At 41.7% G+C, this 144,179-nt stretch overlaps 1 protein-coding gene across 1 annotated transcript; it reads left to right on the top strand.

Annotated features, from left to right (window-relative positions):
* Positions 1-30,082: 30,082 nt before the first annotated feature.
* tmem104 (transmembrane protein 104) lies at positions 30,083-137,756 on the top strand. The gene is made up of 11 exons (XM_080776130.1): positions 30,083-30,342; positions 30,589-30,659; positions 32,550-32,671; positions 33,255-33,336; positions 36,605-36,698; positions 39,877-39,963; positions 53,941-54,040; positions 56,597-56,693; positions 94,777-94,870; positions 129,882-130,141; positions 132,796-137,756. Exons 2-11 carry the CDS (start codon positions 30,615-30,617, stop codon positions 133,297-133,299), a joined length of 1,485 nt encoding a protein of 494 aa, XP_080632256.1. The 5' UTR covers positions 30,083-30,342; positions 30,589-30,614; the 3' UTR covers positions 133,300-137,756.
* Positions 137,757-144,179: the final 6,423 nt, after the last annotated feature.

Here is a 144,179-nt window from a genome sequence, read left to right as displayed (position 1 = left end):
CCACCAACGAGGAAACTCTGGAAGAAACTGTCCTCCACAAAGGTATGTCTCACACTGTAAAAAATTGCTCCATGAAGTGAAATTAAGGATTAAAACTATATAGACACAATGGGCTATGAAAGAGTTTTGTATCATCTGTTCAGAATCAAGAGGGGTTTAGTTTGTCATATATTTTCAGAACCTGTTGGAGATGGTATGAACGGTGAGGACAGAACAGTGATTGAGAAGTTCAACTTGGAGCAGCTGAGTGATGCTGTGCTGCTGAAACTGATCCTAGAGGAGGTGAAAGAGGCTCGGCAGGACTGCTTCTGTGCTCATAGAACAGGACAAGACAAGAAGAAGTGTGGATACTACACTACACTGGCCAGATACATAGATACTGTGTTCTTGGTCATGTACGTCATTACCATTGCATCATTTCTTGCATACATGTACACTTTGTGGTGGACAGTGACTTGAGTGAAGTAAATGTATACTACTGTAGAAATAAATGACAATGATGTGAAATGGGTATTTACGATGTAGATGTTCAAGTGCATGGAAACAACTCGTCATATACATGCCGTGGTGTCAAACGGCCTATAACTGTCTGGAACCTTTTCTGTCTGATCGTGTACATCTGTGTGGATCTGTCTGCCCTCAAAAGTTGTAGACCAATCACAGCTCCGCTCACACATACAGTGAACCACAAACGTCAAGCTTCTTTAGCTAAAAATCAGCTGTCTCCACGTCAACTCCCTTCACTCATTCGCTACAATCTCACTCACGCCCACATTCCCTCAGTGCAAATCAGGCTTCCCATTTAAGCAGTCACTATTCTGCATTCACTGCTGACACATGTAGGAGTTGTTCACACAAGCGATAAGACACAGATGGATATCTCGTCCTTGGCACAAAGAGCAAACAAACAAACGGCATGAAAGTCCGATGTAGGCCTAATGGTCACTACAATAACGTCACTCCAAATGAATCCAATAGTCACAGTATTTGAAATAACTGATAAAATATGTATTTAACCACCAGTGAATCGTCCATGAACCACGAAGGCGTCCTGGGACCTCAGGTCGGGCATGCCTGTTTTAACTTACTAATGATCAAATGAAACAGACAAGGCAGGTCTTCTACACACTACTTGGACAGAAACATTATCTGGACATTTTAGGCTACTAATACAGCTCCATTTGACAATGAAGTGACACCATCGTGTGATGGCGTATAAAGCTAGCAGTCTCCAAAGTGTTATTATTGCAATGTTTTTATTGTTATGATTGAGTCATTTAATCCGTTTTACACATTTACAAATATTACAAAGAATACAATAACCATGATAACAAACATAATCAAACAATTACTAGCAAAACAAGTGGCAAACAGAGTGGTAAAGTGAGTTTAACGTTGTTTAATGCAATCAGATAGGACTTTTCTGTTTGGATTTACCTTTATTTAAGAGGGTATTTGTGCTATAGTAACGCAGATGACACAATCATTGAATCATGTGCTTAATAAGAACGTGATATCCAACTCCACCTCACTAATTAAGTCAGTGTGACTGACTTAATTAGTGAGGCTTTCTTTGTTTGACTGAAAAACCCCAAAATCCGTACATATATCTCTGCTGTCGGGAAGAAACCACCTAACTCCAAAATGTTCCTTTTTCAGGAAATGAAAAATATATTTTTTTCAGGAAATTAAGAAAATCTTATATATTGAATACTATATTACTTTAATACTACTTTCCATTGGTTCAAAACAAAGTGTTCAATAGCATTGATTTATGCGGTGCCCATAATTGGCTATGGGGAGGTATTTCATATGTACGGATTTTGGGGTTTTCTAGTCGTGTATGTACGAAATTGCAATTCTGTACATATCTTACTATTCCTGTGAGATTGGGTTGGGAAAAATAACGTATTCAGAATACGCTCCCTCCCCCAGACCAACCAGTTTTGCACAGAGAGCATCCTGACTGTCTGCACCACTGTCTGGTACAGAAACTGAACTGACCAATCATTCTTATAATTATAATTAAATTACCGATGAAAGCAATGCTCACAGAATCATCAATGCTGCTCGTCGTCACCCAGATGATACCAAGAATGTGGAAGAATTGGTTGTACATCACGCGTATCAGAGCAAAAGTGATGGTTTTCATTCTGACTTAGCCTAACTTACGTAGTATAGTAGAAGTGACATGTGACTGCAATACACAGGGAATCTGGAATTGGCATAGTAACACAATTTGAACAGGAAACATTGTCAAAAAAGAAAAACTAAATAAAAACATTGCTCAAGAAGCTTGATGTTTGTGGTTCATTGTATGCACAGTGTGAGCAGAGCTGTGATTGGTCTACTTTTGTGAGGGCAGACAGATCCATACACAGATATACACGATCAGACAGAGATACAGAAAAACATGTTCTAGACAGCTATAGGCCCATTTGACACCATATGCATGGGCTGTATTTTGCGTGTCTTAAGTACCAGGTCTTATTACCTAACTTGAGTAAACTAAAGACCTGGAGGCGTGATCAATGCTCTTTGGCCACTCAGAATAGCCAAATGGCATTGATCACGCCTCCAGGTCTTTAGTTTACTCAAGTTAGGTAATAAGACCTGGTACTTAAGACACGCAAAATACAGCCCATGCATATGGCATATGCCATAAAAATGACGAGTTGTTGGAACATGAACATCTACATCGTAAATACTGTAGATACTGTACTGTAGTGTATACATACACTACAATATTGTGGTACACTATTATTCATACCAATCGTACCACACCGTAAACATGTACACCATAAATGCCACAATGGTAATGACGTACGTTACTAAGAACACAGTATCTATGTATCTGGCCAGTGTAGTGTAGTATCCACATTTCTTCTTGTCTTGTCCTGTTCTAGCAGCACAGAAGCAGTCCTGATGAGCCTCTTTCACCTCCTCTAGGATCAGTTGCTCCAAGTTGAACCTCTCATTCACTGTTCTGTCCTCGCCATTCACACCATCTACAACAGGTTCTGAAAGGATGAAAACAGAATAACTCCCCGCAAGGATTCATGAATAAACCAGTAAGACGCCTAAGGGTGTCGCCCTAACACATCCGCCTCGTTGACGGCAGACTGCTGGGCGAGCGCTGGCGCTTTGGCATGGGGGGTCAGATCAACATGGAATGAATTCTGTACTGGCCATATAAGGAGCATGTCTTGAGTGTACAGGGTTTGATGAGGTCAGATCAACATATGGAATGTTAGAACAGGAGAGCTCCATACAGTATATGGAGATCTAAGGGTGGTAGCGGGGACATGTCCCTATGTTTAGGGTACCAATAGGGGCAAAAGTGGAGCTGTTAGAAACAGAGAGAGAGATAGTGTTGCACTGTCGCCTGCTAATTACAATGTGTAGCGTGCATGAGAGACAGAGAGAGAGAGAGAGAGATGTCTGCTAATTCCCCCACAGGGTAAAGGTGGTTGCACACGCGTTTTTCTGAAAACCGATGGAAAAACGCAGCTAAAGATCCGAAATCGCGTCCGCAGGGACCTTTACTCTGTCATTTCTCAACCGTTTCCAGGGACCCCGACACGGAGTTCCACCACTCAGTTCACACAGGTGTGAATTTTAAAATGTATTTGATTTATTTGATAGAGTAATATGTGGGGAAGATGGGACAGTATAGACTGACAGGAAATTGGGAGAGAGATGGGGAGTGACACGCAGCAGAGGTCATCGGGATCGGGATTCAAACCTGTGGCAGTTACGCTATCATTTTAGAGCGGTAGACATATAGGCTATGTGGTCTATAAATGTTTGGTGGTTATTGTGCCCTGTATTGTCTGTCCTGATGAATCGAATAGACCGAAACGTTGAATAAAGAGCAACAAGTTTCTGACAGTGTGCGGGACCCTTCTTTGTTTTTTGTATTTTGTAAGTATGCTTTATTGCCCTACGCACCTGTCACTAGCCTTCTGAGGTGTGCATCAGCCTTTTGCTAAAAAGAGCGTTAGACATACCTTTGTGGAGGACAGTTTCATCCAAAGTCTCCTCAGAGGTGTTGGTGGAGTTCAGAGCATCCTGGCTGACGTAACCATCCATGTCCATCAGGAAGCTTACCATCATGGTCTCCAGGACACTCATGGTCATCAATGTGAAGATGACAAGACAGTACAGAGCTACAATAAGACCAGAGAGACACTGTCATCAATAATGAGGGGACACAGGACAATGCATGGCTTTATTATCCATTGTCTGTAGACCCAGGTTTGAGAGGCTCTCCTCACCTATCAGAGGTATCTTTTCAGTGGTGGAGGGCAGCATGTCTTGGAGAATCAGCAGTAAGACAGAGATGGACAGCAGGAGGGTGACTTTGAAGCCCAGTTTTTCTCCTCTGGCCTCGCTGATGAAGAAGGACGCCACATCCAGAACCAGGAAGTAGAGGAGAGGCAGTATGACGATTATTGAATACAGCATCGGTCTCCTAACCATGGTGATCTGGATTTGTAAAATCACAGAGATGAAGCATGAAGATAATATCGAAATAGTTTCACTTAAAACAAATGTATATAGTCTCATTCTATAATAATTGTATTATTTAATACCTCATAAATAAGCCTTGTAAAACCATCAAAGCTGGTTTGATTAATGGTAATGTTCTTGAGATCCCATTCCCCTTGCGTCCTCATGTACTTTGTAGATGTCTCCGTAATTTCAATTGCGTCTTCGAGTTGAACCAACTTTATGACCGACTCTGATTAGATGAAAGTACATCATATCTTAAAGGACCACTTCACCCATTTTCGACCTATCTTCCTGTAATTTGCCATAATCTTTTATCAAGTCTCAGAGGAGGGGTGTAGACAGTTACTACCACATTTGTATTTTATTATCAACGTGAGAACAATGTATTCTATTAGCATGTGTTGCCGCTTTGATTCCACAGCAATGATGTCACTGGTAGGTGGGTTTCTGAACTGCCTCAGAAGGTTTATGAGTTAATTAAGTAGGAAGTAATGACAACAAGAATGCAGCAAGAAAAACAGCTGTATATCAGTAGCTATTAGCATGACTCACCTGAGTGGATCATGGATGCAAAAGTGATGCTACATTTTTGAGTATCAAACGGGAACTTCATAAGATCCATCTCACACATGGTCGTCAATCTGCGAGTTTCACGTGCTTTTATCCCACCACCAGAAGCCAAAACGACATATGGACTCTTTGCAGTACTTCCACTGTCAGATACACTAATAATGCAGAAGAAATTTAAGCTTAAGTGAAGAGTTTATAGAAAGAACACTTAAGTCTTTTTAGGGTTAGTTAGGGGTATGCACAATATGCGTTGTTGTAGAAGCGGATTCCATACGAAATGTGGGAATAATCAAGCCTTCAAATCATTGAAACACTGCTCACCAAGTTGCATCATTTTCTGTACTGTTATTATTAAAATAAAATAGTAAATAACCGCAATGAGCCATTCAACATACCCATCAGGTCACTTTTGATCCACATTCAGTTTGTGAACAGGTTTGTTGTCAGAACCTACTGTTCCTCTGATAAGGCTATAGCTCTGACCAAGGACCATGCAGATGGGTGATTCTATATCCACACTGGCATTGGAATGCCTCAGGGGATATACAAATATATGTTCATTGTTTATTAGTATCCCCATTAGCTTTTGCCTTGACAAAAGCTAGTCTTCCTGGGGTCCGACACAGACAAACATTTAACATTTAACAAAGGCAATACTTACAATTGTTTACAAACACTAACTCAAAATAAAACAGTAAAAAAAAAAATGTGTGTACTGTGTGTGTGTGTGTGTGTGTGTGTGTGTGTGTGTGTGTGTGTGTGTGTGTGTGTGTGCGTGTGCATGTGTATGTGTATGTGTGTAATCTTTCCACAAGCACACTGTCGTGGACCCTGCTATAACAACGAAACATTTTATTTTATTTTACATACTCCTCACTGATAAATACATCTGGGAGCCACAACATGTCTCTTGGGATGGACAGATAATCTATTCCACAAAACTCATTTGGATCCCAGGAGAGGAATTCATTTCGCCAGGCCTGCATGTGTACAGAAAAAAATGTTCAGTTGTTTAATCCCCACAATTATTTGATAAAATCACTCCATGAATAAAGCTTTCTAAAGAAATCAGCTTTGCCCATATGTGAACATTTGGAACAAAGCAACCGTTATCTGAACAATAATTATTATAAAATCCTAAATTGAATCACTTTATAATCTGTCTTTATTACCATCACACCTATTGCATTAATATCTCCTATAAGAGTTCTCACCATCACGATGACGGCATGGCAGGTGAGGGTTTGAGACAGCGCATTCTGCACAGAGTATACACACAGTATCACTGTATTAGTTATTTTCAAAGTCATAGTGAAAGTGACATATTACAATACAATCGCACAAAAATATTCATGCATTTCAATCGATATCATAATAAAGGGTCCTTAATTACCGCATCCAGGATACCAAATATCATCAAATCCAACCCAACGAAGGTGGGTGTTGTCCAGTTTTTCACAGGCCGCACATTTGCTTGCACATCACTTTTGGTTGTCAGTTTCAAGTAATCCAGCAGACCAAAGTATGAACAATCCACCCCCTGACTATAAGAAACACCTGCTATGGACAAGGAACAACACTCACAATTATAGTGCACATCAACAAAAGGGCTGGCAAAATTGTTAAAGCAGCACTATGTAACTTTGGTATGGAGTAAAATATAAATATAAAATATAATAAGTTATACTATTGGGGTAGCTGCATTTTATCTCCCTGCTCTTCTATTGAGACATTTAGATTGTGCCAAAGGTCATGCTCACCTAGACACAGGAAACATACATACATTTTGAGATTCAATTCATCCCCTGACCAAGCAAGCAGGCTCTATTATCTCAATGGTAAAAAACGTCAGCATTGTGCAGGAAACCAGGTTGAAATCCGGGGTAGAAGACAAAAGTAGCTTTAACAGTCAAGAACTCACAGCTGCAGATCCATTAACTTATTTTGGATGGATCTTTCATTTAATAATAATAATAACTCACCCATCAGGACGAGGAAAGCCACTGCCTGTGGAAACAGCATTGCGGTGTGCCTGAGGTTGTGCAGAGGTCGGGACACATTATATAGGTGCAGAGAGACATGTGTTGTCTCATGTCACGTCCTGTCATGTCACATTGATAACGTTCTATTGTTTGCTTCGAGGGTGCATTGTATACCACCATCTACAGCAGATTGTGCCACGCCTTGGTCTAACGCAGGGTTTCTCAGAGTGCATGCCGTGGCACCCTAGGCCTAGGGTGCAGTCACACAAGTCCAGGGGTGCCACAGAATACTTATTTGTTATTATAAAAAAAAATATCCACGAGTCAAAGAATTGTGTATATTCTAAACAAATAAAAATAATTTCTGTATTGAAACATTTTGAATCTGCCTTTAAATTTGAATTAGCATGGGGCTGCAGAGGCAATTGTCTAGTTAGTACATCCCATTCCCCAGCGTAACACACTGTAGGTGCATCGTAGTGTACATCGTATAAGCCAGACGGACGGATGCCTGATTTGCTAGTTCAGGTCTTTATATCCTCGTGGGACAATTAAGTATCCCATAGCCTGGAGGGACAATCACTTTGATTATTCAGGCCTTCAACAGTGAGTGTCTGGATGACAGTCTGTGAACAGTGAATGCATACATGTCGTTTACCTAATCTTGGGTCCTTGTGGTCTTGCCTACATAGGGAAGACAACCAAATGTTTGAAGACCAGAATTGCAGAACACAGAAGCAACATACGCATGAAAGATCAGCGCGACCCAGTAGCTGTACACTTTACAGAAGCACATCACAATGTCTCCTCCCTGAGGTATATTGGAATAGATATGTCAAGACTCCACGAAGGGGGGGCAATGTAGACAACCTCCTACTTAGACGTGAAAGTTTTTATATACATACACTACAAACCATGTCTCCAAAAGGTCTGAATCAAGAAAATGAAATGAGACATTCTATGTATAGCTTCTAGCCCATGCCCTTTCCCTCAGTCTTTTTAAATGTGAGTTGCTTCTGTGTACCTGCATCCTGAGTCACCACTAGAGGGACTTATATGAACCCTCCTATATCCAAATGGACCCTTATTAGTTATTCTGTATTTTCTGTACTTATGGTGTCTATATATGCGCAATTGTTCTATGTCCACACTCATAATGTGGTACTGGAGTCTCAACTAGAGAGGAATGTTTTTAATATGATGTATTCTATGTAAATGGTGTGTATAAGTGTATTTTGTATACTGTCACAATTCTGGCTCCTCAGGAGTAATGGGACTCACCTGTGTATTGTGGGGGTGGCACATAACGGGGGGAGGGACTCAATCTGAAGGAACTAGATAAAAGTGATGAAATGTTTGAATCTGTATACTGACCTGACGAAGATCTGTGAAGATCGAAACGTTGTCGATTCAATAAAGTTATTCTTTACCAGAAGAATGGTGTGCTCCTTCCATGCATACATGTGCAGGTCATCAGTCTCAGCATGTTGCACACATTGAAGGACCGGCTTCCTCTGACCCTTCCTGTTGAGCAGCGTTTCCCATGACATTCTCAGCTCAAGATGAATAGAATAGAATAGAATCTTACCTGCGCAGGTAAGACACCCAAAGAAGAGGCCGACGACCACGTTTGCACGTTGCAAAAATCAAAATGGCGGCTTGATATTGTCACTCTTGGAATATTTTGGACAGAAAGTAGCTCATAACATCTCTACGGGGGATTTTTATGAAAAACAAGCGACAGCAGATTGAAAGAGGATAATTCAAGCTTGGACTGCAGCTGCAATGTTGGTGAGTTTAACGTCATTTAAGACAAGCAGATCACAAACCAAAAAACATGAATAGGAAGTTAATGTAGGGTATTGCAACTCTAGATTCAGCCCATTGTAAAAAAATCTAGAGTTGCAAATTGCGGCTAGAAGAAACCATGAGGCACCAACCTGCAAAGTGCACATCGGGAGCAATTAGGGGTTCAGAGTCTTGCTCAAGGACATTTCGACAGTAAGGTCACATTCCCACCTAATACTTCGTTAGACTCGATGCGAATGGGCGGAGAACTTGGGATTCTTGCATATTTAATTTGCTGCGGTTTGCCTTCACACTGCGCTGAATAACCTCAGCAATTGGAAACGCAGCAGGGTCAATGTGTTCAATTCATAAACTATAGCCTACACAGTGAAATCTATGGTGTTAAAATTATACTCATAACGATCATGTGTCGTGCCGTCGGGGACTGTATTTCTCTCTCTCTCTCTCTCTCTCTGGAGTCCGCACGCACTGTTCCTTTGGGCATATAGTACGCACTGAGCACAGAGACAGACAAAGTCCCCACACAGTGACATAACTCCATGTTTACGGCACGCACAGACAGACAGAATATTATGTAGGCTATACACTGCAGTGTTTCCTTAAGCAATTGATTAATGACAGACGGATGACAGTGCAGTGTGAAGGCAAACCACAGCAAATTAAATATGCAAGAATCCCAACTTCTCCACCCATTCGCATCGAGTCTACCGAAGTATTAGGTGATAATGTGACCTAACTCTGGGGGAGCCTGGGTTCGAAGGGAACTTTGTGGTTTCCATCCAGTCACTCTACCCCTGAGCCACTGCCGCCCCTAGTAGGCTGAGCTACAGCCTATTTTTCCCCCGAAAAAAAGGGCAACACTGTAGGTAAAGGGTATGAGTGTGTCCATCATCCTAGTATCTTACAATAAATGCTTGTGTGTTTCCATTTGGATACAAGATACATTTGTATCTTTTGTGGCATATTGTCAAATGACTGCATGACTTAATTTGGTGAAAAAACATATTTTGGACAGATGGATGCACAGTCACAGGTTGAAAACAGGGATGAAAGCATTGTCTTCTGTTGGCCTGACACAGACAATGTAGTACAACTGACAAGAACCATCTTTACTGAGAAGCTTATTGCAGCCTGTGTGGTGTGCACTGTGCTGTTGGCACGGGTCAGGCTATTTGCTCAGCTGATGAGCAGGTATCATTATCATTACCATCATCCATCCAACAACAAAAGACAAACGACAGTCAGATGTGTGCGCACAGTCAATATACAGCAGGTCAAGCTTTCTGAGCAATTGTTATGATTATATTTTGGTTGGGTGCCAACTTGCAGCATAGCAGGCAATACAGTATATATACACACATGTAAATGACAGGCGGACATCAGTCAGTAGATAACAGGTCTGGGGTACAGCAAAATAAGCCAAACAAAAGTATATGGACAAACAGTGCGAGCGGGACAGTGCAGGGGAGCAGCAATAAATTATCTTAACCAAAATGCCATGGATGGACAGGACAATGAGCATTCTCTGCACTATTTGTGCTCTAACTCTGCTGGGTGAGTTGGGACATCAGACCACTTTTCTTCTTTCTGAGTATAATTAACTTTAATCTGTAAAAGCTGTGAAGTTGTGGACACACAAAGGTCCTCGGTCTCGTCGGCCATGCATTAAGACGGGACCTATGCTGTTTATCAGGGGGTGTCTTGGGAACACAGGCGAGTGTGTGTTCATATCATGCTGTGCTCAGCCACCTCAATCTGGAACAACGGAGCGCTGCACTTGCAGAGCTGCGGCCTGTAAAGAACTTCACACAGCCCACGTATGTGTCAGTGGACATGCTCCTCAATAGTATCCTGGATGTGGTAAGTCTGCTGGACAGTGCTTGTCTCATGCATGTGGAATGTCACGTGGGAGGGACTAAATATACATGTAACATTTGACATTTTTAATCTAAATCATGTCCCACAAATATTGTACACAGGTTGGACATACAGTAGTTAAAAGCACTGTGTTTTTCACTCTGTGTGTGTGTGTGTGTGTGTGTGTGTGTGTGTGTGTGTGTGTGTGTGTGTGTGTGTGTGTGTGTGTGTGTGTGTGTGTGTGTGTGTGTGTGTGTGTGTGTGTGTGTGTGTGTGTGTGTCCTTCCTTCCGTCCGTCCATTACCAGCTAATCTCCACCACCGTTGACCCAAATATTCTTAAACGGCCTCTTAGCACCACCATGAGGTCGATTCAGGCAAAACACATTTCTGTAGATTACTCGTACACATTTCATCCATACAACAATCACACAATTTGGTATACACTATCTCCATGGCGCTATAACAGGCCAATTCCTGCATGTTTTTAGCTATAGCTGCATTGATCTGTATACAATTTATGTATGCGCACTCCCTAGAGGCCATGGAAAAACATTGTCCCTGCACCCTGCATCCCTCCACATCTGCCGGTTATAGCGCCACCATGAGGCCGATTTCGGCAAAACACATTGCTTATGTTAGTCGCACAGATTTCATCCAAATCTCACGCAAATCGGTACACATGATCTCTGTAGTCATGTGATCAAGCAGAGTCTGTTGGATCTTTCAGATTCTACACTGAACATTGCCTTCCAAAGTTTTCAGAAGTGGCCCGTTTCGTTTTCTGCACATGTCCTGCTCATCCATGCAAAAAACAAACACAAAAACATGTTTATATTAGGCTACTCCTAAACATCTCACACAGTCCTATCCTCCTGGTGCCTAGGGCACTTTTTCTAGTTAATATTAATTTGGTTCAAATAAGTGTTAAATAGCTCTATATCCTGATAGAAATCATCCCTCATTCAATTCTTTAGCTATTTAGTAAAAATAAATATTATCCTGTCAGGAGAGAGATCTCATACAGGATTCAGGATAAACAAATTTAATTGGAATAAGTGGAAGGTTGTTGGCTTATCTTATTTGCATTTTACTGTATGTATGACGGTGTCTAAATTAAACCATTAATCTGTCATTGTCTGCAGAACGAGCGGACCCAGACCTTCACCTGCTCTGTCACAGTTGCAATAGTAAGTGTGTGTGTCACTGTGTGTGTGTGTGTGTGTGTGTGTGGTGCACAAATGAACAGACATCCTCCATCTCCTACTATGCACACATTGGTATTGGATGTCCCTCATCACAAAAAAAGAGAGCCAAGTATGCCTAATATGTTTAACTACCCAGCGTCGCATAAAGTTAATCAGTCTGATCTTTATTAAAGTGATGAAGATTTGCATTATTTATTACAATACAATAGGCCAATATGACTGTGACCATTGTTCAGATTGTATACTTTTGTGTTTGGTACTGTAAGTGTATTTTCATACCAATACTTTTGGTTTTTCATTCAAGTAAAAGTACCTTGTTAGAGAATATTCCATAGAATATACTGTTATGTGAATGTTACCTGCAAAGTGCACTCTTCAATGATGACTATATAAAACACTGATTTCTTATCTTTTGACTTAACCACTCTCACAGGAGAAGTGGACATTTGTGCTCTGGACAACTGCAGCTTCAAAGACCGTTTGTAGCTGGCTTGAAGCACTCTGAACACTCTGAGCCCCCCACCACACGTATAAACGCTACTTTTTGGCCAAAAAGGGATTTTGTTTCCACCGGAAAAATAATAATAATAATAATAAAAAACTGGACACAAAAATAATTTTATTTATAACGCACTTTACATTTGAAACAAATCTCAAGTGCTACAGGCAGGAAAAAAATGTAAAATAAAAATAAAAATAAGAATAAAACAGTTAAAACAGCACACAGGGCAGCTTAAAAATCCGACTGGGCAAATGCCTTACTAAAGAGGAAGGTCTTTAGTCCCTTTTTAAAAGCGTCCACGGACTGTGGTGCTCTCAGGTGGTCGGGGAGGGCGTTCCACAGCCGAGGGGCAGCTGAGCAGAAGGCCCGGTCCCCCATGGTGCGGAGTTTGGTTCTTGTGCATTTGAGTGTGTTTGATGTACCGGAGCGGAGGGAGCGGGTGGAGGCTGGGGGTTCAAGGAGTTCCTTTAAGTAGGGGGGGGGCGTTGCTGTGGACGGTAGAAGGCTATGGACCAGAGCTATAAGTTTACATGAAAGCCTGCCTTATCAACCTCTTCCACCATTACTTAAATTGTTGTATTTCGTTGCAAGTACATTTTGTTGTCTTCACACAGACCTGGTTAAGTGACTTCTTACAATGGGACCCCGATGACTTCTGTGGAATTAAACACATTCATGTTCAAAGGGAAAAGCTCTGGATACCAGACATCTGCATTGTTGAGAAGTGAGTATCATAGTTCTATGTACGTACGGTAAGTGTAGCAGAGTGAAATAATGAGAAATGAGAAATAATAAGAAATGAGAAATAATTATAAGAATAAAAATTATAGAAAAAATAAATAAATAAGAAATGAGAAAAAAAATAAGAAATGAGAAATAATAAGAAATGAGATGTCCAATGTATTTGCATTTAAGTTCATAAAGTTAACATCCTATTTGCATAAATGCATATCAAATTAAATAAGCATGTTACTTTTAAGGATTCCAAATAGCAAAAAAGAAGAAAAAAACAGGATTTCAATTCAAATAATGGCAAAAGAAGATCTGCCATTTTTGATAGCCCTCCAGAGTGCGAGTGTGGAACTATAGTGGCCCTCTCCATCATCAAAGTTGCCCACCCCTGGCATGCCCAATGAAAACACAGTTTTCAGGGTTTAAAAGAAAAATGGCATAATTATTTCAATTCATATTCCAATAAAGTATGCTGCAAGACTGGCTCAGATGCAATTTCTCATATTTTATTGAGAACACTGACGCGTTTTGGCAACAGCCTTCTTCAGAGCAGATCTTTACATTATAATATTCTTTTCATACATAATAATGTTATATATAAAATCGTAGTGCTTTTTGCTAATTATAGAAATACAGTGGGCCCCGACCGACAGGTTGGGAACCCCTGCCTGCATGTAGTCAGTTTCTCATGGCTGCATGTGTCTCCGTAGCATTGCCAACACCGACCTCTCCAGATACAACCAGTATGCTCTTCTGACCCATGACGGAATGACTCAAGTGGTGGATCGATTCCCACTGACCGCCAGCTGCAAGATGGAGCTTTACTTGTTCCCCTTTGACACCCAGACGTGCACTATCACCTTCCAGTCCATCTTAAACAGAGGTAGCTTTGGTCATGCTTCCTCAGAATGTATATGTGAAACTCCCATTAAAGGTTTAGTTAAGATTTGCGGATTTTAAGCTGTAGGAAATAGCATACTTGCCATTAATATAATGGTTGCAAATTTATTAATTGATTGGCTGAGTTCTGTTTTGGGAGTTCTGGTCTGCTCATTAAAAGGAAATTAATAAAAAAAACTAGCATCATTTGTATTGTTGACCTATTTTTATAATATAGAATCTGTCACATTATTTTGTGTCCAGTATCACTACACCAGCAGGCAGCAGCACAACAATTAATGACACAGCTTTGCCGTTATAATGGATTAAACTGTAAAAAATAGCAGACCTACAAGCTCACAGCATGTCATAGAGCAACAACAACACGTTGTGAGTTGTAGGTCGGCCACCATAGTAGAGAGCCCTTTTGAATCCGGTCAATTAAATATATTCTTAAGCGGTTGACTACAAAGTTAAATTGTGATATCAAACACAACAATCCCCACAATAAATGCACACATTTAATTCAGTCTTATATCAACTATAAAGCTGGTATTTCTTTCATTTCAGATCTAGAAATAACTCTGCAGACCTTCTTTGACCAGGACACACTGAAGGAGCACACATTATTAACATCACTAGAAGAATGGGAGATGGTGGACATTAACATGACTGTGGGGAAGTACAACATAGGGTCATTAGCCTGGGACCAGCTGAAGTATACCGTAAGCCAGTGTTTCTTTTACATTTTTTATTTTTATTTTTCAAAATGGGCCCTACCCCCAATTGCATATGCTTTAGGCCAGTGGTTCCCAAACCTTTTAGCACGAGACACGAAAGAGAAATTAGACGTTTGCCTGGGACCCAAATATAGTGAAAATGTGTCTACTATCTCTCTACTATCAATCTACTTTTTTTGGAGAGTTACACCTGCACACAACCAAGCATAACTTATCTCAGTTCTACTGGAGCTCTTCTCCACTAGTCACGCCCACATTTTTGTCTAGTTTTTTATTTGTTGACAAAGCTGTCAATATATTTAGTCACAGTTTTAGTCACTGTTATGCACCAGTCTAGGGGTCTGATACACATCATGAAATATGACGCTCCCGCCTTCCCCAACGCCCAAGCAGCCACTCAAACAAGGGTTGAAAAAGCAAATATATATTTATTAATGAAAATGATATTTACAAAAGGGGTAAAGGAGTTTAAAGCAACTGATAGTTTAAATAAGAAAATAAATTTAAATAAGAAAATAACTAGAAACTAAATTATCTTCCCTAACGAAACAAAACACATGAGCTTACCTCCTTAACTTTAAACAGAAACTGTAACGGGCAACGAAACTCAAAATCCCCTATTCGGGCTTGGTCAACAGCAAACAAAACTCATATTAACAAAACATAACTAAGGAAGGGCGGTGGCCGGTTGGGAGCCGAGGAAGACAGGTCTGTCCCCTGCGTGCTGCACTCTCCTCTGCTCCTCTCTTAAGTAGGGGAAAGGCCACCCTCGTTAGCCACTGAAATGTCTTGTGTGGACTCAGGCCTTCTCCACCAATCACGGCTGTCCACCGCGCTCTGCATCCTCTCAGTCACGCCCAGGCTCACGGTGCCATCTCCATCTGGGCGCTGCGCAGGGCGCGCGTACCACTTCATACCAGGGCAGAAAGTCATGTCACAGTATAGGACCACATCACAGAATACAACCACATAACAGAATACGACCACAGTCGTAACAGTCACCATAGCTTAGTTTTTATTTAGTATTCATCAGTGAAAAAAGGTAGGCGACGAACATTTTTCGTCATAGTTTTAGTTTACAAAATGAACACTGGTCATGATTCACCTGCTCTGCATTCGTTTCCTGGTACGGACTCCTTTAGATCACGCTTAAGCGGAGGCCATTGCTGTACACCATAAACCTGGTGATACCTGTCACCTTTCTGCTGTTCCTGGACCTGGCGTCCTTCTTCATCGACGATGCCAGAGGAGAAAAACTGGGCTTCAAAGTCACCATCCTGCTGTCCATCTCTGTCTTTTTGCTGATTCTGAAAGACTTGCTGCCCTCCGCAGCCTACCGTCTGCCACTAATAGGTGAGGAGGACACTATTTTTTCAGGGAGTGGTCAGAATAAATTATGGACTTAGATTGTTATTCGTCTCAACTGCAAATGTGTGTGTGTGTGTGTGTGTGTGTGTGTGTGTGTGTGTGTGTGTGTGTGTGTGTGTGTGTGTGTGTGTGTGTGTGTGTGTGTGTGTGTGTGTGTGTGGAGTGGGTGAAATTTGTTTTGTGCAAGTTCCCAATGAACCAGTTATCCAAGTTGCACACGTTAACCATTGTCATAATGTTTGATCAATTCAAGTGCAAATTAAAGTAAATAAAAATCATAGTGTAAAAACCAAAGCGAGATGTGTGCCTTGTGTATATGGTGAATGCCTGTTATGTGTTTGTCTCTAGCTCTTCACTGCATTGTAGTCTTCATCCTGACGGGTTTGAGCCTGCTGGAGACCATACTGGTCAGCGTCTTGGTCCATATGGACAGTGAGGATAACGAGGATGTTCACCTGTGTACCAAAACCACCTGCCAGGAGGGACAAGATGATGCCAAGATGAAAGGTGAAATGATGCAATGCGATACAGATAAAACAGCTGACAATTAAGGCCTTACATTATTAGGGCCTGCCATTAGCACTTCAGGGAGAAAGTCTGGCATTTTGCAGGTGTGAAATGGTGTCATGGTGTAAAGAGGTTGGGCTGCATGTCTCTCCTGCAGTGGCGAGAGTGAAAGCTAATATGATCTGAATACTCATACATTCGTTCATTGGGATAAATTGCTATAGTTGGTGAAACAATAGTGAAACTAAAGGGTTAATTTTCCTGAACTCAGTTCCACAACACTGTGATTTCCATGTGCCACAATGCTTTTGCAAACTTTGAAAACAGTCTAGAAAGTTTTTATTTTATAATTCAACACAAATCTTCTATTGTATTTCAGACAGTGTCTGCGGCCAGATACATTTGGGGTCCTTGACATGATTGTTTTTAAATTACTACTAATTAGGCCTTCTACTATTTTAAAGCTCAGCTTAGCTCATTGTCAAGCTCTTGTCCTGTCCTGTCCATGGTTCAGAATGTGAGGTTAAATGCACTGTCTCTGATCATGGTTCTGTATGTGGGGTTAAATGCACTGTCTCTGATCATGGTTCTGTATGTGAGGTTAAATGCACTGTCTCTGTCCTTGGTTCTGTATGTGGGGTTAAATGCACTGTCTCTGATCATGGTTCTGTATGTGGGGTTAAATGCACTGTCTCTGATCATGGTTCTGTATGTGAGGTTAAATGCACTGTCTCTGTCCTTGGTTCTGTATGTGGGGTTAAATGCACTGTCTCTGTCCTTGGTTCTGTATGTGGGGTTAAATGCACTGTCTCTGTCCTTGGTTCTGTATGTGGGGTTAAATGCACTGTCTCTGTCCTTGGTTCTGTATGTGGGGTTAAATGCACTGTCTCTGTCCTTGGTTCTGTATGTGGGGTTAAATGCACTGTCTCTGTCCTTGGTTCTGTATGTGGGGTTAAATGCACTGTCTCTGTCCTTGGTTCTGTATGTGGGGTTAAATGCACTGTCTCTGTCTTTGGTTCTGTATGTGGGGTTAAAAAATCTCTGTTCATGGTTTTGAATGTGAGGCGTGAACGGGCATGGCTCATTTTGATCCGGTTAAAAACTACAGAAGGCAAAAACATGGCAGGCTTATAGTACACCCTGATGTAAGCAACACAGCTGCAGCTAACAGATTTAGCAAGCAACTAATACTGCAAGAATACTGTCCGTGTGCCTACATATATGTGCCTACATATATGTCACATCACAGTGCATTTGTAATACAGTAGCTCCCCTTATGGTTACCGGTACTCCAGAAATGTGTAATTAAATTAAATATACATTTAATAGACAAATGATTAGTATTATGGATATGAATAAGTAAACAGTAAAACTCACACCTTATGAATACAGAGATTACACACATTTGATCGCTATATGGAATGGAAAAGTAATTTAACCCCTCTTACTTGTCCATTGCTAAATACGATGCACAGGTTCTTAGAATCGATACAATCGATTATTTGCAAGTCACACAAGTCGAGTCACACATGTCGAGGGGGAAGAAAGTTTAACGTTGTTTAATTCAATCAGATAGGGCTTTTCTGTTTGGATGTATGGGCTGTCAAGGCCAGAAAGTAGGGGTTTTTTGTGGCAAACATTTACGATAACATAACATGTCCTTCTCAGAGCCTGTGCGAGATTCTGAGTGTACCTTGGAAGAGATGGAGTGCCAGCCAAAGGAAAGGGAGCAGCATTGTGTTCTTTGGTTGATGGTGTTGAAGAAATGGTGCTACACACACCTGAAATCAAGCAAGAAGAAAGCAGGGTTTTATGGGAGAGTAGCCCAAAAAGTTGACTGGTCTTACTTTTGTCTCTATTTCACTACTGTCGTTGCATTCATGGTCTACATGTTTGAAGAGTGGTTTTGAAAACTACAGTAGGCCTACTGTATACTTTATTGTATGATTAATAACCTAAGTTAAACTGGCCCTACATAGACAAAACAAAATAAATGCCTATAGGAGGGTGTCATGACTGACACTGAGTCAGTTTTTAAAATGTGATGAATCAAAGTTTAAGAGGCACCTGTATCTCCATGGCTTTTTAGATTTACCCATAGCATTGCGTGCCCATATATGGCTATTCTTTGACAGATCTCAACGGTGTGTCTCTTGTATGTCAGCATTAAATTATAACACATGCTTGATGCCTGCCCGCTTTGTCACTATGTCACCAGTTTGCGCTCAATGGTCCTGCCTGGATAAATATAGGGTTAATAAAATGAAAACAAATCAATTAGTTCGTTCAGCAGCTGAACTAACACATTGACATCAATCTATGACAGTTTTCTGGAGAAAACGAAAACGTACAAAAGCCTCCACTGTGCAAAAGCACATTGTAGTGTCGTTGTCATTGTGCCCGCTCTGAAATGGCTATAAGAAGGACAGCCCTGCGGCCACTTGGCTCATTTGGACCTCAGCTCACCCTGCACAGCCATGAACACCTGCTTGCTTCTGTTCTCTGTGACACTGCTGCTGGGTAAGTTAACTGTCTTACTTTTGTAATCAAATGGACATGTCCATTCATTTTGGGTATATAAGGTGTCCACTCTCAATTTAATAAATTCACACGGCCCATGTGAACATGAACACTAAACAAAAATACACTCAACAATGTCATGGCGAGGTGTCTGTTCAGCAGCAGGTGGCGCTGTGGAGGAGGAGGACTGCTCCTATAGAAATCTGCTCAAATTCCTCAAACTGGACAAGAAAAATGAAGAACTGGCAGAGATGCGTCCTGTAAAGTCCTGGAAGACACCTACAGAGGTGTATGTGGACTTATACATAAATGCTGTTTTGGATGTGGTAAGTGCCAACGTTGGACCCCTCTTTTTTTATTTATTTACTTTATTTATTTATTGATAGGACAGTAGCCTACTGACAGGAAATGTGGAGAGAGATGGGGAGTGACACAGAGCAAAGGTTGTCGGGATCGGGATTCAAACCTGCGACACGGACACACTGTCAGGCTGGCATTTCAGCCGGCCCGGGCCGCACCCCTCAATTCTGTAATGAATGACTACAGTAGTTTACAGATGGATCAGGAGGTAGAGTGGCCGCTTATAATATAAGCCGGTAGCCTATATAACGACCGTCGCTGTCTGGCAGAAACCAGCTAACTCCATTCTTATTTTTTCTTTCTTTTTTTCTTCATAAATCAACGTAATTGAACACCCTTTACGTCTGTGTGTTGGTTAAAAAACATATTAAACCAATGCAAAGTATTAAAATGTGCTTCTGACAAAACCAGCTATTGGATCCTCAAACTGTCTAAAGCACCTAACTCTACCAGAGGGGGTGGAGTTGGTTTTGCCCTCTCCCCTGCATTCCATTAGCTGTTCTTATCAATTATCGACAAAACCTCCTAACTCCACTTGTGCTGGATTTGGGTAAAGTCAAATCAAATCAAATCAGTTAGTTACTGCCAGAGTGTGGTCTATAGCCAACACCAAATCAAATCAACCTTCATTTATATAGCACTTTTAACACAACCGAAATTGACAAAAGTGCTTTTTTTTATCGGGAGCCAATGGAGTGAGGTTAGGACTGGTGTTTTGACGTTTTGGTACCGGTGAGAAGACAAGCAGCTGCAGACGTCTGAGTGAAGATTGGTCAATGCCATAGTATAGGGCATTACAATAATACAGCCTTGAGGAGATGATTGGTCAATGCCATAGTGTAGGGCATTACAATAGTACAGACGTCTGAGTGAAGATTGGTCAATGCCATAGTATAGGGCATTACAATAGTACAGCCTTGAGGAGATAAAATTATTGTTTCAAATAGGTTTGACTTTGGCGAGTAGGCGTAGATGATAGAAGCTTGTTTTGACAGTGGTGATAATATAATGACACATGTATCTATATATATCTGACAATATTATATGTCACAATACTAACTTTGACTAGGCAATATTGCTTTGTTTAAAAATATATAAGGTCTTGATTAATTGCAGAAGTCATCACTCATCAATAGCATAATTTCTAAGCAAATAGTGGACAATTGCAGACTAGTCAAATAAGCTCTTAATGCTGTATGTGTTAACACCCACATAAATACAAATTAACAATTGATTTGCATTTTTTTGCAGGATGCAAAGTCCCAAAGTTTTACTACCTTTGTCATGGTTATAATGGTAAGTATTGACATTTGGTTCTGTGGTTAAACAACTCACCAGTTTTCATCATTTTATTTTAAACGCGATTATATTTTCTGCTTCGATGCTGCTCATGCTATGTTTAGTTATAAGAGATAAGATTGTGGATTTAGATAAATGTTATTCATCCTGTCAATAATACCTACTACCTACGAGTCCAATTTAACAAAGAGGCCTGTATTTTACAGATCAATTTCACTATGGAATAGTCTTCCAGCTGATATAAATTATTAACATCAAAGGCTTGTATTAAAATTAAACGTTATAGAGCGTCGCAGTCCCGCCCCCTGCCAGGGCCCAGGAAATTATTATCCGTTCACTCCTCATAGACATTTCAAAAAGTGATTATTTAAAGATCTTTTAAGCGTACAAAGCCAACTCTTGTTGTGACAAATCATGACAACAAACAAATAATTAGAAAGAAGAAAAAGACGGCAGGTTACACCTTTTTTTGTTGTTTTTCTTTAATTATTTGTTTGGTCCAAAATATTGTGTTTGTTGTCATGATTTGTCACAACTCGAGTTGGCTTTGTCCGCGGCATAACCGTCTTTAAATAAATACTTTTTGAAATGCCTATGGGCAAAATGCATTGGGAATCATTTCCTGGGCCTGGCGTCGTCATGAAAGGGGGCGGGACTGCGACGCTATATACTGTACACTCAGCATATACAATAGTATCTTAACGTACTGTAGTCAATTTACTGTGCTACTTTTTACATAATACCTACAGTATAATATTTGCTGATATTCCTGTTGATTTGTTTATTTTTCGTATGTGATGATTGATTTTAGTAAGAGGCTTTTTTGTAGTTTATTGTGTGTGATACACTGACATTGTAATATCCCCCAACCTTGTGTTTATTATGCAGTCATGGGACACTGCTTTCCTTAAGTGGGAGCCCGAGGACTTCTGTGGCATTGTTCATTTTTCAGTTCCAAGAGAAAAGCTTTGGAAACCAGATATAGCCATAGCGGAGGAGTGAGTATTGCATTGAGTATTTTTCACTAAAAGATAAACTTTCCTTCATTTCTTTTCATTTGTAATTTATTAGTGGAACATTTATGTATTACTCAGGTCTGTTTTTCTCCTGTAGAATTGCAGAATTTCAAGTTCTAGAGGGTGCACATGCTGTGGTGGGAAACTGGGGCATAACAATCATCAACAAGTTCACACTGAAAACATCCTGTAGAATGAACCTCTACAAGTTCCCCTTTGACACCCAGACCTGCAACATTACCTTTTATTCTATGGTGCATAGAGGTACACACACACACACACACACACACACACACACACACACACACACACACACACACACACACGCACACACACACACACACACACACACACACACACACACACACACACACACACACACACACACACAAGCACATGCACACGCGCACGCGCACACACACACACACACACACGTGCGCACGCATGTGCACGCGCACGCATGCACAGTGAGTGAAATGGTCCTTCAATTGCATAGTAATCACAATCTTTTTTGTTGTTTACCTCAGTTGAACAAATTATACTTCGTTACTCTCTGCCACCCGACCACATAAGCGAGAGCGTAAAACAAGCAGTGGAGTCTTCACAGGTGGAATGGAAATTTGTCGGCATTAAGAGGGACAAGAATACAATGACATCACTGAATAACACCTTCGACTTTCTCACGTACACGGTAGGTTAATGGTGTAGTCATCAATCCTTTTGTTAGATAATGTCAATGGCTGGGTTACCGTGCTGCACATGCTCAGATGCCCTTATAGGCCGCACACAGAAGCCTGTGAACATAGACATTTCGTGCATAGATGTGCCATGCAATGGTAGGCCTCAGGCCTGCAGGCCTGGTATGGTAGGCCTCAGGCCTAAGGTCTACCATTCTGACATTTTCATAATGTTTAGTTTCTTTCAATTCTTTGTTAAGCATTTTGTAATTGTATTAATTTCTGACATTTTCAGATCACACTCCAGCGCATGCCTATGCTGTACGTCATAAATCTGCTGGTACCCGTCTCGTTGTTCCTCATCCTGGACCTGGCATCTTTCTTCATCAATGATGCGAGAGGAGAAAAACTGGGCTTCAAAGTCACGCTCCTGCTCTCCATCTCTGTCTTACTGCTGATTCTTAAAGACATTCTGCCCGCCACAGCCTACCGTCTGCCACTGATAGGTGGGAGGACACTGCAGGTCATTGATCCATTTCTTTTAACTAATGAATGAATCTCACATACATGTGGTTTGTCTACAGCACTGCACTGCATCGGTATCTTTTTGTTGACGGGACTGAGCCTGCTGGAGACCATGCTGGTGTGCTTCCTGCTCGATATCGACAACCACGTCAACAATAACAGCACCATGGCAATCTCTGAAGCTGCTGCTGAAGGTAATTTACGATACAAAATACAAACCTACTGTAGACCCAGAGTCCATATCCCCGGGCCCCCACGGACTCCTGGGGGGAATCGTGGCTTCAATTCACACCAAACCTGTCTCAAACGCTGTTCAGGCGTCTGCCGTGAGAATAGCCACAGCAGGGGCAACATTGTACAACCCAGCTTACTGTGTGAGAGTCCCCCAGGGGCCACACGTTGTTGAGGCACACAGTTCAGGGTGGCATGAGATTTCTTGCACCAAAAACACGAGAGTGCATGTCATATATATGAGAAAAAGAGGTTGCTCATCAGCAATGGTTTTCAGGCTATAGACCCAAAGTATACATCAAAAAGTAGGAATTAAAACAAATCCAAAAAGGTAGCACATCCAATGAATGAATCTCACATACATGTGGTTTGTCTCTAGACAATATAATATACCCATGCACTGCATGGGTATATTATTGTTGACAGCAGAGCATATGCTTTGGCTAATAAGTGTTCCTTTTTTGGTGTGTGCCAATAAAAAGGTGGAAATGTGAACTTTGTCCACCATTTATTTAAAATTGTGGATGTGTTACCTTTTTGGATTCAGTACTCCACTACAATTATCAAAATCAAAAATGAGATATTATCACAAAATATCGGGTGCTATACAGCAGTGTTACAACAGTGTTTAACACACATTTGTACCCTGCAGCATAATACAAGCCTACCACCATTGGTAAGTGCACACACTCTAAACTTAACCGCAATCTGATTTTAGATCAGTGCTGCGTGCATCTCAATCCAAGTCCGTCCATCTACTGTACTGTAGGCTACATGTGACACACGTTTTACAGAGTCAGACTTATTTTATTGTCTGCAGCCATTCATTCATTAACAACTTTCAACACTAGTGTTGAAATAGTGGACACTTTTCTTTTTGCCAGTTTATTTATTTATCTCATAATTTCAGAAATTACTCCTTTGTGTTGGACTCAACAATACTTGTAATTCTCAGATGCTGAGAGCAGTCTTCAGGAGACTGAAGGAGAAACAAGTGAGAAGAGCAAAGATAAATGTCGGGATGTGGACTGTCTGAGTGACCCTAACCATATCAACCACTTCCTGGATGCCATCAACACTGCCCATCAGCAATGGCTTTCTGTCCATGTGAAACAAGAGAAGAGGACGTCTGGATACTATGGAACAGTGGCTAGACGCCTGGACACCATTTTTTCCATTTTTTATTTAATCACAGCTGTTGGGTTCCTGGCATACATCATTATTGAAATGACCAAAGATTAGATTTCGGCAGTTTCAAGTTACTCACTTTCACTGTAGCTTTGACAAGATCGATTAGAAAAAGAGTGTGTGTGAGAGAGAGAGAGAGAGAGAGAGAGAGAGAGAGAGAGAGATTGATTGATTGAAATATTTATTAACAGTTTGCAGAATTACAGTACATTTCAAGCACAAACTCAATACAAAGACTGTTAACTGTGAGTGGACGACCCAATTAAGCATTACACTTGTTTACAAGAGGGTCCACCATGTTCAATTCATCAAAACATTTAGAGACGTACAAATAGACACTTCTATATAGTCAAAGAACAGAACAGGAATTCATCATAAAGGAGGTAAAAAGGGAAAAGAACATTATAGTGAGGGGAAAAAGGGGGGGGGGGTGGGTGGGGGCTTGATTCAGATTTACGGGGGCCAGTTTCGAATTGCAGCCGTCCGTAGGTGCCCTTTGAGAGCGGTTTTGAAGGAGTCAAGGGATTCGCATGTCTTAATGACTATTGGTAGGGCGTTCGACATTTTGGTGGCATAGGAGCGAAAATAATTTAGTCCCTTGTTTGTGCCGAATCTGGGTTGTACATGGTTCGTTGCACTCCCTCTGGTGTTGTGGGTGTGGACTTCGTTAACATTAAGGAAGTATCTAGACAGGTACATGGATATCTGGTGGTGTATCGAATCAAGATGCTGTACCCTGTCGTCGACCCTAAGCCATTCCAGCCTGTCAAAGTGGGCAGGAGTGAGGTGGGTTTGGGGGGTGAGGCCAAGTAGAAGCCTGACCATTTTGTTTTGGGAAGTCTGGAGCCTAGTTTTAAGGGCCTTTGAGGTGCTGTACCTTGTACGAGGGCTCCTGTTAAGGTCTTCAAGGTGTTTTTGTTGACCAGTGAGGAGATCCTGTAAAGGAATCTTGTTCTTTGGTTGACTTTTTTCATTACGTTGGTGGCCATTTTATCACCGGAAAGATGGAACCTAGGTAGGTAATTTCATCTTTACGTGTGATAACATTGTCATCCACTCTAACCAAGAAGCCATTTGCCTTGCTGAATAAGTAAACTGAGTAAAACTATGAAACATTTCAAAGATTCCTTTTCAGGCAAACATGTCCACCGTAAGATGAACCTAGATAGGTTTGAATGGGGTTTCTAGGTGTAAGTATGTAGGACTAGTAGCATGCCAAAGTTTTGCTATTGCCATTGAGAATGCATTGGGGTTAGGTTAAACCTGGCTGTTAGCCTGGTCCGGAGCAGGCTAAGTCCAAAGCATTAGTTTCCATGGTAACTAATGTAGCATCACTTTCATCACTTTCAAATTAATCTGGCAAGATTAACCAGCTTTCATGAAACCGGTTAATCGTTGATCCAGGAGGGGGGGGGGGGGGAGAGAGAGAGAGAGAGAGAGAGAGAGAGAGAGAGAGAGATAGAGAGAGAGAGAGAGAGAGAGAGAGAGATTGTATTTGTAACCTGATTCCGCCAGAGTGTGGCAGTAGGCCTATTGAGTTCACAAGTTACTCACTGCTGCCACCAGCTGGCGGAGTCAGGTTAGATTTGGTGTACAGCAAAGCATAACACAGGCAGATAACATGAATCAGAATCACATAAAACACAGTATAAAAGCGGCATTGGTACACATAGAAACAATAAAACAGGATGGCAGTTCAAGGTATCAGTGTAGCAGTGTGAAATTCATAACATTTTCAAAAACAGTTATATAAATAATTCCTACAAGCGAGTCAAGTGACAAGTTACCTCCTCCTATCGGCATTTAAAGCCTGGATAGACACAGGCATGAAGGAGAACTTATAGGCCTACCTATTGCTTGTGGCCCCTGGTCCTGGAACCTTTAGGCGACGGCCAGAAGGAAGCAGCCTGAACTGAGGGCTGAGGGGATGACAGTTGTCCGTACAAATGGACTTGGCTTACACTGGCCTATGTGTCCATGTGTGTGTTTATTGTGAGGCGCAGCTCAGATGGGCAGCTGCGGCTGGCAGGGGGGGACACTGAATTGATTCAGACATGTATGCTCATAAAAACTTTCAATATGATTTTAATTATGTATTGTAATTTTGTGTTACTTTATTTAATATCAACATAGGCCTATAGGCCAATTGGGTTGGGCTACTAATCATTGTAATAATGCCAGCCTCGCGGTGGGTGGTGTTGTAGTAGCCAATTTGATGATTTTTACTGTGGTTAATTCATTGTAAAGGAAGGTGATATGAGATTATTGAATGACCTGGGCATAGGCAGGTTCAGCCAATCACGGCAAAGCCTATTTGTAGTTGTCACAGGTGCACAGCAGCAGGGAATTTGGGAAACGCCACAGGGAAGCCACAGAGAAAAACCCGCGCTAACTAGATAGTGCGAGAAATCATCCATAATTTTTTAGGATTTGAAAAAAAATTCTAAATTCAAAAAACGATGGGTTATAGCCCATCGTTTTTTGAATTTTTGATTTTTTTTTTATCCTCGTTTTTCATCATTTTTGACCATCCCACTGAGCAATAGCCGGCTATTAGACGTGCGTCTAAAAATGGGATAAGAAACGTCTAAAAATAGATGTCTAAAAGATGCCCGGCAGCCGGTGAAAACTAGAGTTCTCAGCAGGACCGAAAATTAAGGCCCGGCCCTACCTGGGCCCTCATCAAACCCTGTACACTCAAGACACTGCCACCGCTACCACCCTTATATGGAGCTGACCTGTCTGACATTCCATATGTTGATCTGACCTAATCAAACCCTGTACACTCAAGACATGCTCCATATATGGCCAGTGCATGGCCAGTGCAAGCAAAAGGGCGAGGTCGCTTCCTGCCCTCAGGCGTCTTAATGGTTCATCTCATTCTCATGACAACAGGATTAAACAGTTGCAGTCATAATAGTGTAACTCTGCAAATTGGGGCATGAAGTTTTACACCAACCAACCATCAAACTCATTTACTCATAATTTAATTAAATTTACAATATCATTATGACTGACAAAGGAAATGTTCAAACTGAACAATGCTCAGAAAACTGTATAATTACCCGGAACATTGTCCCAAGTCAAAGAAAATGTCATCTACTTTCCAGGAGATGGTTGTCGTGTGTGTGTGATCTGAATGTGGAAATCCAAACCTGAACATAGTACAATCATCTCTCTTGCCCCAGTTTAGAAACTAATATACATTGTGCTGATATTAATCTTCATAATATAGAATCACTATGGACTACAGAGCTACAGTTTACCTTAAATACTACCCCATTATCAGTGGCTTTGCATGTTGACATGCCATTTTCAACTTTAGAGTAAGCCTCTCACCTCTATTTTGTCCTTGCAAACTTTGAAATATTTGGTCAAGTCCTTTTCTCATCTTATCGATGAGATGCCTTGATGTGATTTTGCTTTTGGACTGGCAGACACCCAGGGAATTGAGTGTTTGAAACATTTTGACTGGGCACCCGCCTTGTTTCCACATCAAGATGCCTATGCAGACCTGAATAAAATGAGCCTTTGATATCAATGCTGTGTTTTTCATGATTGCAATTGCCATGCCTTTTCTTTTATTGACAAATGCCTCAGCTTCCTCCTCAGTTTGAATACCTATATCTGGAATTTAAGGGATGCACAGGCGTTCTACATTTTGGAAATATTCATTTTATGGTAGTAATTATAGTCTGATTTAAATGATTCCTTGTCTACATGTATACTGTACATGTTGTATCATAGCCTACCGTCTATATAAGATGTCCAACAGATCTGTGGGACCTGATGCTTTCTGGAGAAGGAAACATTAGACATTAGGCAAGAGTCTGTTACAGGAGCCGTTATGGCAAGCCATCCCATAGTCTCTCCCCATGAAAACATTTCAATGTTCTCCAATGAGGTTTTTTTTGCAGGGGATTGATTGATTGATTGATTTATTAACAGTTTTCAGAATTACAGTACATTTCAAGCACAACAAAAAAACGGTTAACTATGAGTGGACGACACCATAAAGCATTACACTTGTTTACAATAGGGCCCACCATTTTCAATTACATTTTTCGAATATACACAACTATATAGTCAAAACAGGAAATCATCATAGAGGAGGTAAAAAGGGAAAATAAACTATAGGCCTACAGTGAGGGGGAAAAGGGGTGGGTGGGGGACCATTGTTGTCCTGGAACATTGCTTTTCTCTGAAAACCAAAGAAGATAGAAAATAAGATAATATCACTGATAAAAGAATATATAGGCTATATTGCTCCGGAAATATTTTAGTAGAGCTCTTTATGAATATGAACGAGATAATCATGTGACCCAAAACAGATCAATTTGTAAACAGTAAATAGGATTGGTTACTTACTGCCTGGCAAATCCCCTCAAACATGGACTTGACGTTTTCTGTGCTAAAAAGAACCTTAATAGCTTTCACATAATGACGATTCTTTAAATATTTTATAGCTTGGACAATGGGAGATGGTTTTACTTGTTTCAATTTTGCCATGCACTCTCCACTGCTTTAAGGGCACTGGCAGAGCTCTCAGAGGATGGAAAGGTTATATCTTTCTGTCCTGTCTGTCCAGTTTAGCTCCTCAACAGTAACACACTTGTATACACATTCATTTGCAAATGAATGTGTGGCTCCCTGGATCCAGATCTGGTAATGTACGTGAGACCTATTGTAGCATAGTCCTTGGACTGGCAAGGCATTCCAAAGGACACAGAGAAAAACCAACGTTTCGGACAGGTAGGCCTATGCCTTCTTCAGGGTTTCAGCATGCAGTTCTGACACTTTTTTTCTAAATTCATATGGTTTTTAGTGTCTGAAGTATCAGTTATCCAAACAGACTTACGTCTGAGATTAAACGATAAAATACAAATCTAGTGTTTTACTACAATAGGTTTCTGAGGTGTTTATCATGAAATATATGATGATGATGATGATGATGATGATGATGATTATGATTATGATTATTATAAATTATGTATTCATTTTTAATGGCACTTTTCTATGTGATATTTATGGTATTCAGCAATTCACTCTTTTCCAGAGCGACTTTATAAGCAAGGTAATGTACTTTTTTTTACTTCACTACAATATTTGCTTCAGCTTTCTGAAAAGTTGGCAGCCCATGATCAGAATCTAGGAAGGTCTTGGTAGTGTATAGCTATGAAGACCACCTCATTTGTTTTAATAATGTCATACAGATAAATGCAAAATAACTTTTTATTTATTAAAACCAGTCCCTGATTGCAGCTTTAAAACGTTATGTAAAACAATGATTCACATTTTATTCCTGAAGATGGTAGTATATTGCCACGTAGATTCCACCCTCGTATAAACATAAAAAGAAGAAGAAGCTTGTCTTTGGATCATATGATTCTCCTCTATGGTGTAGACTGGCGGGGTCAACTCACTTTGCAGTTTGCATTCCCGTTTTGGGGCAGATACGGAAACGGCTGTGTTTCCCATGCATGTGTGCGTGTAAATGACCGGATCCTGTATCCGGGCTCTAGACAACATTGCGAACACAAAACGGTAAACAGAAAGCAGGCACTGACTGATGCTATAGTTACTTCCAGTGCACAACAACATAGCCAATGAATAACGCGACACAGACACTCTGGCTTGTGGCATTATAGTTAGCTGGCTACAGTGAAACAAAATTAGCGTTTTATGGCTGCTATAAGGCGTTCGCTTCACGTTGACTTCGCTTCGGATGCTTAGAATAGCTAGTTAGCACAGTGCTTCTGGTTCCCAGCTTATATTGCTGCTGCGGTGGCATTTTGTACTGGGAGCTATAGCACGAAGCTAAGGCTAACTAACTTCCAACACTTCTTGAAGGAAGTCAGGTGAGGGTTGTTTACTTTATTTGTGCTGGCCTTTAATGAAAATAGCAGATCTACAAGCTCGCTGTGAGCTTGCAGATCTGCTATTTTCGCAGTCGTTCTGCTGTCAGCTCGTTTCAACTTCTTGTGGCAAAGATAACCTAAATCACTTCTTGTGGCATTGAACTGTTACAGTTAAGCCATGCTAAAAATAACTTAATCAAGCAATATATGTGAATGAGTTCTTTTTTACCCTTTTATTCTGGTTAGGGACCAGTGGCAGTACCACCATCACCATGGCAGGTGGTATCACAGAAACGGGCGACCCATACTCCCCATTTGTAAGTATTCGATTAGATAACCGCATTAATAGTGCGTTTAATTGATTTGTGTGGGTTCTTCTTTAAGCCAGCCATGACATTAACCTGGAGTGATTCGAATTATTGTGAAGAGTGTGTGATTGACATACACATAATGGGTCATCATCACTGACGCATTGTATGGATAATTTACTGTAAGAGGTTAAAGTGGTCATGTGTCCTGAATGCAAAGTCCATATGTATAGGAAGTGTAAAGGTGAAATCCGTAACTTTTAAGTCCCACAGATGATCAGAATGCAATCCCAGTGTAACTGAAGAGTGTACAGGTTAGAGTGAATATATGGAACCAGATGGACCCTTTATGGACCCTTTATGCGTCCCCACTTGGTTCCATGTGTACGCTTCTTAATACTGTGTGTAGTGTTCAAGTGATCAGCTGTCCTGGATCCAAATTTCAAAGTCGGCTCTCTAGTTACGACTCACTGATTCCACATAATGAAATGGAAGATGATTCCGAGAATCAATTTGTTCTTCTCGTTCGAAAGAGGAACTCAAAGTGCTTACACTTCACATCTGTTGGGCCATCATCCTGTCTGTGTCCAGCTCTTTGTGGTTTTCTTATGACCTGCCGACTGACTTTGTGTCTTCAAAAAGGTGTTATGCTGATATTATGCACGTGACTCAACCGCAAACAAATCGAGTGTTGCTGCAGCTGTGCTGACACTGACACGTTGAATCATTCAAAGCACTCTGCTATCTGATAGGGATAATAAGGGCTTCCTGTTCAGACCTTCCTTACATTGGCCTGTATAGTGTCCTGTTGTTGTAGCAGAGCAGCAGCAGTAGTGTGGTGAAGGACATTTGTTCTCTACTGTGTGGTTAGGGTTAGGGATGTGGCTATATATGAACCGCTCTTGTGATTAACCGTACCACCCGTAGCTATGGTGTCCACAAATGTCACACCAACAATCAATTATTGTCTTGATTACTTTCTGGGTTAATCAATCAGGTGCAAAACAGGAGATTGTTCTAGTTTTTCATGCATCAATTAATTGATTGTATTATTGTAACTCTGAGAGTGTACAAACGGAACCAAATAAACACAGGATTTTACGGTGAGGTCCCAGAAGGTAGGGGGAAACAAAGTTGTCTAATGCACTGGTTCTCAAACACTGGGTCGGGACCCATTCGTGGGTTGCGGACAACCGGACACTTTGTAATCGGTCCCCTTATTTTTTGTTACTACATTTAGTTTCAAAACAGTTTCAAAAAGCATTCCCCAAAAAAGCGAATTTCATGAATTAAAAACTAAATTCAATGATTTTCTCAGTAATTTCATGAAGAAATAAAGTAAAAATGTACGAAATTCCATAAATTAGAACAAATATTTAAGAAGTAGTGAAAATAGCTGATCTACAAGCTCGCTGCGCGAAGCGACACATGGTGAGCTATTTTCACTAGTTTGGGTCCCGAGAGAATGTCTAACTTCCGTTTTGGGTCAAAGGGTTTGGGAACCACTGGTCTAATGCATATCAAACTCAACTAGTACTGACATCAATCATATACAGACATCATCATCCTACTGACATACTTATGTATAAATGGGGCAGAGCATCTTCATCCCTACTCTTGTGCTCATTTCATCTGTGTTTTTGCATGTAGTCCGAAAGCTTACCCCGCACTCTCACCAAAACGCATCTTTTCGCTCTGTGGCGCCGAGTCACAGGCGCCAACGCCTAAAATCGACCCAGACCAAAAGCCACAACAGGCACGTTGTTCCTTGACGCTGCATAGTTTGATAGTTTCTGATAGTTTCTGGTAACATGTTAGACGGAAAAACAAATTGATGGACTAATCGGTAAGCATACATATTTTCAGCCCTAAACACATATATCCTTTGTGCTTTTCCAGGTGGGATTGGTGTACATGTTCAACCTGATTGTAGGGACAGGAGCTCTGACCATGCCCAAGGCCTTCGCTGAAGCCGGCTGGGTGGTCAGCCTGACTCTCATCTGCTTCCTATCCTTCATGAGGTGAGTTCTGTTCTACCACTCGCTGACCTAGAGATGCTGACTGCCTTGTACAACTCATACCAGAACCTGACCCGTGTCAGAGTTTTGGGTCTGATCCAGATTTTGTAAAGTCCTAGACCAGGTCTCAAAACATTTTAATTTTGTAAAGCAGAACTCATATCACTTTTTCCTGCCGTTGACAGAGATCGCCATCAAGTCCAATCCAATAAAATCAGTAGCCAATTATACTCATGGTCATTTATTTTACATCCCTGCATTAGGCCTCCAGAGTGGACAGCACAGTGAGATCAAATTCATTAGATCTTTCTGGTTAAGTAGGATAGAAATTACAAATTGACAGGTATTACTATCAACATAACATATTTTTCGTCATTTCAGCACCATGGAGAGTGCTCATTTTCTGATCAGTGAATCATTAGAACAATGAGAATTTGTTTTCGGAACAGTCGGACCAATGGTGCTTCAGAATAACGGGCTGTCAGAACAATGGGCAGGCCCCGCTCTACACAAAAGCCAGTGGGCATCACGGGTATGAGTGTAATGCAATTAGATCATTGTGTTTCTTGTTAATTTCTCTGTGCAGCTACATGACCACCACATTTGTGATCGAGGCGATGGCAGCAGCGAACGCTCAGCTACGTTGGAAGAGGAGAGAACAGGAGGAGGTACGTTTCTCTCCACATAATAGAGTATTTCACTTTCAAACACTTCTGGGGGTCATTTTAACGTCTACTCGTGCACCACAGACAGGTTTTACTTTTTAGTTGCTTGATTCAATATTTGGATATCTTGATATTTATTTTCGTCAGACACTACCGCCTCCATTGAACGTCAAACTACATTTTAACCATGTTCGACTAATTTAGAACCAGACATATCCTTTTAACGCCAGGTTTTCAGGCTAAATAGAAGGGTTTTGGTGGTTATAAATGGCTTATAAATGGCTGCAATTAGATGCACATAGGGTGGCAAACTAAGTAGAACATTCTTAGCTAGCAACAGCAACACAGGTTTAGAATGATAATTGCCTAAACAAAATAACATACTATTAATAATACATGCAAGCAAGACTATTTTTCAGTAAATCTCTTGAAGGTATATTCAGTGATTTCACTTAATTCAAATATCACTGTTTTGTTGTGATAATCCTCCCTACTATAGTGTGCTGACCATATAAGGAGTTCCTCCCTGTCCCCAGTTAAAACACCCCCAGCACCCAGGACGAATTTATTTGTCCTTTCTATTAGTAACGCCTGACGCCCAGGACGAAGTATTGTCCAAAAGACGAAGTTTATTGATATTGCATGGCTCTACAGCCTAGGAGCACCTGTTGGGCAATCCTCGATGTTATGTAAGAGTGAGACGTCATCGAAAAACTCCCTCCCCTGTTTAGCCGACGAAAACGAAAACATTAATAACTCGCGATCTAAATCATCCCGTCTAATTATGAAAAATTCCTGTGTTAGACAGCTCTCCACGGTCCAGTCGCTAGTCGCGATAGATTTATTCTTACCTCCCGTTGTTGTCGATCGACTCTAGAGTGGTGTGGCTATTGTTAGCCAACACATTCACAACAACATCTGGTCCGTCGGTAAAAGTCGCCCGTGTTTATAAATCGAATGGGCGCTAAATCGATTTTTGGCTAGTTGGCCCTGCCTTCATCCAATCAGGATAGAGAGGGTCCTTCCGCCAATCATGATCGAATGGGGGTGGGGCTTGGTGTGCGTGCTGTTGGCCTGTCGCGTGTACCCCCCCTGTAGAGCGTGTGCATGTGCACATCTTGTTACCGGGGTGGACCAGGTTTTTTTCCCCAAATCACCCAAATCACTGAATGCTCCGACGAATTCCACGAGCGGCCAGGTCAACATGGGGACATATTGAAAGCAGATAACAATTCGTCAGTTCAGTGTGTGACAACGGCTGTGCAATGATTAACCTCTTAAACTATATTGTCTATCCTCTTAAATCTATATTGTCGCGTGGAAACCTTTTATGTCAAAAAACGTATGAAAAGGCTTTATAATTAAAGTATTTTCATTAAATGTCTGTATTTTGTGCAGTCAGACTTTTACATACAGTATGTATAGTATACAAAACAACTCAACTGGTGCTGGTCTTGCAAACAATCTCGTCGGATGGAGACAATGGAGATATCACAAAATAAGTTTGTTAGTTCCACTGACGAAGCCAAAACAATATGCAACAGAAGTTATATATCCTTCTTCAGTCACACTGATGAAGGACAATGCATCAGACAAGTCAGAGCACGGTGGTAACAAAACAAAGTTTACGTATCGACAATGGAGATATGAAACTGTCACTGAGTGTAGCTATATTGATTTTGAGTTATGTGTCCATATGGTGGCCTCGAGTCGAGTAAAACTTTGTCAGTGCCTGGCACTTCAGAATGGCTGCAGGGAACTAAAGACATGGATGTTCATGATCAGCACAGCTGCAGAACTTGTGGATGAGTGCAACGTGAAACAGTCTGCCCTGATGATAGACAAGGTGTTTGTGGAGACTTTTGGCTGACACAGAAAAATGTCATTTTTAAGTGGAGGGAAATAAGGAACAGAAAGGAGAACAACTGACAAAACGAAGTTTTGAAAATAGTTTGGATTATAAGTCTTTCAAGGATGCAGAGCAGTAGATAACAGTCTATCCTACGTCTGCTCAGTCTGAACTAGCGTCAATGTCAGTTTTAGCACTTTAACCCAATTTGTAATTTGGCCATAAAAAAAAGGAAAAATGGCAGATCTCATTGGAATCATTTTACAACGATCTTCAATTATGAGGTTCTTTGACAGAGCATTTTCAAATGGGTTTTGCGGCCATTTCGGCCTAATACATTATCGATTTGGGGGATTTGGGAGCCTCTGGTTATACGTTTATCATTATGATTACTATGATTGTCATGATCTATACTACTACTACAACTACTACTACTACTACTACTAACATTACTTAATATCATAGTCTAATTCAACCACATCACTCACGCTGCAAGTCGTCGTTTGCTTGTAGATCGGCTATTTTCGCAAAAGTGGTTTGGTGCAGGCAGGGGGGAAAGAGCGGACCAAGTACAGACTACAGAGCCAACGAGAAGTTTACTTAGTATTGGGTACAGGCATTAGTTTTTGACATACTATTGGTCCGACTGTCATTAGAACTACAACCTACCTCAGACCCTAATCTAACCAATCTACAAGCACACAACGGCTTAAGTTGTAGATCAAATAGTTCAAATATGATTATTCTGGGTGGTTATAGCCTGATAAGGTTGAGAACCACTGACATAGACCTGACCACTGTATGAAAGTAAAACAATTCAGCCAGCGCGCATGCACACACACACACACACACACACACACACACACACACACACACACACACACACACACACAGAGAGAGGCTTGTACAGACAGTACAGTACAGTACAGCACCACTGAGTTCAGACAGGTCTGATTTTTTTCTTTTAATCTTACTTTATGTGCTGCTGGATAGCTTACTCTTTAAAGTACAGTTCATAATATCAGTTTTCTAGTATTCATTAAGATATATACAACTTATAACAATTCCCACCACAGATCACTTGCACGGACAGGGTGTAAAACATAGCCTTCGGCTAACTTTGCATTCACAAGGAATCTCAGAGTGCTACATTGTTAAAATGTGAAATCAATCACAAGTAAAACAAATGAAATAATTAGTACAAAAGAATATTGCAGTCAGTGCTTAAATGCACATGGCCGACACAGCAGCCTTGTACACCTTTGAGATCCCCCCCTTGATCGAAGAAAGGTTTGGAACCACCACTGTTGTAAAGTGACAGCGGCGCAATCAATGCTTCAGTGCTTTAAGTTTGGGAGCGGAGAGGTATTTGAAGATGTTAGGTTTTCTCATGACGATCCCCTTTACCTCTGTCATCATCAGGTCCATGAGAGTGACTCCACCTCGGACTATTCTGATGACGATGTCGTCGTCCGGGGACGATCGGAGCCCGAAACCAGACCCATCCTGTCTGTCCGTGAGTACATCCACTTTATAGCCACTAGGTGGTGCCATTTGCACACACATCTCTGCTGGTTCCCCTTTGTTATTCAGAGGTAATAGATAAGGACATTATCTTCACTGAGTTACATTGTTGTTATTCAATTTCATCTATGTTTGTTTCTTTGCAGTTGATACAAATGTAATTGTTCAATTAATAGTTCTATATTGTTGTTATAGAGTATTTGTTGAGTAACGGGGGTCTCCCTGTTACTCTTTAATAGCTCTTTAGCTCTTTAATAAACAGAAATGCTCTGGTGGTGATACCAATTCTATCCAATGAGGAGCGAGAACTCATACGGCATAAACGATAAGCAAGTGAAATTGGAAGTGATGACACAAAGATGTGAGCAGACAAAACTGGAACTGGAACAATTTAAGCTGATGAATGGGTACCCTGAAAATGTATTTTCTACGCGTGCCTATATACCACACCCTTCGGGTCTGAACAAGGATATGGACAGAAAACAAAAACTTATAAAAACAGTAAATAAAACAAACATGCTTATTTTCCTCACTGTTACTAATGTACAGAGATAAGTGTACTTAATCTATAGATGTTCTGTTGTACCTTCTATAAATCTGATAATAATCCCCCCCACCTTTCCGCACATAGCCTACATTGCTGATAAGGTTTTCTTTATAGAAGGTGTGTTTTGCCTACTTTTTAATCTGATTTTTCTTGTTCCGTCTTGTTTTTTCTTTCATAATTCATTACAATCCAGTCTAGCACAGTTTAGCAACATATCACACTAAAGGCCAATATATACATGGTCTGACTCTCCAACATGAAAGGGTCCCAGAAACCATAAACAAGAAAGCAGTGGTGGAAAGTACATTTACTTAAGTACTGTACTTAAGTACAATTTTGAGGTATTTTTTTACTTCACTTGAGTAATTCCAATATATACAATACTTTTGCTCCTTCTCCACTACATCTCAGATCCAAATATTGTAATTTTACCCCACTACATTAGTTGCTAGTTACTTTGTAGATTTTGATTCTTATTATTCTTACAAAACATTCGCTCTATATACTTCTGGCCGTTTGAAAATAGCCGATCGGCAAACTCACATTGCGTCACTATTACTAATACGATGGGACGCATTGTGAGTTTGTGAGTGTCCATTTACTGTACTTGTAATATATACAGTAGTAGTAGTATTTCTACATTGCAGTATTGATACTTTTACATCAGTAAAACATGTGAGTACATTTTCCACCACTGCAAGGAAGTAGTCTTGGGTATTTGGCTAATCAAGTAATCAGTCATCAGAATACGTGGTATTTTACAAAGTCTTTGTTTTTGGCTTTTTACCCCCTTTTTTCTCCTTCCTAGTCCGTAAGGACATGAACCTCCGTCCTTCTCCTCCTGCCCCAACACTCCCTGCTGACATGTACCGCCCTCAGCCTATAGGATTTATATGCACTAACAAGTAACAATTATCACCCTCCCCACCCGGCTTCCTTTCCCCCGAACACAGACCAATTGTGTTTGACAAAGCTGGATGCACCGCGGTGGATTCGAACCCCCAAACTCTGCGGTGATTGTGGCAGCTTATTTACCACGGTGCCACCCGAGCGCCCTTTTAGTTTTTTGTAGTTTTGACGTCACTTCTTTCGCTAGACACCTCAGTCAACACTTAAAGCATGAATTGGCTTTAAAGTGTAAGACCACTTTGGTAGAGGTTTGGGTTGTGTAGTAGTTACCTTGCCATGATGTAACTTCAAATGTGGACAAGACATCAAAAATAATTGCTCCAGTGATCGCAAATTGACAATTCAAAATATGCTCCATAATTCAAAATATGCTCCATAGAACGCTGAAACAGCTCTCAAAGACACTCTTTTAGTATGCAAACAAACACAAAGTTGATTCAGACAACAATATAGAGCATCACCAAACTTTGTACTGCTTTTTTTATATACAAATGTTAACTTATTTATGTTACCATTTGTGTGTGTGTGTGTGTGTGTGTGTGTGTGTCGCACCCTGAGCTGGAGTTGAACCCCGATCTCCAACTAGGTAGTTACACTATGATCTATACACTATGCTCTATAGTATACACTATGCTCTATATTGTCTGAATCAACTTTTTTTGTGTTTGTTTACGTACTAAAAGAGTGACTTTGAGAGCTGTTTCAGCATACAATGCAAGTCATTGGGGATCTTATTTGGAATCAATTTCTAATCACTGGAGCAATTATTTTTTGATTTCTTGTCCACATTTGGAGTTACATCATGGCAAGGTAACTACACATAGTACACAACCCAAACCTCTACCAAAGTGGTCTTGCCCTTTAACATGTCCTTGTTTGTACCTGTATGAGTGAGTGACAAATAAAGCCCTCTTCTTTCGAGAGCATTCACAAACCTTGAAGCCTAACCCATTTCTCTCACTCTCATTGCACACGGATAACATTGAGACAAATGGAGTGGGGGGCAGATGTTTAGACCTTTTTTTTTCTCAAACTTGTCTGTCCGTCTGACGGACATAAGTTTGAGTTGTGTTCAACTCTTTTGTTTTCTCTTTGCATTTGGACAGTCTGCATGTTTGAGCAGTATCAGAAAGATCCTACAGAAATGGACAATGCCACATTAAAATCTAAAATTTTCCAAATATTTTCAGACTACACTTTAAGTGACTGGTAAATACCAATACATATGCTAATACTAGTATAAGCACCACCGAACATCTTTGCAAAAATAACAGACTGCGTCACATGCTTGTTTGTTTGATCAGCTATTTTCATCACATGGCACCGCCATATGACAAAGACTTGCAGTTGACTCTCTAGGCCTGTCCAAATTATTACATAACCGCCTAATCACAATTATTTTAGACAATGGCAAAAAAAAAAAGCATACTCGTCACTCATTTCCATGTTGAAAAATGTCCATACATTTTCAAACACTTTTGAAAAATTGCAGAAAATGTAATTATTTGGAAAGGAAAAATAAAATATTAAATATGTCAGTCATTTCTCTTATTAAAGGTTATTTATCATATCTGCCCCGTGCAATTTGTGATTCCGAAGCCTAAAAGGCAAACCGAAATACAAATTATAACGTTCCAATGTTCAATGCAAAAAACATAATCGTCAACTTAAACGTGTATGGTGACAGGCCTGACGCTGTCCCGTGTCTCCACAGAGAGGTCGGGAGGAGGTTACGCGGATCATTTTGACATAGTGGAACGTGTGGAGATGGGTCAGATGGCCTCCATGTTCTTCAACAAAGGTAATTTCCCATACCCCCCCCACCCCATCATACATAACGCCGCTATTTTCACTGCCAATTATTCCCGTAATTGGCCGCCACCGCCGTCGTTTCTCATGTGGAAACGGCCAGGGACCAACTGAAGGTTGTGCGGGACAATTTGGAGGATATTCCATCACTTTTTTTCCTTTGTGTGTGTGTGTATGTGTGTGATTTTCACATTCATAATGTGAGGCTGTCTAATGAAATGTAATTACATATATGGATAAATTGCCTTTGGTTGTAATTACCTGTTTGAGACCCCCATCAAGGCTGCTGTTTTAATCTCCCTTGTGTGTGAGTGTATGTTTGTGTGTGTTTGCGTGTGTGTGCGCGCGCGCGCGCGTGTGTGTGCGGAGTCGGCCTCGGCAGGTGAAGACATTCAAAGTGTGTGTCTGAGTGATGGGGGAGCTAATGAAAGCACTGCTATAGCTCTGCCATGGCAACATTGAAAGTAGAACCGCGTTCCACCTTGAACCGGTGGGCCGCTGCAACCTCGTCACGTTTTCTTTCATGTTCAGCGGCCAAGTCGCATCGGTCTCTTTAGAAAACGGCAAATCTACACGCTCACAACATGTGACACCACAATGTGGTGTGAACTTGTAGATCGGCTATTTTTGAATGGCCAAAGTATAATTTAAGGTTTAAGTAGTTTATATATTGTAGGTTTTGAAATAAAAATGCACATATGCACATTTACTAGGGTAGTAAATTAAGTTTTCAAATCATTGTAGTGGACAGTGTTGCCATATTCGCCTATTATAAGTGACTTTGGGCTTGTTTTTCTGTAAAGTCGCAACTAAATATTGATTGTTGCGGGTTGCATTTTTTTGGGGCTTGTTTCTGAAGTGCAGTTGCTTATTTGAGCTTGCTTCCTAAAAGGGCCCTCACATTAACATGTAATTGTCCACATATCCCTATCTGAAATCTGTTCCCCGTACCAGATTCGACCTGTTAAAATGTTTCAAGAATATTTGCAGATCTACAAGCTAACAACACGTTATGATCTTATACTGTAGGTTTAAAATACTCATGTGTTAGTTGCTTCTCTTCGGCTTGTTTTCATAGACCCGGATGCTTATGTCTCTTTCAAAATCTGGTAACACTGTTAGCGGAGTACAAAGTTCAGTATGTGCCTCTGAGTGAAATAGCAGTATAACTTATTGAAATACTCCACTTAAAGTCCTCAAAATGGTACTTAACCCATTTTATCTATTGGTCCTCACTAATGTTCATGATAAAACAAAAAGTAAGAAAAATTATGATAATTATAAAACGGCAGAACAAGGAAAGGTCAAACCTCCCTGTTCTGCTACTGAACACTAGGAGGAGACCTTGGCACACATACATAGAGGGAGAGAGCGGTGTGGAGAGGGAAAGGGATACAGAGGGTGGGAAAGAGAGAGAGGCTTGCACACACACACACACACACACACACACACACACACACACACACACAGAGAGCTATATGTTCTCAGTGATGCGTACATGGCGGGCTTGCGCTCCTCTCCTCTCCACACACCGTTCCGCCCCGGTCCGAAACACAGTCCACAACTCCACACGCCATGACGACTTCCTCTCTTTCTCCACACCCGCCCTGTCCTCCTTTCCACCATCATCTTCACGAAGGGCCAAAGTCACAGGGAATGAAGCTTAAAACTAAAATCACAACAATCACAATCTGTGAAACGGCGTGGAAGGAGTCCTCTCCTCCACCATAGTTGTTGTTTTTCCTAAAACAATGTCAAACGATGCTGTTCAGGTATTATCATTCTAAACCCATCTTCTTGCTGTTCTGCAGTACATACTGTACAGCCCAACCAGTTTAAAAAAAATGTATATCCAAGACCTGATTCATGGAAGATGCTTCTGAACGCCACTTTACCATTTTCAGCAATATAGCATGCATTATATTGCTAGTTTAGTTTGACCCATTCAATGAAGTCTTTAACTTTTTTGCTGCGTTTATAAATGTAGCTAGGCTATTGATACCTAAAGGTGCTAACTACGTACATGTTCGTAGACCACGTATACTCCATATATGAAAGAGGCGACCGTCAATTTACCTTTTAGCATTGCTCCGGTTACTATGGCGAGCTTCCGTCCCCACCAGCTATGGGATTTTTTAATTCAGCTCCATTGAGCCTCCATTATAACAGGATTTTCAAAGCGCTGTATCTCAAAAGGCAAAAGGTTCGAGTGCTGTCCATGATGAGCCGTCACGCATCCCAACGATTGTAAATCATTTGTGAGTTTGTAATTTGTATAGCATCGCTGAGCAGTGAGCACATGTAACTGTTTGTAATCATAGCTAAGGGGTGTGAGCTAATGCGACTGATCACTGTGCTCACAACAAAGGCTCACTGAAACAAGGATAGTAGAGTTAGAGCGGACGGGTGGTATTCCTTAAGTGTGCTTATGCTGCCACCTAGCGGCAGTAATAGTTAGTTAACCCATTCTGACCTGAGATCAGATTCAAAAAATGTCTTCTACATCTACAGTTTTCTGAAAAAGCTATGTTTCTATGTCAGTCGTTCTTCGATTTTTCAAAAATAGCAGACCTACAAGCTCGTAGCGTGCCACTCAGTGGCGCGCTATGAGCTTGTAGATCTGCTATTTTTCAATAGCTAAAGCATAACGTAATGCTAACAACAAAAGGGGTTCCCACCCCGAATGGGTTAACTACCATTGATGTCCCCAGACGTCAGTAGTATCGTGTTTTCAGTGATTACGCAAAAAATCACTCTTCGCCAACGTATGAATGGTCCTAGGTCGGTAGGAGACAGATACAGATTTATTAAAATGCATCTCGGTCAAGGACTATTAAAAGAGGACAGGAAGCGAAGACGGTGGACTCCATGTTGGAGTCCCTGGAAGGAAAGAAACATGCGCAATTGAGACCAAGGAAGCTGAACGTGGAAGTGTTGGCTGCATATAGCCCATTGCGCATGTTTCTTTCCTTCCAGGGAGCAACATGGAGTCCACCGTATGGTCTTCGCGTCCTGTCCTCTTAGTCCTTGATCTCGGTTTCTTTTACCAGATTGCGTTTTTGGTCAAAACGAGCGTTATTCAATGGCCCATAACTAAAGAACTTAACAAATGTTTATTTACGGGTGAAAGAAAATATGATTGTCCGCCACACAACATTTGTTTACATCCGGTACACAGCCTTCAAAAGAAGGGTCTTCACTGAAAAACACTGGCAGTGGCGGAATAATTAATTAATGAATACCTGCCAGTTAATGTACCGTATGTCATGAAGAAAAAGACTGAAATAAGAAATTACTGAAATCGGTCTGGAGAATTTCATGCCATACACAGCGCTAAAAAGGAGTCTTTGACGACAACCGTTCCCTGCCGCGGAACAGACGGCACGACCGGGCCTGCTTGTCCTCTCTGTCTCTCTCTCTCTCTCCTCAGGTGAGGAGGCATCGATTGACGGGCAGGGAAGCATGCAACACCCACACACACACACACACATGCACACACACCCCCATCACCCCCCACTCAACCACTCACGTGCTCCTCCCCCCACCCCTCCCTGCGTGTCACTGCTATGGAGAGCTGCCCAGTGACTGCTAATTAGAAATGAATTAGATGGGCACGCAGCCCAGCACACGGCACGGCAAGGGGAGGCGCGAGGCATCTGATTTATACGCGTCTCACACCGGAAACGGCAGATCTACAAGCTATAAAGGTAATTGTAATGTTAATGCAATGTAAATGTAAATATAAATCATGGGGGGGGGGGGGGGGGGGGGAGTATTTACATAGTCGTGCCCCTCGGATTGAAATTAATCAAACCACAAGCTCATAACGCGTCACCCTGTGTTATGTTGTTTAGCTATGTACATCGGCTATTTTCCAGGGAAGTGCTTTGTGAGCTTGTAGATCACCTATTTTTCTCGCCCCTTCGGTATAACGCACAAGCTTGTAGATCGTCCATCTTCCCATGCGAGACGCAACTTAAATCTGGGCTGAAAGACTGGGAGAGACGGTGGCTGTTTTTTGACGCCCCAATGTCAGTGACGTGAGGCTGATGGCCGCCGCACATTACTCTTATTTAGTCTAATTAACGGCTGCACATAATGAGACGTGATGGACCTATCTGCTGGGCCGCACGCTGAGGTGAACAGGTTAACTGAAACAGTTAGAAGTAATCATAGGTTTTTAATGCCACGCCGTCATATTTGTGTGTGTCAGGGAGGTAGTCCATCGTCAATGAATGGCCCTGTCGGATCTAATGGGCAGTTATTCTTTTTTACTCAAGTAAAAGTAATGCCACAGTATGGAAATACACGTTTGTTTTCAAAGATATTTTAAAGTTGGTCAAACCTTTTGAATAGCCTAGTATAGACTAGGGGTTTTGTATTACTAATGCAAATCTGTCGTAACTAAAGTGTTCTAATAATTGTAGAGGAGTAAAAAAATAAAAAATCATTGAAACTTTACGTAAAGTCAAGGCACCTCAAAATTGGGCTCAAGTACAGTAATTAACCCATTTAAACCGAGAAAGCATCCGTCTCTTTTTTTTCTTTCAAAAATAGCAGATCTACAAGCTCACAGCGCTGCGTGCTAGTATAGATCTGCTATTTCTGGAGGGAAAAAAAGAAAAACAAAAGAAAAACAATCTGGTGTGAGAACTTGTGATTTAGATAGCATTGGCAGAATCAGCTTCAGGTCTTTCCACCTCTACTTTATAGTGTTATGAGCTCATCATTGTTGAATGTGTCGTCAGAGTTAACCTTAAGCGGTCGAAGGCCGGAGTGTCAGGTGAGACCTCTTAATGTGGGGCGGAGGTGACGGAGACACACAGCTGACCACTTGGCCCCCTCCGTGACTTCTGACTGTTCCTGTTAACCGTGAGACTTTTCGAGGCGCGCTGGTGACTGGTCGGCCATCGCTAGGCGCGGCCGTTTGGCTTGTTCGGACGCCAAGCTGCACTGGCATATGTAGCGAAGTGCTTATCAAACATCTTTATGTCAAGGACACCTACATTGATAACGTGTTAGGAGTTAGGACGCCATTCTGAAAAGGTTTTTACTGCTTTGTCGCCTACGCACCCTACCTGACTCCGCCAGATTGCGGCAGTATTGAGTTCACAAGTTCCCTCCTCCTGCCCGCATCTGATCTCTCTCATATCACTCCGATCAGCATTTGATCGGAGTGCATCGTCTCTGCCTGAGAGACCAGATGGGAGCAGGAGGAGGAACTCTCTGCTGCCGCCATCTACGCACCTGCTGTTAAGTAATTTGAGTCTTCTTGTAACTGCCATTTTTCTAATTTCCAGTCTCCTTTGCAGTTACTTCACAGGTATGGGAGTGATCCTACGCAGTACACACACAGAATATTGCAATATATGGCAGTTACATTCAAGTAAGAACGGTTTGCTCCCTGGTTCCCTGTGTCTAGTGATCTGAATCGCTGCACCTGAGTGCCCTATAAATACACACCCAGTGCTGCCAAATCCAAAGCCCGCCACCAAGTGTTCAAAAATAATATGCCAACCCAACCAATAATCTAGCACCATCATAATGGCTCCTACACTTTCTTCAATCATGTTCACAAGAGATATAAAAAGACACACGGAATGCTTGAAAATCAGCCAGTCCTATAAACTCACTTCTTATATTCCAACATTCAGTGCCAAAAACACAAGTAAATCATTAATCTCAATTAATAGTGACAATTCGTCGTCAACTTAATAATAATAATCTTTATTGTCCCGAAGGATATTCATTTTCACAGGTCTGTTCAACACCAACAACAAAAGCAGCACATATAGAAACAACATAACACCAAGACAATACAAAAACAACATGAGTTCCCCACTGTGTACAAGAAACCATCCTATCGGCGGGGCAGTTTGTTTAATGCCGCGATGGCTGAGGGGACAAAACTCCTACTGAAACGAACCTTTTTCCAGGGTAAGGTTCTGTATCTTTGTCCTGATGGCATGAGGTTGAAGAAGTGATACAGGGGATGATCAGTGTCACGTGATATTGAGAGTGCTAGCCGTGTGATTGCATTATTGTTCAGATCAGAAAGTGTTGGAGGAAGTGTGGGAAGTCCGATAATCTTGGAAGCAATACGGGTAATACTGAAAAGTTTGTTTCTGTTAGGCATGGGTAGTATGTTGTAAAAACATGCGGAACAGTATAACAGAATAGGTTGGATAATGCTTTTGTACAATAATAAAAGAAGATGAGGAGCAACAGATAATGATCTTAACTTGCGGATTACATGAAGTCTTTGCTGAAAACGTGACTGGATAGATGTAATATGTTGATCAAACCTAAGTCTATTGTCCAGGGTGAGTCCAAGATATGTGAAACTGGCAACCTGTTCTATTGTCTTACCATTAATGAGGAGTGGGTTAAGTCCGGTGTGGGTTGTTTCAATGACCAGTTCTTTTGTTTTGTCCACATTCAACACTAAAAAGTTGTCAGTGCACCACTGTGTAAAATGAGAAATGGTGTTCTGATAGACCGTGATAGAGTTATTGTCATGGAGCAGTCCGAGAATAGCAGTATCATCAAGAGTATTTAAAATATGTGATGTTGCTGGGTGAGGGGCTAGTGCAGTCATTTGTGTATAGTGTATAGAGGAAAGGACTGAGGACACAGCCTTGGGGGGCCCCTGTGTTAGTGATAACAGTTGATGAGAAAGATGTACCTACTTTAACTGCTTGTGGTCTGTTACTCAGGAAACTGTGAGTCCAGTGTATGAGGAGTGGTGGGATATTGAGGAGGTGCAGTTTCTTGATCATGTGATGGCGTTGAATGGTGTTGAAAGCAGAACTGAAATCAACGAAGAGAATGGTGGCAAAATTGTCCGAGGATGAGTCCAGATGTTGGAGAAGGGAATGAAGGATGCATGCCACAGCATCCTCTGTCCCCCTCTTTTCCCTATATGCAAACTGGAAAGGATCCAGCTGTGACCTGACAGCTGGCAGAATGATGTTTAGGATCAATCTTTCCAGGCATTTCATCATTATTGATGTTAAAGCTACGGGTCTATAGTGGTTAGGTTCTGAGGGGCGGGGTTTCTTGGGTACCGGTATGATGGTGGATGTTTTCCAGGGGGTGGGTACGGATGCTGTCCTGTAGGATTCCCAGAAGATGGAGTGAAGGATGGGGGAGAGCTCCATGGCACAGAGCTTGAGCACCTTAGCCGAGATGCAATCCGGCCCTGGTGCCTTGCCAGGCTTACACCTGGCCAGCAGCTGTCGTACCTGCTCCTCTGTGAAAGGGGGATGCGACGGCTCCTGAAAGGGGAGGGCTCCCAACAGTTCCTCACAGGCAGCAGAGTAGTCGTGACTGTCAAACCGTTTGTAAAAAGTGTTCAGAGTATTTGCAAAGGTGGTAGGATCTGGAGTTGTGCAGTTCTTTTGTCTTGTCTCACCACCAGTTAGGATTTTTACTTTATTGAAGGCTTGTTTTGTGTTCATGTTTTTAAACTCCTGCTCTATATTATTTTTGTATTTGAGTTTGGCCTTAAGAATATCATTCCTAATTTGCCTGTCAATTATTTTGAGGGCGGCCCAGTCCTTGCGTTGAAAAGCCTTCTGCTTTTCACTGAGACTATATTTAATATGAGGAGTAATCCATGGTTTAGAACTTAAAGGACCACTTCACCACTTTTCAACCTATCTTCATATAATAGGTCCTCACTAATAATCATGATAAAATGGCACGATGCTTTTCTACTCAGTCTGTGTCTCATAGGAGGGCTGTGGGCAGTTTAGAAACCGTCTTCCAGTGACATCATCATTAGGCAGATTATTTTCTAAACAAGATTTCTTTACAAAAATGTTTAGATTTTCATTATCGTGAGAACGATGGCTTCAATTTTCGCATTGCAACTTTTCAGGACTAGAAAGCCTGCAGTTCTATTAGCATGTATTCCCCATCGATGATGTCACTGGAAGAGGGTTTCTGAACTGCCCACAGACCGAGTAGAAAAAAATTGCACCATTTTTTTCATGATTATTAGTGAGGACCTATTATATGAAGATAGGTTGAAAAGTGGTGAAGTGGTCCTTTAAATCAGGTTAGGTGCCCTCTAGGGTAAGGTCGCTTCTCGCCCTCAGGCGTCTTACTGGTAATATTACTTTATTTACCTTATTAATTTCCAACACTGATCGTGACAGCCCTGTAAGTGGCCGGAGTCTATGGTCTGGACTGGAGAAAGGCTACAAATTGACCCCACTTTGAGAAACACTGGTTTAACTCATTTTACATTATACCATAAACATAATATAGCTATTCTGATTGTTAATTAATTTTCTTCCTCTGTGCTAAACCTTTCCTAGTAATTAAAACGGACTGCTTGTTTAAGAGGCACTCTTGAGAGAGCGTTTTGATTTCCTCCTGGGCTGTAGTTGACATAGCAGCAGTACAAAGAAGAGAACAGGGCTTGGAATAAGGACACGGGTATGGTGGTATCAGCATAGTCGTTGGTGGCGACTGACAGGAATGTTGATGGTGGTGTTGGAGGGGCTGCGGTTTTATCTGCAGCGTCCCGGAGGTGAGAGCTGTTACTATAGCCTTATTCATTGATGATTTGAAAGTTGATTAGGAGACGACTTTGGCTAAAGTCACAAAGCCCTAGGATGGATGGACTGACAGGCGGGCGGACAGTCAGACGGATGAACGGATGACAGAGGCCTGCCCTTGCATCGACATCATCTCTCAACCCTCACCGAGTACATTTACTCAAGTACTGTTGCTCAAGTGTAGCTTAGAGGTACTTTTACTTTGCATGAGTATATCTAGTCTAAGACTTTATGCTTTATACTGTACCGCGCTACATCTCGGAAATCTCAAATGTACTTTCTTTTTACTTGTTATTAGAACAATTTAGTTACTAGTTACTTTGCATATTTAGCTTATTAAAAAATATACATTAATCACTTAAGCCCTATTAGTTAAGGTATTCAAAAGTAACTGATCTACAAGCTTGCGAAGCGTCACAACGGCCCTCAAAAATAAAAGAAATCCGAGTACATCTTCCACCACAAACCCTCGCTCACCGGCGTGGGGCAATTATGTGTTGCACTCCGCTGGGCCGGCTGTGCAAACAGAGGAGGAGGATTGCCTTTTCTGTGTGCCATCCTACCCTTGACATCCACAGAGGCTGTGGTTGAGAATACTTAATCAGCCTGCGCCGCTTGCGTTAATGAGAGCCCGACGCGGTGCACATTCATTTTTAATACCCTAATGACTTTTTCTTAAATGTCATACTTGCGCTCTTAAGAGCAGCACAGGCTCTGAAAATGGCAAACGGGGAGAGCACGGCATGCACCACCCACAAGACGGATGGGCATGTTTGTGTCGGCCTTCCATACAATTACCGTGAGCCCCGACCAGTGGTGTTTTCTGGGGGGAGGGCTATCCCTTCCAATATCTGGCTTTCGGAAATTACGTCATATGACAGCCAGGTCTATGGACTTTTTAATGTTTGTTTAGAGTACTAAACGTGACATCCTGTGGCAGCCAAGACTATGGACTTTTAATGTTTGTAGTACGAGGTTTGTTTAAAGGAGTGAGGCGCCCCTCACTTCACACGAGTGCGATTTCTTTTTTTTTAACAAGGTTTTAATGATATCCCGGAGCGCCAAGGTCGCCTTTAACGTGCTATTTAGCATTCTATATATTTTACATATCATGTTGGCTTACCGCATATCAAAGCTCTCCGTTAACTTTCCCTTCAGCCTCAATGCATAGAAAAACAGAAAGGTGGAGGCTGGAGTATTTCTAGTCCTTTTTATGAGAATTCCAGCTAAGATCGCGCTCTGAAAAAAGCGACCATGTTTAGCGGCTCAATAGAATGTCACATTTCACAAGTTTTCTCAATTTGTTTTCAAAATTTGTCCAAATCTTTTGAAAATGGCAGATCTACAACCTCACATCGCGTTGCATCGTAATTCGTGACTCATTGTGAGCTTGTACATCAGCAATCTTTTACAGACAATTGTATATTGCATGTTTTGTCATCTCAATATACATAACTTGTAGTGGAGTAAATAGTACAATATTTGCCTCTGACACGCAGTGCAGTAGAATTATATAGTATTAAGAATGGACATAAAATAAAAGTAACTCAAATTTGTAGTTAAGTAAAGTACTTAATTTGTTTCCCCTAATGGAAGACGAATGGGCATGTTGGTACAATTACCATGAGCCACGGCTAGACTAGTTTTCCATGTCAGATTTGTAAAGGATGCACTTTAATTTCAGGAGGCTGCGCCATTACGGCTTAACTGTGATTACCCCCTCCTCTCCAAATCAATATCCTAATTTGAAGTGTCCAGAGTTGGAGCTCGCTCCATGAAAACTTAATTTGTGTTAATATAATGAAACCCCTTGGAATCAAAGGCCTTTTTTGTAGGCCGGTGTTCTACTAGGGCTTCTGGGCACCCCCAGGGAATAATGTAGTTGTTGCTTGTTTTAAACCCAGGGCTTAAAGTTCTCAGTCCTGGGGACGAATTTCAGTCCTGAGGATTTCATGGGGGTCATTTAATGAGATCAGTGCAGATTTGCAAAAAAAACATTTTCAGTCTTGGGATGTTTTTTGGCTTTAAGCCCTGGTTAAACCCAATCTCCCCAATTTAGACGTTATGCCAATTGATTCCCCCCTGTGTTGTCACTGCTGTTGTATCCTACTGGCTCACCTGCCATTGAGGAGCCCCCACCGGGAGGACGTAGAGCCTCCGTCCTACTCCTCCGGCCCAACACTCCCTGCTGACGAATACCGCCACAGCCTGCAGAGATAAAGTATTTGCAGTGAGTCCAGTGACAAATATCACCCCTCCCCGCACAGCTTCCCTTCCCCAAACACAGGCAATTGTGTTTGACTATACCAGATGCACCACAGTGGATTCAAACCTTCAGTGTGCGCCACAGGCTGCACACTGCACCTTGTGTCAGTGAGGGTAGCGTTGCACCTCTGCTGCGGTGCTATCACTGCATGCCTTTGACTGACTCTCACACAGGGCTCCGACTGTATGTCTGTCTGCAAGCTGTCCTGCAACAGTTCTCTTTCAAGGTTTCTTGAGGGGGGGGGGGGGGGGGGGGAACTGCAGCTCCTAGGTGAAGAGGCGTTTTGCAGCAGTTTGAGCCCGTGGACACGGGTGTAATGGGGAGGTATTAGTTACAGTGCCTGGCAGGCCTGGCATCATCTCGGTCACGCGGCATCCTCACCCCGCTATCGCTCACTGACAGCCCTGCGTGGCTACAGAGCCCCGCTAATGTGCACGCCCTACACCAGGGCCAGGTGCACACATTATAGAGAAATAAAACTAGGGCTGAAACAATCTATTTTCTTAAATCTTCGGGTAAGTGATATATTTTGGTTAAACCAAAAACCAAACCACTGTATTATGATATTACGTAATCACTGATATACGCTACAGTGTTTGTTCAGTTGTACAATTTACAATTTAGGGATTTAGCAGCTCCCAAATCACAAAGCGATTTAAGATAAACAACATGCTTCAGCATTTCTTTGTGTCATCACTTATTCCAATTGCACTTGTTTTAATCTGTATCTATCTTCACTATCCTGTATGTGTTCTCGCTCTCTTACTGATTCTTTCTCTTATATTTAACCAATAACCAGGCACTCAACCTATATATTGTCAGAATCAGTTTGTTTGCGTTTGTGTACAGGCTTAAAGAAAGTCAATGAGGAGAACATTTTAAATAATCAATTTCTAGTCAATGGTCCAACTATTATTTTAGATTTCTCCACCTTTAGAGTTACATCATGGAAAAGTGCCCGTGCTGTGGTAAACAGCGTGGCTACTCCTTCCTGCCGTGAACAGATATTTATCACATTGTGGATCATTATGTCCACCCCCCTGGTCTGACGCAAATTCAACCGCAGCTGGTGTCGTCCACCCCTCAGCCATTTATTCATACAAGATAAACCCATCTTCCCTATGAAAACCATAAACCCATCACCTTTTTATTTCTTTTTAATGGACTCGCCGCTCTCATTTCCCTGGCAGTAATGAATGGGCAGAGGAGGGGGGTACGGACGGACAGACAGACAGACAGACCGACCGTCGGACCGACAGACCGTCAGTCGAACCGCCTTCGGAGACCCTGAGGCGCGTGATATATGACCATGGCAACGCAGCGATCTGTCATCCCACTGAAAGCTCTCAATCCCTGGGCTGCTGGCTCGCAGTTAAAGGACCAATGCCACCTTTTCTGTGTGGGGCGAGAGAGGGACGGGCCGAAAACAGTTAAAAGACCAATGGCACCTTTTCTGACATGTGGGTCCTTAATGATTTCATTCCTGTAATGCCGTGATTCTCAGAGTTTTATTTCAAGGAGCCCTATTAGCTCAGTGTATACACATGGAAACCAAATGAATCCTCACGGGTACATTTTGTTCGATGTGTACAGTCTCAGAGTCACATAACCATAAGGATCCATTAAGGTTCCTAACCATCATTTATCATTTAGCGGGGGACCCCATGGGACCTCTTCGAGGACCCCTGAGAACCACTTAACCACTTGCTGATGTTGATGATGTTCTCACTTCAATTTTGTATACAGTATATATATATATATATATATATATTCAAATGTTTAAAGGCCCTGTCTCTGTTGGAGGCATATCTCCTACACAGCTCGGTTTCATCCGGTTGTTCCATCACTCCTATCTGGGTCAACGGCACTACGTCACGCCCGGCTGGAAATATCAATCACACTAATTAAAAGTATTCACTTGCTGATGGTGATGCTGGTCGTTGCCCTGTACCTTCCACGCCCACAAGCTCTTACAGAGCTCTTACAGCCAGCCTTGTGGGTAATTTGTCATTCAGGTTTAGAATCTTCAAAGTTTGTGGTGTGTGTGTGTGTGTATATATATATATATATATATATATATATATATATATATATATATATATATATATATATATAATGTTATATGCCTATTATGTTTATATACGCATATAATAAGCTGAAGCTATATATCAAATTAAACAAAACATTTAATTAAATATTGAACCAGACATTTATTTGCAAAAGAAAACTTATTGAACATAACAAAGTAGGCCCAGTAGCACCAATAATGGACATGGTGGGTATGATGAGGAGTAATATATATATAAACAAATCTATGAAGCAATCAATGCTGCAGCCTTATGTGAAGGGAAGGCAACCCATTTGGACCAATGGAATCTGGAAATCTCTCAGCAGCTCTGAAAGCCTCTTATCAATTTGCATGAAAGCCTTTCTAAAAAAAAAAAAGGAAAGAAAAGTGAATAATTGCATTTATGTTTTTAGTGGGGGGTCCCTCCATCAGCTAATCGGGGTCCTTCCTTGGCCTTAAGAACTTTGAACGTTTTTTCCACAATCTTTCCACATAAACGTGTTGTGTGATCAACATTTCGAAACAATTCTTTTCCCACGGGTGTCTGCCGGTGACTGGACTACATGAAAACTGTGCAACCGCACCAACCTGCTCATTAGGAGCAGTTGGGGGTTCAGTGTCTTGCTCAAGGACACTTCCACTGTACAGTAACACAGGGGCCGCCCAGTGATCCCATTCCAAGCATTCCCAATTTAACATTGGAACATATGCATACGGAACACATTTCTGTTTGCCTGGTAATCACAAAATGCACAGGGCAGATATGAGAAATAACTGAACTACCTTATACAAATGAATGAATACATTATACAGAAATAGCTGATCTACAAGCTTATAACGCGTCACAAAATGACACGTTATAAGCTTGCAGATCAAATAATTGCCATTAGACTACTAATAATTGTGACAGGCCTATTTCTGGTAATGTATTACTATGTGAGCCAGCAGCGCAAAAAAGTAAAATAAATGCTATGAACAGGTGATGTAATAACCACATGGCTACTAGTGGTGTCGCCAAAACACTTTAATAACTCCACGCAGTACAAATGACTGGTTTGTGTCTTGCAGTTGGTGTGAACATGTTCTACATCTGCATCATCGTGTACCTGTATGGAGACCTGGCCATCTACGCTGCCGCCGTGCCCATATCACTCACTGAAGTGGCCTGGTAAGAGAAACCTCACCAATCCGACCTATCAATTATAGCTGTTCTATCTATCTATCTATCTATCTATCTAATAGTATCTATCTATCTATCTATCTTATAATCGTTGCACCCCTACTGGTAAGCGCAACTTCACCAACCCATGACTTTTTGTCATGTTTGTGCCGCAGCCGTGCAATGGCGGACAAGCTCGCAACACATTGCGTCCACTGCGCATTGTGAGCTTGTAGGTTCGGCTATTCTCTACCCACAGAGTATTGAATTGGGCTTCAAGTTCCCTTTGACCTTGGTTCCTTCGCCAGCCCTCCTCCCTTCTCTAAGCGGGTTTTTTGGCAGGACACAGCAGGACCTCTCTCCACTTCTCCCCAGTGTCTCCAGACTTGTCCTCGTACGCTTGGCTGTCTTCCTTGTGTGCTCCTGAGCGCGTCCAGAGGGAGAGAGAGGGACAATAAAGCGTTTCCTGACCTCATGCCGGCCCCACTGCTGGCGTAGCGTCCCTGTTGACTTGGCTGGCCGACAGCTTCTTTATTGCGCCTTAGTTGGGCAGACGGGGTGTGAATGAGCTAGTTCATTTTAGTTGGAGACAGTGGTGGGAGAAGAGGTACTCTGATTTGTTTCACTTGAGTAAAAGTAGCAGTACCACTGGTAATAGTCCTGTGTTCAAGATCTTACTTTAGTAGAATTATAAAAGTATCGGCGTCAACATATACTTGCAGTATGTATTGATTCACTGATTCATTCATTCATTGAATATTAGCAGGATTATTAGGCTAAGAGTACAAGTTAGGTTACGTTATGCTAAAAGAGAATACAAAAACCCAGGGCTTGTTTCCATGTGGTCCACATGATGAATGATGAATTGAATGTATTTGTCTCAATTCAAAAGTAAGACATGCAATGCAATGCACTGCAATACATACTGTATATTGGTAGAAAACCCAGTAGCATCAAAAGGTATATTTACAGATAAAGGAAGGGTGGTGGGTGCAGAGGATGCTACTACCAAGGTATTCCAAGTTGTTCTACTACCTGAGTGTATTTTAATCTCATTCAACTGCATTGCACTTTTTGTTTGCAGCATAGTAGGATTCCACCATGTTTGAGTTAAGATATTGGGGGAACGCTTTCAGATAAGGCTTACTTAATATAATATTAATATTATGTTCTGTAATAATAATCTAAATCTGTACGTAAGTAGTAACTAAATTATTGTAGTAGAGTACAATAAAATTAAACATTTCTTCCCTCATTTTTGCTCCATGATCTTGTCTAACATCACCAATGGGTGTTCAATGAGCCACAAGGGCTTGTGTAGGCTTATTTCATGGGCATTCATTATAAAAATTAAGTTTTAAAGAATGAGAAGGCCATAATAGAACATTAAAACTACATTTCAACCTCTGATACCAATGCTGTCAGGCGGAGACCTTGTGCCTCCGTATTTCAACTTTTTGGGTTTAAAAAAAAAATTAAGGCTACTTGTCTAATGACAGAAATAGCTGATCTACAAGCTCTCAGGAGGTGGCAAACTAATACATTTAATCCACTGGAGCACAGGTTATTTTTTATTTCTGTTCCCTGAAAATGGAACGGCTTTTGAACACACAAGGTTTCCTCCCGACACAGCGACGAGCAGCCGCTGAACCGTGTCCGCCCCAAAAAGCCTCATTACGATCAAACGCCTCCGCCGCACGCCAGCGCTCCAAGATGAATCGACGCTTGAAAGCAACGCTCTCTTCCCTTAAGAGTCAGACTGCAGGTGGCCCAGGCAGGTGCCTAATGATTCTATTGACGCTCCAGCCCTGTCGCTCTTTGCCACCAGCGGCGTAGCGCTGTCTTGTGATCGCTTTTGAGTGACGCTCATTAATTCTCCACCATCCGGAGAGATGCCAGGCGCACCACATCGTCGTACCCCTCCTCCTTTTCATCCCCTCCGATCTACAACATCAAGTGGGGAAACTTTTTTTAACTGACTGCCGTCTTCACATCTCCGTGGTTGGATAGAAATGACAAAAAGGAAAAGAAAAATAATTCCGCCCTCTTCTTTACACCTGTAAATAAATATGTGTTGTGACAATAAAGTTGATTCTGAAATTGTTAAATCCTTATGCACGGACGCTCCTGACGGCTGCGGAGACGGGTAATTGTAGTCACTCATGTCATCTGAAACATTGCTGTTGTAGCGATGAACCAAGTATACTGTATGCATGTAACCACACTCCTCAGTGTTAAATCTGAGTAGGCCTGTCACGATTACACATTTAAGTTGACGATCAATTGTAGCACAGTCACAGAGAATTGCGATCAACGATTGAATTGTGTTGAACATTGGAGCATATGAATAAAGAACATTTAACTCTCAAAGTTTATCCCCAAGCACTCAGGATATTGTTGCGCAGCCACGTGATTTAGAGTTCATATTGTTGAGCAGGCATGTGATTTAGAGTACACGCTGCCTTAGAGTTTACAGAATTAAATCATGATTCCTATTTCTGTGTGTGTGTGTGTGTGTGTGTGTGTGTGCGTGCCTGTGTTTGGTTCTGTGTCCTTCCTGTGCAGTGGGAACCACTCATGCAGCGCCAAAGGCACAAAATACAACGACACTGACGCGTGCTGGGGAGCTGTCACCCGGAAAGACGCCTACAGGGTGTTTTTGGTAAGTACCACCACCTCGACCGTCCGTTCCCTCTCTCTCTCGACCCCCTGTTGGCTAGCACCGTCATGATTACAAGTTGATGATTAATTGTCACGGTTTATTATTATTTTTGTCAGGTGAAACCTGACTAATGAAAGCTCATGAAATGTAAGCAACCTAGTCATCAATGGGAGTCGCCCCCATGCTGCCTAAGCCAATGGAAGCCGCCTAAACGCTGACTAAGCCAATGTGGGCCGCCTAAACGCCGCCAGCCATTCGCGTAGTAGCGTCTCTGGATTGGACTCAAGGTTGTGACACAGAAACATACACGTTAAAAATAATAATAATAGTATTTTTGCGCTGAACATTGGAAAGTTACAATTTGTATTTCTGTTCGCCTTTTAGGCTTCATAATCACAAATTGCACAGGGCAGATATGACAAATAAAAATAACTTAAATATCAAAATATATCACTGGCACATTTCATAATAATGAATAAAAAGTGCTACACGTACAATCGTACATTGAAGGTCAAGTTTCACTTTATTAGTATCAGCATGAAACATATTGAAGTAGAAAACATGAATGACATGATAGTAGAGTAATGGCAATACTCGAGTGGAATTGTACTGAAGCAAATCTACTTGGTTATTGTAGACCACTGCACCTCTTCCCCTGACACCCCAACCCGCCGCAGACAGAGTATGCATGTGACCTTGAAGCATTAAGAGAACCAAAACTCTTGCCGCGTCTCGCTCCTTGCTTTAACACTGCCTTCTTGACAGTGATAGATGGGCTGATCTCCTCCTGTATTATTCCCCTGCCCAACCCACCCACCACCCCCCTTGTTTTCTTTCCTCCCTTCCTTTTTACCCTCACTCATTTAAAAAAACTAAACAAAAAACAGCCATAGACTAGCCCAAAACAATTGGCTAATAAAGGATTTGTTTCCCTATCTCAAATAAGGTAATCCTCCTTGCCCGGTGTGTAAGCAACTGAATCAGCCTGATTTATTGGAACACACCGTTCTTGGTTTGTTTACACTGTGCTGCCGCTGCGGTCTTTGTATTAAAACTGCTCCTGGTAGAATGGATGGCTTTAACACCTACAGTATATAGATTTTTTATGAGCAGATGTATATTGTCCGGTGCCGACAACTGGTGATTTCTGTGGTTGGACCGGCAATGATTTCTGAAGGGAGTGTACAACGGTGAGCTGTAAACTAACCAGGGACTCACATGTACAAGTACTTTAGAGCTAGGGTGCTGACCGGTGTGTCCAATTAAATACAATGTGTTGTACTGATTAATCAGAATGAGTCTCATCATCGCAGGTCACAGCGTTTCTCAAACGGTGTGTGGGTCGCGGACCAGTTTCTTTTTTTTTGTGGGTCGCAAGTAAATATCCCCCTTTATTTTCGTTTCTTAAATGAAAAAGAATCAATCGTTCCCTACATATCTATCTATCTATCTATCTATCTATCTATCTATCTATCTATCTATCTATCTATCTATCTATCTATCTACAGTATCTATCAAAAAAAAAGTAATCGATTAAAAACAATTCTATTTTCAAACTATTTTCAAAAGTGTTTAATGAATCTAATAAAATAAATCAAATGATTCCCATAAATACGAGTGTGAGAAGTAGTGACAATAGCAAATCTACAAGCTCACAGTGCAAAGCGACACATTGTGAGCTTGTAGATCTGCTAATTTCACTAGTTTGGGTCCTGGGCCAAATATTGAGCTCAAATATTTTGGGAACCACTGCAGAACACATACTCTCATGTGTATACTTGTAACCAAATGGACCCGTGAGGATCCATTTGAGGATTTTGCTGTGTACAGCAGTCACATTCATTTTAAGCCTTTCTTCTCACACACAATTCTTCACTGAGGTCAGACTTATGTCCAAGGCCGTTTCTGTAGAGTTTGTGCAAGATGTCATACATTTCTTATCATTATGAAAATGACAAGCGTATTTCCATAATAATTGCTTGCTCATTCTTTTTTATGTATTTCTTTGCACAGGGTCAATGTTGACCTTGTCTGCGAACATTGTAACGAGGCCTCCGGTATTCACTGTAAACGCAAAAGAACCTTGTGGGCCAGTCGAAATACTAGACTGAACTCCTCCACTGTTTATTAAAGATACTGTCTTTTGATATTAGCAGCTTAGAGGCATTTGAGTGTTGTTTTGGCATTACTTATTTTTATTCCTTTGAAAACGTATTGGATCCCCCCCCCAACCCCCCGTAGAGATGAGATCTCTGAGTTTTGATAAAACATTCATCACAAGTGTCCATGTGCACATAGCAGTGTTCCTTGTCCAGTGCCCCGCCCCCTATACTGTTCATTCACTCCAGAATGGTACATTTGCAATGAGACATAATACATTTTGTATTACGGAGCATCGGTTGAAGCATTATAACGTTCCCCGGAGTAAAAAAACCTAAAAATGCCACGGTCTGAATTGCTCTTTAAATACTTGGCCACACGCTGAATGATGAGTCTAAATAATGCACCATTACCTTCAAGGTTCCTAGTACCAACCAGGGTGGAAAGAGTTATCAAAATCTCCCCCACCTAAGATCCACTGCGCACGCACGCACGCACACACGCACGTTGTGACATGCTGTGGCCTCTGCTGAATAATGTGTCAGGTTGTGAGATAGGGGTTGTACTGGCAATATTTCTATATATATACTCACGATGAAACTTTAATTAATTAACTTTCTGTTTTACTTGGGTCTGACCATTTTTTTTGTCCACGTTTTGAACTGTCAGGCCTGGTGAGCGTGTGACCTAAACCAGACTCGCCACCCTTGTGTGTGTGTGTGTGTGTGTGTGTGTGTGTGTGTGTGTGTGTGTGTGTGTGTGTGTGTGTGTGTGTGTGTGTGTGTGTGTGTGTGTGTGTGTGTGTGTGTGTGTGTGTGTGTGTGTGTGTGTGTGTGTGTGTGTGTGTGTGTGTGTGTGTGTGTGTGTGTGTGTGTGTGTGTGTGGGGACTCAAGACATGGTACTCATCTCAGTCAACCTTTGGTATGATTTTGTAATTCCTTTCTATTTTGTAATTCAGTTCTATGTGGATCATTGCAGCAGATGCTGTTGTTTTCAGTGTATGTGGATGGACAAGCAATCAAATCAAATACACCACATCTCTGCACTCAAATGTTTATGCATATCCACTAATAGGTGTGGTGTGTGTCATGCGGAACCAACGCCCTGCTGTGAGCTTGTAGATCTTTTATTTTCGGCAAATGTTCCACTCAGAATAGGGATGCTTGGGTTCAATAGGTTATGTAAACAAAAAAGCTATCACACAGAGATGATAGCTCTGATAGCAGCCTCCCTGGAGTAACTCGGACTAAAATGTTAATGTTATTGGAGAGCCAGTAGAACTCAACTAAAATACAAGTCATTTTATGTTTGGTAGCACTTGGGTGCTGCACTCTGAATATAGCAGATCTACAAGCTCACAAAGCATCACAGCGCGGCATGTTGTGAGCTTATGTAGATCATCTATTTTCAGCATGCAACCAAGTGTAAAATGACTAAAATCTTCCATTACTTGTTATGTAGATCAGCTATTTTCAGCATGCAACCAAGTGTAAAATCTGCCATTACAACACCATCAAGGCCTGCCAAAATATATTTTTGTCGACAACATCAATTGAATCTTTGTGATATTTATTCAGCTAAAAATATGACTAAAACTAACTTTTCTTCAAAAGACTGACTAAACTAAATAAAGATTTGCTGACATAGTGAACACTGGTAAGACGTAGGCCGTAGGGAATTCACAGAATAGTCGAATACTCAAATATCAAAGCCACAACTCGATGTTTTTCACCATCGAGGGGCAGAGCCAATTTTATTTCACAAAACCTCAGGTCCCGCTTTTCATTGGATGAAAAAATAAGATTTTTCCTGTGATTAGTCGACTATTCGACTATGTTTAGGTATTCAAAGTTGAATGCTAAAAGTAAAAATCACTCCCCTAGTAAGAAGCAAAGCACCTAGGGGCTCATGTCTGTGATGTTGCGTTGATGGATGACTCCCTCCTGGGGGGACACTGTCGCGTGGCCTGCAGGATGAAACAACGTCCACACCAGCTTAAAAGCTTTACTACTCCTCCTCCCTCCTCCTCCCCTCCTCCTTATCCGTGACCTTAACTCGACCTGCACGTCACAGCAGTCTGGGCCACGGATTGCGAGTAGGCCTGCTCGTGTCGCGGGCATTCCAGGGGTGGAAAAATGTACACATTTTTTTTTAGGGCCGCTAGCCTCTCCAATGCATGGCTTTGTGAAATTATGTCATGTGGCAGACACGTTTATGTACTTTGTTTGTTTAGTGCAGTAAATGAGAACATTAGACGTCATCTGGCTTACAGATAGTGCTCTCGCTGCGCCCCTCACTTCACACGAGTGTGATGTTTTAACTAATGAACGGAACATTGCAGAAACACAACTGATGAAAGTAGAGTCCTCTATCAGAATATTCTTTGAGTCTTGAATGATTAGAAATAATGCCCCCAAAACGATGGCAGTAGCTGCAGACTGTTCTAGAGAAAGTCTGGCAGTTATTGAAATCAAACGTAAAAGTCGTCATTATGTAGAATGTCCCATTTCAAGTTTTCAAATGTATACAAATCTTTTGAAAATAGCAGATCTACAAGCTTACAATATGTCATATGGTAAGCTTGTAGATCTGCTATTTTAAAAAGATCTGCTATTTTCAAATCGCTGACATCTACTGTAGGTCTGAAGTTGGTAATGTACGTAAGTTTCATAATAATAATCAACATCTACAAAGTAACTAACTAGTACTGTAACTAAAGTTATCACATTATTATAGTGTAGTAAAAGTATAATATTTGCCTCTTGGAGTAGAAGTAAAAGTAGTGAAAACTGGTGGAAATGCTCCTAGTCATTGACCGGACTCTGCGCCTAAACGCCCCAAGCGTCTCGCTCCCATTGTCACGACTGGACGTGCGTTAGATTTAGTGTGAGTGTGAGTAGTGTCGGCATATCCCAATACGGGACGCTGCACAGCGATCACAGTGCTTTTGTTCAGAGCGGCCGACAGATTGTGGGTTATTTTTAGGTCCCACAACAGCTGTCCCTTTTGCAGATGACTAGCCCTGCCCCGGCAGCAGTCCACTCGGGCAACGAGCAGGGAGAGGTGACAAAACCAAGAGCCCCAAATCTTAGCCTAGTTTATTCTTACAGAAGACACTTGTAAGATCTTCCATCAAGAACTTATTTCCATTATTATTTGCATATGCGCATATCACGCCGCTGTCATGGTTGATTTTGTGGATTGAGCACCACTGTCTACGGGAGGCCTTACATATTGTTCTTCATTTACTGGCTCGCTGTCACAAAGACTTGCGCAGTCGCTGCAACGTGTCACGCGGCATGAGGGCATATCCCAAGAGGCATTTTTGGAGTCTGATGAAAGAAAAATGGGCTTTAAAAGTGGTAAATGAGGCAGTAGAAGTTGTGGCTTGGTGGCTCCTGAGAGAAAGCACTGTGAAGCAGAACACACACAACACTCCAGATTAAACAGAAGTCTCAAGGTGCACGGCCCACCGATATCATTGAACTGAGAAAAACAGCCAGCACACAGTAAATGTCCTTTTCACGTAGTTTACCTTTCCACGGACATAGCAAAGTCCGAATAACGTCTCCTCACAGCTTCTTCCTCATGTAGAAATCCTTTAAAGGTCTGACCTAATACTGTCTGACCGTGATGGCAAACTGCATCTCTCTCTCTCTCTGTGTATGTACAGTATGTGTGTATGTGCGTCACTAGGCACTAGGCCTTCTGTTACATCCGTTTCACATGGGCCAACTTGTGAAACGGTCGACGACAACACATGCCAGGACTTTGGTCGTATTCGCGCAGCGGCACTGCCCGCTGTGCATGCATGCATTGGACTGGCTCTGGTCCCATAGCTGGCGGGACGCTTCTCCTATAACCTGCTGTGACTGTCTAGTTCCGGTTCCAAAGCTTGGAACCGACGAAGAAGGGACGATTGCTTTGTGATCATGCAAAATGTCACATAGTTGTCATTGATGTATTTGAAACATTATTCAAGATTTTAGGTCCCTGGCCTACTGTCAGTGTGCACAAGAAATGAGGTGATAGAGGTGATATGCAGTCTTAATGTGTTTTTGCAACAGTGGTTCTCAATCTTTACTGTATCAGGGCCCACCCATCTGATGGCATGTTATTCTAATTATAAATCTTTACTGTATCAGGGCCCACCCATCTGATGGCATGCTATTCTAATTATCAATCTTTACTGTATCAGGGTCCACCCATCTGATGACATGCTATTCTAATTATCAATCTTTACTGTATCAGGGCCCACCCATCTGATGGCATGCTATTCTAATTATCAATCAGTGCTAGAAGGCTTTCTTCTTGATTGTCGTCGTTAGGTCCGCACCAAAGTGGTCCAGGTGTCATTTTGTGCAAAACGCATTATTGGCTATTTCCCCTACCCCACCATAAGCCCTGAATGGATTGTAGTGCTAATTCGCTTATTTCCATCCTCCGAAAATCTTTTTTTTTAATAGATCCTCAATTCATAATGTCAACAGTATGTGTAGCATGACACTTTACTGCATAGTAACGCCGTTTTTGTGTTTCAGACGTAAAGCATGAAGTCTCGTCTATCGCGAGACTTCGCAAGCTCCATGCAAGTGGATGGACGAAGTCTTGCGATAGAAATAGCCAATAATACGTTTTTTTCACAAAATAATCAACTGGACCACTTTTTCCGTTGTGTTCCGTTCACCTCCACCATCTGTTCTCTCCCCTCAAGATATAGGATTGCATCCAGCTCAACTAATATCAATAGTTGATTAATTAGTTAGGAACCAAATAAGGGCTGTAACTCTGAGAGTGTACAGGTTTGTGGCCGTATGCTTACCAGACTAGGTGTCCTTTAGTTTAAATAAAGTTTGCGAGTCCCTGGCTTAAAGTTATGTTTTAATATCACAACCGAGGGCCTTTTTAAAGCATCCCGGTTTAGGTTCAACAGTGGTGACATTCTGTGTGGACTATCCATTCTGGTCCCCTGCAGGAACACTCCCAGTGTCCCTCAGACCTCAATTAAACAGCTCGTGTCCTTGATGGTCCCCCGCTGAGTTATTACATAGAATGCCACTTGTTAAACACCACAGGGACTTAATTGAAATGCATTGTCAAGCAGCCGGCGGGGGGGGGGGGGTTTGATGGAAAATCGATGCACTCCATATCGACTCTGAAGCAGCTTTCTTTCTTTTATTTATTTTTTGCTTACGTTTGCATTGTTCACCGTTTATCCGTGTGCAGATGTGCGGTGCCCCAGTAGCCCCTACTGGTACCCGGTTTAGACCACCGATTACCACTGTTTTGACCAATATTTTTCCGAACCTCTAGTTTCATCAAAAAGACCAACATCTTTTAATGAATAGAATTAAAACATAATAATAATAATAATAATAATACAAATTTACAAATAATTTTACAAATATTTACAAATAATCTTTTAATGAATAGAATTAAAACATAATAATAATAATAATACAAATTTACAAATAATTTTACAAATATTTACAAATAATACAAATAATAAAAATGGCATCACATCGACTGCATTACTGCCAATACCGATGTCATCGAAAAGACCACATCATTAGTACCGATAATGGCCTAACTGATATTTAGGTCAGGCTCTGCATCAGACTACACACATAGTGGCCTAAGTGATATTTGGGTCAGGCTCTGCATCAGACTACACACATAATGGCCTAAGTTATATTTGGGTCAGGCTCTGCATCAGACTACACACGGTGATAAGTGATATTTGGGTCAGGCTCTGCATCAGACTACACACAGGCTCTGCATCAGACTACACACAGTGATAAGTGATATTTGGATCAGGCTCTGCATCAGACTACACACAGGCTCTGCATCAGACTACACACAGGCTCTGCATCAGACTACACACAGTGATAAGTGATATTTGGATCAGGCTCTGCATCAGACTACACACAGGCTCTGCATCAGACTACACACAGGCTCTGCATCAGACTACACACAGGCTCTGCATCAGACTACACACAGGCTCTGCATCAGACTACACACAGGCTCTGCATCAGACTACACACAGGCTCTGCGTCGGACTACAGTCACTACACACAAAGTAGTGAGTGAACGGAAATACACCGGAACCTCTCTAATCTGACGCAAAGTCCTGCTTGATTCATTTAATTTCCTTTCTTTTAATTTTGCTGCCTGCCCTCATGCAAACCCTGTACCAACAGAACCTCCGCCCTCATGCAGACTCTGTACCAACAGAACCTCCGCCCTCATGCAGACTCTGTACCAACAGAACCTCCGCCCTCATGCAGACTCTGTACCAACAGAACCTCCGCCCTCATGCAAACCCTGTACCAACAGAACCTCCGCCCTCATGCAGACTCTGTACCAACAGAACCTCCGCCCTCATGCAAACCCTGTACCAACAGAACCTCCGCCCTCATGCAGACTCTGTACCAACAGAACCTCCGCCCTCATGCAGACTCTGTACCAACAGAACCTCCGCCCTCATGCAGACTCTGTACCAACAGAACCTCCGCCCTCATGCAGACTCTGTACCAACAGAACCTCCGCCCTCATGCAGACTCTGTACCAACAGAACCTCCGCCCTCATGCAAACCCTGTACCAACAGAACCTCCGCCCTCATGCAGACTCTGTACCAACAGAACCTCCACCCTCATGCAGACTCTGTACCAACAGAACCTCCGCCCTCATGCAGACCCTGTACCAACAGAACCTCCGCCCTCATGCAGACTCTGTACCAACAGAACCTCCACCCTCATGCAGACTCTGTACCAACAGAACCTCCGCCCTCATGCAAACCCTGTACCAACAGAACCTCCGCCCTCATGCAGACCCTGTACCAACAGAACCTCCACCCTCATGCAGACTCTGTACCAACAGAACCTCCGCCCTCATGCAGACTCTGTACCAACAGAACCTCCGCCCTCATGCAGACTCTATACCAACAGAACCTCCGCCCTCATGCAGACTCTGTACCAACAGAACCTCCGCCCTCATGCAGACTCTGTACCAACAGAACCTCCGCCCTCATGCAGACTCTGTACCAACAGAACCTCCGCCCTCATGCAGACTCTGTACCAACAGAACCTCTGCCCTCATGCAGACCCTGTACCAACAGAACCTCCGCCCTCATGCAGACCCTGTACCAACAGAACCTCCGCCCTCATGCAGACCCTGTACCAACAGAACCTCCGCCCTCATGCAGACCCTGTACCAACAGAACCTCCACCCTCATGCAGACTCTGTACCAACAGAACCTCTGCCCTCATGCAGACCCTGTACCAACAGAACCTTCACCCTCATGCAGACCCTGTACCAACAGAACCAATTCGGAGAGCAAGCCGTCGTCCTACGTTCATCGCTGATGTAGTAATTATGCCATAAATCAATAACCCGTCCAGAAAGGAATGCCATTGACCTTGGTTACGTAGGTTATAGCAGCGCCTAGTCAAACTCAAGATTTATATTTAGTAAGGCCATATTATAATAACATCATTCCTCATTCCATCACCATTTTTAACTACTTATACCCAAATACTTAATTGACTTGAGGTACCCCAGGGGTATTTAGGTGCAGTGGTGGAAAAAGTACTCAATACTGCAATATAGAAATACTCTGTTACAAGTAAAAGTCCCACATTCAAAATGTACTTGAGTAAAAGTACAAAAGTACTGGAAATTGGAAATATTCAAGTAAAGTACACAGGCCTCAAAATTGTACTTATGTACTTAGTTACTTTACAACACTGTTTAGGTGTTTACCCTTCTTTTTTGTCTTTACACCAAATCTTTATACCATTATGTGCTTGAAGATTTGTACCGAATGACATTTCCACCGAATGGTCGTCCAATAATAGGAGTTCATGTGGTTACCCATGAATCTTGTATACAGCATGCATACCGTCGGACAGGAACTTAGTTTCTCCATATTTCAATTTTGATATTGTTTTCGTAAATTAATGCCCTACTTCATCATACAAGAGTGATGAAGATGCAAGCTCACAATGCGCCACATCGCAATGTTTTCCTTTGTCTATTCCTATTCTTTCCCCCCTTTTTTAAACTGCTTGTACGACAGACTTCACCCACTTTATTTTTACACCTGTTAACCTGTGATGTGACCGTGACATTGAACTTCAGTTGACATCACAATTTCCCAGATTTTTCTCTGTGCTTTCTCCATCACTACCCCCAGGCTTGCCTGTTAAACACAGACATACAAGCAGTCACATGCACAGTGCTTTCTCCATCACTACCCCCAGGCTTGCCTGTTAAACACAGACATACAAGCAGTCACATGCACAGCTTTCCTTCCAAAAGGAATTCAATCAATATTGAAACACTTGGAGGGCAGTCTATAGAGTCTTTCTTCTTGAGTGGTCAGACCTGGAATAAGAGTTGCCATTTGAAATATGAACCAAAGCACGGAAGGTCATTCCAAGTTGAAAGCTTCCAGTGACTTTGTTGCATGGTTTTCATATTGTTCCTATCTTAATGCATTTGTTATTCATTTAGGCTTGAAGTGAAGAGTCAGGAAAACAAGACACACACATGACCACTTTGTAGCTATCCTGTACTACAATTTAAATGTCGTCTCCTGCACAAGTGCAGCCTTTTTTCTTTTGTACCATTCTACAGTGTAGCGTGTTTGCTCTTGGGAGAAATATAATGTTGACCTTCAGGTCAAAACAGGATCATGTCAATTAAAATACCATACAGATTGGACAAAATAACATTTTATTCACGCAAACAAATGACATGTGCTTTTACGTACATTTTGACAAAGCACAATTGCAATCTTTCGCTTCAAACGTCTTGTGTCTCTGTGGCCTCTGCCGGTGAAGGAGGATGAAAAAGCTTGCCGCAGTCTAGTGGTGTCACTCCCAGTGACACTCCAGAGGGAGATGACAGTGCAGATGGCTTAATAGAGATTATCCCAGCAGGGAGGGGGGTTTGAGCTGAGTGCCCGCACTGGGGGGGACGGGGACGTGTGACACTTCCAGACTACTGCAGGACGCTTTGTCAGAGTGGGAGATCTGAGGGGACACTGAACGGATGAGGGGCTACCAGTGGAGGGAGCCATCGTCAAGGGCACTTTGAGGGGACACTGAACGGATGAGGGGCTACCAGTGGAGGGAGCCATCGTCAAGGGCACTTTGAGGGCATGATTCAGTGATTCTCATCCTTTTGTGTTTCGAGGACCCCCCAGTTTGCATTAGCCTATTAGTGGATTATTATTATTTTTCTTTTATCCCTGAGCCCCAATCTATACACTGTAAAGATCCTTAGCATTTATTTTATCTCTGATTTAGTACAACGAGCGCGACAATAAAGAGACGATGAAGCGACATATTTATTTTTTGAAACTAGGTAGATTTCTTTGCGTGAATACAATCATCGATCTGTACTCGCCAAAATAGTTCAATGTTTTGGGCGTCCATTTAGATGCTAAAATATTAACGTCAATTCTAGCGAGCTAAAATGAGGCCATCCTTGCTATAGAAAACGCCAAATGTTCCAATCGGGATCACCGGATAATCAGAAAAGACCTCCGAACATCGGGCGTTTTGTCAAAACCATGGAGAGCTCTGTATATTTCGAGTTTTTCAGCTTTTCAGTCAGCCTAAGTGAACGGCAGTGCACATAAACCGGTCTATGATCGCTGAAGAAGGAAAGCTAAAAAAGAAAAAGAAGAAGAAATAGCATCCTGTTTGATATCAATAATAAAGCTTATATGGCGGAGAAGCAGTTGGCGGTTGGATTTTAATTGGCGGAACGTTCCGTCATGAGCAGTTTTTGCGTTAAAGATTTGCACACCTTTTTTTTTAGTTAAAGTTTTTCAATAGTTAAAGTTTAAAAGAATGATTAAAGTGAATAAAAGCTATGGTGACACAGATGCATTCCATGTCTTAATGGGTTAAGCCCTATTTTATTGTTGATCTGCCGCTGGAATGGCTATTTTTACTATTTTAGATTGGATGTGTTTTTTATGTACCCATAATGTGACAACATTGTGACACCATGTTCAAAGTAGTTCCAGGCATATCAAGTGAAGTGGAAGCCGTCTTTGATATCTACAACACATTGTGCATGCAGCCTCAACGTGCTTGTACCGGTAATGAGAACGCAACCTTTTTTTTTACTCCCCTTGAAGTTTTGCTCGTATTTCCTGGTAAACAAATAGGATTGCATTCACTTCATGCAACTGTTTGATGATGCTTTGATGCTTACAACAAAAACATACAATAAGCACATCTATATGTCCGTCTGTCTGTTTTTGATTGATTGAATAGAATACTTGATTAACAGTGCAGGGAGTATACAGTCAAAAGTTACGCTAAAAGGATAACACAAAACCCTATAGGGGCTTGTGGTCCATTGCACACAAAAAAGCAATAAAGCACAGTACATTCATGAGATATATTTACAGAGAAAGCAGATGATTCTACTATCATGTTCTGTATCTGTCTGTCTGTCTGTCTGCATGTCTGTATCTCTTTCTTTCAATTGTAATTTTTGTACCAGATTTCTCTCATAACACATAATTACTACTTTTTGAATATTCAAGATTATTTTGAGATGAGAGAGATGAGAGAGAGAGAGAGAGATGAGATGAGATAGAGAGAGAGAGAGAGAGATGAGATGAGAGAGATGAGAGACATATTTTGGACATTGTATGTAATCGTGCAGCAAGAACATAATTGTTTTCACATCTCATATTCACATGACTGTAAAATTATTTGGTTCCTGTTCCTTAACTCAAATCCAGGTGTTTTTTTATTTGCTCTGGGGGGAATGATGTTAAGCCGAACAGCGGAGCGTGCTGCTCTTACAAGGTCCCTGCTTGGTCTACGTGGGTAAAGAGGATTGTCCATGCTGAGCGTTAATGCTGCATGTTTGTGAGCTGCAAGGACATTGCAGAATGATGCACGTACTGTAGCAGCAGACTTCACACCCTCGCACTGTGGGCAGCCCGGTGCAGATTGGCAGCGGGGGAAGAAGTACTTACATTTTATACTTAAGTGAAAGTAGCAATACCACAATATAGAAACACAATTTAAAGTCCGGTATTCAAGACTGACTTGAGCAAAAGTACGAACGTGTTGCCATCAAACTATGCTTAAAAGTGCCAAACGTAAAAGTTCATACCCCGCCACTGCCCGCCAGCCTGTACTGTACGTATGTGGCCTACAAACTCAAAGCATTTGTCCAATTCTCTTTCCTCATGTTTCTGGCTAGGCAACCATTTATTTACTTTCCACTTTAGCCTGTCTCTCTCAAACACACACGCACGCACGCACGCACGCACGCACACACGCACGCACACCCACACATATTGTGGGACAACTGCATTTTGAGTGTGTGTGTGTCACTGTGTCTACTCCCTCCCCAGCATGACATTAGACCATTAGATGTGGGCACCTGGACCACTGGGCACTAGGGACATGTGGGCACCTGGACAACTGGGCAGTAGGTATAGTTGAGTTATGATTTGTGTCCACCACAAGTGTTAATTTTTCTTACTTTGTTGTTTGTAAGTGATATTTAACCCAGATGGTTTTGGTGCCCACCCTACTCTTCATGCTGAGAGTAGAGCTGGTGTATTTTGCTGCTGCAAGGACATTGCAGGGTGATATAGCGGCAGTATCTCTGGCACGGCGGAGCCGCTAAAGGCAAAGCACACGTGATCCCCATGAAATGAAGCAGCCCTCCAGATCTCTCATTGATATGATCTCTCATATGATTGTCACGTATAAACCTTGTATCTCCATGTTCCAGCTTTTATAATGTTTGTTAGTTTTTCCCCGCAAATGAATGCCCTACTATGCCACACTATTGTGTTATACAAAAGTTGCAAAAACTGCCGATCTGCAAGCTCACAACGGCTCGTTGGTGTGAATGTAACCTTCTTGCCAGTGATTGGTTTCAATATTGTAACGGCCAAACCACACCTATGCATAATGTAACATGAAGTGTAGGTGTTTTAGGGATAAAGGCTGGTTAAAGATAGCAACGTTTGCGGGGGAACACTCTGGTGCTTCAGCCCTTGCTGCTTTTATTTTAATTTTTTACTATTTTGAAATGCATTTTTGAATAGTTCAAATAGCGGACATACAAGCTCACAATATGTCGTCGTAGATCTAGTTGAACAATTTTAAATTATTTTTGAGTGGTGCAACCACTCCTACAACCAGCAATGTCCGTGTACCTGTTTGTGTACCTGTTTGTTTGTGTACCTGAATGAGCACGAGTATGTGACTTATTAATAGCAGTAGGGGGCGACAGAAACAGAGAGAGGGGTAGTGCTGTGTCTCTAATGACAGAGAGAGAGAGAGAGAGCGAGAGAGGGGGGGGGGGGGGGGAATTGCACCACTCAGTTCACACGTGTGTGATTTTTCTAAAAAGTACAACACAGCAGAGAAGTTTGGGGATAAGGGTGATGAAAATAGGGCCCTCCTTGCCCAATGCTAAATCCCCAAATAGTGGCTTTAGCCATCTCGGCCGAAAATACTAGATGTCTCCATTCAGACCGGCCGTTGACCTTGAAGCTGACGTCTTTGTGCAAGGAGCCTGGTTGTGCAGGGCGGAGTGTCCCCATCGAGTGGGTTCCCCTCCTGAATTGATGATCTGTTCCACCTGGGGGACAGGGCTGCTGTTTTCAACCCAGTAAAACCGGGAAAGCATCAACGTCAGTTTAGCTTCGACTTTGCTTTATTACTTTTTCAGGTTTTAGACAGAATGTCAGTCATTGCAAACAAAACATTATCATTGTTTAATTCCCCAACCCCACCCCACCCCCACCCCCACATGTGGGCTCAGGGTTTAAGTGGTGTCCCCCCTACTAGAACCACCTCATCAGCCCAATGTGTTTCATAGAAAAGGAAGAGGTGGTATCGTTGTCGGTTATGTCTTCACCACCATGTAGCCCAATTTAAATTTATATTATACTTCATGGTTGTATGATATATCATCGCTGCCTGTCGCGTGGAAACCTTGTATGTCCGAACTGTTACTTTTCAGGAAATCAAACATAGCCCATGATACTGTAGCCTGTGTTCCATGATACTGTAGCCTGTGTTCCATGATACTGTAGCCTGTGTTCCATGATACTGTAGCCTGTGTTCCATGATACTGTAGCCTGTGTTCCATGATACTGTAGCCTGTGTTCCAATCTAGTTGTTTGCTTGACAACCCTGTCATACGACAAAGTGTCAAATTATGGCAATAATATACACATACACAACTAAAGTAACACATGAACAATATGGAGATACAAGGTATTTGCTTGAATGCAACAGCAATAGGATACATCTTTGTACAATGGCGTCAAGCAGCAAAAATAGCTTATCTGCAAGCTTAGTCGTGAGATTGCAAATAAGCCTGTGCGCGACACCCGTGTGCAACACTGGCATACACCTGATTTATTTCTTTATCATCAGCCTACAGATCCACTCTAACCACTCCTCCACTACCCCCCCTCCTCTCTCTCTCTCTCTCTCTCTCTCTCTCTCTCTCTCTCTCTCTCTTTCTCTTTCTCTCTCTCCCCCCCTATGGTTGGAAGGATGGGCTTTGTGTTGCTCGTTATTTTCACCCAGTTCTGAATCAGTTAACTTTTTGGAGCAACTATAACTGCATATTAGAGATTTTAATGAATAATAAAACGCCACCCCCTGTTCCCCATTGAAGGCTGTACTGCTAGGTGGTAGCATAAGCACAGCTACGCTTTGCCAGCCATTGACCCTCCCGTTTCATTTCCGGGTTATCAGAGAGGTGGGGGACAGTATTGTGAGCAGTGATCGTTAGCATTAGCTCATACCCCTTAGCTCTCATCAGAAATGGTTACATGTCCGGAGTGATGCAAGACAAAGTCGCAAATGATTTACGAACATTGGGATGTGCGACGGCTCACCATGAACAGCGCTCAAAGCTTTAGGGATACAGGGCTTTGAAAATCTTGCTTTTAATTGATTTAAATGGAGCCTGGATGTCAAATTCACATAGCTGGCGCTCCATAGCAACCAGAGCAATGCTAAAAGGTAAATTGACGGTCGCTCCTTTCATATATGGAGTATACGGTTGTCTACGAACATGTACGTACCGTAGCTGGCACCTGCCGTACCCTAGCCTAGGGGGTACGATTATAATCGTAGATGGCAGATAAATAATTAATATATCACAATTTCACAATAATTTTACATATGCTTAAGCTCATAACTCACGCGTCATTTTGTGCCGCACTGCAAGTTTGTACATCTGCTATTTTTGAACATTATTTTTTAAATCTAAAAGGTTTGAAAAATGTTGAATTTTGTAACACAAATCTTCTCTTGTCATCCCTTACTGAAATCATTTTCAGACGGTGGTCCGCGGCCAAATATACTATACTGAGTTAGCTCTGGAATTGTCTTCAACTGCTTTTCATTCCGTCTTCACCAAATATTTCCCCCGGAAACGGTGAGGCTGTGTTGTGAGCTTGTAGATCTGCCATTTTTGGCTAATGTTCCCTGCAGCGTTGTATCAAGAGAGAATTGCTTCACGATTTGATCTCGCCACTCAATGAGGAAGTTCCAAACATTGGAACTTCAATACCAACAGGTGACAAAGTACACAGGTGCATGGTGGAAAGCTCAGTTTTTAGCAGCCATTACGTGATTTCGGGTGCGACAGTACAGTACAGTGACGGTACAGTGAAGTGACAGTACAGTACAGTAGAGGGACCACACACGTTAACTCTGTCCTTTCTCAACCGTTTCGGACGCAGGGCGGCTCGCCGGAACTTGCCGGCGTGAAACTTGCCGTTTCACTTTATTTGGACCTCTACGTCTTATCAGCCCTCCGTCAGATCATACGAAGGCTCTGAGTAAATTGGAAACATTGCATAGATCTAAAATGTGCATAGATCTCTTCTATGCTGAAATGTGCATAGATCTCTTCTATGCTGAAATGTGCATAGATCTCTTCTATGCTAAAATGTGCATATAGATCTCTTCTATGCGACTTTGTAAATGTGAAAGACACAGAGTTGCTAGTCATTAATCTCTCCCCCGTGCAGCTCGCTCTTTTCTTAACAAATATTGTATACTTTTTTGAATGAATTCTTCTTCCTTATATAACAATAAGATCTGATGATCATGTTTTAGGGTGGAAAAAAACCATGGCACTCCATCTTTAGGTTCTGGCGTGAGGAGTAGGACAAAGGCTCTACGTCCTCCCGGTAGGGGCTCCTCAACAGCAGTGACATTACAGAAATGTGTACATTGTGACACTGGGGGAGGAATCAATTGGCATAACGACAGAGAAATTGGGAGAAAAAGGAGTAAAAAGTCTGACAGCGACTCAGCAAGGACTTGAGGCCCGTGAGGTGCGTCAGAGCAAGCCGCTATCTGAGCGAGTTTCAGTGTCAAACAGCCGATGGCGGAAATTAGGCAAACATTCAGCCCCAAAATAGCACGTTTACAACAAGCTCACAACACAATGTGATCGGGCGTTTTTGGCATATATGTGGTGTGGAGGTTGAAAACAAGGAGGGGCAAGTACAATCCCCTGGGGCACTGGTCGACAAAGCATTATCGTTGCTGTTGTGTAGAAAGCTAATTTCTCCTTTGTTTTTATTTTTTCTCTTTTCTTTTTCTTTCTTTTTTTTGGGGGGATTAATGCCCGGCTTCTACAGTGTCACACGATTGTAGCCAAAACAGCAGACCTCCAAGCTTGCGTTGTGAGCTTGTAGGATCTGTTATTTTCTTTCAGCTATTTTGCAACGTTGAATTACTTGAATCCTGAAAAGTAACATTTTTGATGTTTCCACTCGACAGCGGCGGTATGGGGTTCAAGTGGTTATAAGCTGCGCCGTGTGACATGTTTGACAGCTGAGACAGAGACAGTCGGCTTTCATGTGTGAGAGAGAAGTAGGTCACACTAGCAGTAGCAGTGTTTAATGGGGCTAGTGACTCGGTGAGTAAAATGCTACTGCTGGACTCAGATGACCTCACCTAGCCTCACTGCCACGTCAAGTCCTGTCCATTACTCTACATGGCGTTGAGCTGTCCATGTGGGTAGCGTTGACACTCCACACATGCTGCTCACGTGATGCAAAGCAGTGATTCTGCACTTTTTTAAGGTAAAAAATGGCCTTCTAAATCAGTATTTCTTTCAAAAATGGCGCATTTACAAGCTTGCACCGTGAGCCTGTATATCTGCTATTTTTGAATAGCCAATGCAAAAAGAATAATCTAAAATGACACAGCTTTCCCAGTTATATAATTGCAAGATTTGACTATATTATATATATATTTTTTTTTTTTTTCTTTTCCGGAGACTGTAGTGTACTACAGTGTCCGAGCTTACAGACCTGTAATGTCTTAAAGGACCACTTCACCCATTTTCAAACTATCTTCATGTAATTGGTCCTCACTAATACTCTTTATACGATGGCAGCATTTCTGTCTGTGACAGAGGGGCTGCCGCCTACCAGTGACATCACCGGACGGCAGGTTGCAATATTTGACTCTCCGCAGCAAATTTTGTGTACTACTATGCAGATCAGTGTCATGCTCGCTAAGGACCCCATCGTCATAACAGTCATTTTGGGCTTAGAGGTTAGAGGAGCGTGTTTGAGACTGAAAGGTTTCTGGTTGGACCGGCAGAATGGCAACTCTCCCAACACCACTGAACTGTGTGTGTGTGTGTGTGTGTGTGTGTGTGTGTGTGTCGCTAATGTGGAGCTAATTAGGTCATTACAACCTCACCAGTGAATGCATTCATTAAGGTGCCCACATAGTTTGCCCCACTCTTCCTCTCAATGCTCGTTATCCCTTTAACCCATTTAGACCTGAGTTAAAAACATTCACTTTAAAAGAATATATATTCAAAGATTTGCGCCACATTTTTACGATTTTTCAAAAATAGCAGACCTACAAGCTTGTAGATCTGCTATTTTTCAACAGCTAAATTATAACAATGTTTAAAACACCAAAAGGGGTTCCCGCCCCAAAATGGGTTAAGACCTTACACATGCCTTCTAAATCAATAGTTCTCAGACTTTATCGTGCTACAAGGACTCCCAAAATGTATTTGGCAGCACACCTCCCCCATCTAAAAATATATATATATATATATATATATATATATTTTTTTTTTTGTTAGATTGTTTTTCTCCAAACACTTCAAGAGGATGTACGAGGTCGCAGCACGGCTCAAAGTAGCACGCTGTAAGCTTGTATATATGATATTTTTGAGAACCACTGTTCTAAATCCTTAAATGTAAAATCTTTGGCAATGTTCTTGTCGATTCTTTTTATTTTTTACATGTTTTTTCATTATATTCAGACAGCTAACAATGGGCTATATGCTCGCAAAACAATCTAGTGTCTGTGACTCCTCTAGGGGGCTGAAGTCTGCCTCCAAACTATCCCGTTTTCTGTGAGAAGCTCTGTCATTGTTCCAGAAATAATTGTGCCCAGGAGCAACTAACCAATCAGGATTAGCTGCTCGTTAACACACATTATTCTAGTCTATTATTCTTTGTCGCATCATACTGGTTTTTGGTGACTGGTTATTCATTATTCTATTCTTTCTAAAAAGTAAAAAGAAAAGTTACAGCATTTCATAAAACTAAAGATAAATCACCAAAACTTGCATCACATTTAAGTGAACTTGTTATGTAACCTGATAGTATAGGGCTGGGTCGGAATTGCAGAAAATAAAGAGATCACCACCAACCAATAACAATGACATCTGAATTCAATGTAGGAGTTGAAATTGGATGGAATCAAATAGGAAAATAATAAAATTACGACATCATAGAACCAATGTGAGATTTTAATTAAGAACAGAACCACGGTATATACAATAAACAAGCATACATGTATTATGCATAGAACACAAACACGGCATTTCTTACATTAATTGTTGATGACCTTGTCACACGGCATGCCTTCTTTTGAGAGACGCCATTTAATTTGAATGTGTGTCGATGTTTGCAGTATGCCTAATATAATGTGTGTATTTATTTTCTGTTCTGCATTATTGTTGCATTATTGCCTAATTTAAGTATTTACAAGACGAAATCCACGCAAATGAAAACCAGAATGAATTGGCTCGTTTTTTTGCATCTGTTGTATTAGCAAAGATCCATTATAGCTGCCATTGTTGAATGTTGCCACCTATCGAATCACCTAATCAATTATTTGTTCTTAACACACGTGGATCAATCGGCCATGGGAAATTAAGAGTTGTGTTCGTCCCTAATATATATATATATATATATATATATATATTAGAGCTGGGACTCGATTAAAAAAATTAATCTAATTAATCAGAGGCTTTGCGATTAATTAATCTAGATTAATCGCATTTTAATCGCATATTATTATTTGACCCGAGAACAGTCAGAAAGCAATTTTTTCAAATGGATTTTGGTATTATGACTTTATGAGTAAAGGAATGAATAGTGAATCTTTCTTCAATAAATCCACATGTTCTTCCTTTCCGTTGTCATAAAGCTGCTGGATTCTTTTTGAGATTGTCTTTCTGCATGGCAGCACATATGTTGTGTCAGACGAAGCTATCTGTAGCACTTTTTGCAGCCCCATATCTTCGACCACCGCAAGTGGTCTACAGTTGACTGCAACCCAGTAAGCCAGGGAGTTTGTTATTTTGTCAGACTTGGACTTAGTCATATTGCCTCTGAAACCAGGCATCAGGTCGAGTGTAGGTTGCGACGTTGAAGAAGACGGAGTAACGTGAACTTCCACGCTAGCAGCAACATGTTTGGCATTGATGTGATATGTGAGGGACGATGTGCTGCGGTGATAGGCAAATTCTTTGTTGCATAACATGCATACAACTGCATTTCTGTCCACGCTTCCATCCGCTCGCTTTTTAAATCTAAATTTCCCACTAAATTTCCCAAGCTGCGCGTTCTTATTTGGGTCTGCATTCATGCTAACGTGTGCTGTTTCAGTTTGTTGTTATCGTCTAGTACTAGCAAAAGTGAATGCTCAGACAGCAATGTTGCTGCTGGGTGCGTCAGCATCTTAGGTAAGTGGAAACGTGCGCCCAGTGAGAAAAGTTCCGGTTCGGCGGTGAAAACAAAATATGCGATTAAATGCGTTAATTATTTTAACGCGTTAGTTTTTCTGTAGTTAATTAATCTAAATTAATCGCAATTAGTCCCGGCCCTAATATATATATATATATATGCTGAACTCATAACCCATTAAATCCTGATGCCAATTCTACACATATTCACGCACATTTTCAGTCTAAAAATAGCAGATGTACAAGCATGAAGTGACACACTGTGAGCTTGTATAATATATGCTAAAGTTTAAAATGACACACGGATGCTTTTTGGGTTTTAATGGGTTAATTACACAGTGAGCTCTGTCGGCTTCTGTATCTGGTTTGTAAGTTGTGATTGGCTTGTGAGCGGAATGCTAATTTTATCCCTGGTGTAATTGGATGATAAGAGTTGTTGTTGAGGCCGTGAGGGAAGTGCAGCTAATTATGTGATGTATCAACCATGATGAGTGATGACCCGGGCTTATATTTGACCTTTGCGTAGGGATTCACCTCATTAAACACAGTACAGCATTTTGAAATTGTCATCTTGCAACTTCCTCCACATTTTAAGACGAAAATCACACAGTAAAAAGTGTTAATTAAACTTTAGCAACATATTGACTAATGTCTATTTATGGCTTTTACAATCCAATGCTTCACTGCCAGAGACGTATTATTTCACACACAAAGGTCTTTTCAGTTGTTTATGATAGGATGGCGCTATTCACCAACATAAATTATGAATGATTCTAGGTTGCTAGGCGACAGATACAACCAGAAATGCAAACTTTGTCTCCATCTGCCTCAATGTAAACAGATTTCCAAAAAAATACATTTATCTCTGATTATATTCCCAGATTGCAGTTTTGGTCAAAACAAAACTGTATACAACGGCCCACAACTAAAGAACCGATCGCGGTTACAACATTTATTTGGAACCGCTGCACTGGAGAAACTGCTCACGCCTGAACCCGGCTCTAGGTCTAAACAAAATAAACCAAGCGTTTGCGTAGGTCAAGTACCCTGGGATGAACAAAGACAAAGTCAGGTGTTTTGTTGACCCACACAGCTGTGAGTTGGACCTCCTTGTCAGCAGCGGGACGAGCTCACGGGAACACCAACCTGTCCACAGCTCAGAGCCGCCTCATTGGCTTCCCCAAAAGCCGTTCCCCTCTGTCGCCTATTGTTCCGCATGCGAGTCACGGTCTTGGAGAAAGAGAGGTGACGGCATTATTTATTCATATCCGTGTGTGTGTGTGTGTGTGTGAGAGAGAGAGAGAGAGAGAGAGAGAGAGAGATCCACAGGCAGTGGTCTAAAGTAACTTAAGTGCATGTATTCAAGTTCTGTACTGTAGTACAACTTTGAGGTATTTTTACTTGAGTAGTTCCCATTTTCAATACTTTTACTTCTATTCCACTACATCTCAGAGGCAAATATTATACTATTTACTATTTACACTACTATTATTTGTTATTAGTTATTAGAACTAGTCCTTACCCGTTCTGAATATATGAACAGCAAATATATATATATATATATATATATATATATATATAGAATATTAGTGGTCCATGACATGAAAATGATTTTTGACAGTCAGCAATAGTGTTGCTTATTGTAGATTAATTTTCGGATTTTCATAGACCTGGTTGCTTGTTTCCCTCTCAGTCAATGTGGCAACCCTGGTCAGTGCCGTGTTGACAATGTAGCTTAGCAGTTATCACACAATGGCTAGGAGGAGCAGCCTTCTGGCGTGGCCGCGTCATGTTTAAAAGTATTTTGCGCAATTTATGTCCCCGAATGTATGGATATGGACTTATGGCTCCATCGCTGCCTCTTTCTTTAGTAGAAGTAGAATTTTAACGTGTTGCAGAGTGTTTCCCGTCCGCGCGCGCGCACACACACACACACACACACACACACACACCGCCTCCTGGCCTGAGGGGGTTGGAGTGATGTAAAAACAATATTTGAACAGTGAAAGACATCGGTAAAATCGGTAAAAAGTAGGCTAGGTTCATTCTGGGAGCGTGCAGATTTTGTTTTGCATGGAGATATGTGTGCCAATAGTGTGGCTCGGTCGAAGATAGACGACAACGGCTGTGCTGTGTATTAGGAGACACACACACAGACGCGGTGCCAAATTGTATAGGGCACATTTTGTTGTGTTGCAGCGGTAGCTAGAGGAAGCATGCCAGTGGGGTAACGGTGATAACGGTGGCCTGTGATGCAGGTGTCGCTAGGGGACGGAGGTGCGAGGTTATTGACTAATAAATTAATTATTAATCATTAATGTGTCAAATGGGAAAAAGGGCTCCGTTAAGACCTCCATATAATTATGGTCCATGCCTGTGTGAAAAGTGGGAGTGATTCGTGCAGTTAATGATGAGATAATGCTCTGTCAGTGACATTCAGACAGACATTCAGACATTTGCTGAATTATTATTTAGATACATGCATTCACCACTTCATCCCTATACTGTCATGGAAATAGGCGATCAGCTATATGAACATAGCCGATCTACAAGCTCACAATGTGTTGCGATGCTATACATTGTGAGCTTGTAGATCTGCTTCAGCTTTTTATACATTTTGAAATCTTGTGAAATGGAACTGTACGTTTTGAAGCCTATACTTTTGTACTTTTAGTCAGGTGCATTTTGATACTTTTACTTATACTTCACTGTATGTGTGCGGCTGTGCGAGTAGATTATTATTATTATTACCCTTATTATTATTATTATTATTATTATTATTATTATTATTTATTTTTACTTTTTTGAGGAAGTTTGTGTTTACGAAAAGCTTTTCCTGCCTAGCCTAAAAATCCCTGGGGGGGATCAGTCTGGCACTCGTCAGTTTGAATTACATTTTGCTCACCCCAGAGTTGTAGGTGACCAATCAGAGCCCACTATTCAAAGCGAGACTTGTTTGCTGTGACGTTGGAATCTGTTTGTAACTGCCCCTTGGAAATAAACCTTCCAAGTTCCAGACTGATGTCTACGCAGTGATATTCCCCCGGTGCACACCAGACCCTCCCGGTGCAGACCAGACTTTCCCGGTGCAGACCAGATCCTCCCGGTGCACACCAGATCCTCCCGGTGCAGACCAGATCCTCCCAGTGCAGACCAGATCCTCCCGGTGCACACCAGATCCTCCCGGTGCACACCAGACCCTCCCGGTGCAGACCGGAGCCGTGGCACTTGGCCGGCCATGGAGTTGTCATCCAGATGTGACAGAGTGGAGATCTGACGGCGGTGATTTGAAAGGCTGTTGGTCAGTCCCTTTGAAAGGCTGTTGGTCACATAAGGGCTTCTGTTAGCAGTAGATAAGACCCTCGTTCCTACTCTGTCACTGTCGGTCCTCATGTCAGTCCCTTCCCTCTCTCTCTGTCTCTCTCTCTGTCTGTCTGTCTCTCTCTCTGTCTGTCTGTCTCTCTCTCTCTCTCTCTCTCTCTCACACAGAGAGAGAGTAATGGATATAATCCTGGCTTTGCATCCTTCAGAGTCATTCTTAGATGGATATTTTTGAAAGCCTAATTGTGTTTGAAATGCGTCCAGACAACTTATTCTCCACTTCTTTTTGCCTGCAGTTGAATGCTCAAGTCAAGGACACTGGTTATGTACGTGAGGCTCAAACCGATCAGTACTTTATAAACCAACAGTAGTATTTTGTAGTAGTATTTACAAAGAATCGTGGATGCCATCTGCTATTTTTTGAAAACATCTTGAAAGTGTATGAAATTGGTAATCCACTCAAAAGTTCAAAACAATTTATTTTGTAGGATCGGCCTCAGGTCTTAATGGGATATATATATATATATATATAAAACATTACACACACACACACACACACACACACACACACACACACACACACACACACACACACACACACACACACACACACACACACACACACACAGTATTATTCTCAAGGACTGACTTTGTAATTGTCTTAATTAAAGTGTATTGAAATTCATGTCTGAGTCCACGACTACACTGAGACATCTGCCTTGAGGTTGTGTTTTTTTGCATTACCCAATGATGCAGAGCACTTGACTTTTAATCGTTCTTCCTTGGCTCGAAAAACAATTACTTCACTTTTGTTCTTTGCTTAATTGAAGAACATTCTGGCATCACATCCAATCGTTGATTTGTTCAATGCATCCACGCAGTGCTTGCATTGGACAATAGTCCCCTGTGATCTGATGTATAAATTACTGTGTCAACTGCTTAATTATAGTAACACTATTTTCTTGTTTTCGTTAATCTGAGCCAGTGGGAGCGGGCAGATGTTGGACAAAGCCCCGGGAATTAATCTGTAAACACATTTTCACTGCTGTACGCATTTGCAGGGCTTTGGTGATACTTCTGATAAGCAAGGCAAAGAATTGGCCCCACAATGATGAGCTCCTCTGGGTGTGAGTGTGATGCAGAGAAACGCAAACACATTGCCCTCTCACTGTGTTTTCGCTGCTTGTTTCTGTACTCTGGGACATTTTTGGGGCTTTGTTTAAGGCACTGTCATGTCCAATACTCGACGAAGACTTGTCAGTGTTGTCTGGCTGTCCATTATTTGTATGCTTAATGTAGCCCATCCATTGTATTATTACTCTTTATGAGAAAAAAATTGTCAACACTTGAGGTGCACGGCACGCACGCACGCTCATCAGTGTTACTTGCTGTGTGTGACTGAGTGTGACAACACTGCCATGGACAGCCGATGGGCGGCAGGCCTGGTCACCAGGGTGATAAGTGCCCCCATGTGATCAGTACAGTGGTGTATCGCGCGTGTGTCCGTGCTGCACCGTAATGTCAGTCTGCTGCAGCTTGTCATCGTGTGCCACAGCAGCGCCCTTTTACATGCCACCAGTGAACAGAGAGACAGAGAGAGAGACTAGTATAGTTGTGATGAACTCTCGCTCTCTCTCTCTCTCACATCCTGCTAGCCTCGGTACCAGTACTGTTACATTTCAGGATTCAAATTCAAAAGTAACCAAAACAAGCTTATTGTCCTGCTGCTATTGATATGGATATGAGAGGTTTCTGCTTAACAACAACGATATAGCAACATGTTTTTCAGAAAACTGTTAGGATTTAGAAGGCATTTGTAGATTCTACCTCAGGCCTGCGTTAAACCCACCCTATATGTGCTCAGTGTGAAATCTGTTGAACAGAGCTTAATGTGAGAAATAAATGGCCGGGGAGTTTGAGACTTATGGTGGATTATGGCTGTTCCAATACCGGACCACCACCACACAGAGCCCCGGTATATACGGTTTTCTGAAAACCATTATGTTGGAAAAAATCTAAAATGGCACCGATATTTTCCCCGGGATCAATGGGTTAAGCCTATGCCGTGTCCTGGACACAGTGGACAGGTCGAATGGCTTTTTGTCTCGTAATCCAAGAGGGCCACAGTCAGTCGGTGCAGGCAATCTGCGACAGTCCCCGGCCGACCCTCTCTAGAAAGTTGATTAATGACTTAACAGGAAAATGGAGGCTCGCCGCTGACTTATGTAGCACAGACGTGATGGATGGAGCGTCCCGCGCAACACGTGGCTCTGGAGGGAGGAGCAAAAAACAAACGCTTTGCAAACACCGGGGGCCAATCTTAACGCATATTAATTGTGCTTGTATATCGCTCCAGTGGTGGAATTCAAAATTAACTTGAGTAAAAGTACAAAGGTATTGGCATCGAAATATACTTAAAGGTATATTCAGTGATTTCACAAAAAAAAACCTTAGGTTTCGTTTTTGGCTAGGTGGCAAAGCCTTTCATCCAATCAGGATAGAGAGCCAAAAACGAAACCTAAGGTTTTTTGACCCCCCAGGGGTTAATTGGGGACAGGGAGGAACTCCTTATATGGTCAGCACACTCTATAGTAGAGAGGATTATCACAACAAAACAGAAAAATAAGTGATATTTGAATTAAGTGAAATCACTGAATATACCTTTAAAGTATCACAAGCAAAAGTACTCATTATGCAGAATGTCTTTTGTGTTTTTATATTTCTAAAATGTATTACAAATGCAATCTTTAGAAAATGGCGCATCTGCATGCTGGCAATGCATTCCATCACGACATGGTGTGAGCTTGTAGATGTTTTTACAATGAACTCTTTGGGTGCCAAATTCGAGATGTTCTGCTATTTTCTTCCAAGGCTCAGGCCCCTTTTAAACGAGAACGGTTTCCATAGAAAACGGCAACAAGTACCATTCGCACGAGTCCGTTTAGACGACGTCTTATAAATAAAAAGTGAGAACACAACAGGACTTTGCCGTTTTCTGTAGAGGCCATGTAAAAGTGTCCTCAGAGTGCCAAATAAGAGAGAGGTGAGATTTTGTGATTTTGGTGGTTGTGATATGGAGATACAAGGTTTCTTGCCCCGTTCAAGGCCAAAAACAGCGGCGTTGAGTGGCGTAACGTGATTGTCAGCTGACGGGGCAGTGTGGCGGTCCGCCACGGTGGGGGCTGACCATGAAAACAATTAGAGGGATCACACACCATACCTAAGCCTCACCTCGAGCCCCTCGAGTGTTCTGAGTTCACTATAGAGGCCTTGAATTCCCCCCCCAATGCATGGTAACCTGCTCAACTCGGCTCTACACCGTTTACCATTTTTATGGGTCGCAACTTCGCAAGTAGTTTTCTTTTTTCTATTTCTTTTTTCCCATAATTTATTATTTCAAAATATACTTGTTTACACCAATCTTTTAAGTTATTTGCGTACACAAAAAAAGGGTTTTCAAAATAATTTCAGGGAAAAAAAAGAAAATCCATACATTTCAACAAAACTTTAAGACATATACATTTATTTTGAGCTAGTAGATTGGCTATTTTCACTATTAGGCAGTGCTTAAGTGGTTCATTCATAATGCCTTTGGGTCTCAGCTGAACAATAGTGGAAACCACTGATCTCTGCCTTTTTGGGTTTCCATTGGGGTAGTACCTACTACCTCGCCCTTTTTTGGTTATCACGTCCGTTGAGGTTCCAAGCGAGCTGACGCGATACTAAAAGATGCAGTGAAAACACTGCAGAATGCTGCACGGCCAGAGAGTATTGGCACTAGCATCTGACAGACTCATCCGTACTGAAACTCTCGAAACAAACCAGCTGTTGTAAATGTGACATTTATCTAAATTGATCAACTGCGTTCAACAGTTGCTGTTGAACTGTAGAGGTCAAATAGCATGGTATTTCTGAAAGTGGGGTCCCCTTAGAACCCTCTTAAAGACCCCTGGGGGTCCCCAGCTCAATGATTGATAGTTAGGTGCTAAATGGATCCTAACTGTTCTGTAACTCTGAGAGTGTACAAATGGAAGCAGTGATTTCATCAGCCATTTACATTGAATTGTAATACTACATATCTACTGTACAGTGGAAACTAACCTTGCGTCACCAGGCTTTCCACCAAGGAGGCAAGCATGATATTCATTAGTCACTAAAACTGAGCTGTGTGATCCGGTAAAAAAAGAAGAAGAAAGTGGTGGTGGATCCCGGTTGGCGTCGCATTGTTTTTGTTCCCGACATAATGTGAATCAATTCGTTTAGTCTCGCTTGTCGCACTGAGTTGGAATGCACACACACACACACACACACACACACACATATATATATATATAAATACGGATGAACTTCTCAACTTAAGTACAGTACTGAATAAATGTATAGTTACTTTCCACCCTTGGAAAAACAATGTTTACATAGTGGCAGCATGGAAGGGATGAGCCTCTGGCTGTGTCCAGGGAAGATGCAGCCTGGCTGTGCTCAGTGGGGGTCCATGGCCTACCGCTGGTTCTCCCACCAGGGAGCTCGTTAGGAACATAACCATCTGCGGGAGGTAGCGTGTGCACTGCACAATGTTTACATTTAACCGTGTGAACCTGCTGTTCCGTGCATGCCTTACTAATAGGACAACAGTGTAGAGCTTGTAGTAAAGCTATTTATTTTCCTTTTGACGTTCAATAAAGTAAGGTTTATTTCACTTTCAAACTCGTCTGGGGGTCATTTTAACAATGTACAGTTAATACAGTTAATGTACAGTTACCGTTTTTAAGTTCCTTGATTCAGTATTTAGATATTTCATATTATGCGGCTGCCCCATTCCTATAATATGGGCATGCTGTGGAACTTCACCCGCTAGGATCACTTATCCTGAATGGAGTAAACGATAATGTCATCCGTCTTCAGGTGGAGTGATTGAATATCTATGGATGTAACATTAAAGATGGCTCGTTTAATGTGATCTCTACACTGTCCCTGGGGAGCTGATGGGAGTGCATTTCTCACTGTTGACTGATGATAGGACTACACAACGTGTACACACTCTGTATAAGGGAGGAAGGCGTGGAGGAATTACCCTATTTATTTGCTGTACTTAACTGCCCGATTAAATACCTAAACTTACTACCCACTGCCAGCTTTTAATTTTAATTTTAATTTTTTTCCTTACCTTTTAAGTAGTCACATACTATTTATCTCCACTACGATCACACCCCTGACCGCTGATAATCCAAGAGCTGTTTGCTGTATGTTCGGGGAAAGAAATGCTCCAAGCGTTCCTGTGTTATGGTCCGTCGAAAATGCAATGCATGGTGGATGTGGAAGTGGAACGATGCAGGAAATGAGATAGAGGCGTTTTCTCTGACGTGGGAGTGGACGAGTGCTGTGTTTTTGCTGTATATATTGATAGAGACGGCACCGGATTTCATCCACTTGCATTAAATTGCTCAAAAGCGCATGAGGCAATTTCACTCCTCCTTCCGGGTAGGAACAGAGTGCATTCTGGGATGGATTGGGCTAAATCATGAACGCTCTGGCCATTGACTATCATTGCACGCGTTCACGTATGAAACAGCGTTCACGTGTCATCATGAACGTGCGCAATGATAGTCAACGGACCAGCGCTGGCCCCAAGCTGCAATACCACATTCGGCCACTATGTCCATTTCAACTCAGGGTTTCCTCCGGGTGCTGTCTCTATTAAAGGACCACTTCACCACTTTTCTTTATATAAAAGGTACTTTGTGTACTTTGTACCAGGGAGCTAATGGAATAAATCTTTTGTGTCCATCAGTGCCTTGGTCACCTTCACTGTTTCTCATCGCTGACTTATCGTTTATTGCCTCTTTTTTTAAGCGTGTGATTGCAGCCAGGTTGGCTATATAATCGTACTGAATTGATCTGGTGTGCGGAAATGGCTGATGTTTAAGGACGTCCATTGTTGTCAGACCAACTCAGTGTATCTGCCCTGAGACCAGGCGCGTAGCGTGGATTAAATGATTGACTGGGAAAATTGAGAAACATGAGAGTGGCTCCTGTCCTATGGGCCTCATGGCTCCTGTCCTATGGGCCTCATGGCTCCTGTCCTATGGTCCTCATGGCTCCTGTCCTATGGGCCTCATGGCTCCTGTCCTATGGGCCTCATGGCTCCTGTCCTATGGGCCTCATGGCTCCTGTCCTATGGGCCTCATGGCTCCTGTCCTATGGGCCTCATGGCTCCTGTCCTATGGGCCTCATGGCTCCTGTCCTATGGGCCTCATGGCTCCTGTCCTATGGGCCTCATGGCTCCTGTCCTATGGGCCTCATGGCTCCTGTCCTATGGGCCTCATGGCTCCTGTCCTATGGGCCTCATGCTCCTGTCCTATGGGCCTCATGGCTCCTGTCCTATGGGCCTCATGGCTCCTGTCCTATGTCCTATGCTCCTGTCCTATGGGCCTCATGGCTCCTGTCCTATGGGCCTCATGGCTCCTGTCCTATGGGCCTCATGGCTCGGCAAGGCTTGCGTACTTATTGTTGTCAGACTGCAGTGCAAAGCAGCTGATATACAGAGGCTGAGTTTGAAACTGAAATAATCAGCTAACTCGTCATGCGCGTGTGATTGATGCCTCTTTTCACGTGTCTTTTTTCACTTCTTTTTTTACAATTTAATACATTCATTGGTGTGTGTGTGTGTGTGTGTGTGTGTGTGTGTGTGTGTGTGTGTGTCGGGGGGGGGGGTAGACAATAATGTACAGCCTATCTTCACAGTCGTGCAGGAATCCTGTATCTCCATAATATGGAGATACAGGATTCCTGCACGACTTTCAAAGGATCAGATACTTTGAAAGTTTCATAAAGTGATGCCCTGCTTCCTAATACAACAGTGTCACGTGGAAGTAGAAAATAGATCAGCACCTGTGGTGAGCTTGTAGATCTGCTATTTTTGCTCATTTTGAAAATGTGTTTGGGGTAAATAAATATTGAACCAACGAAACGTATTAGCAAAAGCTTGTGACTGAATAACAACTACATTGGATCCATTGAAACGTTGTTTCCTGGAAAGTAACGGTTTTGGACATACACGATTTCCACCCGACCGCGACAATATTCCACTCGTGGCCACGAGTGAAATTAAATTGCTGGTGCAGGCTGAACAAAGTATTAAATGAATAAATTCATTGGAGCCGAGTGTCAGTCAATATGGCCACGTTTGCGTGTAAGGAAGGAGATGCCTTCCTGGAATTCCAATGGAATTGGCTCAACGTTTTTACATCGTCGCTGTCGGGTGGAAGCCTTATTTGTCCAAACATGTTGCTTTTCAGGAAATGCAAAGAAAATGCATTCCAATGTTTCCAGTATAGTTCTTATTTTGTGAAAAGCTTTTAGCTTTGTTAATACTATTGCTGAAATAAGCATAAAACCCAGAGCCAGACTAAACCACTTTCACTTCATGCATTTATGTTTTTAACATTCATGCTGATAATGTAGCTAGAGAGTTTGCATAGTCACATTATAGTATGTCTTGCTTTCCAGTAGTCGGCCACGTTATGGTCTGAACTGAAGTTTGAGTATTTTAATCCGGATTGTGGTGCTTTTATACTGCAGATTACCGGAATGCCTTCGGACACTAATTGCTGCAATTGTCTGCGTCACTATTTATCTAGCATCTAGCAGTCACATAAACAAGCTGATGGTTGCTTTACTGTCCCAAAGACACAAGCCCACCAAAAATATAAATGTATCACGGTCGAAGGTCGGAAATATCGAACATCTGTCTGAAAAATAGGACATTAAGCACTTGACTTTATTTCTGATTAACATGGAGCGTCCAATTAAAGTGGGCAAGTCTTATTCAAACATCTACGTTACAAGATCAATTAAAAAATGAATTAAAACATTGCATTACTGCAGGATGAAAGAAATGCGTCTGTGATGCCTATAGCCGCCTTGGGAGTGCATTGTGGTCCATTTCCATGGGCACACGCTGCATATATAGAAATATTAGCAAGTCGTTAAAACAAGTAATGAGTGCACTAGGACTAGAAAGTCATTAAAACATGTACTGGCTCTGCCTTCTCTACTTATGTTAACTTGACATAATGAATACATACAGAATTTGTTGCTTGCCGAAAATACAAGCTCACAACGTGTTGCTTGAGTTTTTCAAGGAGCACCACTGTTATTAATTAAATGACCAACTATTTTCATATAATTGGGTTTCTGAATCTGCCATAAGAAACAGGAATGCCAAAATTATGCCATCTTAATTTGCCAATACACTGATGCAGTCGACGAAGCGATTATCTGCCGGTACGTTCAATTTAGCAATCTCTCCGCTGAGGACGGAATCACTGGCACACTTGATCCAAATCAAGTTCCATTCATTTGACATGGACACAGCTAAGGTCTATAATGGTGGATTGTTTCCGGCCACAGCCCCATGTGTGGTGGTGCTCCCTGTGCCAACTCGCTGGGTTTGACTCACCCCTCCAGCACATGGCATCCATCCTTTAGTTTTTTTCTCTCCATAAAACCTTGCTCTGTCCCTGCGGGAGGCCCTGTTGGCCTTTGTGCCATGCCATCCCTTCGTTGCTTGGCCTGTGATGCCACTGTGATGCCATCCAGCTCAATGACTCATTACTATTTACTACCGTTATGAAAACCCTTGCTGCTTATAAATAACTATAAATAATAGTTTGTCTTTGTGGCCTGGTGTTAATATATTATGCCGCCTCCAGCCAGTTCATCTCCCAGACTAGTATTTAGCCCAAGTAGTATTTGAACCAGTTTTTAAAGATATGTTTATTGATTTTATTTTACAGTACAAAGAAGTATTTTCAAAACAATTGACATATTTCCCCCCCCCCCCACATCCCCATGGCAGCACAAATACAAACAAAATCTTATCATGAAATATTTTGACAATAATAAATACAGAACAAAAATAAATAAATAATAATGACAAAAATAAAAATAAAACGAAAATAAAACATATTACATACAGTTAAACAAATGCACAATGACGATCAAACCTTTTAAATAGTTTGACAGCGTGCTGGGATGGAACATATTCTCTTCTGCAATTTAATCATCACCCAAAATTGTTCCTTGTTCACAGTTTAAAAAAAATACTGCAATCGGGAACTCATTTTTGGGTAAATTATTCCTTAAGGGTGGATCACGTTCATATAGAGGGGAGACACAACAGCACATGCTTATTTTTAAGTTGGTATATACTGTGATACAGTAGATGCATTTCAAAAGAAGGGAGGCTTCTTTGTGCTGTGCTGTGTTGTGCTGTTTGGCCATCGCTCACTGTCCTCAGGCTATTGTAGTATGCTAGTATGGTATGTGTTTTCTAATGTGAGATTGTAACAATGTTGGAGGAGCTGCTGTTGATTCATGTGCCCTGCCCAAGAGACACAGAATCCATGTAAAAGGACACATTCATCAGCCGTGGTCACATCCCACATGCATGTATGCCGGATCACTGACTCTGGCCCTCAGGGCCAGCACTGGATAACTGCTTTAACTATTTAGACCTGAGGCCCATTCCACTAATGCAGGGTTCCCCAATTAATTTTCCTCAAGGGCCATATTTTGTACCAGGCTGGGGGCCAAGTCTGCGTGTGAGGTCTTGCCCTGTAAATTCATTTTCAGGGCAAGACCCCATTTGAAAAGGATGCCCAGTTTGACATACATAGGCTACTGACCCCCATTTAATGCCATTTATATCTGGGACCGCCCCAATAGTCAACATTCTGCATAATTATGAGTAAATGCATTTACAAGCTTGCAATGCTTGTGCAACACTTGCTTTTGACAAATATTTGGTGTTGATGCGGGAAGGGGCACACGTACAGTGGCCTGGGGACTCTGGTCAGTGACATTCATACTGTACGATTTAAAAGGTCACACGATATTATATTGTGTTTTTACGATATTGTATATTGTTTTATTTATCTCAACAAATGTGTTTGTGGTACAGATTTATTCTAGCTACTTCTGGCAGCAGAGTGTTTAATATGGTATCCTATAATATGCAGTATAGGCTGCCAGCCTAAACAGCCTTGATCAGTTTTTATTGGCTAATTAATTTAAATGTTAGGCTACTCACTGGGAAAATGTCCAGCATATCTGAAGCTTGGAGAAAAAGGGCGAGGGCGGGGAAGAACATAATATTTGTGGCAGACTTTCATAAAACAGACAGATAAAAACTATCAAGGCGTAGTGCATGCATTAATCAATTTGAAATGTACCGGTATATAAAATGACAGAGCTTCCATGTGTTTAAATTTTCCACTTCTACGTGTGCAAAGTGTGGCTCAAAATGGAAATTTAAATTCAATACTCATGGTAATATGCGATTATGTGTGATTTTACATGTTTTTGATGTACTGTACACTAGATGCCTTATGATCAGGTTTTATTCAAATGATGCAAGCATGCAAGTCAAGAAAGCAATGCAAGCGCTGTAAGGATGTAATACGCAGCTGCAGTGTTGGAAACAGACAGTGGTGGAAAGTAAAGTACATTTACGCAATTACTGTTCTTAAAGTGCCACTCGCAACCCATGCCATTACCACAGCAACCAATGCATATAGGTTGACGATGTCTGAATAGGACAGTGTAACGTAAATCTGGAGCAGCATGCCGATCATTCACACCAAACAGCATTACCGACTGTGCCACCGTGACACTGACTTACTTAGATTTACTGATATATTTAATAACATTATACATTAATAGTGGAAATAGCCAATATGTTGTGAGCTTCTGGATCTGCTATTTCCACTACTTTAAGTACCTATAAGTACTAATATATCAACATTTGAATGGCATAATATAATTTATTTTAGTATTGAGACAGCCAGCAATGGGTTAAACGCTCCCCCCAAAAAGTCTCTGCGACACCTCTAGGGGCTGCAGTCTGCCTTCAAACATGAGGAACAATGCATTCATTTGACTGCCCAGTTCCTGATTGGTTAGGCAGAAAAGGTTTGGACCAATGTCATTCAAATTTTGATATTATTACTTACAGCTACTTAAATATATAAAGAAAATGTTTTTATAATATATGAAAATGTTTCAACGTTGAAACGATTGTGACGATTATGCAAAAATAAGTGTGGTTCAACTTCTCTCACATGATTGTGATTAGCAAATTATGTAATGATTGTGACAGGCTATACTGATCGATTCCCACCGAGTTTCATCAGGCAGGTGGTTATCCAGTTATTGTTGAAAACCATTGGGCACATTGACAAACAAGCTGAATGGCTTGAAATACATAACCTCTACACAAGCTCAAATCGACGTCCTGGTTAGCAGCCACATCCCGTTAGTCATTATATCATGATCTCAGTAGGTCAAGCTCGACAACATGATGACATGAACGTTATGTGCACTTTCTACTTCCAGATGCGTCTTCGAACAGGTTGAAATTAATTCTGTCTGGTGGGTCAGCCAGCAAACCCCATGATTGAGCAGTCTTTCCCCTACAAATCCTATCCTCTCTTAATTTGTCACTCATTACTTTAGTAATGGAAATGCTAAATGTATGCTTTGGCTGGAGCTCGCACTGAACTTTGCCAGGGGACAGGTGGTAATGGCAAGTCACTGTCAGCTCGCCAGCAAAGCAGCACACAGCCTGACAAATTGTTTCAATTAAATTCATGATGGCTTTGTTTCAGATGTGTGTTTATTTCCGTTCTCCTTTGACTAGTCAACTATTCTGTGAATGACCTATGTATGGTGAAACTACGGACGTTTGGTTTCTATTCTGCCACAACGTTATGCTGCGTTCACACAGGCAGATACAAATACTAAGATGCAAAGCTACGCAGTGTATTTGTAGCATTAAGCAGCAGGTGCTCGTTTTTTAGCGCAACCACTACAAACATTGACAGCTCAGCATAACTTTCCCTTTCAGTTTCAAAAACTGTCATCGTAGCTTGCTGACACGGACTTTCTGTGCTCTGACTTCATCAAAATAAGAGCCACTTGTAATGATTAGTCAACACTAGTTTTATTTCTAAGTCTCTTTTGAGTGCCTGGCTGTATGCACAATAATGTTGTCAGGATTCTCTAAATTCCTGTCTCAGCTGTTGGTACGCAAACGCACCTCGCATGCCCCTTGATCTGCCGCGCAGCAAACGTTTTGACGACGCATGCGCACTGGCGCACCAGTTATGTGCGCCGCTGGTCATAACTCTGAGAGTGTACAAATGGAACCAAATAGACCTGCCATTTGTACATTCTCAGAGTTACAGAGTCCATTTGGAACCCCCTATATGAATCCTTAAAGGAATCAGAACGTTAAGAGTGAATCATTAAGGATCCCAACCCTACACATGAATATATAAGTATTTTCCATTTCTTAGTAAATAAGTTCCTCCAAAAGCTTTAGCCTAAAAAGCCCCCCCTCCCAATCTGAGGATCTAAGGCTGGCTCACGGAGGACCAGCATAATCTAAAATGTAACTAAGAGTCTGGCCTTGTGACACTTTTGTAAGTCATCAGCAGAATCTTAAAATCAATTCTGAAACGTGCAGGCCGCCTGACGGCGAAGAGAAGCAAGAACGGGGTGTAATATGGATGCGTTTCTTTGAATTGATTAACAGTCTAGCAGCTGAATTGTGCACCACTTGGAGACAGGAGATTGCTTTTTTTTTACTGAGCCCTGAGGACAAGCAGTCGATTAATGGATAGAAATTGATGAATCATGTCATGTCACAATAATCTAATTGAATCAATGTGTGTTGCATTTAGAGACTCTGTGATGCATTGAATAATTTCCGAAAGAATCATAATTGAATCGAGTCACGAGATTTACAGCCCCACAGATTGCCATTGTTTAAATATATAGATTAATGGTTTCTATACATGTTTTATGTGCAAAAAAAGCCCACATCTTGTTGTAGATTGTATTTGCAGAGCTGCAAACTAGACCTATTTATCGCTCGTGATAAACCTATTTATCGTGTGCGTGTGCGTGCGTGTGTGTGTGTGTGTGTGTGTGTGTGTGTGTGTGTGTGTGTGTGTGTGTGTGTGTGTGTGTGTGTGTGTGTGTGTGTGTGTGTGTGTGTGTGTGTGTGTGTGTGTGTGTGTGTGTGTGTGTGTGTGTGTGTGTGTGTGTGTGCCCACGCGCCCTTGCATCTTCATACTTTATCTTTTTTCCATACTTCATCGCATGACAGTATCACACAAAAAAATGGGGGGTGCAGAGCTGATGGAATTCAAGTGGGGTGTCGTGCCTCTGATTGCAACTCACGATAAATGCAACATCTCGCTGTGGTTCTGACAACTTTCATTTTCAAAGACACCCTCCCCTCCACTAGGCCCACTGTTAAGGTGCCATGGTGTTTATTTTCGTCTAACCTTATCCAGAGTACAAGGGGAATACCACTCATTTTCAACATTGAACTGTCATTAATATACCTTGTGTAGAAATGCTTTTTTATTTTCTTCAACCCCACGGTAAATAATATTTGTTTCTGTGGTTGGACAGAAAAGGGAAGGTCGTCCTTGTGGGCCCTGCTCCCTCATGTGACCCAGATAAAACCACCTTATCATGACGGAATTGTGATGCGTTAGGCTATCGTAAATTACTGAATGCGTGACGTCTTTGTGTGTCCATCTGTCCTGCAGACCATCTTCACTCTGCTGCTTGGCCCGTTCACCTTCTTCAGCGCCCAGAAGACCAAGTATCTGCAGATCCTCACCTCGCTGATGCGTTGGATTGGTAAGTCAAAAATAACTGTTCTGTCATCAATGCTTAATCACATAAGACGGGTGCAACACGTGATCGATTATAAAAATAAATCATTGATTGAACAATTGTGTAGTAGAGTGACTCACAATCTCACCCTGATGGGCTAATATCTCCCCCGAGTCATAGGGATATGACTTTGGCTTAGCGGTTAAGCGGTTGTCTTTTCACGTGGGAGAACCGTGTAAGATTCCCGGGTGTTGCAACACTATTGTGCGAAAACTGTTGTACCACACGGTAAAAGAAAATCATATTTTGTCGATCTGTATAAATCAAAAACAATGAACCACGCTTTTCAATTATTCAATGAATCAAAAACAATATCGATAGCAAGACATTATTTTTCTATTGGAATTCCCATAGGGAAATATTGGATCGCATCATATAAGAACTGTCACCCTAAAACAAATAAAAATAAAGAAGGTTCCAAACACAGAAGTCAAATGTAACTCAATATCATAAACGACACAGGCTCACACACCTCACAGGGCTGATTTGTTTATTTTTGGAACACAGTTGTCATATGATCTAGGCTTTTCCTAATGGGAGTTTCCTATAGAATAGTCCAATAGAAAAGAATAACTCTGACTCAGGGATAGAGGGAGTGACGTCAGGACTTTGGTACTGATTAAAAACTGTCCACATCAAGCCTCCAGAAGGTTGAAGCTGCCACTACCTACTAGCCAAGTGGAACTGCAGCACGTTCATGGAGGTGGACGGACGTTCAGTGACGTCATGTGCTTGACGTGTGCCATCCCTGACCTCAAATTTGAGGCTCGCTCACCTTTCGCTCGCTCGAGCCATTGAGTTATAATGGTACTTCTGGCAGTCTTCTGGGTGCTTAAACAGTGGTTTAGTACAGTGGTTCTCAAAAATATCAGATCTACAAGCTCACAGTGCATCACTTCATGCAGCACTGCGAGCATATATATCTACAATTTTTGTACATTTTAGAAAAATCTTGTTCAACAGACTTACCGCTTATGGTGGAACACTCCGCCATAAGGAATGTAATTACCTTCCGCTCCTGGCGGATTGATCCGTCAGATAAGCTTTATTATTGATATCAAACCGGATTGCTGATTTCTAGTTTTTCATTATTATTTTAGCTTGGCCTTTCCTTCTCTAGCGATCCTAGACCGGTTTGCACAACTTCGCCCCCGTCCGCATCCCATTATACAGGCTGACTAAAAGCTGAATAACAGAAAGCTTCTCTTCCAGGGGACCCTGGCACAAAACATTTTCAGATGGGTGTCTATGACGAAATACATATCATTTTAGGGGTCCTTGGCACAAAAAAGATTGAGAACTACTGATTTAGAAGGCATTTGCAGAATCCGCCCCAGGTCTTATTGTGTTAATGACACGCCCAAAACGTCAGATTGAAAGTGTTATTTAATGTTGTACGCATTATCGATCATCCTGACCCAGATTCTCCCCAAATGATGTTGGCTGTGCGTTGCCCCTGCATGTACGACATGGCAGACTCCATTATCCTGCAGCCAGCTACGGCTCACACCTCTGCTTGAGATTGATCTGCCAGTCACCAGCTTGACAAGAGACACTTGTTGTCTTCTGACTGAGAGGGAATCCATCTTGGGCAAGAGCAGAATTTACCCTCTCTGAATCTTCAGACTCCCTCTCTATTTCCTTCTCTCCCTTTCCTCCTAAACTTCTTTCTAGGGCTGAGACTTGATTAAAAACATAAAAGAAAATCTAATTAATTAGAGGCTTTGTAATTAATTACTCAAAATTAATTGCACATCACTATTTGACCTGAGATTTAGAATGTTTTTATGTTTTCAATTAAAACAGATTTTGGTATACGAATGAATCAATGAGTGCATTTTTTTTTAATCTAAATTTCCCATCCACTGGGCTAAGCATAGCGGTCTGATCGGCTTCTTCTCCCATTGCATGCACTGGGGAGGGCTTTGTTGTCTGTTGGTTGGTGCTCCGGTATGATCGGCACGTGTTGCAAAAACTAAGCGTAATGAAAATGTTAATGTTGTTTTTATCCTGTAATTAATTAATCAAAATTAATCCGTTCAAGTCCCAGCCCTACTCCTTGCCTTTCTGTTGAGCTCACTGGAGCTAGAGGCATGGCTATTCAAAAATAACAGATATACAAGCTCACAAGCGTGTCACTTCGTGCCGTGCCAAATCTTGAAAGTACTACTGATTTAGAAGACATTTGTAGAAACGGCCTCAGGTCTCCAAACAAACATTCCTTCCGTAAATACGTCTCCCTGGCCCCCTCCAAAACCATTCCCTCTCAGCCGTATCAATTTATTTTCATCCTTCAGTCATGCGTTCTCTAACCTCGCTCCCTCCCTCCCCCGCACTGTGGCGACCACGGCCGTGGCGGCGCCTGTGTCCATCGATATGGGCACCACAGAAATCTCTCTCTCTCTCTCTCTCTCTCTCTCTCTCTCTCCGGTTGTCTGTGATTCCCGTCTCCTCTCATCCCTCAGTCTGACGGGGCTGACAACCCGTCTCAGGCTTGATTGGACCGTCACTCACCGGGCAGACGGGACGAAAATATAGCGTGGGGTGGGGGGGATCGTCCCGGTGTACACCACCAAATCAACACCACCACTGAAGCACGGCAGCCTCTGCTTGCCGTCCGCCCGCCCCCCCCTCCGCCTCTGTATTGGCCAGACCGGTTCACATAAACAACACACAAAACCCATAGGGAAAACACGTGCGCGCACGCACACACACACAGTTCACTATCCAGCTGATGAATCCCTAAATGAAGCTTCGTCGTACAACGGACTGTGTCATGATGCACCAAACTCATCCGATCTACAAGCTCATGACCCGTCCGTGACACGTAAGTTTGTCACTTTTACAAACTTCTGATTGGCTGTATTTTTCTCTTTTTTTTTTTTTTTTCGTCTTGTGACACCGTAGTACGGCGAGTCATTAAACACAGAAGGGTTGTTTTGTCTGCATCCTTCGCCCTGCCCTGTTTATTCCGGCACTGCCTCGCTTCCCTTCCGTCTGTGATTGATTGGCGGTGTCACCTCTGCCGGGCTCTTTAGAAACAGCCATCTAATGATTCAAAATGGCTGCAGTGTCGGAAGCTCCTGTGTTCCCTCACTGCTCCGGTGCCAGCCAGCCCTGACGCAAAAGCAAGAGGGAGGCCAGCCTTTTCACAATATATATGCTGAGGCCGATTCAGAAAATGCCTTCTAAATTCCTGGTGTTCTGAAAAAGTGTCAGTGGTAAAACTTATTTATGTCAATGACCCACCAAAATTATTTTCATGATGTTTGCTTGTATATTTGCTATTTAAAATCCCCCGAACCCACTTTGTACTATTATAAAGTATAGTAAATAAAACAAATGATACAGAAAAATAAATAAAAACATTACAAGTTGATGCTTTGCAGGACAGCCGGGGTGAAATTGATAGTACTGTACATTATGGTACTGTTTTTTCTCCATTTTTGCTACTTTTCAATCCTCGTCTGCCACGGCACATCTTGAGAGTCAATACGGGTGTTTGTTGTTGACGGGTCATTTTTCACGCAGGCTTTGAGCTAATCTTTGAAGGGATGTGAGAAGCAGAACGTTGGCACTTGGGAGACCTTTTTCATATTGTGTTGCAGTGGAAACTCCGAAAGCCCCCCCCCCCACACACACACACAGCCTGGAAGATATACTCCGTTTGCACGACACAGTCGAGGGTTCAGAAAAGTATACCTCCCTGCTCTGCATTCAGCAGATTCAGATGTTCAACCAGCTGTTTGAGTCCAGGGTTAGATTCAGATGGTTCAACCAGCTGTTTGAGTCCAGGGTTGAGCCTTACAGATTCAGATGGTTCAACCAGCTGTTTGAGTCCAGGGTTGAGCCTTACAGATTCAGATGGTTCAACCAGCTGTTTGAGTCCAGGGTTAGATTCAGATGGTTCAACCAGCTGTTTGAGTCCAGGGTTAGATTCAGATGGTTCAACCAGCTGTTTGAGTCCAGGGTTGAGCCTTACATGCATGATTTATCTATAGTAAGTAAGTAAGTAAATTGTATTTATATAGCACTTCTCACAGAGAAAACTCACAAAGTGCTTTACATGCAGAAAATAAAAACAAAGACATGCTAAATACAATAAATATAATTGAACTCTGAGAGAATACAAATGTAACCACAAATGTAACCCGTAAGGCACGGCAGTGGTTCTCAAAGTGGGGTCCGGGGTCCTTAAAGGCTCAAGCGCTTGAAAAAAATAGCAGATATACATGCTCACAGTTCTATTACTACGCTTAAACAAAATATTCTTGAAAGTGTATTTGTTATACACAAATCTTCTGGGGGTCCCTGGTACAAAACATTTTCAGATGGTGGTCCACGGCCAAATGCATATCAATGTGACCTTTGCACTAAAATGTTTGAGAACTACTGATTTAGAAGGCATTTGTAGAACATGATTTTGAGGGCGAGCAGGTATTTTTATGGGTAAATTCCAATACTTCATATGCATATTCCATCGTTTCTTTGCACCATACATTTAGGCACAGAATGATGTTGCAATGAAAATAGATTTGGCAAAGAAGGTATGAGGCTTTCCCAACTACCCATTGCTCTTCCATGGCTCCTGGTCTGCCCTTCTTTCTTCATTAGGTTTTTATAGGGTAATCTAACAGCAAACCATAGCCTCTATTCCTTATTCCCTGCAGCATTAGTTGTCTGTATGCAGTGCTGGGGACCGAGTAGATCTTTCCAAGAACATTGTCCATTGTCTGAAGGCAATTTGTGTTATGTATGTTCTCATTTGTCGGAGGTGTTGTTCCAGGATGAGATGATGGATACCGTGGGCCAGGAATTGTCTTTCCCATCATGAATAAATAATGCTAGGCCTGAGGCAACACTAGATCAGTGCCCCGCGCCATTATTAAACCAAGTGGCTTTTAATGCGCTCTATTATAGAAATGGTATTGAGTTCCTGATTTTTCTTTTTTGTAAAGTAATTTTAAAGACATAGTGAAATGCAAAATACGGTTTTCTCACTTTTAGACCATATCCGTGGTCATCATATGGCCATATACCTAACAATAGATGTTAACATTTAAATGTCTGTGTATTTTTATATCAAACTCCATAAAAATCTAATTTTAATTACTTCCTTTGAACGAAAACGTGATGTGTGATGACCTGTTGAGGCCAGCATGAATACAAATTATCTTGATTTCTTTCACCTGTTTGATTCCCATATAGCTGCAGTTCACAAACACAGCTGATGTTGATTACAGAACTACTCTGTTTTTCACAATGACATCGAGACAGTGTATTACTCATTTTAAACTTAAAGGCGTAGTGAAACGGAAATGGTGGACATTTTATTTTGAAGTTTCAAACGGTTTCAAGTTGAAACACTGCTGTGAAGTTTCTGAACCAATCAGAGCGTCACATCCCTTTAGGCGATAGGACGGTAGCTAGGGACGGTAGCTATGCTATAGCAGGACGCATGTAATGTGTTTGTTTACAAGTCAGATAGTCGGCCAGCTGCACCAGTTTACTGTTACATATGTGGCTTATTTCTACCCTATAATGTTTTCAGATACATATTTTAGTGTGATGATTAAGTTGAAACCGAGTAACACAGTGTCTGTCATCTTGAATGGGAATATAAACTGAGGATTTCTGTAATCAGTAGCAGCTGTGTTGGACAGTGTTGGACGGATCGCAGATACATATGTGGAATTAAACGGGTGAGCTTCATTTTTATTGGCTTTTATCGATGTGGGCCTCGACACGTCATCACGCACTTTTGATATAAACCTTTGATATAAAAATAAAATACACAAAAATGAAAATGTACCCATTTTTGGCATACATTGTTAGGTATGCTCATATGACATAATTAATAATAATTATGATTAAAAGTGTGAAAAACATCTTTCATTTCACTACGCCTTTAATCAGCATGCTAAAATATGTATATCTGAAAACATTCTAGGTTAGAAATAAGCCACGTAACTGCATCCCGTCTGTATCTGACTTGTAAGGGAAGGGATGTGATGCTCTGATTGGTTCAGAAGCACATAGCCTTCCGTTTTAGACTGAAATTTCAAAATGAAATGCCCAAATTGCCATTGCACCCCATCTTTAAGTTTAAATGAGCAATACACTGTATGGATGTCATCTTGAATGAGATAAAAACGCAGCAGCTCTGTAATTAAAATCAGGTGTTTGAATGAACGTGCAGCTACAGTAGGGGAATCACACACACAGGTGAACGGAATCAAGATTAATTTATATTCATGAAAGCATATCTACAGCAGCACATTTTCATTCAAAGGAACTGCATTAATTTAGCTTTTTAGGGACTTTTGAAGTAAAATACAAATAGAAATGTCCCCATTGTGTTGGCTTCTATTGTTAGGTATACCCAGATGACCACGGATATGCTCTGAAAGTGTGAAAAACATTGTCTCCATTTCACTAGGTCTTTAAACATACATGTAATCATGAAGTAGGGTATGCTTCTCGGGTTTCTATTGGTTCTACCGGGTGAAGACTCGCCCCCATCGCTGTGGTTGCAGCCATTAGCATTAGTTTCTAGTTTATTTTCAAGTGCCGGAATGTCAAAGATGGCGGATTGGAATTCGTCTGAAAAAGTGGCTTCAAAACGGGTATGTAGAAACCACGGGCTCCTTCCGTCCATGTTTTTTCTTTCTTTTTACAGTATGGTTTTTCGGCCCCCCTTGTGGTAGGGCTGGTGCTTCTCATCACTTTTCCCAAAACATGTTGGGACACACGCAACCCTGGCGTCTGTGGCACTCATTACTCAAGAGTAGACAGACAGAAGGGACCAGGCCCGGGGACATCTGCGCTCACCCGTACCACCCGGCGGGACAAGCCAGAGCCAGGGGCCACTGGAGTGCTAAGTAGAGTAGATGTCAGGGTTAGCTTGTCGGGGGGGCATCACCCCCCTGAACCTGGGGCTCTGGCCCCCTGGCCCGGGCCCACTGCCATCGTTACTCAACCGTAGCCACTCACTTTTCCTTGTTTTCCAGTGAGCCCTCTCTCCCCTATGTGAGTGATGGCGTGTTCATCCGCTGCTGTACTGCTGCCTGTCGCATGCTGTCAAGAGGATTGTTATGAATTGCCCCCCAAAAACCTGATGATTTATGCGACGTAGTACAGCGGTGTCGCTTGCCAAAAAAAAAGGATACAAGCTAACGGCGCCTAGCCAGGTCAACCTCAAACTCCATGACTCTCATTGAAAACACATTGAGACTGATATTGTCCTCCTAATTTAATGGTTCTCAACCTTTTCAGGCTGCGAACCCCCAAAAATAATCATATTTGAACTGTGACGAGCACACCAAATCTCTTTGTGACATGGTGAGCTTGTACATATATGTAGATCTGCTATTTTCTGTGAATGTTCGCTTATTTTGACAAGCCGAGATTAGGAACACAAGGCTTCATTAACCAATCCCCAAAATTATACAGTATGCATTTGGCCACAAACCCCCCTCTAACAACATTGAGTGCACGCATTCTGAACACATACAATGAGTGGTAATGGGAGGTGCGATGAGGCAAACATAAAAAAAGCAAGCCATTTTCCGCTCAGTAAAGTATCCTAACACTATAATAAGAATCGACTTACTAACGTATGCTAACTGTAGTTTGCAGAGCGACAGGTTCAGTGAGCCATGTGACTGGCATCCATATCTCAAGGTCTGGAGGTTTTACTACAATAACTCACTCAGTGTTTCCAATTTCCAATACTTTTACTTCTACTCCACTTCTTACTCCACTACATTTATCTGAAAACTTTAGTTTACTTTTAGATTTTGATTATTATTAAAAAGACGTACATTAACCACTTAATTTTGGCCATTTTAAAATAGCTGATCTACAAGTTTGCAATGTGTTGCGATGTGACGCATTGTGAGCTTGTAGATTTTCTGCATAATGAGTAACTTTACTTTTGCTACATACCAATACTTTTGTACTTTTACTCTAGTACATTTTGAATTCCGGACCTTTACTAGAGTATTTCTCTATTGCAGTATGGATACTTTTACTTAAGTAAAATACATTGTGGAGGTAAAAATGGAAGGTAAGTATGGAACTTCCATCCTTACCTTCCAGTGAGCACTGGTGGAAATAGTACTCACTTGGAAGGGCCCTCCAGGGAGGTTTGGAGCAATGTACAGTAGTGCACGACCAACACTGTGACATCTCAACTACGGCCATGAAAAAGTTGGGTGTTGTCTTTGAAGATCAAGAGGAATCTGCTGGAAGCGCGTGCATGCGTGCACTTGTATTATTATTATTAGGGCTGTCAAAAGCGAAAGAGAAGCCCTATCTGGATGGGGGAAAAACACAAGATGGTTATTGCCATAAAAGGTTGCACAATGTAGCTCAAATCACATAGCACGACAACAGGGCGAGAGACACAGACATGGAGAGAGCGAGAGCTAGAGAGTCACTTATCGTTTAGGTCCCACAACAAAACATGGCATATTTTGGCCTTTGTCCGGGTGGTGATTAATCATGATTAATTACATTTTAAGCTGTGATTAATCTGATTAAAAATTGTAATCGTTTGACAGCCCTAATTGTACTTGTGATGGCCAAATGTTCCCACAAGTATAGTATAAATTTGAGATATAGTCATTGTCAAGAAAGTTTCCCTGGTCGCTGGTCCTCACATTAGATAAATGGTTGTTTTTAGTTCAAACATTACTTTATAATTGGGAATTATTTCACGTACATTTAGGAAAAGATTCAGGTTGGGCTTATGATTTTGTATTTAGAAGTTATAGGCATAGGGGTTAGGGTTGTAGTTGATTTATACTTAATACATTGAAAACAGTGCATCCTTTTTCTGGCTTTAGGGTTAAAATGGCAAAACAAAAAAAAAGCATTCATAAAATCACCGTCCTAAAATGTCAATGTCCTCACAAGTACAGCGATAAGAATGTGTGTGTGTCGGTGGAGGGGGCCATATTGTGAAATATGGCCGAGCCGTAATGAACCTTACAGCTAGAATCACAGTTCAGAGTTCCTGGGGAGTTTAACGTTTAGGAAATAAATAATGCATCCATCATCGTTCCTATTCAGGTCAGCCTGCACTGCCCTGGAAGTGAAGTGGGCAAAAAACTAATCAGTCTTCATTTCATGTCCTTTTCAAAAAATATTTTACCCCGGCCAGGAGGAAATATTAACCTTTTAAATCCGGGAAAGCATTTGTTGTTTTAGATTTGAAATACTTTAACTATTAGCCATCCACTTTGTGCCACTCTCTGAGATGTGATATTTTTGAAAATGTGAATAGGCGTAAACAGGTGATGTCGTGTGTAAACTGTAGTGCTAGAATTTGACAGAAGCATCGGCCAAGGAAGTGACAAGGAAGAGCTTGAGAAGCACCACATGTAGATGGGGAAGAGTTGTCAAAGAACATTTTTGAGGGGCGTGCCCTTCCTATACACAGGTTTAATGTTTGTCTTTAGTTCAATGTTTGTTGTGTAAACGCCATTGACAATGAAGGGAACATTTACGTCATAATGTAACTCATTACGTCATATTGTCTCTTTATTGTTAATGGGGTTAAATGTTTGTGTTGGCACCGTTTGTTTTACATCACCATTATATCATCTAATCAACATGAGTTAGACTTTATTACGGGTGTGCCATGATCATTCTTATAGACCCCCTGGTTTGTTTATAATATTTAATGATTTAATGATGTCTTCCCTGTGCATTGTTTGTTTCTTTCTAAAAACTGAAAGTCAAAAGTCAAAAGGCCCAATCGAAATACACCACTTTAGTGACATCATAACCAGGGCTGCACACAACCTTTTTGGTCTAGTACTCAGAGGAGCACCTGGAGGAGTTACTTGGTGCTCCTAAAATGCGGCGACCCATCTCGCTGGATGGATAAAAGAGGGATGCATGAATAACTTATAGCAAAACGATATTTATTGGATAAGTGGGGACTGGGGAGTCAATGGAGAGTATTGCAACTCTAGATTCATCCCATTATTTAAAAAAATCCAGAGTTGCAAATTGCAGCTATAGGTCCATGTGTATTCCAGCTCTATAAGCATATTCTAATACATTCCTTTGATTGAAATATTTATTAACAGTTTGCAGAATTACAGTACATTTCAAGCACAAACTCATATTATCCTAAGGATAATATGAGCATCAAAGCAATATTTAGATACTTTTTTAATTTTTAATTTAAAGCCGATCTACTAGCTCACAACGTGTTGCGGAGCCGCGACACGTTGTGAGCTTGCTGATCAACTATTTGTTTAACGTACGACACGTCGTACGGCGAAGCATACGTCAGGCTTCCCTTTTAGCCGAGGCGATGTACACAGTCAACACAGTCAGACAGTCAGACACGAATGGCTCCTCGGTGCAAAATAAATAATGTACAATACCCGACTTTACGATAAAAGCTGGGTGACTGAAATTCTTTGTCCCTGTATAAAAGGTGCTGTTTTTATCGGCCAGATTGGGATGCTCACGACATATTTTGCACCACATCTCACTGCGCTCAGCATTAGTTTGGAGCCAGCCGACATCCAACCACTTGTTCGCAAATACGTTTTCTGTGCGGTTCAGGTGGTGGTTCCGTTTGGCGTCTCTTTGGAGGTGGTGGTGCTGGAACACCAAAATAGTTACTTAATGGCGCTTGCTTCTTGGACATTTTGGAGAGTTTGGCTGTAATACTGTAAGATTAATGTTTCAGATAACTTTTTCTCCGAGTCCGTAGTAAACTCCTGTCCTCCTCCCAGTAGCAAGCAGGAAGCAGCACGCATGGATTTGGAATCCTCCCTCGTTTGAGTAAGGACGCGCTGTGATTGGCCACAATGGCCAGTGCACTCTTGCAAGACGTGCTGTGATTGGCCAGTAGCCACTTTGAGTGGCAGTCGGTGGGAAATGCTCTCGCCACAGAATTTAGTGGGTATTCTGGCCATAATAATCATTCTGGGCGGCCCCAGCTGTTGGTTTTGACGACGCATGCGCACTGGCGCACCACTTATGTGCAGCCCTGATCATAACCCTAACCCCTCCCCCATTATCACACATCAACAGCTGTGGGCGCGGCTTAAGTTCAGGTGGGTGGTGGAAACCAGGAATACTTAATGAACTGGTGGGTGTGGCCACATAAAAACATAATTTCTGTACACTTTTGAACGGAAAAAAAAGTATTACCTGATGACCAGGTTTAAAAGGGGGGGGGGTGGATCACAGCACCCCATCTTTAACTCGCGTCCAGTTCTATAAGTCTAAGACTGCAGGGGTTTAAGTGCTTAAGACCCCATTTGGTTCTTTCAAAGTCACCAGTACCCCGGTCAGTATCGATGCTTGCTATGCCGTAAGTCTAATAAGTAGCGTGACTTCCTAATGAGATACATCTCAGGCTGATTAAAGGGTCAGTCCCCATAATCAATAGGATCTCTTTACCCGCTAACTAAGCTGTTCATCACAGCCATTGACCTGGCGGTCCCTGTTTACCTTGTGTGTTGCACACGCGTCCCCTGGTAGCACTTGTCCCCTGGTAGCACGTGTCCCCTGGTAGCACGTGTCTCCTGGTAGCACGTGTCTCCTGGACGTGTCCCCTGGTAGCACGTGTCTCCTGGTAGCACGTGTCTCCTGGTAGCACGTGTCTCCTGGACGTGTCCCCTGGTAGCACGTGTCTCCTGGACGTGTCTCCTGGTAGCACGTGTCTCCTGGTAGCACGTGTCTCCTGGACGTGTCCCCTGGTAGCACGTGTCTCCTGGACGTGTCTCCTGGTAGCACGTGTCTCCTGGTAGCACGTGTCTCCTGGTAGCACGTGTCTCCTGGTAGCACGTGTCCCCTGGTAGCACGTGTCTCCTGGTAGCACGTGTCTCCTGGTAGCACGTGTCTCCTGGTAGCACGTGTCTCCTGGTAGCACGTGTCCCCTGGTAGCACGTGTCTCCTGGTAGCACGTGTCTCCTGGTAGCACGTGTCTCCTGGTAGCACGTGTCTCCTGGTAGCACGTGTCTCCTGGTAGCACGTGTCCCCTGGTAGCACGTGTCTCCTGGTAGCACGTGTCCCCTGGTAGCACGTGTCTCCTGGTAGCACGTGTCCCCTGGTAGCACGTGTCCCCTGGTAGCACGTGTCTCCTGGTAGCACGTGTCCCCTGGAAGCACGTGTCTCCTGGACGTGTCCCCTGGAAGCACGTGTCCCCTGGTAGCACGTGTCTCCTGGTAGCACGTGTCTCCTGGTAGCACGTGTACCCTGGTAGCACGTGTCTCCTGGAAGCACGTGTCCCCTGGAAGCACGTGTCCCCTGGAAGCACGTGTACCCTGGAGCAATGGAAGGGCTATCCATTCATTCAGTCTGCAGTGCTTATTCATTTTTTTAATACATGCATTAGGAATATAAACGGTTCATGGCATGGTTAATTCTTTCACCTATGACGACACGCTGAAATTAGCGATCGTCAGTTTGAAAGCGTTACAAAATTGTGACACAATGACTGCATGGTTAGCTTTAACAATGTCGTAATAAAAGTCCAATATTGGCCGATACAGTATGTTGTCAAGACCAATGTACGGTATTTATACAACCAGTGACCTTCAAATCTAGACATGGCTTCTCTACAGGTGAGGTGATGGGGAGATGTGAAATTGTGATTGGACTGTGTGTGTGTGTGTGTGTGTGTGTGTGTGTGTGTGTGTGTGTGTGTGTGTGTGTGTGTGTGTGTGTGTGTGTGTGTGTGTGTGTGTGTGTGTGTGTGTGTGTGTGTGTGTGTGTGTGTGTGTGTGTGTGTGTGCGCGCGCAAATATCACACCCGTGTGAAGTGAGGGGCGCTCTTATCATCGTACATCATTATCTCATTCCGGCCAATCACAATTTGCGTCCTCACCTTCGTCATCAATGTTTGTGTTACGCAATATTTGGGTTTACACAAACACTCAAAATCGTCAAAGGCATTTAATGTTTGTGTTGTGACAAAATGTGGGTTACACACCAACAGCTGCACATAGGAGGAGCTATCGCCCCTCAATAATTCTGTTTAGACTGATGATAGGTTCCTGGTTTACATTATGATCCTAGATTACTAATACTGTGCATTTGATGTTTTACCTCATGTTTTCCTTACGCGCTTTGGATGATAGAGTGTCTGCTATATGCCTAAATTGTAAATTGGTTAAATATACGATTATGGTTCCCATTAGTAGAAAAACACAGCCTCTCACCCCACCACGGGGCGCACGGTCTTAAGCTGATGTTTCTTTTCAAAGATCTGAGTTCTCTGGTGATGCTGCCCGTGTGGGTCATAACAACCGCGGCCGGTGCCTTTTATTTCTTATCGGAGGCTAATGGGCAATTTGCAGAGGCACGGTCGAGTGACCGGACTAATTGGTGTTTTCATGAAACTCAATCGATAATGTCACGGAGTGTTTGACCGCCTCCTGTGAACCCCCAGTTGAGTTGCAGTTTGGGGTGCTAAACCTTGCATTTGTCAGGTACAGGATTCAAAAAGCTCAGAGTAAGTTGGTCCAAGTAAGAACATTAAGTAAGCATTGCCGAGCCATGAGGCCCATAGAGCAGGAGCTTATCTGTTTCTGTATTGTGAGCTAGCTTCATGTATGAGTCTTTAGTATGACCCGGCCGGGGATCGAACCCCAACCTCCCAGTCTCAGGACGGACAATCTAACAACAAGGCCACTTACTGTGTAATAAAAACTCAACAAAAGATACAATTTAAAATAATATATATTACTGTTGGTAACGAGAAAAACAAACCGCATTTTGTAGTTTTTATTTAGTTCAGTTAACGAAAATGTGTGTTGTTGTTGTTGTTGTTGTTATTATTTAAATATATATCTCTAGTTTTGGCTATTTTTCCCGATAGCATCCCCTCTATAGACGCTGCGGTGTTTTCCTGCAGACACACTCTCCCTTTGGCTCCCTCTGGGTGTTTATATCCACTAGTGTTTACAGCCGGCGGTTTTAAACTTTTAGCTGTGTGAGAGTGTGACGGTGTATTCAACCGCAGCAATTTCATAATGAAAATGCGATGCAATGTATAATATACATTTCCCCTAAAATATGTTAGTTTTACCAACATTGTTCATGTGAAATAGTATGTTTATGATTATGTATTGAAATTATGAGAATCGCTATGTAGCGCCTGGTCTGGGTGGGGTGAAATCAAGCAGCAGGGGAGAACTTGGAGGATCCGACAGAATCCCCACCAAATGTCCCGGTTACATCAATATCGTTCATGTGAAGTGGTTTATACAGTATGTGCTTATTTGTTGAAATGGTGGAAGTCGCTATAGTGAGCTATGCTAGGAAACCCTGCGTGAGTGTGTGTGTTTAAAAACAGCTGTTTTATATCATAGTGAAATTACTACTACTTCTTCATAGTGTCACACAAAAGTAGTGAAATTAGCTGATCTGCAAATTTTCAGCGTGTCACGTCGCGTTGCCAATGTGGAGTTGCGACAAGCTCACAGCACGTTGTGTGGGCTTGTCAAATCTGCTATCTTTGGTGTGCGGCAACGGCACATGACCCAGTATAAATCAAGGGTTAGAGTCCAGTGTATTTCCCGCTGTCACCGTAGTGACACTTCTATGAGGAAGATAAAGGCTCACCACAGACGTCCTTGCCAGCTCACTTGGCATCGTCACTCAACTCAACCCCCAGCCATGTTCTGTGCATTAATCGACTATATTCAGGAATGTCATCTTAGAGATGGCTGCTGCAGTTTCCATAGGCATAGTCAATGGCTCCCCTGAGGATTTGAGGCCATCTATACCAGCCATGGCTTAACAGTGGATGTGGAAGAAGGAATGATATTTAAGTATAAAGTATCACAATGTCCTTGACACGCTCAAGACTTACACCTGTAATGTAAGACCCGTTTATTTATCCCCACACGTGTGTATATTGTATGGATGCTTTCGGTTGCAATGGGCACAGTACTTGAGTAAATGGACGTGGTTACTTTCCACCGCTGTGCATCACCACAAAGAATACAGCTGTAACAGAATACAGCTGTAACAGCCGCATGGGACCATTGTTAAGTTGAAGCGTCCTTCCCCTCCTCTGCCCCACAAGGTCATTTGTGTCCCCATCCCGGGGCCACATAAATCCCAGGTGCTGATACGGACACGAGTGGCAGCATTTATGTTGGACGTTGATATGTGGCTTGTTTGACACCCGCGCAATTCACTCAGTGGGGCTGTCGACATTGGGGAGGGGGGAGGCCGTGGCGGCGGCGGCGACCGTTGATCTGAAAGGCTTAAAAAGATGGGGGCGATAAACGGATGATTTAAAACACTTGGGAAGTCAAGTAATGTCAAAGAAAGGTGTCTCTGGTGTAAAATTGCATTCTCGTAAAAGGTACATTTTGTTTTATACATTGTGGGGAAATCGGCATTTGAAAAGGTACTCCGGCCCTGGCCCCGATATTTTCTATAGTCAAGAAAATAATCTTTTATTTGTGTTTGTTTCATGTTCTCACACACGCACGCTCCACTAGACAGTTGTCTTATCCCGTTTGCCACTTCAAACAACTCCCGAGTGTGTTTGTCTGAGGTTAATCTTACAAACCGCTGAACCGATCACCGCCGACTTCATTGTGCACACTGCCAGTTGAATTACATTAAGGTGTGTGTGTGTGTGTGTGGGTGTGGGTGTGGGTGTGTGTGGGTGTGGGTGCAATTTAACTTCATAATATTAGTCAGTGCCTGTTTTTTGTTGATATTTAACTTTAATTTCATAATGTTAGTCGGCGCCTGACGGTTCAGTCTAGCGTGCACTAGACTGAACCGTGTGCTGGTGGACTTCTGTGATCGGGGACGGAGGCTAATCAGACAGTCAAGGTCGCAGTGACTTTCAGTGGCGCACTTCAACAGGAGAGGCTCATTTGCTCGCACTCAGCATGTAATAAAAAGGACGTGGGAAGGGTGGCCATTTCCTCCAAATGCACTAATGCATTTGAATCGCCTCTGTGTCGTTCGAAGTACCGATCACGTAGTAGGTAATCTAGCTCTCTGCGCTGGATTCACCGTCCTCTTTGCATCTCCTTCCCATGCACTCTCCCCTGAAGCAGCAGGCCATCAGAGATAATATAGTGTTATTTCATCACTGCACAGTGCTTCAGCATTGATATTAACCTAAAAGGCCTATCAGACCTCACGTTGCAGCAGCGCTTCCCAAACAACGTGTCGGGACCCAATTTCTTGTCTACAAGATTTTGTCAAGTTAAAGTACATGTGCCTCAAAATTACACTTAGCCCTTAACCCGCCACAATGAATTAAAGAATTGTTATTATATTGCTAAGATTTTCCCCGTTCAGCCCTTATTTTGAAGGGACAAATATCCGAGACCAGATGTTATTATGACATAATGGTGTGTGTGTGTGTTCAGACAATGAGAAAGCCTCATCGCGACCATTACAGCGTCCGCTATGGCCCGTGGAAGAAACCTTGTTTTGACCAGAAATGCCATCTGGGACAAGGAATTGGAGATATAAGCGATTGAAAGCAACAGACTGAACGGGCGTGGGTGCGCACGCAATCCAAGATGCCGCGCCCCAGTGTTATTGACAACAACAGATATAACCCAATGCTAATGTGAGTAGCCTTTCGATCAAAACCTGTATAAAACATAAATTTACGTGATTTACGTTAATGGTGGTGATTTACGTGAATGGTGCTTCATGTGTTGAGCAGAGTACTTAAATAAATGTACTTAGTTATTTTACACCACTGGTGCGTTTCATCCCATCACATTCTGTCACCACATATTTCTAGGTCAGTATCTCCGTGCTGGCGGAGAGCTGATGCTATCCATAACCAGGCCGTCTCTTCCCGCATGGAGCATCGACCCTCTGGGAACGGCTGTCCACTCAGTCTAAGTGGAACAGGGTCACACATGGTCGCCAGTGTCCTTTCATGCTTTTTTACGTTAAAAATTGACGTGACCCTGAATTACCTCCCCAGCAGCACACACTACTACCACACATGGACTATAGTGCAGTGGTGGGGGATCTGGGGACCCCCCAGGGGTCCTTGAGGGGGGCTCCAGCAAAGTTAACCCATTAAAACCTGTGTAACCACTTTTACCATTATTTTATTCCTTGGCTATTCATAAATAGCAGATCTACAAGCTTGCAGCATACGATACGATGTGATACAACTTTATTGTCAGCTTGCACTGAAATTTATTTTGCGTCCATGACGTCACCGTTCAAGAAACATATAAGACATAGACATACCATACAAAATGGAAGACATTACAGGACAAAAATCACAGAAACAATCAGGAACGAGAATATATCCACTGGTTTAACGATTTTGGTTTTTGAAGCAAGACAGACTGATGTACATTACAAACGAGTTATTTAGTCTGTTTTTCTTAAATGTAGGGACTCTAAACCGCCTCATGGAGAGCAACAGTTGATTTTCCTCATTTAAAACATGTAAGGGGTCAGAAGAGATACTCTTTGCAAGTCTAAGCATGCTCTTGGTCTGGGCTTCTTTAAAGGAACGTAACACGACCTCAACAGGCCTAGCAACAATTTTAGCGCAGATCTTAATTTGGCTATACAGTTTGTTCTTATATACCATTGATAGGCTGTTAAACCAGGCCGTGCTACAGTACAACAGCACAGTTTGAACAACAGACGTATAGAAAAGAGACTAGATCTGACTGCTAGCACCAAACGATCGAAGTCGGCGTAGGGAGTACATACGCTGCTGTATCCTCTTACAGATAATATCTGTAAGTCAATATGAGATGACCATGATAAGGTGGCGTCTATCATCACCACCAGATATTTGTAAGATGGAACTTGTTCAATAGCTGAGCCATGGATTTCCACCGGTGGTGTTTTCCCACCGGGAGCGGGACCAAATATAATTTCTTCCGTTTTCTTAGTGTTGATAATCAAAAAAGATTTGTCACACCATTCTACAAGCCAGTCAACGCTACACTGATACTGTTTCGGGTCATCAATGTCAGTCATCAGAGCTATTAGCGTAGATTCATCTGAATATTTCAGAAGAAACTGATTTGACTCGCAGGTGTTACAGTCTGCCGTTTAAAGAGTAAACGGTACAGGTGAGCTAATGCATCCTTGGGGTGCACCAACTCTGGTCTCAGTGTCTTTTTTACCTTTACATACTGAATTCTGTCAGTGAGGAACTTAAAGGACCACTTCACCACTTTTCAACCTATCATCATATAATAGATCCTCACTAATAATCATGAAAAACTTGTGCAATTCAGAAACTGTCTTCCAGTGACATCGATGGGGAATACAAGCTAATAAAAACTGCAGGCTTTCTAGTCCTGAAAATTTGCAATGCGAAAATGGAAGCCATCGTTCTCACGATAAATAATTTAGTACAAAAATCTTGTTTAAAAATAAATCTGCCTAATGATGATGTCACTGGAAGACTGTTTCTAAACTGCCAACAGCCCTCCTATGAGACACAGACTGAGTAGAACATAATCATGCCATTTTTTTCATGATTATTAGTAAGGACCTATTATATGAAGATAGGTTGAAAATTGGTGAAGTGGTCCTTTAAGATAAAACGGAATAACAAAAGGATGAATGTGTAATTGAACCATTTTAGTGAGGAGTAAAAGTCCGGCTGTATTGTCGAGATGTTTGGAGATGAGGTGAACCAGTGTGACAACTGCCTCCTCTGTACTTCGACCCTACTTGTAAGCAAATTGAAATGGATCCTGTGAATTAAATATGGCATTGTTGAGATGATTGATTGATTGAAATATTTATTAACAGTTTGCAGAATTACAGCACATTTCAAGCACAAACTCAATACAAAGACTGTCAACTGTGAGTGAACGACCCAATTAGCATTACACTGTTTTACAATTAAGAGGGTCCAACTTGTTCAATGCATCAAAACATTTAGAGACGTACAAATAGACACTTCTATATAGTCAAAGAACAGAACAGGAATGTGGACTTTGTTAACATTAAGGAAGTATCTAGACAGGTACATGGGTATCTTGGTGGTGTATTGAATCTTGTGGACCAGACCCATTGCAAGATGCTGTACTCTGTCGTCCACCCTAAGCCATTCCAGCCTGTCAATTGGGCAGGGGTGAGGTGGGTTCGGGGGGTGAGGCCAGATGATGAACCATCATTGTTTGAGTGGTTCAACCACTCCAAGGAACAGCAATGTCCGTGTTCACCTACCTATGTGTTGGTTCACCTACAGTATGTGTCTATGTGTTGGTTAATGAGCACCAGTATATGACCCTGAGTACCAGTAGGGGCGCTGTTGTGCCAGAAATAGAGAGGGATAGTGCTGCACTGTTGCCTGCTAATGAGAGAGGGAGGGAGAGAGGGAGGTGGGGTGATGTGAGTGCTATTGGTGTATAATCATTGTGTTCTTTAGGATTCTGCTTTTTTGGTAGTGGTTTATTGTCAACAATATGTTGAAAAATGGGCTGCCAGACAGGGGCCAATTCTGTGGCAAAATCCTTCAGAATAAGAATCCTTCAGAATAAGGGGGCTTATTAGGTCAGGACTGGGGCTTTTTTCGCGTTTAAACGTTGAAATATGCGCCTGGTTTCCTCCTCACTGATGCGATTATATCCCCACTAGAGGACACCAACGCATCAATTAAATCTACACCTTTATCTATTCTAGACCATCGTTTACAGACTCAAAACGAGAGAAAAAGCTGTTTAAATCATTTCCAAACACCAGTTCGTTGTCTATCACAATTGGCTTATTGGAGGGAGACATACTTTTTATAGTGTCAGAGTCTTTTAGGGTTATTTGCTTGGAATGACTCCTCTAGACGCTGCCTGTTTTGCCTCCCTAATTTTCTTCTTTAGGTTCTTGTCCAAACTCTTAAATGTGGCCAAGTCCTTGTTCTTAAACGCAGCTTTCCTATCGTTAATCTCATTTTTAATGTCTCTGGTCACATACAGTTTATTATTGTGTTGAGTCGCTGGTTACAGTGGTGGTTTCACTCACTTTGTGCTGTGCTATGAGCTTGTAAATCTATATATTTAACATTTTAACTAAAATCTTTGCTTCTGGGGTTACCAGGAACAAAATATTCTGAGATGCAGCCAAATATAATTGTGGGGATCCTTGACATGAAACATTTTGAGAGAAATTTAAGAAGGATTTAAGAAGACATTGTTTGAATGAGCCTCAGGTCTTAACTTATTCAGTGCAAAGGACATAAAAATAATGCATTGGATGACAATAGCCAATCTACAACGTGTCGTGATGTGACGTTTTGTTGTCCAATTTTGGCGTTATGCCAATTAATTCCTCCGTTTTGGGGTCCCTGACCCAAGTTTGAAAACCACGACTATACATAGTGTATAATACGGCTCTGTTTATGCTCACGGAGCGAGCATAACTTTACATTACAGTAAATCTGTGCAAGGCCTCCAAAAACCTTCTGCCACGGAGCCCAGCTTCAAAGTTTGGCCTTCCTAGCGATAGGAGCTATATGTCTGTGTCACCGGAGGTTTTCACCATTTAGCATTCACCCACAGCCCCAGTCCAGTAGCCCGATAGCCAGATGAGTAATCCTGTAAATACCAATGACATATTTCTCTCTTCATCCGCAGAGAAATTTCACCAGGGTCATCTCTGTGGGTGTAAGCACACTGTTAAGATCTTGTTGGTGTCTGCCAGACTGACTCAGCCTATAGCCACGGAGCAGAGTGCCTTCAACACCCATAACCGTGGTGTAATATAGCATTGCTGTCAGACAGAAACCTTGTATCGCTATGTGTCATCTTTTTCATAAATGTTTTCAGTTCTCAAACATTGTCATGGTGACAGCGAGTTCCAAAACTGGCACCAGCTTGTCACTGCGGCCACGGATGACCTGCCAATGTGCCATCTGACTATAGCTGCTCGTTCTTACGGTATGCTTGGTTGGGGATTTAATGGGGGTTAATGGCGATAAAACGGACGTAAACGTCAGTGTTTATTGAGAAATCATCTGTTCTGGCATGTGTTGGGCGCATTAGGACTCCTTCCTAATCCCGTGTAAGGCCGAAAACACACCAATGCACTAGTCGCAACTCCTTGCAACAAAACATTTTTAGGAATTTAGCTGACGCTCTTAATCCAGAGTGATTTACAGTAAGTAAGAACAAAACCACGGAAATACATAAAAAAAATGTCATCAAGAATCATACGTAAGCTACAGTAGTAAGAACCTAACAGTGGAATATCCTTCTACCCTAATGGAAAGGGGGTACACAAGCACATGGCCGTTTATCCTTCTACCCTAATGGAAAGGGGGTACACAAGCACATGGCTGTTTATTCTTCTACCCTAATAGAAAGGGGGTACACAAGCACATGGCCGTTTATCCTTCTACCCTAATGGAAAGGGGGTACACAAGCACATGGCTGTTTATTCTTCTACCCTAATGGAAAGGGGGTACACAAGCACATGGCTGTTTATTCTTCTACCCTAATAGAAAGGGGGTACACAAGCACATGGCCGTTTATCCTTCTACCCTAATGGAAAGGGGGTACACAAGCACATGGCTGTTTATTCTTCTACCCTAATAGAAAGGGGGTACACAAGCACATGGCCGTTTATCCTTCTACCCTAATGGAAAGGGGGTACACAAGCACATGGCTGTTTATTCTTCTACCCTAATGGAAAGGGGGTACACAAGCACATGGCTGTTTATTCTTCTACCCTAATAGAAAGGTCGGTACACAAGCACATGGCCGTTTATCTGTTCTCCTTCTGCGACCAAACCACTCCGTTAGTACACATATCTCCATGCAAAGAATCCTGCACGCCACCCGAATCCATATGCACTATATCGGACTACAGTACAGAGGACTACAGTACAGTACAGAGGACTACAGTACAGTACAGAGAAGAACAGTACAGTACAGCACAGTACAGTACAGTACAGAGGACTACAGTACATTACAAAGGAGAACAGTACAGTGCAGTACAGTACAGTGGAGAACAGTACAGTACAGGGAGTACAGTACAGTGCAGTAGAGTGGAGTACAGTACAGTAGAGTGGAGTACAGTACAGGGGAGTACAGTACAGTGCAGAGGAATATAGTACAGAGGAGTACAGTACAGTATTCCCGCTATAGGTTGCCACATTTGCGAAAAACATTGCCACTTGCCATGCTTGCTTTTACACGGAAATAAAAAACAAAGCAAAACAAAAAATAGGGCCACTCAGCCAGGTTGCCAAATTTACACTTTCCAAGCAACTGGGTATATGAAAACATCATGGGTTGCCATGTTTGCTTTTCCAAGTAAAAAATAAAAAACAGTATTGCCCTCCCGCTATTGCCTTCTTCCCAATTGTGATGCGTGGTGCTAGGATGAGCGGGCCGAAGGCTTGCAAAATTCTAGTCTATATAATTAAACTACTGTATGTGTATACACTAGAGTGCTATGTCTACATAAAATGCTATCTAAGTTACATAAGTTTTTGAGCCTTTGCATATGCCTGTAAGGTTGTCGAGGCTAAGGCAAGTGCTACAGCAAGATGGAGTCTGAAGAGGTGGGTTTTCAGACTACGGTGGAAGATTTGGAGTGAATCTGCAGTTCTGATTGCAATGGGAAGTGCATTCCATAGTTTTGGAGCCAGAAGGGAGAAGAGTTTGGGACGTGTGGAGCGTTGTCCAGGCGTTTTTAGTTAATGTACTTCCAGCTTCCCTGCATTGGCTGATCTGAGCTGATCTGGGTCTGTAGGGACTTGCAAGATATTGGATTGCCATACCTTTGGTTGCTTTGAAGGCCAGCATCATAGCTTTGTACTCTGTGCGGTCAGCGACTGGGAGCCAATGGGGGGAGCGGAGAAGGGGGAGATGTGAGAATTTAGGCTGGTTGAAGACCAAGCAAGCTGTGGCATTCTGGATCAATTTGAGAGACATGTCACACCAATGCAACTCCTTTGAACTGCCATTGGGTATAGTGGTTGCATGCAACTACTTGCAACCGCTCGCAAGGAATTGCATGGTGAATCATTGGTGTACCTAACAGCTGAACTTTAGGATGTGTAGATGACCACAACATTAAAGGACAACTTTGTTTTCTTTTATTTTTCACATTGTCATCTTTCATCATCCTGTGATCTTTTGTGACCAGATGTAATTTCCTGGGGGTCAAATTTTAATAGCCACAAGTGGCACTTTGGTTGCTGGTTGGTCAGGTGTTGGATTATCCCTAGGAAAATTGATGAATTGAGTACTGACACATTTTTAGCATAGCTTTCATAACTCTACTGCTGTACTGTTTCCCAAACTTGCAAAAAACATAATTTCAATCAATCAAATGGTTGTTCAGCTGCCATATTGTCCAATCATCAGAGCAACCTCTCTGTCCTTCCCCACCTACCCCCCCCCCCCCCCCCCTTGAGCCCCGTAATGTAACGTAATATAATAATACCATATGGCCCTTTCTTTCACAAGCCTTCGAAATGGCCACATATTTTCAACATCCGACTGTAAGGCTGAAAAAACAGCATCCAGGAATGCAGCAGTAGTGAATGACCAGCCACCCTGAGGCGGTCTTAATTAAAAGCTCCCCGCCCGTGTTCCGTCCTGCGCCTCCTGTTCTTGCGAAAGTGGGTGAGAGGTCAGAAGTCTTGGAAGGACAGCAAGGACAGCCATACGTAGCACCTGTTGGCAGACAGATGGCCGACCTGACGGCTCGTTCACACGTCCAATGTACACATCTGCTGGTGACAATGGATGTCTTTAGCACCGGCTCCATAGTCTGTTTACGTTGCCTGTCTTTATATCTGACACCAACAGATTGTGATTATTTGTATGTATATCTGGGGGGACGGGGGAACACAGTAGGCCAACCTCTATTATAGGCCTGTCACGATCATTACATAATCGCCTTTATTTGTGTGAATCACAATTATTTTTTGCTTTTTCCGTGTTGAAACCTTGTTAGTACATTTTCACATATTTACAATGGATAGTTACGTGTTGCAGCTTGTAGATAAGATATGTCCACCAGTTTTACACTATTTTGAAAGTGTAAAATGATGAAATATGTACTGTTGATTATTTGTATAGTTCAGTTGTTTCTCATATCTGCCCTATGCCACTTTGATTTACGAAGCCTAAAGGCCAATTTAACAGAAATGCAATTTGTATTTATACTTGTATGTTCATTGCCAAAATCACAATTAATTTGTGAATCACAATTACAGTACTAAAAATGTCATGATCGTGACAGCTCTACCTGTATAGACAGTCAATTGTAGTCCATTCAAACAGAATGTAAAATTATATATAAATATAGCTACAAGCAGTGAAAAGGCGGGACCAAGCAATAAGCCCTTTTAGGCAGCTCAACTGTGCCACTTTATGTCACCCAGCGGTATTGCAGATGTCCGTAACCCAAACATACTGTACATATAGACAGACAGACAGAAAGACGAGCATGAGTTAGGCCTGTTCAAAGAGCCTGTTATCACTGCTTGCAGCTATATTCTCAGTAAAGAAGTTCACGTACGAACTTCTCTTCAACTGGGATTTCAGATAATGTTCCATATAATATAACAAAATACATACATAAATGGATGCACCTGGGACGTATCCTCAGTGATGTATCCCAAGGTCATCAGGGTTTGGGGTCTCCCAACATCATACCCCTCACTCAGGTGACCCAGCCGGGGTGATCAAGTCCCGACTTACGTCCCAGTAGCTACCCCCGATATGTCCCATTAGGGAAAAACCAGGGCCACACAATCCGTTCCTCCTGAACTACTCTGCCGGGACAGGGAGGTACCATTCTGGTGCATGGAAGGACTAGGCTCTGTGGGTTGACTCCTGTCCGGGCCCCTCCTACGTCTCAACAGGTCCACTCCTGCTCTCACCAGGTCAGGCCCTGTGCGTTGTACCAGACTCCCAGCACCAGGCACTTTATTCAGGAATGGTGGATTCTCGAGCCGCAACGGTTCCGTAGGCTCCACCTTGCCCTTGGTGGTGCCGCAGGCTCCGCTTGAGGCTTGAATGGCCCTCCTAAAGGCCTCACTGTGGGTTTGTTGGGCTTCTTCCTAACGGAAGACACAGGCTGGGGTGCCAACCCATACTGCTCCCGGGTGCCGTCTAATTTCTGGCTGCCACCTGTCTCTCCGGTTGTGTGTAGAACATTTCACGCACATTTCTCAAAAATCCCGGCAGAAAATCAATTTTAAACGTTTTTATTAACTCCTCAAAATTATGGGAAAACTGAGGGCGGAGCTTACTGGTCATAGTGACAGATGTGTTCCCCATGAGTCAAGGCACATGAAACACGTGCCATGGCTTTTGGCCAAACGATGCATGAGTTGTGCCTGTTCAAAGTTTTCATTTTCAAAAAACTGCTAGTGTCCCCGTTTGGCCAATTGGAGTAAGACTGGTTTCACTGCTATTTGGCATGACCCTCTACCATACTGTAACGTTTAATAAACGTGCCGCTGCATGTATGTATTAGGGGCAGAAGAAGATTTTTTTTTAATTGGCTTATAATAGCTTCTTTTTTAAACTTAATAACAAAACGAGACTCCAGTTTTTAGATATTGTTCCAAAGTTCACATATAGCATTTTGATCAAAGATTTTAACTGTTTTTCATATAATAAAAAATGGCTGGTGATCTAAAGGTCATTACCGATGGTCAAACGGTTCATGAGCTATGCCTGTTCAAAGTTTGCATTTTCAATTGATTGCTATAGCGCCATCCTTTGGCCAATGGTCATAGGCTTCACGTCCTCACCGTTTGGCGTAGCCCTCTACCATATTGCCAGAACTGCCCCCCCCCCCATATTAGTATGATTATTTTACAATTTACAATTTAGGCATTTAGCAGACGCTCTTAATCCATAAATAATAAAAAGTAATACAAATAAATAATAAAAAGCTTGATATGAAAAGGGTTGAAAACTACTGCCCTATCGCATCAATCTGTTGGTGTCAGGATTTTCCCCCAGGTCTCATAACAACAGTGTTGTGTTGTCCTTGAAGGCATGCCTCCCTGCTCTTTCCATCGAAGTGGCCGTTCCACTGCCATACGTCCCCCATCATCCACAAGCCACAGATCACACCAGAGCTCCATTTTATTATGACTCGCCTGTCTCCCAAGACTTCGAAAGGTTGAGGGGGCGTTGGCCATAAAATGTGTTAGGCCTTTAAAAAAGGCATTACATTGTCTGTAAGTTGGATGTACTGTATACAAGGTCTTATTTCAACAATTGGGCTATTTTTGGCGAAGAGCTTTGCTGTAGACTTGTAGAGGGAAAAGATAGAAGATCAAGTACCGAGCCAAAGGTCAAGAGAAAGTCGTATGGGTTGGTTAAAGGACTGAAAATACACATTAACATGTATAGAAAAGATAATCTGTATATTTTTGTTGTTGTGTAAACAATTTACACAACAATGATGATGATAGTGCTGTCAAACAAGTATGTGACCCCTATGAAAAAGTTTTAGTATGTTATTTAGCACACCCACTAGTAACATAATCCATTGAAAAATCTCTTCTATAAATTATTGGCCAACATTCAAAAAGTAGTTACCAAGTGCATAATTGTTATGATTTTTTACATATTAACTCCCAGTTTATAGGCATTTTAGCCACCGTGGACGCCATCTTGAAAACGATGCCTTTCTGGTTGTTCGTTTTTCCTAAGATTTTAGTATGTTATTTAGCAATTAGCACATCCAATAGTAACATAATCCATTGTAAAATATCTTGTATCAATTATTTTGGTTTTCAACCATACCTGTCTAATATTTGAGTCTGTGTAAACAGACCACTAGGGGGCGCTCCCAATACGTTTGCACAGCTTTTTGAAATCATTATACCCATACCTAACACCACGCCAAAATTCAAAAACTAGTAACCAAAAGCCAAATCTTTACAAGTGTGACCCCAGCTATCCATCTTTTTAGGAAAAGGGAACCAATCTGTTGACATTGCAATGAAATGCACTTCGACATTAGCAGTAGTTTCATGGTCTGAACAATGCAGTGTTACACTGTATTTGGTGACCTATGGCATTCTGTGAGCTGTCCTCACTGGCTACTGGTGCTCTCTCTCTCTCTCTCTCTCTCTCTCTCTCTCTCTCTCTCTCTCTCTCTCTCTCTCTCTCTCTCTCTCTCTCTCTCTCTCTCTCTCTGAGTGTGATGTAATGGTCTGTAATTACAGCCTAGACATGAAAGAGAAATTACCTTCATCAGGTTGATGTTTTATTATATATTGGTTTAATCTGTTGAAATTAAGATTCTGACATAACAATGTCCCTTTTTTGGGGCATCGGGTGCAGACTTTCAGTCACTGTCGAGCTGTGAAAAAAAAAATTTAACAATTTGTGTGTATTTGCACTAGGACACTACGTACATCTTTAAGAGGCATTGTCCACATAGGTTCATCTGATCCTCCTGATTGTGTGACAAACCGTTAATCTACAATCTGACGTTGAGTCGTTATTACAACCATGACAAGTTCTCAGTCGCCAAGACTGAGTACCGTAATTTGGATTCCATAGAAGTCACGTCTATTGAAGCACGTTGCACAGTCAAATGAGGCAAGTATAGCCTCATAATGTGTCACAGACAAGGGGCGCAGAGGCCAATTCATAACTGGGGGTGTTCAATTTAGGACAGACTCCGAAGACACCCGTCCTTATGTTCTAGTGACTGACACTGCCCTCCTAATACTTGCAGTTCTTGTTTTTTTTTCGCGGTGCTAGCCCCAAATATTAAACTATTTGTGTAGATCTTTGTCTTACACAAACGTATGTACACAAACATATGTAGACGAGCAAATCTGTATTTTTGTGAACTGAATGGAGAATTTACGTCATATGTGGATGAGCAAATCGACATGTTACATCATGGTGATGTAAGAGCGCCCCTCACTTCACACGGGTGTGATTTTCTTTGGAATGAAAAGCATCAGGGATAGAATAATCATAATAATGATGATAATAATAAAATAAATTAAAAAATAATAAAAAATGTAATTAAAAAACATGGAGGGCAGTATGAGTCACCAGAAAAAAGAGGGGGGGGGGTGTTTTTGATGAATCTAACATGGTTAAAATGGAGGTTGAATTTCAATGGCTTTGTATAGGAGAAGGGGACAGAGCAGCTAAGATGAATATCAAATATCTAAATACTGGATCAAAACACATACGCCTGAGTAGACAATGAGATGACCTAGAAACCCCCTCTACATTTTCCACCAAGTTGACTGAAACCGTCTCGCATGATTTGTCCAAAACCCAGTCTTACATTTCTTTATATTTGGTCTTAAAAAAATAATTATATATATATATATATATATATATATATATATATATATATATAAAATTGAATACTGTGATACCCGCGGACACCCTGATTAATGATGATTGAATGCATAAGCTCGCACTGGACCATTAAACCCACCGCAGTACACCGGCGCTGTTGAATGGAAACCGAATCCTTGTATGTCTCAAACCTTTACTTTTCAGGAAACTGGGTGGGGGGTTGTTAAACTCGTGTTAATAATTAAGGGACCAAGAAGTCACGAAGTGGCTTTGGTCACTTATTGTTTTTGTGGGTTTTTTTCTTCTTCTTCTTCTTCTCCTTCCGCCAAAAATTGCAGTTCTGACTGAACGGTGCAGTCGGTTTTTGCGAAACGCAGTAATCTGGTAGAGGGCCTTGCCAAACGGTGACTATGCGAAGCCCATGACGATTGGCCAAATGGTGGCGCTATAGCACTCCTCATGCCGAACAACTTTCGTGTTCTGACTTTCGACCTATGAACTTTTGGTCACCCGTCATTTTGAATCATATGAAAAACAGTTAAAATGTATCTCCTCCCAGGATCTTTGACCAAAATACACAAAAACGTCTACATGTGAACTTTGGACCTATACGGACAAATAATCGTAGTACATTTATTTTAAGTCAAAAAATGAAGTTTTTATGAGCCAATAAAAATTGCTCGTTTGTGAAAAATCTTATTTGGTCCCTAATACATACAGTACAGTATGGTAGAGGGTCATGCCAAATAGCACTGAAAGCGTACAAAGATAAGTTTGTACGTGAAAACACTGTAGTAATGGATAGACCAGGACAGTTCTTACCAAAAATACTAAATACTAAATACCAACTGACCGTTGTCTGCATAGCTCAGTCGGTAGAGCTCTCACCTTTGGACCACAGGGTCACTGGTTCAAATCCAGGTAGCGACAACTCAGCCTGTGATTCTTATTTGTGCATATTGTTATTATTGCGTATTGTCTTCTTTATTGGTCCCGCCTTATCGCTGTTTGCAGCTATATTTCTCATTGGTTTTACATTTATAAACCCCAACTCCCAAGATACACTTTGGACCACTTTCACTTCGACTCTCCAAAATTCCCTCTAAAAAGAAAGCTAAAATGGCCGATCTACAACCTCACAACATGTGACATCGCGACACGTTCGGCTATTGTCGCTACTTTTGTGACACTCTTGTATGACGAAGTAGGGCATTAATTTATTAGCAAATGCATAAAATGTTTAAGTGTGTAGATACAAGGTGTCTGGCCTATACAGCAGCTATATGGCGGCTTCTCTCCTAGCCGAATGCCTTCCTCCTCTGTCGCGGCCTCTCTCCTCCCTTCCAGTACATTCTGCTCCTGCTAATCGGAATGAAATCTATTGCATCCCTGTGACATACATTAAAGTGCCACCACAAAAAGCACCCAGTAGCTGATTAATAGACGCTGATTAAAACTTTATATTATCCAACATCCCCATCCCACCCCTCGCATCTGGTGAGTACATACATATTATGTACTCTGATAAAGTCCAAGAGAGACCTGCCCGATACATGCCACCTTAATAGCTGCAATTTATTTGTACTGCGTGAACGCGTTGAGCTTATAGATCTGCTATTTTCAAAATATTTGAATACATAAATAGTTATCCACATAATACCTTGTGAAACGGGACATTCTGCATAATGAGTATTTTTTACTTTTTGGTACTGGTATACTGTATGTTGATGCCAGTACTTTTACTGAAGTACATTTTTATATAACCGGACGTTTACCAAAAGTTTTTGACACAAATTTACAAAAATACATACAAATTATCACTTAAGCCCTTGTTAGTATTGGAAATAGCTTAGTATTTACAGGCTCACACACTTGAGTTGTGAGCTTGTAAATTGGCTATTTTCACTTTCATGCAGTTTTTTGTTTTTTTTGCCCTTTGAAATTCTACAGACTTATTTGTATTTATTTTTACACTGTAGGAAACATTAACAAGGGGGAGGATATTTACTTGCAAGCCGTAACAATTGGGTCCAGTGCTCTAGGATATATTATCTTCAGGCACAGGCACACATGGAGACTTTCAGTCACATGTACAGAACACATACTGTATGTACCACGGCACTCTGAGAACATGCGTGCATGCAGGGGTCGCTCTTTCTCTCCATCTACAGTATCTCTCTCCATCTCCTTTCCCAAATGTCTGTCCGTGTTGAGAGGCCAGCTGGATGATGAAAGCAGAGGCTATGCAGCTGTGACTAACTGTAGTGTCACAGAGCTGAGTGGCACCGCAGGCAGCAAGGTGACATGGTGCACACATCACCATCTCATACCCCACGACCGTAGCAAGACTGCATGTCACGCCCCCCCAGCCAGGGTTGATTTTGTCCACTAAAACTACGATGAAAAATGTTCGTTGATTGCCTTTTTTCACTGACTAAATGAAACGTAAGCTTCATTAATATTGACAATTTCAGCAACAATTAAAAAACTGGACTAAAATGTCAGGGAGTGGCCTGGGCCGTGGCTCAGCGGTCCAGGCGCCTTGGCTGGTGGTCCAGTCTGGCGGTGTGACGCAGGTCGACTCCCGATCCCAGCGGCCTTTGCTGCATGTCACCCCCCCATCTCTCCCCATTTCTTGTCGGCCTGCTGTCTGTCCCTCCATAGAAAATATAAAATAAAGGCGAAAGCCACAAAAAAACGACACCCTCAAGGCCCGCCTATGTCTATATTGTAGGCAAAATCAACTGTAGATTAAGTCGACTAAAATCTTATCATATAGTCAACTAAAACTAGACTAATACTAAATAAAAACATTTCAGATGATTTTATGGCTAAAACTAAAGTGAATGTTATGCAAAAGACTGGCACTAAAACAACACTGGCCCCAGCATCCGCTTCAGTAGCACAGATACTGGGCAACGGCCACATGCATGCGCACGCACGTTTACTATACTATACTTGTGACGACATATACACTTCTTTAACGCACAAAAAAGGTCCACGTGATGCCCGGATGTAGCAGGACAAACTGCGATCGCAAAAGGAAAATGGAAGTAATGCTCGTTTAATTTATTTTTAGCTGTCAAACATTTCGATCAGTTTAGATCTTCATCTTTAACATGATGACGCATTTTCTATATACTGTATATATTTTTTTCATAAATTTCCTTTTCATAATACATTTTAACCACTTTTCAGAGGCAGTGATTTGACGCGACGTGATGTTTCCTTTCTTTTTTCATGTGCAAGAATCTCAGACGAAATATATACATATATTCAAGCTCCTTGAAAATTTATTTATTTTTATCATAAAAAAACAACCATTTCTCTTTTGAAAACCAGGAAGATTGCCCTCCCAATGTCTATTTCTAACATTGTACTATACTTATGAGGCCCTCGCAAGTATAGTACACACAAACGCACGTACACACACACACAGCAATCGATTGGAGGCAGACACGCTGCCAGGAGCAGGGGGTGGAGATACATAACTCCTCCGTAGAGCAGGCGATGCTGACATGGAGCATGCCCACATCGCTGCTGTCTGTCGCTGAATCCTTGTATCTCCATGTTCCAACATGTTTTTATATATTTCCATAAATGCATGCCCCTACTTCATCATACAAGTGTCGCACAAAAGGACGGAAATGAGCAAATCTACCAGTTTATTCAACGTGTCGTATTGCAACGTGTTGTGAGCTTGGCTATTTTCATTATATATATATATATATATATATATATATGCCATATCGGTATCGAAGCTGTCTCCAAAAAAATCCGGATTATTTTCACCGATATTGATGATATCGGGCATAATTTAATTGAATTGAATTGTGCATCTCTAATATATATATGGTAATATAACATATGAGGTTTCCACTCCACAGCGATGCCATGTAGCATGGAGCAGAACGTTGCCCATGCGGTGTGTCTTTCCGCTGCATGCGAGGCGGGCAGGTTTCTGGGTCAGCCAGCTCCAAGCCACTATCACATTAACCTGTTAAAACCGGGAAAGCATCCGTGTCACAATAATTTTAAGCACTTTAACCATATTTTATTTTATGCTTTGGCTATTCAAAAATAGCAGATATACGAGCCCATAGTCATAGTGCATCACTTCATGCCGCTTGCTGCTATTTTAGAAAAATCGTTAAAATGTTTGCAAATCTTATTATCTTTTATATCATATTTTTTTTTCAAAGCAAACTTTTTTAACTAAAATATTTGCTTCTGGTGGGCCGAAACCTTGTATCTACATGTTCCAACATGTTTCTATATATTTCCGTAAATGCATGCCCCTACTTAATCATACAAGCGTCACACAAAAGTAGGGAAATCAGCAAATGTACCAGTTCATAACGTGTCCCATCGCAACGTATTGTGAGCTTGGCAAATTATTTTTGAGATGCAGGGTCGACGGCCAAATACATTAAAAAAAAAATTCACATGAAAAAGTTTGAGAATCACTGTTTAAGCAACATGCGTTTCTCAGAAAACAGTTAGGATTCAGGAAACATTTGTAGAATGGTCGTCGGGAGGTTTTAATGGGTTAAAGGGCTTCAACATCGTCCTGATGGAGGGCTAATAACTTGTGGCCTGTAGGATGGAGGCAAACATTTCAAACTAAATGGGTCATCGTGTATCTCAGGGATGTCAGGCGCCAGGTTTCTGTGGTCTGATGCCGATCCTGATTTCGGGAGAGTCCTAGACCCCGCCGATTACTGATGTTTTGACCAATGTTTTTTGTGCTGAATTAAGCAAACAAATAACAAACATCTACCAAAGAGTTTGTGTTAATTCTTACACAAAGTCTTTGGTAGATTTTTTTTATAAAATAAAGGATATGAAACGTCATTAAACTTAGAAAGCTAAATAAAAGGAGTAGCCTTTTTGTTTTACCCCATTTTTCCCCAATGTATGTACAGTGTGGAATTTAGCCACAACTTTAGCTGGTTTATTCTGCTGGTTTTATTTGACATGTCTGAGACAGGTAGGCTATATTAAGTGGTGGTCGTCGTCATCATAGCCGGAAGTGGCAAAAAACTACTTTCTGGCCTTGACAAAAAAAGTCCTATCTGATTCCTTTCAGGTGCTATTGCGTTGTTACAGTACATCCACAAATTGGAATAACAAAATGATGACATATTGTTTTAATATATTAATTTCATCCTGACGCCGGGCCTGACACACGTTGCCTCTGTTACAGTAGCTCCATCGTGTTATAACTAGGATATCTTAAAAGTAATAACTTCAAAAAACAAGTAATTGACAGATTTTATTTTTATTTTTTCTTTATATATATTTTTGAACACTGCGACTGGATTACCAGTCGGGTGCCCAGGCGGTTACGCCACCGCCTGGGCACATTGGCTGTATTTCTAATCAATGCCAGAGTCATATCTTTGTGAGCACAGTTAGATGGGATTTATTGTTGTTTGAGCACGGCTGGAGAGCTCATTTTGACCTATCAAAACGCGTGGCCGTAACCACTTGTCTCATTTGGCAAAGTGTCCTGTCCCTGTGCAAGATGAATTACATGGCAGGTTCATTGTTAATTTTCAGTTTTGCACACTGTTTAACCACATGAGCCCTAGTATCCCTATTCTGGGCATGTCATAATAGGTGAAAAGATTGCTTATCTACAACCTCATAATGCATAACAACAAGACCTGTTGTGAGCTTGTACGTTGGCTATTGTTGGTTAAAAGTATAAAGGGTATAAGTGGGGTAAACCCTTATCCATCAGACCTTTGGAGCAATGAGCCATCTGACTTACTTGTATGTCATGATGGTACTCATTTGTGTGATGAGGTCAGCACATTTGTAGCTATGGCTGACAGCCGGTTAGCAAGTGGATTCATGAATGTATAGTATATAGACAATATTTTAGGCCAATAAAAAATCGATATACCAAATTTCGCTTTAAACAAAAGAAACCTGTTGGCCCTTGAGAGGCCTCGCGCACCTTGAGAGGCCTCACGCCTTGTGAGGCCTCTCTCTCTCTCTCTCTCTCTCTCTCTCTCTCTCTCTCCTTTTAATTGAGATAATAACTTTTTAAGTATACATTTCCATTTTGCACCCATATTTTAATGCCATGTCTTAATACAGTGTTGCTTTTTGCAAATAAAATAAGCAAATTAAGAAATGCCACGGTTGATTTTGATTGATCACAAAGTTAGTGTGAGATTATATAATTTTTATTTATTTTTAAATATAAAATTACGTCTTGGCACAGGGGGTTATAGTGCTTAAAACGTAACCTGAAGTGTCCTGGCTTGGATTGGGTTTTTAAAGTGAACAGAGTGAGAAGCTGATCCGCTCTGCTAATTGATAAAACTGACTGGCATGAGGTAATTAGTAATTTTGCAGCACCTACAATTTCAACAACATTTGAAAAGGCTTTCATATACTATTCATATTTTTTCTAATAATGTTTGGCCTCTTGGATATCGTTTTGGATATTAATTGATTCATTCATTCATTCATTCATTAAAACAAAAGTGATCGCACAAGGCCTCGCATTTGTGCATGTCCTTACTACTTTTCACTGCTTATATCAGATATTACTTCAAAGTTGGGCAGGTGCTGAGCGAAAATAAACCCTCACTCACTGTGGACTCCCGAAGCAGGCCCACCTGTCCTCTCAGGCCCCAAATTGAATTTGACACATGTTGAACAACTCTCCTTTCTCTGCTGTGTGTTTTCAGCCTTCACCATGATGATCATCCTGGCTCTGATCCGCATCAGCAAAGGGACGGGCCAGGGCCACCCGCCCGTGGCCAACCTGTCCGGAGTGCCCAACCTGTTTGGGGTGTGCGTGTACTCCTTCATGTGCCAGCACTCTCTGCCCAGCCTGGTGACGCCCATCTCGGACAAGAAGCGCGTGGGCACCCTGGTGCTGGTGGACTACACACTCATCCTGGTCTTCTACCTGCTTCTCGGTTTCACCGCCATCTTCTGTTTCCAGGTAGGGATTGAACCCTAACAACCCTATTCCGTAGGGATGCACCGATATGGAAATGCTTGGCCCATACTGATGTTTAACCCTAACACCCGGATATATTTTTACTTGCAAAAAAGGGATTTCAACCTTACTACTACTTTTTACTTATCAGACTTATCAGAGGAAATTATGTAAAAAAGAATTAAATTAAAAGTTTTTTGCAAATTTTATGCACATTTATAATAACTAGTCCTTACCCGTTCTGAATATATGAACAGCAAGTTAAGACCTCCATATGATTATGGTCCATGCCTGTGTGAAAAGTGGGAGTGATTCGTGCAGTTAATGATGAGATAAATCGCTGTCAGTGACATTCATTCATTCATTCATTCAGAGATTCGCTGAATTATTATAAGGATTATTAAAATAATAATAAATTAATAATTTACATTTGGGGGATATCTTTCACAATAATAAATAAAACATGGTCTAGACATTCTAATGATAAAAAAACAAATTACAGTTATTTTAATTAATTTTATCAGGGTTAAAGGTCAAAGGTTAAAATGTGTTCAAGTCCAGAGATTTTTAATTTGTGTGAATTTCAGCCTCAGTGGGGGGTATTTATATGCAAATATCATGACCAATGGCATTGCAATGAACATCAATGATGAACAAAAGAACATATATTTTTTTAATTACCAGTAATTAAATTAATTAATTCAAATATGTTGTATTATTGCAACGCTGGGCGTTACAGGGTTAAAATAAGTATTTAGCCGATACTGATACCGATATTTGTTTATTTAGTTTAGTTTTTAGTTAATATTTCCCATTTTTGTGCCAGGGAAACAAATAAATCTTCATTATAAGAAATTACTTTTCGGAATGTTACTCCTGAAAATGTAAAAATTTGGAGTAGGCTGGTTTCTGCCCAACAACAGAGAAATAGTAAATGTTCCAATCAATTGGCAATTAATTAATTGTTAACAACGTTGGATTAATAATCGTAACAATTTAACACATTAAAACCGGAAAAGCATCTTCATTTCAGACCTCCAGTTCTAGGCAACACAGAATGGGGGAACCTTTTTATTATTTCCACACAACAACTCTAATGTATATTAATGACATACCGTAAATCCTCTTTTAGGAACCCGGGCTATTATTTGTCTCAACCGATCCCGATACCGGGATTTTATTGGAAGGAGGCAGCTATAAGAAGGAGGCCTTTTATTTCTAATTTTCAAACTGATCATAATTAACAAATCACATTTTGGGTCAGTTAGAACACAGTAAAAAAGTCCTCGTGAAATATTGAACAGTGCAGTTGCAGGTGCTCAATGGTCATTTTAACTGTTTTTCCATTATTGGCATATTGCCTATGGTAAATACCATAATAACATCAACACATCAATTTAACTTGAATAACCAATGGTATATAACTTCAACTGAGATAGACTACCACAGTACTGTGGTAAAGGCCTACAGTTAGGCTACTGACAAGTTCAGATGCAAATAACATAAAAATAAAATGTATGATAGGCTATTTCATATACCGGTAATATCAAATCAGAACAGTGCAACACTGCAGTGCTTCATTCAACGGGAGGGAGGGAGAGAGAGAGAGAGAGAGAGAGAGAGAGAGAGAGAGAGACGTCAGACACGTCAGACACGTCAGACGTGTTAGAGAGAGCGTCTCTCTCTAATGCACGCGCGAGAGAGTGAGAGTGAGAGAGAGAGAGAGAGAGAGAGACAGACGTGTTTGTTAGAGAGAACGTCTGAGAGAGAGAGAGAGGGAGAGAGAAAGAAAGACGTGTTAGAGAGAGCGTCTCTCTCTAACGCGCGCGCGAGAGAGAGAGAGAGAGAGACGTAGAGAACGTCTGAGAGAGAGAGACTTGTTGCTAACGGGGTCCAGTTAGCAACGTAGTAGCACCGGTATGCTGTTAGCTTGTTAGCTTGTTGCTAACGGAGTCCCGTTAGCAACTTAGCAACAAGCAAACAGCATACCGGTGGTACTACGTTCGTTCCATAAAATGAGAGATCCAACGTTCGTTGCATGAAGGGCAGATCTGTAATCTGTGGGGGCTCTCTCCCGAAGCTATTAACCCATTCTGACCTGAGATCAGATTCATACGAGGTTTCCACTGGACACACACTGGTCTGATTAACCCATTCTGACCTGAGATCAGATTCTAAAAATGTCAGTCGCTCTTCGATTTTTCAAAAATAGCAGACCTACAAGCTCGTAGCGCGCCACTCGGTGGCGCGCTATGAGCTTGTAGATCTGCTATTTTTCAATAGCTAAAGCATAACATAATGCTAACACCAAAACGGGTTCCCGATCAGAATGGGTTAACTTTGTTATTGTGTGCGAGCTGAGCACCGCGGCCACGGCATCTGGACAGTGGACGCTGACAGGCACAGCCAGCCAGAGCAGCGAAAGTAACAGATACGGCACTTGGAAAAAAAAAAACACAAAAAACCCCGGCTCATAAAAGAAGACCGGAATTTATTTACTTAATTCAACGCCATCCCCGGTGAATAGGGGCCCGGTAATTAATAGAAAGGAGGAGTTTATTGGAGGATTTACGGTAGTAAGATTTTGAAAATTAGTGGTATTCCCCTTTAAGTCCTCAGGTCTTCTTAACGGGTTAAAAACTGACCCTTGTCCGCAGGGCTCGCTGCTGCACGACATGTACACGCTCAACTTCACGGACGACTGCGACGTGCTGGACGTGCCCGTGCTGCGCTACTTCCTGGGCCTGTTCCCCGTGTTCACCATCAGCACCAACTTCCCCATCATCGCCGTGACACTGACCAACAACTGGAAGACGCTGTTCCACCGCGACGGCGGCACCTACCCGTGGGTGGTGGACCACGTGGTCTTCCCGCTCATCACGCTAGCGCCGCCCATCACCGTGGCCTTCTGCACGCACAACCTGGAGTCGCTGGTGGGCATCACGGGCGCCTACGCCGGCACGGGCATCCAGTACATCGTCCCGGCGCTGCTGGTGTACTACGGCCGCCGGCACGTGGCCCCCTTGTTGGGCCGCGACGCCGTCAACAAACACTGCTCGCCCTTCCGCCACAACTTCTGGGTGGGCTTCGTGGTGCTGTGGGCCAGCTTCTGCCTCATGTTCGTCACGGCCAACATCATCCTCACGGACACCAAAAAGTGAAGGGCTTCAGGTTTCACAACTTTTTTTTGCATACCGGAAAAACGCGGATCTGCAAGCTCAGCCGGGACACGTTATGAGCTTGTACAGTAGATCAGCTGTTTTCCAAATTCAAAGACAAAAGAAATACTCAAGTATACGCAAGGCTTTAGTGTCCGTTCGTATGAATTGGTTTAGACTTAATTTTGTAAGTGATATTTGTTTTTAACCACGTGAATCCTTTAGCTTTTTGTTAATGGGGTTAAAGCTCAATATTTTGATGATAATCATTGCTATTGAGTGTTTGGTTCAGTAACCGGGGTCTCCTCATCTCTCCAACTCTTAAACAAATGTGTGTGAAGAGTTCTAGTTCTTTGGGTTAACACTTCTCAGTTCTCTGTCCTAATTGGATAACTGATTGGTATCCCAAACCGTAAAATTTATTTTTTTGTTTAATAAAGAGCCTAGGAGACTGGGAGACCCCTGTTGGTGAACAAACACTCTATCGCAATGAGTACTATCAGAATATAGAGCTAATCATTTTTTAGCAAAAACAAGTATCACTTAATGCACCTTCCTTTTTTCTTTTTTTTATGACGAAAATATCTGACCTAAAGGCTGACCTGAGTCAGCCTTTAGTGTTTTGTTTTTGGGAGGGTCTTTCTCTATCCTTATTCCTGTACCTCAGGTCTGACAGAACACGTTACAGGTCGGGATAGTGTGCCTTTTTTACGGGACTGTAAATTAAAATGTAATTAATAGTAATTTAACGTATTTGTTGAAAAAGGGACCAAATAATCTTAGTGACTATTATTCCAGTGGTGAATACCTCTGGTACCGTATCTGACGACAACAACAACAACAAGAACAGGGGGTGAAAGGGAACGGAATCCTGGCTTGTTTTGGGACGAGAGAGTCCTTTTGGCAGTGTTTTGTTTTCGCTGGACAATCATTATTATCTTATCTTTTTTATGCAAGGTCTTTTGCACTACGCCGTCATGTCTGTAACGTCTCATTTAATTTCTAAACAAACAGTCAATCGTCCTTTAACTACAAAATGTCCCTGCAAAAGGTTTCCTCAAAATGTTCTCAAGCTAACTGACAAGATGAGCAAGCAGCAATACGAGAAAACACAAAAGGTTCATGGCGATAAGAGGTTTCTGCCCGACAACAATGATAATACCAGTAGTCCACCAGTGGCTGCCTCCAGACTCCTGTTGTACCCCACCCCACCCCATCCCGGTGAACAATGAACTTCTCTCCCCTGACAGATCTGCACTGACAGATTAGCCTGGAGGAGGAGAGACTCCATCTCGGTTTATCAGCGGACACGGACACACACACACACACACACACACACACACACACACACCGCAGTAGTTCAGCCACAGGGCATGTCTGCCATCCTTTTTAATGCTCAACAAGCCATTTAACACCCAACGCTCAGCTCTCACCCCGTCTGTCTCGCTCTGCTGCCGTTGCTTTTTTTCCCCTTCCTTTTAATAAGGTTCTCAACCTATGGGCCAGGCTGTGTGGATAACTTGATGGCTTCAATTATATACATATAGTTTTCTTTGTGATACCAAATGCCTAGGAACTGAAAAGTATACTATGTTGGTTCCATTGATCCAAGCCAGGACCCGACGCGACTCGTCGATCGGCTATTTCCGATCGAGTGACAGAATAATTTATAAATGTGTTTAACTGTTGGACAGGTTGATGACGTCAAAATACACAATTCCGATTGCTTGCAAATAACAGTCAGTCCTAAAGATAGATATCATTTTTCGGATTCTCCCGCCGTCTGATCGAAGCCATTAAAACTCGCCAGGTGAGGTGAACACACATGGAGATTTGTCTGAGAAGTTCTGAGGCTGATGCAGCGTGAAGGGCAGTCAGGAGGACGCAGCGTGAAGGGCAGTCAGGAGGACGCAGGGTGAAGGGCAGTCAGGAGGACGCAGGGTGAAGAGCAGTCAGGAGGACGCAGGGTGAAGAGCAGTCAGGAGGACGCAGGGTGAAGAGCAGTCAGGAGGACGCAGGGTGAAGAGCAGTCAGGAGGACGCAGGGTGAAGGGCAGTCAGGAGGACGCAGGGTGAAGAGCAGTCAGGAGGACGCAGGGTGAAGGACAGTCAGGAGGACGCAGGGTGAAGAGCAGTCAGGAGGACGCAGGGTGAAGAGCAGTCAGGAGGACGCAGGGTGAAGAGCAGTCAGGAGGACGCAGGGTGAAGGGCAGTCAGGAGGACGCAGGGTGAAGAGCAGTCAGGAGGACGCAGGGTGAAGAGCAGTCAGGTGGACGCAGGGTGAAGAGCAGTCAGGAGGTCACCAGCCAGCCAAAACAGCTCAGCACTGATACTATGTATTAATGACGCCAACAATCTCGTCAGTCGCCATCACCGGATGGCCGGATTGACTCACTCATCCCACATCGATGTCGGGTCTTTACATTGGAGTTTAGCTGTTTTGTTTTTTTAGCCCTGTTAAAATGAGATCCAGGGACCACCATAGGGTCGAAGTGGCTTTTATACTAGATCAACATGGTGTTCCGGGGACCACCATAGGGTTGAAGTGGATTTTATAGTGTAGATTGAGGGTATTGAATGATCCGTGGCTGAAGGCATATGAAACTAGGGTTCCTTTAATTAAACGGGTTGAGAGTAACAGAGATACTGTAGATTAAACATGGCGGCTTCATTCTCTGCTTAAGCGTGGAGTCTCCTATTGCTAATGAATCAATGCCCTCACGTCTCCCTGTCCAGCCTTCTTCCTCCTCCCATCACATCACACGTCTCACTGTTATATAGCTTCTGGTTTATATTCCTCTGTAGTCTAAGTCTATACGTTGGGAGCACAAAGTCTTCTTCCATCTCTCTACACTAGTTGTTAATGTTGACTAGTCAAACCGTTGTTATCTGCGGTATTTTGTTGTCACGGTTGCGTTTTGTTTTGATGGTGCTAGCTATTCGGCTGGCACGGTGATGAATTCTGTAGCCTTGTTGTTATGGGAAGAAATAGAGGAAACCTACAGTCTTTTTTTGCACAAACCACTCAACATTGCACATAATTTGAACACATCTGCCTCTGAAACCGTGTCTCGATATGTTTTTGCAGCATTGTTTTTTGGGAGAAACAGGAATGATGGTCAAATGTTAATTGCCTGTTTAGTGATGCTTGGGATGCCATGAATTCCTAGGCTACAGTCTTAGCCTTAGTCGTATGATTCAAATGGCATTTACAGATGTAGTCAAAATGCACACAATGTAGTCGAACATGCAATGGAAAACAGTTAAACAAATGTAGCGATCTAAGATGCATATGTTAAGTGAAAATAGTTGAAACTCGTAGATCAGCTATATTTACTGAATAAATGTGAGACATATATTTTTCTTGTTCCCCCTAAATTCAAAAGACAAACTGTCTACAAAAAGACTGTTGTACGTAGGTCTGCTATTTTCACATATCCAATATACTGTAGGCTATATAGGGTTAATGTGGTTAAACTGAAGCAAGCTCAAATTAAGCTACTACAGTCTACACTTTAGAAACAAACACAACTACCAATATTCACAATCAACTTCACTGGAAAACAAGCCCAAAAGTCGTTTTAACAAGCAGACTTGGCAACAGTGCTCAATGGACAAGGAGAGACCACCTCCAACCAAGTGGACTGCAAGCCTCGTCTCTGCAAAGAGTAAAATGTTTATTTTTTCACTATTTTTGAATAATCACTCTGGAGCTGGCTGTGTGGCGATGGGGATTCAAAGTACTTGCATGCAAGCTCTAGTTTAAAAAAAAAAGAAATACATTTTAATGGCATTATCCTTCACGTTTATTGCCCCTGTCTTCTTGTGCGATATAGTTTTTCTTTTTTTATTATTCTCCCCAGAATGTGATGGACGAGCCGGTTCTCCATCTTGAATTAAATGTTCAAATATATGAAAGCAAGATTGATTTATATGTAAGTGGAAATGGATAATGCATCTTATGACTGAAATATGAAAATATGAGTGCGTGTGCGTGAGTGAGTGTTCGTCTCGTGTGCTTCAATGACTCATAAGCCTGATTTGATCTTAGTCATGCAATGGTGATGTGTGCTGGAAATAGCAGATCCACAAGCTCACAATGTGCGGCATCTGTGGATCTGCTATTTTTGGAGCATAAATTAATCCCTTATGGACTTTCTGAAATGTGCCTTTTTTATTGGAGTATGTTTCCCCTTGACCTTGTCAGCCCTTGTTTTGTTTAATTAGTTTTGTTTCTTTTGTAAAAATGTCTGCATGCAAGCCTTTCATTTAACTGACAATCGGTGTATGCTAAAAACTGATTTATTTTATATTTTTGTTATTTTTTGCTCTACAGTCTACAGTATGTCTGGTTTACATTGATTTGGTCTACCGGTGATTCCACGATTTGCATCAGTATTTAATATATGTGTTTTTCTTTTGTTTCACAAAGAAATAAAGTATTTTGTTGTTCACCTGAAACTTTTCAACTTCAGTTGCCTAAAGTGATGTTAAAGTGTTCGCACAGTAGCGTAATAACGTATAAAGTCTGGTCAAAAAACGAATTAACTTGAAAATAAAATGCTTATGCAGCCAACAGGAGGGGAAATAGCAGCATCTGCTGGGCCATTAATGCATGCTGATAATGGCTTCCTATTTGTATTGCCTGGTTGTCTGATTGTAGGCTGTTTGTTTGACTTGTGGGTAGTTTCCTCAATTCACCATATTCACACGGCGGCCATCTTGCCATTAATTGCAGAATTGCGGAAATTGCGGAAATGATAATTGCGGAAGCGGAAATTGCGGAAATTGCAGAAATGGAAATTGCGGAAATGGTAATTGCGGAATTGCGGAAATTGCGGAAATGGTAATTGCGGAATTGCGGAAATGGAAATTCCGGAAATGGTGGAAATGGAAATTGCGGAATTGCGGAAATGGGAATTGCGGAAATGGAAATTGCGGAAATGGAAATTGCGGAAATTGCGGAAAAAACACTCCGCAAATTTTCCGCAACACTACGCAATTTGCTAATGTTTCTCATCCTCCGCAACACTAAATTTTTCCGGTAAATACAACACATTGAGCAGGGCACTGCAGGGAGTTGAACCCCGTTCCGGTAAACCAGAAGTACGACACCAGTGCCTTAGCTTTTGTGTATTCAACTATTTGGGTAACATGTGAGCTTTATCCTCTAAATCATGGGCCTGGATTTTTTTTTTCAAAATTTCAAAAAACATGGGCTATAACCCATCGTTTTTGTCATTTCGTCATTTTTTTCAAATCTTCAAAAATGATGAAAACTGCGCGCTATAGTATGCCGTACGATATGGGCTATAGCCCACGGTCCAAAATGATGAGAAACGAGGCTAACTTTTTTTTTCAAAATTTAAAAAAACATGGGCTATAACCCATCGTTTTTGTCATTTCGTAATTTTTTTCAAATCCTCAAAAATGATGAAAAACGGCGCGCTATAGTATGCCGTACGATATGGGCTATAGCCAATGGTCCAAAATGATGAGAAACGAGGCTAACTTTTTTTTTCAAAATTTAAAAAAACATGGGCTATAACCCATCGTTTTTGTCATTTCGTCATTTTTTTCAAATCCTCAAAAATAATGAAAAACGGCGCGCTATAGTATGCCGTACGATATGGGCTATAGCCCACGGTCCAAAATGATGAGAAACGAGGCTAACTTTTTTTTCAAAATTTAAAAAAACATGGGCTATAACCCATCGTTTTTGTCATTTCGTCATTTTTTTCAAATCCTCAAAAATGATGAAAAACGGCGCGCTATAGTATGCCGTACGATATGGGCTATAGCCCACGGTCCAAAATGATGAGAAACGAGGCTAACTTTTTTTTCAAAATTTAAAAAAACATGGGCTATAACCCATCGTTTTTGTCATTTCGTAATTTTTTTCAAATCCTCAAAAATGATGAAAAACGGCGCGCTATAGTATGCCGTACGATATGGGCTATAGCCCACTGTCCAAAATGATGAGAAACGAGGCTAACTTTTTTTTTCAAAATTAAAAAAAACGTGGGCTATAACCCATCGTTTTTGTCATTTCGTCATTTTTTTCAAATCCTCAAAAATGATGAAAAACGGCGCGCTATAGTATGCCGTACGATATGGGCTATAGCCAATGGTCCAAAATGATGAGAAACGAGGCTAACTTTTTTTTTCAAAATTAAAAAAAACATGGGCTATAACCCATCGTTTTTGTCATTTCGTCATTTTTTTCAAATCCTCAAAAATGATGAAAAACGGCGCGCTATAGTATGCCGTACGATATGGGCTATAGCCAATGGTCCAAAATGATGAGAAACGAGGCTAACTTTTTTTTTCAAAATTAAAAAAAAACATGGGCTATAACCCATCGTTTTTGTCATTTCGTCATTTTTTTCAAATCCTCAAAAATGATGAAAAACGGCGCGCTATAGTATGCCGTACGATATGGGCTATAGCCCACGGTCCAAAATGATGAGAAACGAGGCTAACTTTTTTTTTCAAAATTAAAAAAAACATGGGCTATAACCCATCGTTTTTGTCATTTCGTCATTTTTTTCAAATCCTCAAAAATGATGAAAAACGGCGCGCTATAGTATGCCGTACGATATGGGCTATAGCCAATGGTCCAAAATGATGAGAAACGAGGCTAACTTTTTTTTTCAAAATTTAAAAAAACATGGGCTATAACCCATCGTTTTTGTCATTTCGTCATTTTTTTCAAATCCTCAAAAATGATGAAAAACGGCGCGCTATAGTATGCCGTACGATATGGGCTATAGCCCACGGTCCAAAATGATGAGAAACGAGGCTAACTTTTTTTTCAAAATTTAAAAAAACATGGGCTATAACCCATCGTTTTTGTCATTTCGTCATTTTTTTCAAATCCTCAAAAATGATGAAAAACAACGCGCTATAGTATGCCGTACGATATGGGCTATAGCCCACTGTCCAAAATGATGAGAAACGAGGCTAACTTTTTTTTTCATAATTAAAAAAAACATGGGCTATAACCCATCGTTTTTGTCATTTCGTCATTTTTTTCAAATCCTCAAAAATGATGAAAAACGGCGCGCTATAGTATGCCGTACGATATGGGCTATAGCCAATGGTCCAAAATTATGAGAAACGAGGCTAACTTTTTTTTTCAAAATAAAAAAAAACATGGGCTATAACCCATCGTTTTTGTCATTTCGTCATTTTTTTCAAATCCTCAAAAATGATGAAAAACGGCGCGCTATAGTATGCCGTACGATATGGGCTATAGCCAATGGTCCAAAATGATGAGAAACGAGGCTAACTTTTTTTTTCAAAATTAAAAAAAAACATGGGCTATAACCCATCGTTTTTGTCATTTCGTCATTTTTTTCAAATCCTCAAAAATGATGAAAAACGGCGCGCTATAGTATGCCGTACGATATGGGCTATAGCCCACGGTCCAAAATGATGAGAAACGAGGCTAACTTTTTTTTTCAAAATTAAAAAAAACATTGGCTATAACCCATCGTTTTTGTCATTTCGTCATTTTTTTCAAATCCTCAAAAATGATGAAAAACGGCGCGCTATAGTATGCCGTACGATATGGGCTATAGCCAATGGTCCAAAATGATGAGAAACGAGGCTAACTTTTTTTTTCAAAATTTAAAAAAACATGGGCTATAACCCATCGAATGATGAAAAACGGCGCGCTATAGTATGCCGTACGATATGGGCTATAGCCAATGGTCCAAAATGATGAGAAACGAGGCTAACTTTTTTTTTCAAAATTTAAAAAAACATGGGCTATAACCCATCGTTTTTGTCATTTCGTCATTTTTTTCAAATCCTCAAAAATGATGAAAAACGGCGCGCTATAGTATGCCGTACGATATGGGCTATAGCCCACGGTCCAAAATGATGAGAAACGAGGCTAACTTTTTTTTTCAAAATTAAAAAAAACATGGGCTATAACCCATAGTTTTTGTCATTTCGTCATTTCGTTAGCCTCGTTTCTCATCATTTTGGACCGTGGGCTATAGCCCATATCGTACGGTAAACTATAGCGCGCCGTTTTTCATCATTTTTGAGGATTTGAAAAAAATGACGAAATGACAAAAACGATGGGTTATAGCCCATGTTTTTTTAAATTTTGCAAAAAAAAGTTAGCCTCGTTTCTCATCATTTTGGACCATTGGCTATAGCCCATATCGTACGGCATACTATAGCGCGCCGTTTTTCATCATTTTTGAGGATTTGAAAAAAATGACGAAATGACAAAAACGATGGGTTATAGCCCATGTTTTTTTTAATTTTGAAAAAAAAAGTTAGCCTCGTTTCTCATCATTTTGGACCATTGGCTATAGCCCATATCGTACGGCATACTATAGCGCGCCGTTTTTCATCATTTTTGAGGATTTGAAAAAAATGACGAAATGACAAAAACGATGGGTTATAGCCCATGTTTTTTTTAATTTTGAAAAAAAAAGTTAGCCTCGTTTCTCATCATTTTGGACCGTGGGCTATAGCCCATATCGTACGGCATACTGTAGCGCGCCGTTTTTCATCATTTTTGAGGATTTGAAAAAAATGACGAAATGACAAAAACGATTGGTTATAGCCCATGTTTTTTTTAATTTTGAAAAAAAAAGTTTGCCTCGTTTCTCATGATTTTGGACCATTGGCTATAGCCCATATCGTACGGCATACTATAGCGCGCCGTTTTTCATCATTTTTGAGGATTTGAAAAAAATGACGAAATGACAAAAACGATGGGTTATAGCCCATGTTTTTTTTAATTTTGAAAAAAAAAGTTAGCCTCGTTTCTCATCATTTTGGACCGTGGGCTATAGCCCATATCGTACGGCATACTGTAGCGCGCCGTTTTTCATCATTTTTGAGGATTTGAAAAAAATGACGAAATGACAAAAACGATGGGTTATAGCCCATGTTTTTTTTAATTTTGAAAAAAAAAGTTTGCCTCGTTTCTCATGATTTTGGACCATTGGCTATAGCCCATATCGTACGGCATACTATAGCGCGCCGTTTTTCATCATTTTTGAGGATTTGAAAAAAATGACGAAATGACAAAAACGATGGGTTATAGCCCATGTTTTTTTTAACTTTGAAAAAAAAAGTTAGCCTCGTTTCTCATCATTTTGGACCGTGGGCTATAGCCCATATCGTACGGCATACTATAGCGCGCCGTTTTTCATCATTTTTGAGGATTTGAAAAAAATGACGAAATGACAAAAACGATGGGTTATAGCCCATGTTTTTTTAAATTTTGAAAAAAAAAGTTAGCCTCGTTTCTCATCATTTTGGACCATTGGCTATAGCCCATATCGTACGGCATACTATAGCGCGCCGTTTTTCATCATTTTTGAGGATTTGAAAAAAATGACGAAATGACAAAAACGATGGGTTATAGCCCATGTTTTTTTTAATTTTGAAAAAAAAAGTTAGCCTCGTTTCTCATCATTTTGGACCGTGGGCTATAGCCCATATCGTACGGCATACTATAGCGCGCCGTTTTTCATCATTTTTGAGGATTTGAAAAAAATGACGAAATGACAAAAACGATGGGTTATAGCCCATGTTTTTTTAAATTTTGAAAAAAAAAGTTAGCCTCGTTTCTCATCATTTTGGACCATTGGCTATAGCCCATATCGTACGGCATACTATAGCGCGCCGTTTTTCATCATTTTTGAGGATTTGAAAAAAATGACGAAATGACAAAAACGATGGGTTATAGCCCATGTTTTTTTTAATTTTGAAAAGAAAAGTTAGCCTCGTTTCTCATCATTTTGGACAGTGGGCTATAGCCCATATCGTACGGCATACTATAGCGCGCCGTTTTTCATCATTTTTGAGGATTTGAAAAAAATGACGAAATGACAAAAACGATGGGTTATAGCCCATGTTTTTTTAAATTTTGAAAAAAAACGTTATCCTCGTTTCTCATCATTTTGGACCATGGGCTATAGCCCATATCGTACGGCATACTATAGCGCGCCGTTTTTCATCATTTTTGAGGATTTGAAAAAAATGACGAAATGACAAAAACGATGGGTTATAGCCCATGTTTTTTGAAATTTTGAAAAAAAAAGTTATCCTCGTTTCTCATCATTTTGGACCATTGGCTATAGCCCATATCGTACGGCATACTATAGCGCGCCGTTTTTCATCATTTTTGAGGATTTGAAAAAAATGACGAAATGACAAAAACGATGGGTTATAGCCCATGTTTTTTTAAATTTTGAAAAAAAAAGTTAGCCTCGTTTCTCATCATTTTGGACCGTGGGCTATAGCCCATATCGTACGGCATACTATAGCGCGCCGTTTTTCATCATTTTTGAGGATTTGAAAAAAATTACGAAATGACAAAAACGTTGGGTTATAGCCCATGTTGTTTTTAATTTTGAAAAAAAAAGTTATCCTCGTTTCTCATCATTTTGGACCGTGGGCTATAGCCCATATCGTACGGCATACTGTATCGCGCCGTTTTTCATCATTTTTGAGGATTTTAAAAAAATGACGAAATGACAAAAACGATGGCTTATAGCCCATGTTTTTTTTAATTTTGAAAAAAAAAGTTAGCCTCGTTTCTCATCATTTTGGACCATTGGCTATAGCCCATATCGTACGGCATACTATAGCGCGCCGTTTTTCATCATTTTTGAGGATTTGAAAAAAATGACGAAATGACAAAAACGATGGGTTATAGCCCATGTTTTTTTTAATTTTGAAAAAAAAAGTTAGCCTCGTTTCTCATCATTTTGGACCGTGGGCTATAGCCCATATCGTACGGCATACTGTAGCGCGCCGTTTTTCATCATTTTTGAGGATTTGAAAAAAATGACGAAATGACAAAAACGATGGGTTATAGCCCATGTTTTTTTTAATTTTGAAAAAAAA

The sequence above is a fragment of the Protomyctophum bolini genome (assembly GCF_963924005.1).
Source record: "Protomyctophum bolini genome assembly, chromosome: 11".
Classification (NCBI taxonomy): domain Eukaryota; kingdom Metazoa; phylum Chordata; class Actinopteri; order Myctophiformes; family Myctophidae; genus Protomyctophum; species Protomyctophum bolini.
This window is presented reverse-complemented; position numbering and strand designations above follow the sequence as displayed.

Bases quoted from the DNA above. Each gene is read 5' to 3' on its own strand.
- tmem104 (XM_080776130.1), top strand. From the start codon at position 30,615: ATGGCAGGTGGTATCACAGAAACGGGCGACCCATACTCCCCATTT. The intron at 30,660-32,549 runs GTAAGTATTCGA...GTGCTTTTCCAG, and splicing joins GCGACCCATACTCCCCATTT to GTGGGATTGGTGTACATGTT. The intron at 39,964-53,940 runs GTAATTTCCCAT...TGTGTCTTGCAG, and splicing joins CTCCATGTTCTTCAACAAAG to TTGGTGTGAACATGTTCTAC.